Below are 107,824 nucleotides of genomic sequence, written 5' to 3' on the forward strand. Positions count from 1 at the left end.
GATGTCTTTTACTAATATTATTATCTCATGTTGTTCTCGCAGCAATGTATACAATTGAGTTCCAGAAAAGAGGTCTTCCTCATGCACATATATTGATATGGATGCATCCAAGTTCTAAGTTTCCAAAACCAGAAGACATTGATAAAATCATTTCTGCGGAAATTCCTGACAAGAATAAAGAACCAGAACTTTATGAGGTCGTAAAAGACATGATGATTCATGGACCATGTGGCGTCGTCAACCAGAATTCACCATGTATGCTTGAAGGGAAATGTTCTAAGTTTTTCCCAAAAAAACTTAGAGAACATACTAAAGTTGATAAAGAAGGTTTCCCTTTGTACAGGAGAAGAAAGACAAAGCTGTTTGTGGAGAAGTGTGGATTTAGGTGTGACAACGGATATGTTATACCCTATAACAAGAAGTTGCTGCTTCGCTACAGAGCTCATATTAATGTTGAGTGGTGTAACCAAACTGGTTCTATCAAGTATTTATTCAAGTATATCACTAAAGGGATGGACAGAGTTTCAGTAGTTGTTGAGCCTAATGAAAAGTCTACAAAGACTACAACTACTACAGAGAAGTCTGATAGTTCAAACAGTGGGGGCACAAGTAAAAATGAAATACAAGACTTCTTTAATTGCAGGTATAAAATCTACTTGGATTTAGGTAAATAGTTTAGATGCTTAACTCATTTCTAACTAATACATGTTTTATGATATTGTATCAGATATGTATCAGCATGTGAAGCTGGATGGAGAATCTTGAAAAATCCTATACATTATAGGTCAACGTCTGTTCAAAGATTATCCTTCCATCTACCAGGCAAACAACTATTATATTTTAAAGGTGATGATGAGGTGAAAACAGTTTTGAAAAAATCAGAATTACAGAATTCGATGTTTCTTGCTTGGTTTGAATTGAACAAGCGGTGTCCTAAAGCCAAAGATCTAACATATACTCAGATTCCGGAATATTATACTTGGGATGGTAAAACAAGAACTTTCAATATGAGGAAGCGACCAGGGAAAACAATCGGAAGGATTAATTATGTCCCACTTATTTATGAGGAAGGTTATTATTTAAGAGTGCTTCTAAATCATCAAACTGGACCTGAAAGTTTCGAAGACATCAAAACAGTGAATGGCGTGGTGTACAAATCGTTCAAGGAGGCATGTTATGCTCTGGGTTTGCTTGACGATGACCAGGAGTATATTGATACAATAAAGACAACCAGTTTTTGGGCTACTGGAAACTACTTGCGTTGTATGTTTGTTGTAATGCTCCAGTCTACCAGCTTATCTCAACCAGAAGTTGTTTGGGAAAAAACATGGGAACTTCTATCAGAAGACATCGAAAGAAAAAGGAGAGAGTACTTTAAAAGACCAGGTAATTTTTGATCAAATAATTTAGTCTCTTTGGTTGGTTTAAAGAGTTGTTACTTTGCAATTTTAAGTAGTTTTTGTCATGATTATTCTGTCTTACAAATAACACTGTTTTTTTACATATTTTTGGGACACAGAACTAACACTTACGGACGAGCAAAAACAGATGTTGGCTTTAAAAGAAATCAACAGCATCTTACGAAGCAATGGAACATCTCTAACAGCTTTCAGAACAATGCCACAGTTACCTGATGAGGAAATTGATGATAGTAATGTGTTGATACTTGATGAAAAAAGCTACGATCGCAATGAACAGAAGGAAAAACTTGAAGAATCGTTGCAGAAAATGACAGATGAGCAGAAGAGTGTTTATTTAGAGATCATCGATGCTGTTGATAATGACAAGGGAGGTGTCTTCTTTGTCTATGGCTTTGGTGGAACTGGTAAAACTTTTATATATACGACACTCTCAGCTTCTGTAAGATCTAGAGGTTCTATTGTGCTAAATGTGGCTTCCAGCGGCATTGCTTCTCTATTGTTACCTGGTGGGAGAACAGCGCACTCTCGGTTTGGTATTCCAATAAATCCAGACGACTTCACTGTATGTAATATTGAGAAAGGTTCAAATCAGGCAGAATTAATAGAAGAAGCGTCTTTGATAATTTGGGATGAAGCTCCAATGATGAGTAAGCATTGTTTTGAATCTATGGATAGGAGTTTCAAAGACATTATTAAAGGTGGTGGAAACAAACCGTTTGGTGGCAAAGTAGTTGTTTTTGGTGGAGATTTCAGACAAGTACTACCTGTGATACATGGTGCTTCGAGAGCAGAAATTTGTATGGCTGCACTTAATGCTTCTTATCTTTGGAATCATTGCAAAGTTCTGAAACTCACGAAAAATATGAGGCTACTTTCAAAGGATTTGAGTCCAATTGAGGCTAAGGATATAAAAGAATTTTCAGAGTGGATTCTAGCAGTTGGTGATGGTAAGATAGCACAGCCTAATGATGGAGAAGTGATGATAGAAATTCCAAAAGAGTTTTTGATCACAAACGCTGATAATCCAATTGAGGCAATAAGCAGGGAAGTTTATGGAGATCCTAAGTTATTGAAGGATGAAACCGATCCTGTATTTTTCCAACAAAGGGCTATTTTATGTCCTACCAATGAAGATGTGGGTATTGTCAACGATTATATGCTTGATCAACTCGAAGGTTAGTCTCCACTACTCTTAATATTTTAGGCATTTCATTGAGATATGATGTATTATAAAGACATTTTAAATTATTTGTAGGTGATGAACAACTATACCTAAGTTCAGATTCTGTTGATCCTTCTGATATTGGAGGTACAAATAATCCCGTGTTGACATCAGAGTTTTTGAACGGTCTAAAGATATCTGGATTGCCAAATCATGGTATAAGGTTGAAAGTTGGTTGTCCTGTGATGTTACTACGAAATTTAGATCCAAGAGGAGGCCTAATGAATGGCACTAGACTGCAAATAACACAAATGGGTGATAAAGTCATTGAGGCTGTCATTATTACAGGTGATAGAGTCGGAGATAAAGTCCTCCTTCCCAGGATATTGATATCTCCATCTGATACTAAACTTCCGTTTAAAATGCGTCGAAGACAACTTCCAATAGCAGTTGCTTTTGCTATGACCATTAATAAAAGCCAGGGACAATCGTTGAATAAGGTTGGCATCTATCTACCAAGGCCATGCTTTTCTCATGGCCAACTCTATGTAGCTATCTCAAGGGTAACTTCAAAAAAAGGACTGAAGATACTCATAGTGGACAAAGAAGGAAAGCCGCACAAGGAAACGTTGAATGTGGTGTTTAAGGAAGTCTTTCAGAACCTATAAGGTTACACATTGCAAAAGACATTTGGTTTAAGAGGTAACAATCAATAAAAACTGATTATTATTTTCACCTGTTACACTTTACTAATTTCTTATTGGTTGTCTAAACAGGTAGAAGCTGGTATGGAAATGGAAATTTGGTAGTAATCTCTTCAATCTACGACTTCCATTGAAGAGATTATTTTACCAAACTTGGTCTGTTATTCTCTCAATTCTCTTTTAATAATATAGATTCAGAAATTTTGATTATTAATATCAGCATAACTTTGTTTTAAATAATTTTTCATTTACATTTAAATCATATTAAGTACAAAAAGGTAAACTATTAAAAGTTTACTAATTCAAAAAACATATACAGAATCTAAATATTCTGTTAATTCATATAAACAAGTAGTATTACTTTAATATCTTATCAACCAATTGCAGAATTTAACATACATGTCAACAGAGAATATAGTAAAATCATTTTCGAAAAACAATTAACACATCACGACAACTTCATATTTAATTCTGGATCTAAATACTTCTTGAATCATTTAGACTTCACTAACCTTTATCAGTGCTTTCAGAAGCTGGACTGGCTTTATCATTGCTTTCACATTTGCCTTCTTTAAAGATGTTGCCTGGTCTGTAAACATAGAATTATCTAGCATCAGTACCATTATAATTGTAACTAACAAATAGCAAAAACTAGATCCTGTTACAAAAAATCGATACTATTATTTAAGTACATATTTACTTATAGATTTTACTTATATATAATCTATTATATAAAAAATCTATCATGAATAACAAAAACTAAAGAAACTTCCATATTTGACGGTTTATACAATCTAGGCAAATCTAGATCCTGTTACAAAAAATCGATACTATTATTTAAGTACATATTTACTTATATATTTTACTTATATATAATCTATTATATAAAAAATCTATCATGAATAACAAAACCTAAAGAAACTTCCATATTTGACGGTTTATACAATCTAGGCAAATCTAAATCGTTGGGTGTATCTTGAAAAATGTAAACTGTATCCTTTTGTAATAATTAGCAATGATTTGCATCAGTCTTTTCAAATTTTTATATTTTATATATTCTATTAACGATTCAGTTTCCTTTTCTTTTTATTTTAATCCTTTGCGTCTCTTAACCAATATATCTATATCTATATATATGCGTTGAGAGATTTTAGATTTACAGAGATATCTTCCCAGTTGAAAGCAAAACAAAATCTTTTAGAAACTATGGAGAAAATGCACCTTCTCTCCGATTTGCGAAGACATTCCACAAAGTGGAGGGTTTGTGTTAAGATAATGAGTATCTGGCATCATAATCCTCCTTTCAATGGTGATCTAACTACAATGATTCTCGCAGATGAGAAGGTTTGTTTCTAATTCTATTGTTCTGTTTTACACCTTTTTAAAATCATAATCATGTTCTAGGGTTGAAAAACTACTTATCTAATTTGTTTGTTTCCTTTGTATAGGGGAATTTAATGGACGCAACAATTCCACAAGGTTACTACCTCTGGAACTTTCAGCGAGGACTCAAACAAGACGTTTGGTACTACATGACTGACTTTCAAGTCATCATACCTAAAAACCAAGTCAGATATTCAACTATGCCACTTCAGGTTAAGTTTTTGAGTGGAACTACCATGTGGCCTGTTAGATCTAAGTCTTGGAACAATTACTGGAACTTTGTTTGGCCTGATACTGTCAGAAATGCTCATGAAGATGATAAAAACTCTGTCTTTGGTAATAATTTGTGAAATTAAATGTTTTATACCAAGATTTATTATATATGAAGACTTATATGACCATTTTCCTTTAATTTTTACTTAGATGCTATGGGAGTTATCTCTGCTGTTTCCACCATAGGAAGGTTTCCATATGTGTGTCGCAGAGGAGAAACAGACTATGAATCTCGCTATGTCTGCTTCAAAATTAAAAATAATGTGTAAGTTTAGTTTACCCTCTATGACAGAATTTCAATGGTTGTTCTTAAATTACTTTAAGAAATTGGATTGACTGTTCTTTTTGTTTGGAAATTAAACTTTTAATCTAGGGGGGAGACAATAAAATGCGTAGCTGTGGGAAAGTGGTGTGAGTTCTTTGTGAACACTTGGTCTCAGAAAATAAGCGGAATAAACTACAACTATGATAAGATTGTTGCAGTATTGCGTTTCTGGAGAATAACTTCTTACTGTGGTTGGTTCTTATTATAGTTTTATGAACTGACTTTACAATTTTATTAGTTACATTGACTGAATCTTTTTTTTTTCCTATAGGAAACAATGTTTTAATGAGTGAATATGGCTGTTCACGTCTATACATTGATCCAATCTTTTATGAACTTGACATTCCAAGTTATCTGTAAGTTGAAAATTCTCTTATAATTGGCTTATATTTTGGTTGAGATTCATAGCCTAGGTAAACATAAAGCATATGTTTTTTTGCAGGCGATCATTCGACGATGGATCAAGTGACGAAGAGGATGTGATGATGGAGATGGTTGATGAGAACTAACATGTGAAGGAAGGAGTGATTGGATTTGCAAGGTTACTTCAGTTTCTCTTAGTTTATGTTGTTTTTTTTTTTAAATTTTCAGAGGGGATGAACTCTGTTCTACAGAGATTAACTCTGTCTTTTTAAAAATTTCCTTTTGGTATGAAAAACTCCTTTTGTAATCGACTTGAACTAATGTCTACTCTATTTGTTTCTTTTGCATTTAATCTCTATTTTACTCTATTTCCATATTAAGTTTTAGTAGCAGCCAACCTAAATTTAAGAGTTGTTTTCTAACAACTATATTGTAATCATAAATGTTAAGCTAAGCTATATATCTAACTATTATATATTGTATATAATTAGTTAGCATTGCCATTGATATAAATTTTCGTATCATAATGTTTCGAGAATATACCTTATGTAATTGGTTTAAGATCCTAAATCATCAGTCAATCTTGATTGCATGATTTCTTTCCTTAATCTGCGCATATAGTAACAATAGTTAGCTTTTAAATATATGATTCTCATCATATTATTACTTATGAAATATAATCTTTCTAATCTATGTCATTACACATATCTTGATCCTATGCAATAGTAATAATCGTATGAACAACTTATCTTTCTAAATCATCTTCTTTTGGCAACATCATCATCTATGTTATTATCTGAAATCAATTTAAGAACGACATGATGTTAATATATTTCAGGAAACAAAATCGATTGTTCAAATCTATATACAAACCAATTTTGAAATCTTTACAATCATGGCTCTGAAGATTTATGTAGATAGATTTAATTACTTTGTTAAATTCCAAAAATACAGTAAAATTACTTTGTAAAATTTATTGGGTTTTAAACTTACTCAGAAGCTTGGGTTCTTCACAGTCATCTCCCAATGAATCTATTCAAACAGAGAATTGCACAAACTGGAAATCAAATCGACGAATTGGAAAAAATAAAAAGTTCTCTAAAATTGAATCAATCAAAAGCTTACCTGTTTCTATAATTCGGAATCAGTGGTAGAAACTTGATAAAAGCAACGATAAAGCTCGATCTAAGCAGTATTACGTTTTCTATTTTCAGATCGAAGATTAGCATGAAATTTTTCTGGGTTTGTTGTTTCATCTCTTTTCATCTCACCGACAATGATTGTTGGGTTGAGAATTATTTGTCCAAAAAAAAAAAAAAAAAAAAAAAACAGCGATATATCAAATGGATCAGCGAAATATTTAGGCCCAATTGACAGGTCTATAGCTTTTTATTGGATCACAGATGTATTAACGGAATCGAAAATGGGCCAATAGATTTTTATGTGGCCCAAACATAAAACTTAATTATAGATATATCAAATTACAAACACAAATTACATAAAATATTTATACATAAATTCAAAATTTAAAACCAATTTAACACAAAACAAATTCCTTTAGGAAATTTATTTTAAACATTGGAAAATTGAAAAAACATTTATATTTCAAAAATTACTCTATCTATTTTATTATCTGATACCAAAATGTTTTTTTTTATATAAAATTCACATATTTACATACAACAAAAACACATATTTATTGACAACATCTCTTATGCAACACAATAATTTTATTTCACCAAACAAATCATTTTATAGTTTAAGAAATAAAAATATACAATATAAATCAAAATAATAATTTGGTTTCACAAATATTACAACCAATTTTGCAACTTTCTCAATAATTCAACAAAACCAAACCAAGATATCCAATCATTCACCAATCAAAATTATATAATTCTTACTAATTATTCTTTCCAATCTTTTTAGCCAATCAAACAAAAAACCCCGTACATACGTTATACAACACTATATGTTAAACCCGTTTTCACTATATGTTATACAACAAATATTCAACCCGCATATTTTAAAATATAAAAGCCCGCACGTATGTGCGGGTCCGGACCTAGTCAAAACTTAAAAGGCAGTAATAGGTCGACACGTGATGTACGGATGACTGTTTCGTTCAATCGCCAACATATCCCAAAAATAATAATATTTTTGAACTAATAAGAGTTCGACACGTAGCCTACTCTGTTCCCTTACCATCAACCTGCCTAGGCTTCCCTCATCTTACGTTTTGATTGTTAAAAGCAAACTAAAGATTTGAAGAGTATCTTCAGAAAAGTATAATTTTAAATGTTAATTAATAAATATTATGTCAGAAAATTACGGGTCTGATTGGTAAGCTGGAGCGGTTAGCTGGAGCTGTTAGAGCATCAGCAAAGGCATAACCGAAAGGATATATGTTAAGACGGTTTTATAATTAAAAAAAGCTAAGAGTTTGTGTTTAGAAATAAAGTTAATAGACTTGATTATTGGTAGAGGCGCCTACTTTTATGAGATTTTCTCCGTCAAAAATTTCTAACCAACAATATTCTCCCACGTGGCTCTCACACCCGGGTGTGGGAATAACACTCGACTTACGTCTCTAAACTAACTATTCCCTTATTTTCTTATATTTTATTACTTACACCCAACGAGAAATTACTCCACTGTGGGTGGTCTTAGCTGTTAGGGAATAGTGCAAAGCTGTTAGCTGTTAGGGAATAGTGCAAAGCTGTACAAAAGAATAAAACACGAAAGCTGTACAAAAAAATAACGCAGAACAAATTTTAAAAATTTACTCTGATTGGAAACATCCTAGCAGTACACATAATAAATAATATTAAGAATTTAGAAAGACAAAAAATTACATAGAAATGTACTTTAGTATATAATTACATATGAAAATTAAGATTATATAGAATGAACAATATTTTATTGTTAGAATAATAATATGAATTTACTAGTCCTATAATAAATAAAAATTTTCTTCATTTTGGGCAATATAACATTCCAAAATAATTGTTTGAGAAAAAAACTATTATTTCTAATGATATTTTTTCATAGGCTGTATTATTTACTTTTTCAGAAATCTTTATCCGAACATTCGAGACTTTTTTTTTTGCATTATACATAGTTACAATTATATTTTATAAAGTTTAATTATGCGGTTAATAATACGGTTAACCGTGCGGCTAATCGTACGGTTAAATAACGGTTTTGATACGTTTCCGGTATATTAACGGTTACGGTTAGTATATTTTTTTTAACCGTAACTAATCTAGTTTTACGGTGAATGGTTATTGTTTTTAACCGTTTTATATAGTTACGGTTGAAAAACGGTCCAGTTATGATCCAAAATACGGTTACGGTTAGCTTTTGGTCCAGTTACGATCCAAAATACGGTTACGGTTACGGACCGTTTCTCAACCGTAACCGTATAAAACGGTTAAAAACCGTAACCGTTAACCGTAAAAAATAATTAGTTACAGTTAAAAAATAAATTAACTGTAACCGTTAATTAACGGTAAACATATGAAAACCGTTATTTAACCATATGGTTAACCGCATAGTTAAAACTTTAAAAATATAATTGTAACTCCATATAATGCAAAAACAATTATCGAATGTTCAGATTAAGATTTTCAAAAAAGTAAATGATACCGCATATGAAAAATCTACGTTATAAAAAATGGTATTTTTCTCAAACAAATATGTTATACTGTTATTTTGCTCGAAATGAAGAAAATTTGGTTTGTAACATACTTTTTGATTTTATGAAAAGTATTATAATAAGTTAGGTAACTCGTAAGATTTCGCCTCCGATATTAACCGTATTGTAGTCATTAAATAACTATAACCGTAATTATCCGTAACCGTATTTAACCGTAACCGTTATAATTGTATTTAAACGTAACCGTTATAACCGTATTTAATCGTAACCGTATTTAACCATAACCGTATTTAACCGTAACCGTTTTAATTTTTTTTTGTTTTTGTCAAAAAAAACTGTTTATGTTATAGTGTACCGCTTTTCATAAAGTTTTTGTGATTAGTAACTGTCAAAGCTGTAAAGCTTTAATTTTGTTCACCAATCAAAGCCTACAAAAATTGAATGTTTTACGACTTTTTTGGCCAACTTCTTCTATTCGTGTTACCTCGTATTATGAACTAGGTTAAAGTTACTTTTTCTAGTATATCTTTTTTTTTTTTCTTTGCTCGATTCTTTTAGAATCTTATACTCCATATGATTTCTATCGATACTCTATGGAGTGATCAAAATAATCTAGTGATTCTCCAAATTCTTATTAATCATACAACTTTATAATATTTGAATCATTTTAGATGATTCTTGATATTCGATAATTGATAAAAAAAAAAAAAAGACTTGTGTTTATTGGATAAAAAATGTGTTTATTTTATTGAACATGAAACGATATATGATGTAGTTATAAGATAGCGATTTTTAATTTGGATTAAGAAACAGAAACGGACTGAATTAGTGATTTTCTAATAAGAGATCATAATCTACTAAAGATATAAATAATTAAATTTATATACAATTAAAATAAAAGTTATTTCCCATAGTTTTTGTTAAGTCAAACTTTCTATTACATGTATTTCATTCATTTCACTTCTTCGATGTCATATTTAGTACTCATATTGCCTACTTTTTTGATAAAATTTGAAAATGTAGGTGAACAGGGAATTACATATATATATATATATATATTTATTTATTTATTTTCACATAGTTTAAAAGGTTTTTAAAATAAGAAAAATCTAACATGTACTATATATATTTGAAAGAGATTCCAATTAATACTAAATGCAGAAAGCCAGAAAAAGTTGTTGAAAAACATGTCTCAACATTTTAAAATGTGTCTATATGGTCCATCGAGTAACTAGGGTTTAAGACCATCATGGGGTCTAATGTAGTTCCAATTTGTTAGTCTAAATATACAGAAGAAACCTGCAAAACATCAGATCCTACGTTACATTATTTATTACATGGTGTTTGTAGTATCCTACAAAAAATATATATAATTACATGGACCGTATTCTATAGACCTATGGTTTTTATTATCTTGGTCTACAAAATAATATAAATTTGATAATATCGGACATACAAGGGAGCTCTCCCCAACAGAAGAGAGAATTGCTACTAGCTAGTAGCTACCCCAAATATATACATACATAAATGAACAGAATTAATAATATAGATTCTGAAAATGACTACTATTTTTTTCTTATAAATAGTAATAATAAAATAGTATTACTATAAATCTATAATATATAGTAGTCAGTCTTAATTAATATAAAACCAATTTGGTTATCTTTATAACTATGCAGCATGCAAGTAATAAATCTATTTATTTAGATTATTAGAATTAATGATTGTATAATAATGCAAATAGAGATATATAGATGTAGTAGCCAACAATCATTTGTGACAACATTAAGTAATTTGTGGAGATGAATTTTTTTTTTTTTTGGTTATTATGACTATTTTATATATTTTTTACAGTTATGTATTATCTACCCAATTATCCATATGAAAGATGGAATAGCACATTGCAAGTATTATCTCATATTTATTCTTTTTAAGATGTTTACTAAAGCATCTAATCAATATGTTTCATATATATTGTAAGGTGACAACTTGGAACCATAAAAGAATGGTGGAGGATAGCGAGTGCGTAGAAGATAAGGATCATTTTTACATGATAATCTTGGACAAGACATGCGCATATACATCAATTTTCCATCAAGAGGATTTATAAATAGATAATTTAGTACCCAAAAGAAAGAAAAACTAATATTCTATCGATGTATAGGTTGAACAAAATAACTAAGGTACCAAGTGAAATATGAGTCAGCAAGCAAAGTTAAAAAAAAAAGTTGTGTGAGACATATCACATGAGTAAATTAACAACAACCATCATCATCATGATGTAGATAGATGTAAGATGCCATGAGAAGAAGTGAGAAAAAAAAAACAATTTAACCTGTCAAATATTACCGAACCTTTTTCTTTAAGTGAAAAAAATATATATATTTGTATTAACCTGACAGTAAGCATCCTACGAAAAAGTTGAAAAATATTAGGATTTGAGAGCTTAACTGTTCATAAACAATTTCCATTTTTTTTTTTTATAACAATTTTCCTTTTTCTTGCCAAGATAAATCTGCAATCTTTGTTTCAAGCATCTACGAGCCATTGTTATAAGTAAATATAATATTTAGCTTGAAATCTAGAGTCGTTATGTGAATTTTATTAAAATATATACTGTACTTTTCGAAATCGATTAACAACTTTGATTAGACATAGTAAAATACATCAGTCTTCTTAAGAAGAAATCCTACACACGAAACCCTCTAATTAATGCTAGAGAAATTAGATATTGAATAAACCTTGTAAATAAAACTTCTGTTTAAATAGTAAATAGTACGTACAATTATAGCCGTTCGCCAGGATTCTACGCAGAGAATAAAGTGTCGCCAGGTCGTGGATCATTGAAGGTATTCATCAAGATTACGAAGAAGGAAGTGTAGTCTGTCGTGGATCTAGTAAGGGTCGGAAGGAATTGTCAGTTGTAGAATCGTCTATGTAACAGTTCTCATAATTTGCAATTAATAATAAATCCAGACGACAAAAAAAATAGTAAATAGTACTATATCAAATTAACTATTTCAGAGTGACATAATTTGTTTGTAACCGTATAGATCGGTTTTATGCATTAAAACGATCGTGAAGTAGCTGTCATACGAAAGAACTTGTCGGCAAGAGAAGCAAAGCAGAAAAAAAAAAAACATATCTTTTAGAAGCCTATCATTTTCTTACTTTGATTCACAAACACACACATTATAGTTGTTATCTACATAATCTAAACGTGTCAATACCTGAAAACAAAAAAAAACTTTATTTACTCTTCTTTCATTTCATGAACAATACATAACCAGATAATAGATAGGAGTTGGACTTGTGAATATGCTCTATTTAAGGCATCTTTATAGGTTATATTTAGAATCTTTTTCTTATTTCTTTTTTGAGCATATTATTAAACTATGGACTAGATCTGATGAAAGAAAGCAATCTATTTATATATTATGACAGAAGTATTATCTTTAAAATCCAATGGAGGAGAGTGAAAGAGAAAAGTTGAAGCATTTTGTTTGGACTAGAGAGAGAGAGAGAAAGATCTTAACTCTCCTTAGAAAAGTACTAGGAATCAATTTGTATTTTCTGCAAAAAAACAAAAAAAAAATATAAGAGAAAATTAATAATATATATATATTCCCTGATGAAGTAAGAATAAAATAATGTGGTATATATATATATATATCTGTATATATATATATATATATACAGATATATGTTTACAATTACTTTTTAGAATTTATGATATTTTATTTTGTTTTTTAAAAAAGGAAAGTTTATAAGATTGGATATAAGTTTGGAAGCTTTTATTTGGCCAAGAATGGCTTAGCATCTGCAAAACCAACACAAAGCTATATTCTCTAAAAAATCATTCCAACAAAAGAAGAACCTGAACACAGTTGGCCCACCACCACCACTACCACAATCTCCTCCTCCACCACCACCACCAGTCACCGGAAACTAATTCATGCCCTAGATTAAGAACAAGAATCTTTTTGAGACAAGATCTATAACACTCTACAGCTTCCACATTTACACTTATACACTTTATGTATATAAAGGTTCTTTTTCATCACTTGTGGGCTTAGTGATATAAAGGAAGAAACTTTTCTGTTGGGTTTGGTTTCTTGGTGAGAGAAGAGAGAAAAGAGAGGATGGGAAGAGGAAAAGTGGAGCTGAAGAGGATAGAGAACAAGATCAATAGACAAGTTACTTTTGCAAAGAGAAGGAATGGTTTGCTCAAGAAGGCTTATGAGCTTTCTGTGCTTTGTGATGCTGAGATTGCTCTTCTCATTTTCTCTAACCGTGGCAAGCTCTACGAATTCTGCAGCAGCCCTAGGTATAATCTGTAATCTTTGATCCACTTTTTCTTCCAAAGTTTCTATATTTTGATCCATTTTAGGGTTTTGATTCTTAAGGATTATGGAGGATATGAAAACTTTGCTGTCTTTCTTGATTTTGTTAAAATTAATTAATTAGTTGATTAGGGTTCATTTGTTTTGTGTGTTCTTAGTTTTATTATGCATAAATCTTGCTCGTAGATAGTGAGATAATTTAACAAAGGATGATCAAAGTACGTACAAAGGGTCTTAATTGCTCTAGATGATGATTAAAGCTAGAGACTATGGATGAAAAAAGTACATTAGATTTGTGTATATAAGCTATAAATATAGTTAAAGCTTTTACACATGAGATAGAGTGTTGTTGATATAGTTTCCAAAGGATTGATCCAAGTTTCCAAAGAGACAAAGAATTGACCTCTGGATATATACACAAAGCTGTAAAAGATATAAAAAAATACTTTGACTACTTCTTTAAGTTAGTATCTCTCTCAACTACTTATGATCTTATTAAAGTTAAAGAGACAACTGTGATGATATATACTCAATTTCACTACTTATCTTTTGCACATAAACAAAGTATTCTTCTTTTTGTTAAAAAAAAACAAATTCTTGCAAAAACATCATGAGATTGATACCCATCTTGATGTTCTTGGTTTTTATCATGCAGATTTTACAATGCTTTAAAGGTTTTTGTTTACCTTTTTGAAATATTCTCAAAATGAAATTCAAAGTTTGGTTGATAATATATGATAAAAATATGATCATTTGTTTGTATGGATAGTGGTATGGCGAAGACGGTTGACAAGTATAGAAAATATAGCTATGCAACAATGGATCCAAATCAATCAGCTAAAGACTTGCAGGTACATATCTTCTCTTTCAATAAATGGGATCAAAGACTGACCTTAAAGTTGTCCTTAATTTTATCTTGATTGGCAGGATAAGTACCAAGACTACTTGAAGCTTAAATCAAGAGTTGAGATCCTTCAACATTCACAAAGGTACTTAGCCTGATTCATTTATATGTAAATATGCTTACTCTTGTTATAAAAGATTTCTTCCTTTTAGGCATTTGCTAGGTGAAGAGCTAGCCGAGATGGATGTGAATGAGCTTGAGCAACTAGAACGCCAAGTAGATGCATCACTAAGACAAATAAGATCAACCAAGGTATATATAAGCTTACCAAATCCACAAATTTCTATTCGAATCTTTCATCCTTAATCATGGCGCGCTTTTTTCATTGCCAGGCTCGGACTATGCTTGATCAACTATCTGACCTCAAAACTAAGGTACATACTTTATACAATAAAAGTTACACAATGTCCATTAATAATCTCAATACAACACACTCTCATTTTCTCAATTTACAGGAGGAAATGTTATTGGAAACCAACAGAGATCTTAGGAGAAAGGTGGCTATTGGAATCTTTTATCGCAAGAAACTGAAACCTTTTGAGATCTCCTATAACATTCTTCTTTCTTTCTCAGTTGGATGAAAGTGATGCAGCACTTACTCAATCGTTTTGGGGAGGTTCTGCTGCAGAACATTCCCAACAGCAACATCAACAACAACAACAGCAACATCAACAACAACAAGGCATGAGCTCTTATCAATCAAACCCTCCAATTCAGGAAGCAGGTTTCTTCAAGCCTCTACAAGGCAATGTAGCATTGCAAATAAGGTATTCATAAACAAATAATCAAGAACCTTGAAGTGTTTTACCTTATACAATATGAAATATTTAACCTTTATAATTGTTTTTATATAATTAGCAGTCATTACAATCACAGTCCTGCTGCTGTGACAAATGCAAGCAACTCTGCAACAACATCACAGAATGTTAATGGATTCTTCCCTGGATGGATGGTCTGAAACAATACATATTTATATGTATACATATGTGTGTCCTCATTTGATTTTTGCCAGAGAAACATAGTTCATTATTACAAAACTTTGTTATATAATCAAGGCTATCATGTCAAACCCCAGATCATTACTTTTTTTTTTCTGCTCTCTTGAAATATATAACATTGTTACATTGTTTTGGGAGCTTTTTTTGTTTTATTTTTCGAATATCATATAAATTTGTCAGATTATGACAAAAATTCTCCGGATTAGAACATGCCTCAAGAATTGGATTCTGAAACAAGTAGTGCTCTGCATTTGTTTCAAGATTGTGATGTAATTAATTAAAACGACTAAATAATTATGAGAATTTTTGCCAGGTTGGATTAGATTGAACAAGTCCAAAATGTTGTTATTTAATCTTATTTTCATGGCAAGCACGTTCAAGAAATGGCTCCAACCAAAGCCAAACAAACAAAACAGTATTTAAAACACAACTAAAACTCTCAAAGAACAGAGAGAAGAAAACAAGAAACAGAGAGGAGGATTTTAGAAAAAATGGGGAAACCAGCTGGGTATTGGGTGAATAAGATTAGGACATCATTCAAAGGAGGATCATCGTCGAGCAAATCATTAGATGAAGGAAGTGCTTCTGGTTCAAGAAAGAACGGTTCGAAGCATAGTAAGAATCTGAAAGCAGAGGAAGCTAATAAGAGTGGTGAAGGAGGAGTTCAAGCTGAGAGTGGGAGGAAAGTGATGGTTGTTGTGGACACAACTTCACAAACTAAGAATGCTCTTCAATGGGCTTTAACACATTGTGTTCAAGATGAAGACAATATCACTCTCCTTCATGTCACAAGAACACCCGTAGGACAAGGTATATAACTATATATTTATACATTCTCATATGTTGCATTTACTCGAACCTTAAATTTAGAGGTAAACCATTAGAGCCAAAACTCGAAACCAGACTATATCTTGCTTAGTAAAACAAGGTGAAGACCGATTCTTTTGGGGTTTTAGGCTGATCGGGCCTCAGATTTTTCTTTGGGCTTTTATTGGGCCCAATTGTCTTTTGTATATTATTTTGATGTAATTTTAAAAATGTTTGGTCATAATTTGATTTTATTGAGTCCGGACTATAGCATACAATTTGACATCTATACCTTATTGAGTCTCTGTTAACAAATGTGTTTATTACATTTATAAGCTATAGATGAGACACAAAGGGAGAGAAACTCAAGGGCTCATGAACAAGTTCATCCATTGAAGAACTTTTGTCAACTCAAGAAACCTAACGTAAGCTTTAGGTTACAACAAATTGATATTGATTCAAAAATTCCCCTTCTTTGACAGTAGAGCTTACATGTGTGGGTTTTATTTTCAGGTCAAAACAGAGATAGTGGTGGTTGAAACGGCGGAGGAAAAAGGGAAGACGATTGTTGAGGAATCAAAGAAACAAGGAGCAGGCGTTTTGGTTTTAGGGCAGAGAAAGAGAACCTCGAAGTGGCGCGTGATATGGAAATGGCGTACCAAGGGAGGAATGGGAGGAGTGGTCGAGTATTGTATACATAACTCCGATTGTATGGCTATTGCCGTAAGGAAGAAGAGTAACAATGGAGGTTACTTGATCACCACGAAACGTCACAAAGATTTCTGGCTCTTGGCTTAATTTTTTATTTAACACACATTCATCCCAATTTTTTTTTTTTTCTTTTTTTGTAATCGAAACGGATCTTTTTTTTAAAAAATATACATGTTTTATGGATGATTGATGATCTGTATTCGTTATAAGACATTTTTCATGTAAAGACTTTATATTTGTCAATGTGTGTTATTGTGTTCAACCTCAAAGTATATGAAAGAATAGTAAACTAAGCAGAGATTTATCAAAAAGAGACAGAAATATAACAGAGAAAGAAGTGATCACATAGATCAAAATAATTTTATTATTGGTGTTTCATATGAAGTGTTCTTATTATAAATATTAAAGTTTCATCATATATGAAATATAAAGTCGAAGTAATGTATTATTACTTCAACATATAACGTTCATACGCTCCAAGATGATTACCAAATCCAATATCTCCTCCTCCACGCCCGACTTGAAACCGGTAGACACATGCTTTGGTGACGGCTCCAACGGTAACGACTGTAGTTGTGACGGCGGTTATTGTGAAACTGGCGTTGATGCCTATAATAGCTAGAATACACAGAACAATAATAGTTAGGAGACCCATATGATTTGATTTATCTCTTTTATTCTTCTACATTTCTTTGTTCATGAGTAGAATTATATATATATATATATATTCTTCTATATGTCTTGTATGGAATAGTAGAAGTTATTGGAACAAAAAAGAAGGGGAGGTCAAGATTTGAATGGCTGGTTTATTGATATATATCAGTTCAATTTCCTTGGACGTATCGAAGACTAGAGAATTTATTGTAATGTAATACTAATTCCCTTTGAAACTCGTTTCGGGTTTCTAAGCAAACTTTAGATAGACTACTCTTGGGTACTCTTTGAAAGAAGACGTCTTGGGAATTTGAATACTTCTGTTTATAATCAATGAACGACAAAGAATAGTTTGTACTAAAACTTGTTCCTCAAAAAAAAAAAAAGGTAAACCGTTCTCGACTTCTCGTAGTGATATTCAACGCAAAAAGATTTCTATCTGCCTATTATTACCCTGTCATTAGTCGTTAAACTCATAAGAATAAAACGCCAAAAGACATCGTCGAGCTCACAATTCGGTAGACCAAATCCAACTGAGAATTGGCAAGATAATCAGCAACCACATCTCTTTGCATACCCGGAGAGAGTCTATCTGTGGGCTGCACCTCTCCCAGGGGATTAGTCTGGACCCCTCCATAGATCTGGGATTCCCCTGAGTTATCAAAAAAAAAAAAAAAAAAAAAAAAAAACCACATCTCTTTGCAAACAAACTATTCATGCAAACTGGCTTGCAAGAGTATCCTCGTGAAGCTAAGATACAACTTTGGCTCTTGTGCTCGTTTTGCATGTCCCATTTCTTTATTTTATGAAATGTTTTTAACGTAAATATTTTTGTAGAACAATTATATTCACATTTAAAAAAGACATCACATAAATGAAAAAAAGGTGATACACTTCATAAATCTCATTACCAATATCAGTATCCCCTTTCACTATATTTTTGTAATTGGAGGTCGTATTATTTTGATGCAGCAGAAAATTTAAATTTCGTACGTGGTTTATGGTTGGCCATTCGTCATGTCATCTTGAAATTTAACAATTTAGGATCGATGAATATTGAACATAAGAAGCAAAATAGATTAATTTTTTTTTTTAACATAACATGGTACATATAACATAACACATAAAACCTAGCTAGAATTGTTATTATTCTTCTTATTAAAGCTTATAACATAGACCCGGAAATATTAACCCTACATACTCAAATATTCATTTGTTACGCATGTTTCGAAAATACCCTTTCGGGTCACTTTCGAAAACCTCCCTAAAAATTCGACCATCCTTTCCTGGTGCCTTCATGGTCTTCTTGTTGGGGCCTGAACCCATTCCAGAGAATAGACCGGCAATAGCTCCGACGACACCTATTACCGCCAGGGCGGTTCCAAGAAATGACGTGCCTTCTTTGTCGTTGTTGTTATTGCTGTTGTCGCTCATTTTGATATATTTTTGATAATCACAATTTTTTAGATTCTACTTTAATTTACTTTTGGAGAGGAAGTGTTACATGTGATTTTTATAGCTGTGGATGTGATCCCAAACGATTTGTTAGATGAATTAAAATCTTAGTTCAATTTACTAGGAAGAGATCTTAATTACGATTTTGTATGAGAATTTAATGGTACAGTTCGGAGTTGATTGGCATTTTCTAGGTATTGGATACAATACTTCATAACTTCAATTGGGAATTGAAACCAATTTAAACGTACCTGGTCTATAATTATCTCCAAAGGTGATGAATTATATTTGCATGTGAAGATAAATAATGAAAATTTACGATAAATTGTTCTTTTTAATTATTCTTTTCTGTATGTTGTGATGATATGATGATTATAGTATGACATTGATAGCATCATGATGATGATGATGATGTTATGTTTATGATGAATATAATATACTGATGATGGAAATGTGATACAATAATGATGTTTATGTTAATGTATATATGAGGGAAAAAGAAAAACCAGAAATCTTGAGAATCTTTGTTTCACTTAAAAAAACTCAACTAAAAGTCAAGAATCTAGGATAGTCCAAAATTGATATGAATGATGATCAAATTGAGATTGGTCTGTCTCGTTCTTTTGTGCCCCTTCTGGTTTGTAATCTGGTTAAAATAGGCCTAGCTTGTTTATTTGTGTTTGCATGTGCATTTATGTTTTCTTTAAATATTAAACATTTTTAGCAAATATTATTTTCTTAGTTGCAAATGTAAACGTCGTTAAATATTTCTACAGAAGAAAATTTTTTCGTTTGTGTATTACTCTTTCTAAATATTTTATAATTTATTAAATAAAAATATCATATTACTAAATAGAAAATTAGAAATGGTACGGTGTTTGAAACAATTGAAACTGTATTCTTTCTTTTGAAATTTTAATTCTTTATTTATTGTTTTTTTTTTTTTTTTTGTCTCTTATATGGGTTTCTTCTACTTTGTTTGGCTCAGTCTGTAAAAGTCCTTCCATACCATTTCTTTTGTCATTTGGCATTTGTCGGGGCTGCCGGAACATTATTTTATACCAAACGAGAGAATTATCAAATTTGCCGTCCAAAAATTAGATGTAAATAAAATGATCGTGATGAGGGCAATACACATCACAACAAACAATTTTAAATTGTATTTTCTCAAAAAAAAAAAAAAAAAAAAAAAAAAGAGAGTTCGTGGGTGCAAGTTTTTCTTAATTTTCATACAAAAATAAAAATAAAAAACAAAGAAAGTTATGGATACAACGAGTGACACGTGGCAACAGAGGTGTGGCACACCAATTAAAAGGATCATGATTATCTATTGTTTTTTTTTTTAATTTACATAATAATACTGATGATGAGCAATGCCAAAAAAATCTATCACCTTCTGAAATAGATGTATCAATCAACAGGACCAATCAAATGAGATTTACCAAACCAGCGATTATAGAAAACGATCGAAAGTGATTGGTAACAACAATAAATCAAGAAAAATCCATCCACAAATATAAAACCAGCATTTACTACACAAGAATCTATACTATAAAACCCTGTAAAAAGAATCTAACCTTTACTTTCCTAAAAGCTTTATCTACATATTCACACAATGTACTATGGTTATTTACAAATAGAGGAAACACTTCTTTCAAGATTTAAGATCTGATCAACCCGAAATTGACGAAAGATCTCGACTTGAATACCCCGAAAAGAAATCCTGTTGGTGAATCTTGAGGACTCGTTTTTGCGTCTGTGTTTCCGCCTTTCACTTGAAGTATTGTCTGACCAATGACTTGTCTAATGGATTCTATGGTCTTTGCATCAACTTGGTAGCCGGAAGCATCTCTCACATAGAATGTGTTAAGAGCTTTGTCTCCTTTTGTTTTCACTTCAGCTCTGGTGACTGTAAGACTGTTTTCGCGGAAAATCCGAGTAACATCCGAGAGTAACCCGACTCTATCTGAGGTGCAAAGCTCAAGTTTCAAGCCCTAAAACACATGGAAACAAGAACCAAAATGTTAAAGCCACAACACACAAAAGTTCTTATGATTCTTCTTCAAGCAAATGACAACAGTTTCTACCTCAGAGACTCTTCTTTGGATTGCTGCTTTTAGACATTTGATCACTCGCTGTCTTTCTGCCTCGGATTTGACTGGAGATCCATCCGTATGTCTTATGTAGTACTCCTACAAAAAACCCGAGAATTCAGATGATGGTACAAAAAACATGTAGATCAAAATCAAGAGCTTAAATTGAGCCTAGTGATATATACATACCTGATAAGCTTCGGGGCCTTCAGCATCAATGCTGGCATGTGAAACCACATAATTCATATCCGTCAAAGTGAAGACGGTATCAAAAAGAAGCTTTGGTCTATCTTTACACTTGATCATCACAATGGAGTAATCCAAATCATGCAAATTGGAGACATCCACATCTGGAACTACTCTCCCACATTTATCCTCATCATCAACATTATTCTCCCATTCATCGTAATCTCTATCTGCAAACATCAATTGATGAAGCTTACGGTCCGTGTGAGTGTCATCGAGAGCAGAAGAAACCATGGTCTTCGGTTCACGGAATCTTCTGCCACTGCTTCCACCTGTAAGCACATAACCAAGAAGTTTCCTGATTTTGGACAACCTCTCTGGATCAGTGATTGCAGAGCAGGTTTCTTCATCGGTTACTTGCAAAACCGCTGCTGCTTTTGCTCTATGCGTCCAAATTTCAGCATTTACCACATTACATTGGAGGTCCATAAGAACAGCACATAGCTCAGACAACAAACCCGGTCTGTCAGTTCCTGTTAGCTCAATCACAGTGTAGTCGACAGATTGTTTAACCCCGATAGTTGATCTCATCGATGGACTGAAGCAAGTAGACTCATCAGGACCAAGAGACTGCAACAATCACACAACAAAAGAGTTAACAACCATATCGAATAGAAAACAAGAGACGATAATCGCTTTACTTACTTTACGGATATAATCAAGAACGATTTCATCGGTGACTTTGTTCCCATCTTGATCAGTAACATTGAAAACATCCATAAACCAGCCACCATCAGAGGAGATATAAGCTTTCTTAATAGTGAGATTAAGCTCAGTCAAAACTTGAACAACTTCCAGAAGTATTCCATGTTTATTCGCACTATCCACCTAAAACAAATCACAATGTTTTATGTCCACGAAATCAAAACCTAATCCGGTGAAAATTAAAACTCAGAGAAGTTTCAATACCTTAATAACAGTGACATCTTTGCAGACTTCGTTATCGATCACAACCCTGAAAATGATAATCAAATTAAACTCAGTCTAAATTCGAAGAACAAAACAAACAATTCCAAGTTAGTCAAATTACCTTGGTGGATTCACTCTTCTGATGAATTTCGCAATCTCATCATCCATATTATATGAATAGCTCAAGCAAACATCTGACAACAAACAAAACCCAATTCCATATTAGATTCATTCAAAACAGAGATTAAACCCTAAAAGCAATAAAAAGTCGAAGCGAAACAACAAAAGACCCAAAATTGAACAAAACCCAGTTCCGGAAAGTAATCAACAGATAAAAATTTGGGATCAATCATCGAAATTGGGTAACAAAAAACAGAGAGTAGTTAACGAATACCCATTCTCGATTGATTGTGTGAAAGATCTTCGCGCCAATAAGAAGACAACCCAAAAAGGGAAAATTGATTTCTTCCCTGATCGGATTGTCTCTGGTGGAAGAAGAAGAAAGAAGACGAAGACTTTGCAACTGAAATTGCCAGAGAAGAAGAAAGTTTGTTAATTTTATATATAACGAAGAAGAAAGAGAAGAGATTGTTTAAAATAAAAATAAAAAAAAAAAGAGTGAGAGAGATCGAAAGGAGATGAATTACAGAGAGTGAGGTGTGTCTGACACAAATTTGGCCGACACGATTCTCCTCAAAACCTGCAATGAAGAAAGAAAAAACTAATTTTGTTGTGTTTGTGATGAGGATTGAGGAGGATTCTACTCATAAATACCCGATGCGCACGTTAGCAGCCGCCCTTCTTTTTCATTAAACCGGTTTTACCGGTTTAGGAGATTCCTCTTAATTAGGTAGTAGATTACAGACACTGACAGCACTATTATTTTTCTTTGGTTTATGAGATTTCTCTTAATATAGTAGTAAATTAGTAAATTATAGACAATAGTATTTACTAACAATATTTTGGGTTATGAGATTTCTCTTTATGTGGTAGTAAATTACAGACTATGTTTTGGGTTATTAGAAACAAATTGATCAAGTTTTGACTCAATATTTTTCTATTCATGGAGATTTTAAATGACAGTTGAAATATATTTTTTGGGAGTATAGATAGGAAAATATTAGAAAATACACCAATTCACATGGCCAAAAGTGCAATTATTAAAATTAAATCTTTAAATTCTAATTTTTTCCATAATATATAGAGATCAACTGTCAAGCCAAACCAGTGACGCTAACACCTTAATAAAAAATATAGCATCATGATTCATATAGTCTTATACGAGCCAAAGAATCACTCATGCAAATTAAGAGATTTGAGAAATAAAAGAAGACTGAAAAAAAACATAATTCACATTAACTTAACCAATCATTAAGATATTTCATGGAGTAGTGATTTATGATAATATTGTCGTTCTTACATTACCCGGATTTACCACAAATTAAAGTACATGTTTGTGGACAAAAGACATATTTTTGGATCTAAGCCCTAATTATCTCAATCCGATGAAATTATATTGTATACTTGTAGAACTATTTTGTCAACCAACAATAATATTAAAAGTTCTTTTACCGGATCTAAAAATGAAAAATAATACCTTAAGATAGCACCCCCAAAAAAGTAATTTGTTCTGAAATATCACAATTGTGAAACAGTTTTTCAAAATATCACAAACTAAAGAATGAGAAAAGTTCACAAATCTGAAGTTCGTGGTATCTTTGGAATTTTATGATTTTGATGATAGATTTGGATAACAAAGCATAGAATGTGGTAATTCAAAACTATATTTGAAAAAACATTTGAAATTTTTTTAAGAAATATTTCAAGTTTTGTGTGTTTTACCTACCATATTTAGGATTTTCTGTATTTCAATAATTTCTCTTTTCTTGAATTGGCAGAATATGTCATGTACAAATATACACTCCAAAGATTTTGGATGTTTAGACTTTAGTGGTATCCAACCAAAGCGGCAAAACAAAGAACATGAACAATTATGCACTTAACAAGGACCAGAATCTAAGGAAAAATGTTTCATATATGTCACGCTAAATTTTCCATCAATTATGGTGAACTTTCCATATCTTTTTACCAAGATGACAAAAAAGTTTATATATTATCGTCTTCAACTTTTAACCATGTGTTATTCGTGTAAATGTAGAAGTTGTGAACAACACACAACGTGGATTTACATAAATCGATACACAAATGAACTACTTCCGTAATTCTATAAATTTCAATTCATATATATACTCAATATATCATAGTAAGATACTCATAGTAATTAAGTATTCAAAAGCAAGGAGATTAAAGTGAAAATTTGTGTATAGAAAGAATTTGGATAACTGAGTTAACAGAATCCGCCGCACACAAATTCCGTTGACATGCTTGTGATAAAACATAGTTTAAGATATTAATTAACATCAGAAAAACTCTAGTTGAGTTTGATTACTGACTTAATTTGTAGTACTATTAAACAACAACCTGATGGAAAATGAAATTATAATAAAATACAAAAGAAGGTGGAAAAGCATGCTGTTTCTAAGGTCAAATGTTTAGGGAGAAAGAGAAATGCGTATAAGGAGGGACCATGCCGGCCGCATGTGGCTCTGCATTGCCCATTCTCTTCTTCTCTTAAAACTTTATATATATATGATACATATTTCATAGTGCTTTTTGTAGCACAACCTTTTAAGTCTATTCTATAGAATAAATTTGAAAGGGTTAAACTTTCCAAGAGTCCTAAATCCTAATCATCATATACTGATTTAATGAGTTGAGTTGACAATACCAAATTTTGCAAAACCAATATATAGAGAGAATTTTGGTTCGATTTTTTTAATGTGACATTTAGACAATACATATATATATATATATATGTTAAAAAGCCTAAACCAAACTGGATCAAACAATATATTCTGCTATATATAAATATAATTTTTGGTGTTTGCACATCGGAAATTAAAGTCTATTTAATTTATATTTCCCCTGTTTCAAAATATAGGATGTTTTAGAAATTTTTTTTTGTTTCAAAATATAGGATGTTTTACAAATTTTTATGCAACTTTAAATACATTTGATATTTTATGACCTTTTATATTCTTCAGTCTTTTATATCATTGGTTGAACTTTTTAAAATTAAATATTAAATGATAATTTTTAAAAACAAAATTAAATTTCTTAAAGTGTGTGTTTTTAGGTAAAATATCATATATTATGAAACAGAGGGAGTAGAAGTTTTCTCTCGATGTTTAATTTCTTTCAAAAACTATACTTTCTCCGTTTTTATTTATTTATTTAACGTTTGAAGTTTTTGCAGACCGATTAAAAAATTATTTTTTATCCATGTACGTATTTAAACACGATTCAATCAATAGCTGAATATATAGTCTCCGATAGTCTTATAATGGTTAAAAACGTTTAAATTATATCAATATTGCAATATTTTGTGTTTCGTTTACTCTGTATGGCTTAGTTATATGTAAATATATGAGAACTTGAGAAGTAAAGAATTTCATTGGAATAATTAAATACTACTTTATATAAAAGTTTACTTATACACACATAGTAAAAACAGCGATATTATTTTCTACATTGCTTCAATATGTTTATTTGTTTACGGCTCCAAGTATATAACATGAGAATTGTCTGTCGGAAATTGGTTGTTTTCTTGTGGGTTCGAACCTCTAATGAAATGACCAACACATTAATCTATGCATCAGTTTTTGGAGGCAATATTGCTTCTTTAGCCTCCGTTGCTTTATCTCCGACGTACTTAGACGTTTTGTTTCTCATATCCGTTGCCGAATCTTTGATGTCACCGGCTTTTTCAACGATAAAATCTTTGGCTTTGTCGGTCCTTGAAGCAGTTTCTTCCTTCGCCTCTTTGCCTTTCTCGGTCACATACTCCGAAGCTCTCTTTGCATTTTCAGCCACCGAGTCCATTGCTTCACCAGCTTTCCCAAAAATGTAGTCTTTTGCTCTCTCCATCTGAGTTTGAAGCTCTTGTCCCTTTTGAGCAGACACGTTTCCCACATTACTTCCCTTCTCCTTCACGTACTCCGAAGCTTTCTCTCTATTATTTGTGTGTGTGTGTGTGCGTGTGTGTGACAATTACACAAAATTATTACAATGAATAAAATGGGTATTTAGTGAAAACTTTATATTGTGTTAACAACTTCATCTTAAGCTTATATATACTAACAAAATTTTATCCTTTAATGTTTAAATTTTATTGAAACCACATTTATGTGTTATATATGTTTCACAAGTATACGAAAAACATCTCATAAGAATAAGTTTAAATTTTCAAAAGATCAACAATTTTTTCTAAACAATTTATTTAAGAAATTGATTAAAATTGGAAAACAAGTGACTAAAAAAGTGATGCGGAAACATATTACTAATTAAATCATAATGTGTATCAATTTTCTATCCTAATATCTCTTTTAATTGTATTACCAAATGATATCATCGTCTACGATTTGTTTGTTATGTTAGAGTATATATAAGACTTACGAGGCATCATCAAGCCATTTGGGGTCGTTCGTTGAGTTGCCAGCACCTTTCACGGCCGCCGAGACCCATGACTTCTTGCGCTGAGGAGAAATGATCACATTCTTCCGGCTAACTCTCATAGCTCCACCGCCAACTCCGCTTCTCTTGCCTCCACTGATCAAGAACGAAGGACCTAACCCACTAAGCACAGCTCCGGAGATCGACATATCTCTAAGATGTGTAAATGTGTGTTTTTGGGAGCAAACAGAATCAAAGGAAAGAGTTTAGTTTGTTAGAGGAACCAAGTGAGTCTTTAATTTATAAGGAACCTCAGAGGCTGACGTAAAGTAGTTTCTAACCAATGAGAATCAATGAGATTCCTTTGTTAGTTCTTAGCTTGACACGTGTACTCAATTTTACAGGAAACACGTCGGCTAACAGCTTAAAAGAGAAATTTAAGTTGACATTGTTGATGGTGGGTTTTAGGCTCGGACCCAAACCTCCTGTCAAGGCCCATCATCTCCACGGCCTAGCACTCTTCAAAGATAAACTGAGGCCCGTTTAAGGCCCGTTAGATGCTCCATCGATTAGAAGGGCAAAAAAGATATTTCACACGCACAGGGTACCCTACCCCTGTACCCTATAAATAGAAAAAAAGAATGATTGGAAAGGGGGCCCGAAATAACCGCTTTTACAGAGAATATCGTACAACCGTCAGAGCACTTTGCGGCTCGGCTCGTATACTCAGTTTTTAGCTCGTCTATTTTTGTAGTCGTCGGCTCGTTCTTTTAATAAGAGATTCTTCTTTCACCCTTAATATTCCGAATACGTACTTGTGTGATTTTGAGGATCAACAGTTGGCGCGCCAGGTAGGGGAAAAGCTCGAAGATTTCTCTAAAAACTACGAACCGACGAAACAGTAAAGATGACGGACGCATTCCACAACGCACTCGGCGCAAGTGCCTCCAGCTCGGGAGGAGAAGCATGCACGCCCGCAGCCGCACCGCCTTCGCTACCCCCGACGCCGGAAGGACCAACCGCGGCAGCTACAGGACCGCACCCAGCTCCACTTCCTGACGCTCAGTTAACGCCCTCGAACGGACGTAACGCGGCGAACCCGCATGTCAACGCCAGAGCCGGGATTAACCAAAGGAGTCAGGGGCGCAGCGAACCAGACGACCTACTCCAAAACATTCTCACACATCTGAGCCAGCAAGAGGCAAGAACGAACGTGCGACTCGAGTCTTTGGCAGCAGCCCAGGCTTGCGCTTAGGACGAAATCAACCGCCTAAACGCAAGTCAGGCACAGGGTGTCCGACCCGCGCAAAGAAACCAAGGATCGGCTCAGCAAATTCAACATGTTGCTTCGTCAAGCGAAAGTGCCCAGGGCCAAGAGCTCGCCGAACTACGACGCATTGTTCAAGACATGAACGCAAAGGTTCACAAGGCCACAAGCGCCGCACCAGAACTTGACCGCATCCTGGAAGAAACGCAGCAAACTCCCTTCACTCGGAGAAAAACCAGCGTCTCACTCCGAGGACGCCAGAAGATAAAGCTCGAGTCCTACAGCGGGAAGGGTGATCCAAAAGAATTCTTGACGTCGTTTAGCATTGCAATCAACCGCGCCGAACTAACCGACGAGAACTTCGAAGCAGGACAATGCCAGATTTTCACCGAACATCTAACCGGCGCCGCCCTCAACTGGTTTTCGAAACTTAAGCCGAACTCGATCAGCAGCTATCGCGAACTGTCCGTAACGTTCCTCAAGCATTACTCGCCACTCATACAGAACCAGACATCGAACGCCGACCTCTGGTCCCTCACGCAAGGACCCACAGAGTCCCTTAGAATATTTATCGATCGCTTTAAAGACATCATTACCCGAATCGTTGTTCCAGACAAAGCCGCGATCGTAGCTCTGCGCAACGCGGTGTGGAATGATTCAAGATTTAGGGACGACATCACGCTGTACGTACCAAACACGCTCGAGGACGCGCTCCATAGAGCAATAAGGTACATCGAGTTAGAAGAGGAGCAGCTCGTCCTCTCACGAAAGCACGGTATAACCAAGACATCAGCTCCAAAAGAAGCTCCTGCTGTAAAACCAGCAGAGCCAAGACAACATCTAGACCGCAACATAAGCCAAGGTAGAAAGCCGGCCACGTTTGCCATAAATGGTGAAGGCTCGGCGCCCAAACCTAGGAATAAATGGGTGAGAGACACCGACGACGTTGTAGCAGGGATAGTGTATTGCGAGTATCATAAAAGCAAGGCCCACGCAACGGAGGATTGCCGCTACCTGCAAGGGCTCCTCATGGCTAAGTACAAAAGCGGGGGCATCGCAATCGAATGTGACCGAGCCCAAGGGGGGAATAAAAACCAAAGACGGAACGAGGCCACTGCTCGGCAATTCCTCCAAGATCGAGCCGACGGAGCAGCTGGAGGCGACGATCAAGCAAACGATTCGGCCAAAAGACAGCGCCAAGGCAAAGCTGTCGCCGACGCTCCCGTCGTCGTCCGACAAATCCATATGATCATGGGCGGCCTTCAAAATTGCAACGATTCGGTCCGTTCAATCAAGCAGTATCGAAAGAAAGCCGAAATAATGGAGACGTGGCCAGTAGTAACGCCGAGCCAACCTTCCGAGGAAATCGAACCCATTTCTTTCACAAAAGAAGACCTCGTCGGAGTCGACCTCCCTCATAATGACCCCCTGGTCGTTGAGCTCATCGTCAGCGATAGCCAAATCACGCGCGTTATGATCGATACGGGCAGCTCAGTCGATCTAATTTTGAAAGATACTCTCACCGCGATGAGTGTAGCCGACCGACGTATAAAACCGCGCTCCCGACCTTTAGCCGGATTCGACGGGGACTTCATCATGTCCTTAGGCACCATCAAACTGCCCACATTCGTTGGTGGTACGATCGCCTGGGTGAAATTCGTTGTCATCGATAAACCGGCGATATACAATGTAATCTTGGGGACGCCGTGGCTACATCAAATGCAGGCCGTCGCGTCTACCTACCACCAGTGCGTCAAGTTTCCTACTCATCAGGGAATCTTCACTCTCAAAGGAAATCAGCAAGTAGCGCGGACGTGTTTCCTGATCGAACACAAGAACCGCGCCGAAAAGAAATTATAGCAACCAAAGAAAGAGGAGCCCGCGCCCAGCTCCGCAGTAGTAAAGGCACCGAGCAAATCCTACGAGGAATCAGAGCTAAGTCGAACGGAGCTTGTGAATATCGACGCGTCGGATCCACTGCGATGCGTTAGCATCGGAGCTGAAATTAGTCCAGAAATCAAAGCGGCCCTTGTGGCCCTCCTCAAAGAGAATTCGTCAACCTTCGCTTGGAGCGTTGAGGACATGCCGGGAATCGACCCCTCTATAACGTCCCACGAGCTAGGCGTGGACCCGACATTCAAACCTGTTAAGCAGAAAAGACGCAAAGCAGTAAATGACGAAGTCAAAAAGCTACTAGGCGCCGGCTCCATCATCGAAGTCCGATATCCAGAGTGGTTGACAAATCCCGTCGTAGTAAAAAAGAAGAACGGTAAGTGGCGGGTGTGCGTCGACTTCACCAATCTGAACAAGGCGTGTCCAAAAGATAGCTACCCTCTGCCGCATATCGACCGGCTCGTCGAGGCCACATCAGGGAACGAACTCCTATCGTTCATGGACGCTTTCTCTGGATACAACCAAATTCTCATGCATAAAGACGATCAGGAAAAGACGTCCTTCATCACCGATCGCGGAACGTACTACTACAAGGTGATGCCTTTCTGTCTGAAAAATGCCGGAGCAACGTATCAGCGCCTCGTCAACAAAATGTTCGCCGAACAGCTCGGCCGAACTGTCGAAGTCTACATCGACGACATGCTCGTTAAGTCATTGCAAGCTGACGACCACGTTCAGAACCTCCGACAATGCTTTGATGTGCTAAACAAATACCAAATGAAGTTGAATCCGGCCAAATGTACGTTTGCGGTAACTTCCGGTGAGTTCCTGGGTTACGTCGTCACCAAGAGAGGGATAGAAGCCAACCCAAAGCAAATTCGCGCTATACTGGAGTTACCCTCTCCCAGAAACGCCAAGGAAGTACAACGGCTAACCGGCCGGATCACGGCCCTCAACCGATTCATCTCAAAGTCTACGGACAAATGTTTGCCGTTCTACAACCTCCTAAAGCGGAGAGACAAGTTTACCTGGGACGACGTAAGCGAGAAAGCATTCGCCGAGCTTAAGACGTATCTGACGACGCCACCGGTACTCGCAAAACCTGAGAACGGCGAAACTTTATTCTTATACATAGCTGTATCCAGTTGGGCCGTCAGCGGGGTATTAGTACGAGACGACCGCGGCGAACAGAGACCAATCTTCTACGTAAGTAAATCGCTAATCGAGGCCGAGGTCCGCTATCCTACAATGGAAAAAGCCGCGCTAGCAGTCGTTACGTCGGCGAGGAATGATAGCCGTGCTTACAAACCAACCTATCAAAACCGCGTTACACAGTCCAAGCCTGTCTGGAAGAATGACCAAGTGGGCCGTCGAAATCAGTGAATTCGACATCGACTTCCGGGCTCGACCAGCCATGAAATCTCAAGTTCTCGCTGACTTCATCATCGAATTACCAGCAGTGGACCCGGACGACACCACACTAAGCACCAATCAGACGAATGGTACTTGGACCTTCTATTAAGACGGCTCGTCCTCTTCGCATGGATCGGGTGTCGGCATCAGGCTTGTCTCCTCAACCGGCGAAATGTTAGAGCAGTCCTTCCGGCTACGTTTCGCGGCAATAAATAACGTCGCCGAATACGAAGCACTCATCGCCGGACTCCGACTCGCAATTGGAATGAACGTCCGACGACTCCGTGCCATGATCGATTCACAGCTCGTAGCAAGTCAATATAGCGGCGACTACGAAGCAAGAAATGATAGAATGGACGCATACCTCAAGGTCGTCCAGCGTCTGTCCAAACAATTCACAGAGTTTGAGCTAACCAAGATACCACGAGGAGATAATGCTCCCACAGACGCTCTAGCAGCACTAGCCTCAACGTCCGACCCAGACCTTCGCCGCGTCATACCAGTCGAAAGCATCGACCGCTCCAGCATTGAAGGGATCGAATCCGTCAACCTTGTGTGCAGCCGCGCCGCACCAGATCCGATAAGCGACCCCGACGATTGGCGCCTCGAAATACGCGATTTCCTCTCAGATGGGATGGTTCCGGTAGACAAATGGGAAGCACGGCGTCTACGCGCCAAATCGTCAAAATACACTCTGTACCGCGAACGCTTACTTCGGTACAACGCCTCCGGGGCAGTCCTCAGCTGCCTCCATAAGGCGGACGCGGCAGAAGTCATGAAAGAGACACACGAGGGAGCAGGTGGAAACCATTCAGGAGGACGGTCTCTCGCACTCAAAATCAGAAAGCTCGGCTACTACTGGCCGACGATGATCTTGGATTGTAAAAACTATGTGCTCAAGTGCGAGCAATGCCAACGGTACGCCCCCGTCATCCACCAGCCGACCGAACTAATGAAAGCCGGTGCCGCGCCATATCCTTTCATGCGGTGGGCCATGGACATCGTCGGTCCACTTCCAGCTTCGCGGCAAAAACGCTTCATCCTCGTCATGACTGATTACTTCACTAACTGGGTCGAAGCTGAATCCTATGCAACGATCAAAGCCAAAGACGTACAGAACTTTGTTTGGAAATACATCATCTATCGGCACGGCCTACCGTACAAAATAATCATGGACAACGGCTCGCAATTTATTTCGTTACAGTTCGAAGCTTTCTGCGCTAGCTGGAAAATTCGTCTGAACAAGTCAACGCCGCGTTACCCCCAAGGCAACGGTCAGGCTGAAGTAACAAAGAAGACAATACTAGCCGGACTCAAGAAACGGCTCGAAGCCAAGAAAGGAGTCTGGGCAGACGAGCTCGACGGTGTCCTGTGGTCTTATCGAACGACCCCGCGTAGCTCTACCGAATGTACGCCTTTCTCCTTGGCTTATGGAGTGGAAGCAATGGCCCCAGCCGAGGTAGGATGTGCGAGCCTCCGTCGCTCCATGATGGTACATGATAGAAACCTCAACGACGAGATGATGAGACATAGCCTCGACGATCTAGAAGAAAACCGCAACGTCGCACTGTGCCGAATCCAGAATTATCAGCTTGCCGCTGCGAAATATTACAACAAGAAAGTCCATAATAAGCATTTTGTCGAAGGCAACCTTGTCCTCAGAAAAGTGTTCGAAAACACGGCCGAACTCAACGCTGGGAAGCTCGGCGCGAATTGGGAAGGTCCCTATCAGATATCGAAGATCGTCCGACCCGGAGACTACGAGCTCCTCACAATGGCGTCGAAGTTCCCCGCACATGGAATTCGATGCACTTGAAGTGATACTACCGAGTGTCTTGGACCCGACCCAAACACGAATATCGACCAAGTTATTGAGGTCGTCCTCAATAACCCGCGCGGAACGATCTCGACAGTATACGCACAAGATAATAAACGGAATAGATATCCAATAAAGAAAAGCCAGCAGAAGTGGCAAGAGTCTTACAAAGCCGACTACGCGGCAAATAAAATAAAATTATAACAAAAAATAAAATCAAGAAGCAGGCTCGTCCAGAGGAGGATCCCCGACCTGGGTGTCACCATCACCAATAACTTGGTCGACGGCCTCGACATCACCAGCAACTTCATCGTCAATACCTTCAACCGAAGGCGCAAACTCCTCAACGACGAGAGATCCCTTGAAGACATTTCCGACGTCATTCCAGCCTTCCTCTAGCTCGGCAATGTCGAACGCATTGACCTCGTTCTTAAGCTCTTCCGCATCAGCTTCAAGCCTCTCCATCACGTCCTTGGAGTTCAAGACGACCTCCCCAGTTTCAGCCAGCGCCTTCAGCAGGTCAACGCTCCCAACCGCCTGATTATAATCAAGGAACTTGGGATACGCCGCGTCCCTAGTGGTGAAATGCCTCTGAATCCCGTCGAGACGTTGCTGAAATTGGTCGGCAGCCTCCTTGAGAGCCTTGGTTACGTGAATACGGGCGTATTCGGTGCGCCGCTCCCGAAGCCTTGCATCTTCGGCTTGTGATTGCTCGGCCAAGTGCTTAAAGTCAACTCGGGACTTTGACAACTCCTCAAAACAACGCTCCAGTTCTGAAAGAGCATTATCCCGTTCTTCCTTCAGTTTGGCGACCTCCTCGCGAAGAAGCTTTACCTCGGAGTTAGCACTTTCCAGACCTCTCGACGCCTGGTCAGCTCTCTTCGTCTCAGCCGCCAAGGCTCTCTGGTGATCCTTCGAGGCCGTGTTCTGTTCAGAAACAACGCGGAGACGGCCCTCGTACATATACGCCATCCTGTCAATCGCGGTAACGGCCTACAGAAGTAAGAGCTCGGTCAGAAAGCAAAGCACTTAACAACAGAGTAAAGCGAAAAAATTCTAAAACATTACCGCAACGGTCTTCTTCGCGGCGTCAGTGAACGCCGTTCTCTCCCACATATCTTGGAGCTCGAAGAAAGGAGACAGACCGACGTGAATCTTGCGGAACAGCTCCGCACAGGATGTGGAATCAGTCGAGATATGAACGTCACGCCCGTTATAATCATATCGCCACCTATAGTCAGGGGCCCAGGCCGTCCTTTGTTTCTTGGTCGGCTCCGAACGCACCGTCTCGGACTCATCCGCAGCCCGCTTTCTGGTCGGCTCGGCCTGAGAGTTGTCATACAGAACGGCCTCCCTACCACCTAAGGGCACGTCACGAGAAGTCTCGGCAACAAGTAGTTTAGCCGACCGCGCCTCAGCCACCTCCTTCTCCCTTCTCTCCCTCTCTACGTCGGATCTTACGTCCGAACGATCGGCACCGCCAACACCATGACCGCGTCGATCACGACGGTCACCTTCTTCTCTCCTGTCTTGACGACCTGAAGATCGTCGCTCACTCTCCTTAGCCTCGTATTCCGCTAAGGAGAGACGTCTCCCTAAGGCCATAGCCTCATCCTCTTCCCGGGTTATCCTCTTTGACGGCGTCACCGACGACTTCTTCTTGTATCTTGATGAGTAATCACCCACCGCGTCGACATTCATTTTCCCCATAATCTTTGAAGGAGCTGACATGTAAAAGAAAGGGAAGAGAAGAATATAAGAAAAATTGTACGCACTCATCGAACGAATAATGAAATAAAGGAAAAGATCAAGGCCAACCTGGGGTCTTGTTAACCTTCCTTGCTTTCGAAGGACCTCCTCTTCGGCTCGTTCTCTTCGGTTTTGAGGAAGGGCGACGAACATGATCTTCTTCGTTGGGCCAGGTATACGGGCACAAAGCTATAATCTTCTTAACGTCGTCGCGAAGCTTCTCAGGATACGGGTCGAAGATCTTGGGACAACGAACTGCAAGAAGAAAAGAAACGAGAAAAGCGAGTTAGATAAACTATCAGATGACAAGGGATCGACCTCGGAGGGATAAGCAAACTACCGGGTGAAATAGTCCACCCATGGTAATTCGTGACGACCACGTCCCCAGCGGAATCGTTGTCGACCTTAACGAAGAAGTACCAACGAAGCCAATCGTTGGTCTTACTCTTCGCGCCAACAACCAACTTTGGGGTCAGCGAAGACTGAGTATACACCAAGCCCGGCTTAGATTTCCCAAAATTCTTCTTCGTCGTCAATTCCTCGTACAGGGAACAACGAGGTTCGACGCCACATTGCTCAGCCAAACGAATCAGGCCGTAAGCATTCCGAATAGCAGCCGGAGAAAGAATGAGAGAAATGAGGAGGAAGCGAAGTATTTATAAGGAGGGACGATTGAGGAAAAACGCGTCATCATTGCGTCTCGAAGAACGGCGTAATCATCACACCTTCGCCACCCGCAACACGCGAACGACCCGTTTTTCAATGCCTCGGGAGCGGCAGTAGACAAATCAGAAGAGAGCGTCCATCACACGCGCCTCGAGAGTACGCGAAGGAAGTCGAAACGAGAACGGCGAAATGATTGCAACCCTAGCCGCGTCATCACTACGCACTAGGGTTGGGGGGCTACTGTTGATGGTGGGTTTTGGGCTCGGGCCCAAACCCCCTGTCAAGGCCCATCATCCCCACGGCCCAGCACTCTTCAAAGATAAACTGAGGCCCGTTTAAGGCCCGTTAGATGCTCCACCGACTAGAAGGGCAAAAAAGATATTTCACACGTACAGGGTACCCTACCCCTGTACCCTATAAATAGAAAAAAAGAATGATTGGAAAGGGGGCCCGAAATAACCGCTTTTACAGAGAATATCGTACAACCGTCAGAGCACTTTGCGGCTCGGCTCGTATACTCAGTTTTTAGCTCGTCTATTTTTGTAGTCGTCGGCTCGTTCTTTTAATAAGAGATTCTTCTTTCACCCTTAATATTCCGAATACGTACTTGTGTGATTTTGAGGATCAACAGACATGCTGGGAAGAAAAAACTGATCATTTAAGAACTAGTATGCCATTCCAACATGTAGCCTAGTGGTTTGTGTTAAAGTGAGAATCTTTATAAGTACAAAGTGACATGTTTGGAGCAAATTGAACCAAAAGGAGGAGTTTAATTTGTAAGAAGGACAAAGCGACAATCTTTATAAGTACCTCATCAGAGGCTGAAGTGGATTAATTTTTAATAATTACAACCAATGACATCACTTTGTTTAGTTAAAATTCAAACGTTTGACATGCTTGCAAGAATAAATAACTAAGACTATAAAACTTTGTGTGATTAAGTTTGATAATTTTATATTTTAAAAAAAAAAAAGAGTCATGCCGGTCGCATTTTACTCTATAATACCTTCCTCTATGGAGTATAAAAGCATGATAAGAAGTTAAAAATAAACAAAATTTTTTAAAAAAAAAATTAAAGAAGAAGATAATAAAGAATGTTGTTCGCATGTTTGGGATATAGATGAAAGAAAATTGCGTAGAAGAAGGGGTCATGCCGGTCACATGCATATGTTTCTGTATGGTTATAGCCAAACTTAAGTTAAATTGGATAAAACCTGTACGTAGTTACTAATGTTGCTGGCATACCATCTTTTTGGGGTCTTAGAAAAACAATGTAGTTCCAATAAAGGTGTACAAAAGCAAGTTATTTCTTGCCCTTGTCTTTTTCACGATTTTTTTTTTCTCGGATTCTCAAGATTGTTATTAATGATCTTGACACCGTGAGCTTTATTGCTTAAGGTTCTGTCAATGTACTAAGTTACATGTGGTTTTGCTTCCATATTTTTATTCTTTTTTGACACGAGACCCGAATCCGATTTGATAGGCTGAATATCTTGTAAAACCTAATCAAATGATATTTAGATTCTTATAAATAAATAAAACGATGTACAAAAGAAAAGAGTATCAATACAAACATTTAACCTAAACAAATATATTCTTTACGTAGAGAGTGGATTAAATCTAAGACTATGAATGTTAGTTCAAAGAAACCGTATTTAATGTATGTAGATTTTATAAGATTTTTGGGTTTTGTTTCTTAAGACCTTATTGTATCATCCAATCATGTGTCTAAGTAATGGGATCCCCAAGGATCACTTCAAACAAGTTCTTGTCTGCATTGAAACAACGTCGCTAGGGTTTTACGGTTTCCCCTTCTCCGAATTATGGGATCTCTAAATTTGTTGCCACGTCTCCAGTTAAGGGTTTGCTGATATTTCAATCATATAAATCTATTTTGCATGATAATACTGTGTCTACTTTTTGACTAACTACTGAAGCAACATAATCAAGAAATTTCGTAATTGGCCCACTATTCTTTCTGAGTTTCCCACCTATATTTCAGATAAGCATCAAATCACAACAACTTTTGAACCCACCGAGTACTAAACAGTAACAACACACTTCAATAATCTCCGGATTTTTGGTGTCGACCAAATTTGACCAAACGCGTTGATTAAGATGTATATGTATCAAGAAATATTCTTTATTTTTAAGAACGATCAAGGAAAATCAGAATTTGATTAGTTAAAGAAACATTTAGTTTACGAAAGCCGTGGTGCGGATGGTCCAACTATTAGGGATTACGTGAAAGTGACAAAAGGATCTTTAAAGATACACATCTGTTCGATTCACATCAGCTTTTATGTCCAGAAAACCTAAATATAAATAAAAATTATATAAAAATCTAATATTCAGAAAAGTTCAGATCATTGGCCACTTCTACTTGGCTAGGAATTGGGCTAATAATACCAATTTCTATCCAAAATTTGAACTTCTATTTTCGTATAAACAAAGTGCATGTGACATGTGTCCTCGTTATTTAATCGTGTGACTGAAAGATAGGAATAAAAAGAATAAATTGTAAAGGGTTTAAGGCTGGAGAATGAGCAATTCTTTTGTGAATTTTCGAGATCTTTCCATACAAGAATTACTTGTGTCTTTACATTAGTTTTATTGAGTTAAACCTTCGATCCAAGTTTCAAGAGTTTTGTTCACAAAAGACACTACATTAATAACATGCCGTGTTCATGTATTGGCATAGAAAAACTCATAGCAAACTTTGTTGCCAAAAATTTCAGATGGCATGCTATATGCATATTTAACTATTTGTATAATTTCAATTCTTAAGTATGAGTTATGTATCAAAAGTGATTTTCCTTTCTACAATTAAAATTTTATAATGTTTAAAGTATTTATTTTTTTATTTTTTATAATGTTTAAACGTATATAGTTGCATCGTCAATATCCATCCAAACCACTATAATTATTGTTCACCACATCTAGCTGGACCATTTATATTATTCCCATTAACTTGTTTATAAAGTAAGACATGATGGATGCATAATCCACGAATCTTCTCCAGCCGTGGCCCCATAAAATCAGCCAAACAAACATGTTTTCCACGAATGTTCAATAAAAATATAGACCAAACATTTCGTTAGCTTTAACTTTAAGTAATTACTTGCAAAATTTTCTAGTAGTCACGCCGGATAATATTGTCGTTGCTTTTTTTTTTTAATGCAAAATATGGTCGTTGCTAAAGATTTAATACTAAAATTCCTTGTAGAACCGCTCTCCAATTTTGTTCTCGTTTAATATTACCGTTAGCTATGCAAAAAGGTGACAAATAGAATAAAATCACTTTTTATAATGAATATTTGGGAATGAAGAAAAAGAAAATTCACTAGAAAGCAAGTGAACCCAACCTTTGTTTTCTCCTTGGCAAGTTATGAACCCTAAATTTTCAGAATTGTAGAGATAGTTTTTCATCCCTTTCGAAGGATTCTTTTACCGTTTGATCAAACATTTTATATTTTTCAGTTTATTCGAGTTTAGAGATCTCTGGAAATCATAATGCTTATAGGTCTTAGTTCATTTGCGTAGTTTCGGGTTTAAGTACTTGTCATTGGTCTACTTGACTACTTTAGGGTATGGATTTTCGATCTCTTATATTTTTAGTTCTTTTTGTATTTATGACTCCTATGTTATTCTCTTAGAGCTTACTCTCTCTGGCGAACACTTGTGTTCTGTCAACTTTGTTTCCGACGATTTAATTAGTTCCGTCGGCTATATATTTTTAAGGTTTTAATTAAGATAATGATCAAATATTTTTTTTGAACAAAATAAAAGAATAAAATAACTTAAACTAAAAGCAGCCATATACATGTGGTACACAAAATGTCATCATCCTGACTAGATGCTGATTCTATCGCCACATCAGATTTTTGTCTGCGGGATCTCAATAATAGAAGAAGTTTCAAACTAAATTGTTGGTTCTCTATTTCTTTAAATTTTTCAAAAAAAAAATAGTTCTTTTACTTCTTCTACTTTTGAATACCATTAGGATAGAGTATATTGGTCGACTAACCTAGACCCATAATCCAAACTTTATTATGTGAAGTAACGCGATTTGTTGGAGTCCAACTCCGATGAAAACAGTCGTAGAGATAAACCGATAATTATTTGACTAATACACTTGCTCAATAGATTTCATAAACACTTTAAAAAAAAACAAGACAAACAAAGATATAGGCTTCTTTATTAAAAAACAAAACAAAACAAATAAACTTCAACTAAGAATTCGGGCTTCTAAAAATCATAATATTTTATCAAGATAAATTAATAAAATTATCCGATGACTTGGACGACTCTAGATGGCCGTATAATATATTTATAAAAAAATAATTGATCTTTATAAACAACAAAAACTAAATTTTAAATCGGGAAAATAAATTAGCTAGGACACTCAAAAAGCATTGATATCTATGATATTTCGACTAAAACGAATACTACTAGCAGTTGTTAGGCCCACAAAGACTTCAAAAAGCCCACAAGATAATTTCTAACTTATATTCCCTTCGTTTTAAAATATAAGACGTTTTAGGTAAAAGCACGCCGATTAAGAAGATCTACTTTTTAAAAGTTCAACCAAACATAAAGAGACTGCATAATAAAATAATCATAAAATATTAAAGAAGTATATAATTTGCATAGAAACTTGAAAACAACTTATATTTTGAAACAAAAAAGTTTCTCCAAAACGCCTTATATTTTGAAACGGAGAGAGTATAAATGATTTGGTTTTAATGTTCTTAAGTTTACGTAAATGATTAGTACACAACATTATTTGAGCGAAACTGACTCAACAAAGTTCATAAACGAAGAAACATGGAATTTCAAAGCTAAGAACACAACACAACTATTGGATTAGTATACCGATTGGGTTATCCGGTTTAATTAATTGTGAATAGTATACGGTTTAGTACAGATTTATACTTGTATAAATAGCAATGTAATTCTTCTTCTTCATGAATGTGAGAAAATCACTTTAACAAACTTTATCAGATCCTTATCCGTAATATGGTATTAGAGACATCCAGATCTCAGATCTGATTTTTTCGCCATTGTTGATCTCAATCTAAGCTTCTTTTCTCGATTGATTTCATCTCACAATGGTGTTTAAGAAGAGTGTTGTTCGCAGGCCAGTGAAATCGAAGACTGCAGCCAACTCTCCTTCGGTTCCAGCTCGAAAAATGACTCGATCGACTGTCATCGCCAGATCTCCTCCGGATACTCCTCCAGCTGCTACTTCTCAAGCTTCTGGAGCTTCGCGAGTTGTGGTGATGTCAGATTCTTCCGATCCAAGTCAGTCTCCATTTTATATGCACCACGCTGATCATCCAGGTTTGACAATCATCTCTCTCCATCTTGATGATACGAACTATGATGATTGGAGTGCTGCGATGCTTATTTCCTTAGATGCTAAGAATAAGATTGGGTTTATCGATGGTTCTCTGCCTCGTCCCTTAGAATCTGATCTTAACTTTCGTCTTTGGTCACGATGTAATAGCATGGTAAAGTCCTCGCTATTGAACTCTGTTTCCTCTCAGATCTATCGCAGTATCCTCAGATTGAATGATGCTGTTGATATCTGGCAAGACTTGTATGGTAGGTTTCATCGTACTAATCTTCCGAGAACATTTAATCTAACTCAAGAGATTCAGGATCTCCGTCAAGGATCCATGTCCCTTTCTGAGTATTACACTACTCTGAAGACTCTTTGGGCTAACTTGGAAAGTACTGATGAACCTGATGCTCCATGCACTTGTGGCAAAGCTACTCGTCTGCAACTGAAGGCAGAGAGAGCTAAGATTGTAAAGTTCCTTGCAGGTCTCAGTGATTCTTATTCTATCATCAGGAGACAGATTATCATGAAGAAAGTACTTCCTAGCCTTGCAGAGGTCTACAACATTCTTGATCAGGATGACAGTCAAAGAGGATTCTCCAACATTCCTACTCCTCCGGCTACATTTCAGATGTCTGAGAGTGTTACTCCCTCTGTTTCTCCATCTCTGTCTGAACCAGCAATCTGCTATGTCACCTCTGGACCTAATAAAGGACGTCCAATTTGTTCTTATTGCAATCGTGTTGGTCACATTGCTGAAAGATGCTACAAAAAGCATGGTTTTCCTCCTGGATTCATTCCTAAAAGCCGTACTCCAGAGAAGAATCAGAAATCTCACCATGTTGCTGCACAAGTTGCCTTATCTGCTACACCTGAAGCAACTCATGCTAATTTGGACAGTTTAGTTGGTAATCTCTCCAAAGATCAACTACAACAATTCATTGCCCTTTTTAGCTCTCAGCTTCAGCTTCCTTCTGGTAACAGTGGTGCTAGTACTTCTCAGTCTGATATTGCTCCTTCTGGTATCTCTTTTTCTCCTTCCACTTACTGTTTTGTTGGCATTCTTACAGTATCTAAACATACTCTATCCAATCAATCTTGGATAATTGATTCTGGCGCCACACATCATGTGTGCCATGATATATCCTTGTTTGCTACTCTGGATAATTCTGTTGTTAGTGCTGTGAATCTCCCTACAGGCCCGACTATAAGAATCAGTGGAGTGGGAACTCTTCAGATAAACAAGGAAATTTATCTGAAGAATGTTCTATTTATACCAGAATTCAGACTGAACCTAATCAATATTAGTTCTCTAACTGATGATCTTGGTTCCCGAGTTGTTTTTGATCCCCATTCTTGTGCTATTCAGGATCATATCAAGGGATTAACAATTGGTCAAGGTAGGAGAGTCGCCAATCTTTATATGTTGGACACAACAGTCATCCCAGATGCTTCTCTCTCAGTCAATGCGGTGGTAGATGTTAGTGTTTGGCACAAGAGACTTGGACACCCCTCTTATTCTCGCTTGGATGCTATTTCTACAGCTTTGGGAACTACCAGACACAAGAATAAAGGAGCAGCTTATTGTCATATATGCCATTTGGCTAAACAGAAAAAATTATCTTATACTTCTCAGAACAATGTTTGTAAAGATATTTTTGAGTTGCTACACATTGATGTCTGGGGACCCTTTTCAGTGGATACAGTTGAAGGATATCGTTATTTTTTTACTATTGTTGATGATCACTCTCGTGCTACATGGATTTACTTACTCAAAACCAAAAGTGAAGTGGTTTCAGTATTTCCTGCATTTGTTACTATGGTAGAGAATCAGTATAAAGTCAGGGTTAAAGCAGTTCGTTCTGACAATGCTCCTGAGCTAAAATTCAACAAATTCTACCAAGAAAAGGGAATTGTTTCTTATCATTCTTGCCCTGAAACTCCTGAACAAAATTCAGTCGTTGAAAGAAAACATCAACACATTTTGAATGTGCCTCGTGCTCTTCTGTTTCAATCTCAAGTTTCTTTGTCTTATTGGGGGGATTGTGTTTTGACTGCTGTGTTCCTCATTAATCGTACACCATCACAGCTCCTCTCAAACAAGACTCCTCATGAAGTTTTAACAGGTTAGAAACCGGATTATAGTCAGCTCAAGACATTTGGTTGCCTTTGTTATGGATCAACATCAACACAACAGAGGAACAAGTTCCAACCGCGTGCTAGAGCTTGTGTGTTTTTGGGCTATCCGGCTGGCTTCAAAGGTTATAAACTCTTGGATTTAGAATCTAACAGGATTTTTATTTCTCGCAATGTTGTATTTCATGAAGAGATATTTCCCCTGGCAAAGAACAGTACAGCAGAAGCACATTTGGAGTTTTTTACACCACTGAATTCTGAGTCCTCAGGTAATATCAATCCATCCATTTCTCCATCTATTCCTCTTCTACCACCAGAAATTTCTTCCTCTAGAAATAGAAAGAGTCCTGCACACTTGCAGGATTACCACTATTATTCCCTACAAAATAACACTGATCATCCCATATATTCTTCTCTTTCATACTCCAAAATTTCTTCAGATCATCTTGCTTATGTTAATAGCATTACCAAAATTCCTATTCCTCAATCTTACTCTGAGGCTCAGAATTCAAAGGAATGGTGTGAAGCAGTTGATAAGGAGATTGGTGCTATGGAATCTACAAATACTTGGGAAATCACTTCTTTACCTCCGAAGAAAAAGGCAGTGGGTTGTAAATGGGTCTTTACTTTGAAATTTCATGCTGATGGAAGTCTTGAAAGGTATAAGGCTCGCCTAGTTGCCAAGGGATATACTCAAAAGGAGGGATTGGATTATACGGATACTTTTTCTCCTGTAGCCAAAATGGCTACTGTGAAGCTTCTCTTAAAGGTATCTGCTTCTAAGAAATGGTTTTTAACTCAACTTGACATCTCTAATGCTTTTCTCAATGGAGAATTGGAAGAAGAGATTTTTATGAAACTACCAGAGGGATATGCAGCAAGACAGGGGGACTCCTTACCATCTAATGCCGTTTGTAGACTCAAGAAATCTATTTATGGTCTGAAACAGGCCTCTCGGCAATGGTTTAAGAAATTCTCTGCCTCTTTGGTCTCATTTGGTTTTCTTAAGGCTCATGGTGATCACACTTTGTTTGTGAAAGGTATTGGGGATGAGTTTGTTACTGTGTTAGTTTATGTCGATGACATTGTCATAGCCAGTACTAGTACTGAAGCTGCAGCTTCTTTAACCAATGCTTTGAAAGAATGTTTTAAACTCAGAGATTTGGGGCCATTGAAGTATTTTTTGGGTTTGGAGGTTGCTCGCAATACTGAAGGGATATCTCTTTGTCAGAGAAAGTATGCTTTAGAATTGTTGGCCTCCACAGGAATGCTTGGCTGCAAACCAGTTTCTGTTCCTATGATACCAAATGTCAGACTCTCTAAATCTGATGGTGATCTTTTGGAAGACAAAATGTATAGAAGGCTTGTTGGTAAATTGATGTACTTGACAATTACAAGACCAGACATCACATTTGCAGTTAACAAGCTTTGTCAATTCTCCTATGCTCCTCGGACTGCCCATCTTGCTGTAGTGTATCGTGTGCTTCAGTATATCAAAGGCACTGTTGGCCAAGGGTTGTTTTATTCTGCAACAGAGGATCTTCATCTTACTGGTTTTGCTGATGCAGATTGGAGAACATGTCCTGACAGTAGACGTTCCACTACTGGTTTTACTATGTTTCTTGGTCCATCTTTGATTTCATGGCGTTCCAAGAAGCAACACATTGTTTCCCGCTCTTCTGCTGAATCAGAGTATCGAGCTTTGGCTCTTGCTTCTTGTGAAATGGTATGGCTACACACATTGCTTAAGGACTTGAGAGTTGCTTCTTCTGCAGTTCCGGTTCTCTTCTCCGATAGCACGGCTGCCATTTACATTTCAACAAACCCTGTTTTCCATGAAAGGACCAAACACATTAAAATAGATTGTCACACGGTTCGGGAAAGGTTGGATCAGGGGCTTCTTAAGACTCTTCATGTCAGAACTGAGGATCAAGTGGCTGATATACTTACTAAACCGTTGTTTCCGCATCAGTTTGAACACTTAAAATCCAAGATGAGCATTCAGAACATCTTCTGCACATCTTGAGGGGGACTATTGGATTAGTATACCGATTGGGTTATCCGGTTTAATTAATTGTGAATAGTATACGGTTTAGTACAGATTTATACTTGTATAAATAGCAATGTAATTCTTCTTCTTTATGAATATGAGAAAATCACTTTAACAAACTTTCTCAGATCCTTATCCGTAATAACAACCTTATTGAAATATCAAACCGGAACCTCGCAGTCTACATTCAATAATCTCATCAACGGTTTTCGCCATTTGAGGCGTAAGATGATTCTTCCAATCACCGACTTCACCTTTCCTAAAAAATATCTGAGAATCTAGACCAATTCTCGTTGTCCCCTTCTTATTAACCTCCAAATTGCTTAAATTTCGTAAACTACACAACTTCAAGATCTCCTCCACCGATCCACATTCTTCTTCTTCCGCGGTGAATGGACATTTCAAGAACTCGGCGAGTCTCTTGACTTGAATACGAGGCTCCTCGATTATCTCCTCATACTTCATGAAAAGAACATTCTCCTTATCTTCCAAGCTCCATTTCCAATAGCTCAACACATGTTCCCAATAGGGTCCATATAAGAGAACTCCTCTACAATAAGCATCAAACATGAGCTCAAAAGTGGCTTGATCCATCTTGGTGCGATGCAACATGTTTCTATAATGCCAGCCGGAGACAAACGTATCTTTGATACCTCTACACACATACACGATTTTGCAAGGTGAAGAAGCTTTTGTAGTAGCTTCACGCAATGCTTGTAAGTGTGTGTGTGTAGAAAAGATCATAGGAGAAGGAAACTTTGTGAGATCCGGAATTTGGCTATTAGCGTATAACTCAATCTCAAGAAATGGGACAAGGTCATGAGGGTTTTGTGAAAGCAGAGGATGGGTTTGGGGGTTTTCGCGGTATTTTTCTCTATGTACAACGGCGAAAACAAGAGATTTGAGCCAAGTGGTTCCACCTTTGGGCAAAGAGGCGAGGATTATATCGGTATCTCGTGGCTTGAAGTGTTTTTGGAAGTCAAGAACGGCTTGGAGTGTGTTTGGATAGTACCAACAGCCTTTGTAGTTGTAGAGACCATAACCCATGAAATCTTTGTCTGAAGGTAGAGAAGCGATCAAGTTCTTGGTTTCTTGACTAACGTTGTCGTCTTTCATGTAGTTTGGAAGGTGAGATTCTTCAGAAGCCTCCATTGTAATAATTTTGAACACAGATTAAGAGAGGATAGTGAAAAATGTGAATATAAAGAGTTTTTATTTTATTTGATGCTTTGAACGATTCGACGTTACAAGTTTACATGTATGTTTATATTTCATAGACAAGTGTTTAGGGGTTTTGTACGCGTTTCTATCAAGAGACAAGAGTGGATCTTAAGCCAAACATATTTTCTTATATTAAGATAAGAAATCTTATCTTGAATAGTCATGTCTAGGAAATGTGCATGTGCTTCAAATCTAAAAGTGGTAGTGTGCGACAAATTTTTTTTATAAAAAAATAATAATTCAAGAAAACACAAACATGATTGATCTTATTCATACAACAACAACAACATAGAAAAAAAAAACTCACAAGATTGAAGAAAACATAATTGAAGCAAAACAAAAACATGAGAACAAGTTTCAAAGATTGATTCAAGAAGAGAATTTTAGACCAGAACCTTGAAACTTCTCTTCAATGGATCTATCAATTTCCTCTGCCAAGGACTCACTCAAAGTATCTCCCCATCCACCAATCTCTCCTTTTCTAAAGAAAGTCTTAGTCTCCATTCCATTTGGCAATTTCCCTTCCTTGTTAACTTCCAATTTACTTAAACTCTCAAAGCTACACAACGTCACGATCTCTTTCACTTCTTCTTCTTCAATAAAACCACATCCCAAGAACTCAGCGATCCGCTTCATCTCAGCTCCGGTTTGCTTCTTGAGCTCCTCGTAAGTAACAAACAAGACCTTGTTCGGATTCTCGCGGCTTGCATACCAATACTCCAATATATGATCCCAAAAAGGTCCACCTATAAACTTCCCTTCACAAAACGCTTCAACCGCTTTTTCGATAGGGTAATCAGCGGTTTCCTCAGGAGCTAGCTTCTTCCCAAAATGCCATAAGGAGACAAACATGTCCTTAGGGTTCCTACAACAATACACAATCTTACAAGACGAGCTCTTAACAGACTCGGGCAGCGAAAGATGTGATATGTGCGTGTTCATCAGTCTTGGAGAAGGCAACCCCGAGAAATCAAAATCTGGGGACTCGTAGTAAACTCCCTCCAAGAAGGGCACAAGAAGATGCGGATTGGTAACCAGAAGAGGATGATTACCAGAAGAAGAAACTGGAAACTTGTGTCGGTTAAGGAGAGCAAAGACAAGAGCTTTTAACCAAGTGGTACCTGATTTAGGATTAGTCACGAGGATAATGTCGGAATCTTTAGCTTCAAAGCGTTTTTGGCAGATCAAGATTCCTTGTAACAGAGCTTGTGTGTGCCAACGTCCTTGGTATTGATACATTTCACTCACTAACCAACCTTTCTCTTTTGGAAGAGAAGAGATCAGATCTCTTGTTTCTTGTGTCACATCTTCATCTCTCAAGTAATCAGGAACTGATGATGATGACATTGTTAAAGAGTTATAGATCAACCTTGAAATATATTGAAAGTGTGAGATCTTTTGCTTAAGCTCTTATTGCATCTATGAGGGTAAATGCTTGTGTGCTTTTATATATGTATGAGAAGTTTGTTCTACAAGTAAATAGCACAAAAACTTCCAATTTCTCTTTTGCTTCTAAGATATTATTTTGGGTGGAGTGGTCAACACATCCTTTACTTGAAGAGCACGTAGAATAATATCAAAAGATAACAAAACAAGACAAGACAGAAGGAGAATCACGACTCTAATGTCTAAAAATCAAAGATAATAATAGTTTTATTTGTCAACAGACCAGTTTGGTCCATCACAAGAAGTCAACAACCTTACTTGTATTAATGCATATTAAACCAACTTTAAAAAAAAAAAACTCAAGAAATTGTGGACTAAGTTTGATTAAGCAGATTCTTAGCAAAAGAATCTAAAATCAGAACCAATTAGTTTCTGCTCAGTGGTTTTATCAATTTCCTCTGCTAATGAAGGAGTTAAAGTATCTCTCCATCCACCAATCTCTCCTTTCCTAAAAAATGCCTTAGTCTCCATTCCATTCAATAACTTACCCTTCTCATTAACCTCCAGTTTACTCAGATTCTCAAGACTACACAGCTTCACGATATCTTCCAGAACTCCATTCTCTATCTCTTCCTCTGTAAAAGAACATCCCAAGAACTCGGCGATCCGCATCAACGAATTCTGAGGCTGCTCTCTCATCTCCTCATACATAACAAACATAACCTTTTTTGGGTTTTCTCGGCTCTCTTTCCAGTACTCTAATGCATGATCCCAAAAGGGTCCATAAACGCTAGACCCTTTGCAAAACCCACTCACCATTTCCTCCATTGTGCATCCAACCATCTCCTTGAGAGTCAAACGTTTCACGAAATGCCAAAGTGAGACAAACGCGTCCTTTGGGTTCCTGCAGCAATACACCACTTTACAGGACGAGTCCTTAACAGACTCTGGGAGTGACCCTAGAGGAATGTGTGTAGAGTAGATACTAGGAGAAGTATCTTGAGTGTGAAACTGGAAACCTTCGATAAAGGTCACGAGAGTATGCGGGTTGTTATCGAGCAGAGGATGGGATTCTAGAGGGGTTTGGAATTCCTGTCTATGAATCAGAGCAAAGACGAGTGATTTCAACCAAGTTGTACCTGATTTAGGACTGCTTACAAGGATGATGTCTGAATCTCTTGCCTGAAAATGCTTCTGGCTGTATAGAACACCTTCTAAGAGATTTGGTGGGTACCAAAATCCTTGGTATTGATAGAGATACTCTGCATAAAAGCTTCTGTCTCTAGGAAGAGAAGACAGCAACTCCTTACATTCTTGGCAAAATTCAGATTCTACCAATAACTTCGAAAGAGTGGTTTCGGATTTTGTCATAGTGATTATATGAGCCAAAGCTTTTGCTCTTGCTCTTGTTAATGGACCCTCTGTTATAGAATAGCTTAAGCTTAAGAACAAAGAGATTTAAAGCAAGCTTCCTCTTAACCCTTTATATAGGCCATGAAATCTTAAAAATAAAAAGGAAAACAATCAAAACTAATTTAAAAAGGAAAAACACCAAAACCAATAATCATATCACATAGATTGTAGTGTTGCTTGCACATAACTCTATATATAACTAGATTATGAACATCTTACAATGTGAGACTTTTTTACTTGATTTTTCTCTATTTTTATCATTTTCTTTCCAAAAGAATAATTTATGATTTCTAACAAAACTATTTCTATGAATGATAGATATAAATTTACAACAAATGTCAAAATCCTATACAAAAGTACCAAATGTCGAACTATAATAAGATGCATTATATGTAGCTGCATAAAAGATAAGAATCTATATATCTTTCCTCATTAAGCACAAACAAACAACAAGATTTTAAAAAATGTACTTTCTGGATTACGAAAGATCGAGAAAAAGTGAAGAAAACTTATTAACTTGAATAATAAAGTAACTGCTAGATTCAGTAAACTTTAGCTCCTAATGTAATCTATCAATAAAAGCTTGCATTCAAAAACAGATTAGTTCTACAACTTGTTCTAACCATTCATTTTTAAAAAGTCTTGCAGCGTAGAGATTTAAAGTTCCTCAGAAGCAAGAAGTGGCTAAAGTTCTCTGAAGATAAGTCCATACTAAAACGATACTACTTGTCGCAAACACAACAACCTTAACAAGAACCTAGAAATGTGTCCGAGAGACGGAAAAGACCACTCACTTTTAATCACTCGACAACAGCAGCTCCCAATAGGTACGATGTTGGCGCATCATCTCCAAGCAGCGGAATATACTCTGATCCTCTCACGTGAACGCTAAAGCAAGCTAATAAACAAACAAAAAAAGAGTTACAAAAACGTATTGGTTGGTATCTAATAGTGTGCGGATATGAAATTTGTGCATACCGTTCTCTATTTTGATCACACTTTGAAGCATCACTTCCATCTTGGATTTCATGTCGTAACTGTCATCCATCTTTGGCACAACTAGCATTAGTTCCCTATGAATCTGTCGAACAAACTGGCAAATCCTCTGCGCGAATTCGATTTCACCATCTGATATTCGACCAATTGCCATTCGCATTAGCTCTCCAGTCAAATCTGCAAGCTGTGCAAGTAAAACACAGTTTAGAACTCCAAACAATAGCGAAAATCTTTGGCAGTAAGTATTAACCATAAATAAAGATGGTCTAAAATACCCCAAGAATATAGTCAAGGATATTGATTTGCAACGGCTCTAATGAAGGGTCACTAAGCGGTACAAGCGTTGTGTTAATCTCATCGAGAGTACATAGCGTCCCCGACAAACAGAACTTATAAAACGTTGCAGCTTCAACATATTCCTGCACCTGTAAGTTACCAAAAACCACAACTATCAGTCAAAATCGTTAGCCAAAATGCTTCCAAAACAGAATATATAAAAGATCAATAATTTATCTCTCACAGACCCCTGGGGAATAAGCTCGTCTCAGCTTCCAAAAATCAGTCCCTTGAAGCTCTCTCATTAGCTGGGCAAAATGTTGATCCCTTACTGCTTCTAAATCCTTCCCTGCTTTCTCCAAAACCTCCTCTTTGTTGTCTTTACTGAGCCTGCCACATAAAAACATTGTAAACCAAACAAACAAACAAACAGAACCTTGATGAACACAACAAACACACAAAATCTTGATGAACAAAAACAACACAAACAGAGGTTTTGATGCTACCTGTGAACCTGAAAGATAACTTTTTTGCTGTTCATTGTGATATCACGACTTGCCTTCACCACTCTTTCCCTCTTCTCATTCTACAAAGAGAAAATCATAGAAAAACAGATAAAGCATCCTCCTTTATACTCAAATTCACTACAGATTCTATAGGCAAGGTTCAGATTTATTAAAGACACAATACAAAACCCAAGTTACAATTTGAAAGATCATTTCTTTAGTTGTCTAAACCTACAAATCTTACCTATAGGAAAAGGTTCAATCTTTCTAACAAGATAAACCCAGAAACAAACATCGAGCAGAGGAAAAAACACTTACGAAGTTATTGAGATAATCAGCGTAAGTAGAGAAAGCATCTTTCATGGAGGATTCAGTACTCATCGTTCTAGCTTTCTTAACCAATTGTTCAACACCAGTCTCTGCAACTACACAACAAAATTCCAAAACCCTCGTTACGAAATTACACTATAGAAAACCACACAAATCAATAGATATTTGTAGAAGTGAGTGTGTGTATACATACTTTGATGGAGTCGCTGAGGTTTTAATTTGGGAGCCATTAGCATAAAGGCTACTCTTTGGAACGCCGATGAAGAACAACTCAACATCTGTCTGCTTTCTCCGATGCTCGCTCGAAGTTCAAGAAGAGGTTATTCGTTATGCTTCATTGTGAACTATAATTGTAAAATGGGACTAAGGAGTCATCAAGGTGCTGTGGTGTAGTGGTTATCACGTTTGCCTTACACGCAAAAGGTCTCCAGTTCGATCCTGGGCAGCACCAACTTTTTTAAGTATATCAATAATGCGACTTTTTTTTTTTTTTTTTGTCAACCACACATTAATTAATAAATAATTCCTTGATTGGTTGCCCAATTAGAAGGAGTAGAGTTTACAAAAGTAACTTCAGAAAATAAAAGTCTAGAAGAACGGGCTAAGCAGTCTGCTTGAACATTACATAAACGAGAAATAAGAGAAAGCGAGAAGAAAGGGAAAGAGAGACGGAGAAAACCAAACTCGTCTAGAAGATTGGAGAAAGCAGGCCATTCATCCGATGAGTGTATCATCGAGACTAACTCCGAGTAGTCTGATTCAAACACCTGACAATCGATCCCTCTTGAAAGGATATTCTTCATAGCCCAAATTAAAGCTTCCATCTCCGAGTGAAGAGGGGAGGGACACCTCCGAAGGCACTTTGCACCGAGCAATAATGCGACTTTTAGTTTTAGACTTTTAGTGTTTTTTCAGGAGACACGTGATTCTTGTTTTCTAAATTGCAAATTGATTGATTCTTTTTTTTTTTTTTCCATGGTTTTGATTGGGATAATCTTACGCGATAAAATCTAGGGACGATTGGCGCAGAGACAAAATTGGAGCTTCTAATTAGGAAATTGACAAAAGTCTATTTTGTCAGAAACAAACAAAAAAACAACTCTACAAAGGACCCTTAGTTCAAGAAGAATTACATAAAAACCAGATGTATACGCAGTCATGCGCGTGGGATTCTCAGTCTTGACTTTTTTTGGCAAAAAGGATGAAGTGACCGTTAATAAATGCTCTGCTATGAGCTGACCTTTACTCTACAAACATTTAATAACAGACCGAGTAACATTAATTCTTGTTTTTTTAAAAAAAACTGGGAAAATATTAGCACGCTACAAATATTATTAGACGATTTTGATATTTGTATATGTATACATGTAAACACATGTATAGAGCGCTAAAAATAATTATAGTGTTAAGTTATTGGATCTATGTATACATGTATAGAGCGTTATTAACATTTATATACACGTAAACATGTACATGAATCATTATTAACATTTGTATTCATGTAAATACATGTATAAAGCGTTATTAACATTTGTATATATGTAAACACGTATATAGAGCGATATTAACATTAGTATACTTGTATAAACGCTACAAACATAACTACAATCACTGTATCCTAAACCGTTGAACGGAGCAAGTGAATAATCTATATATATAATGGGAGAGTTATCTCTCCATCTAGGGTGTCCACATCATCATCCAAATCATCCTATTTTGATTTTGTGTGGACTCCACATATTTTATTTATTAAATCTAAAAACACTAAAACGATAATTAATTCACACATTTTGTAATTTATATTATTATATTTCATTAAACAAAAATAATAATTTACAATAGAATAAATTAAATATTAAAAAACGAAAAAAATAAATTTATAACACAAAATATGAAATTTTTGAATATAGATTAGATAAACATAAAATTCGATAATTGTATTTTAACATATAACGAGTAAATATTCCGAAATGACGAGATATGAAAAATAAACTTATCATATATTTTAATGATAAATCAATCATTTTTAAGAGTTACAATTATTTAGTAGAATAAAGAAAAATAAGACTTAAAATATATTAAATTTAGAGGTAAAAAGTAATTCATTTCTGAAAAATACACATTTAAAATTTTAAAAATAGTTAAAAAAAATTTAATGTTGATGTATCAATTCATGATACTGATTAAAAAAAAGTCAAGTACATATTATTATTTATAATTATAATATAATTACATTAATAAAACTTTCTATATTACAAGTCTTTTCTAATTTAAAAAAGTGGTGGGTTTTTAAAAAAAAATCAAATGAATACCTAAAAAAACTAAAAACTAAATATTAATCAGTGTTTATAAAATTTTAACATAGATTAAAAAGTTTAAGGTGATTTGAAATAAAACAAAAACTATCCTAAACATCACAAATAAAAAAATAATAATCCAATCGAATACGAGACTGTGTAATAATAATATTTGTGAATGCTATTTGGAAATTAGAATAGTATTTGCCATATTTGCCATATTTTTTAATCAATCAATTAAACATTCCATCAAAAAAAAATAAAAATAGAATAGTTATGGTATATTGAAGAGTTTTTAATTAGAAGTAAAATAAAAGATTAAAAATGTATTTTAAAATTTGAATGATTTATATGAATTCGTAAGTTACGTTACGAATATCAAGAACACTCTATAAAATCATAATATACGTCAAATTATATATGTGAATTTTTTTTTCATTTTTCAAACAGTCAAGAGAAAGTGCAAAATTTGATGTTGAAATCTGATGTTTGTGAATATGAATGAATCCATGTATGAAATTTAGTCTTTTTTTTTTTTCGTCAAACACCATTTTATTAAGTAATCGGGCAGAGACTTTCTTCTAGAGAGAGCCAATCCGGAGCCGATGTCCTTACATGGGAGAATAGGAAACCTCGTGCTCTTGCCTTTTTTGCGAGGCAATCCGCACGGACATTGTTACAAGGAGAAATAAATCTAATAGAGAAAGAGGGGAAAGAAAGCTTCAAAAGCTTAAAATGTTGCAATTCTACTGCTAAAGTAGGCCAATCAGAAGGGTTATTCAAAATGGTAATTAGTTCAGAGCAAAATGGTAAGCCAAAACTCGTCTTCGAATCTGAGATGAGGCATTCCATCGTCCAAAGAAGGGTTTCGAATTCGGCTTGTAGAGGCAATAGTCCCCGACGAGAACTTTTCAATCCCAGCAAGATAGGGGTTTCATTATCCATAACAATCCACCCGTGCCCACTGAGAGTGTCTGTGGCATGCCAAGAAGCATCAATTTGGCATTCAAATGGAGCGTCTCCTGTGAATGTAAGATCAAGAGGGATCCTCACTAATTCAACGAGGGGTTCCTCCTTAGTATTTGCCGCCTTCCAATCTTTCGCCTCTTGAAAGGCATGATCTAGCGTATTTGGAGGAGATTCTCGAATATTTTCAAAAATGAAGCTATTTCGAGCCTTCCATAGATACCAAAGTATCCATGGGAAAAAATGTCCAATTTCCTCTCCGTTCATCATCCCTTTTGCTCTCTAGAACGAAAAGTCCAAATTTGCGAAAAGGGACTGACTAGGGAAGCAGGAAGGTAATGATGGGATTGGTGACAGAGCCCAAGTTTGAAGCGCTGGTGGGCATTCAAAAAGAAGGTGATTGATTGTTTCTTCCTCAGCGCCACATCTTGGGCAGTGCTTCTCCTTACCGATGTATGAAATTTGTAGTCTATAAAGCAATTTTACATGCACCAAACATTGTCAAATAAACTATATAACAAATATCTCCCGAGATTTTTTAATGTTCACTTTAATAAAAAGATCATGCAACTTATAAAAAAATATGAGTATTGAAAAATATGACTGAAAAAATATATGATCTATCTTGAGAACTAATTCATAGTCGAGTATATTATATGTGAACAATATAAGGTGAAAAGAGAGTAGATGTCGGAAGTCGACGAGTGAATCATAGAAGATAACAAGAAAAATTGTAGTAAAAAGTGTGAAAAAATATTTGATGTAAAGATAATGAAAATGAGTAAAGTAGATTTTTCAAAAATTCACATTGATAAAAAATTTAAACTAAAATCCCGCGCAACGCGCGACATAATCTAGTGTATTGTAATTAGACATTGAAATATCATTGGAGTCATAAATTTTGTCAAATTTTCGATGGATTTTCACGGGTTTTTGTCGAGTCTTTACCGGATTTCTTCGAATTATCACCAGATCTTCATCGGATTTTCACCGGATTCGTCGAAGTATCATTGCATTTTCATTAGTTTTTGTTAAATTGTCACCAGAACTTACAAAGATTCATCGTAATAGCAACACTAATTGTGTTGAATTTAAAGTGTTGCTATTACAGTGCAGTGCTCTGTTCGATCATGGCTCAATATAAACAATGGCGGCACACGAGAAAGATAACATGTAAGAAATGTATAGAGATCTATAAAAAAATTTAGATATTCATGCACAACATATTGATGTCTCTTGTATTAAACTATATCATGTCGAATAGAAAAACGCGTGAGGCTATTTTGGAGAAAAAACTGGGCTAATAATTTTTTTGTCCTGGACCTCGACAACATTTTATGAAAAACTAGTTTGAGTCCAGATCATTGTCACCAGCCCAATTATCTCTAAAATCTAACCACTACAATTAGAATGGTTAGTAATAATAATAAGCAACCGTTACGAGTAAACTTTAACTGTTTTATTTGCTACTAGATCACCAGAACGGATACAATTTTAAATTTTTAACTAGATCTGGACCCGCACGTTCGTGCGAGATAAATTTTATGAAACTGCAAATCTTAAAAGTTTTAAATTAAAAAATAGTAAAAAATTATATGAAATATGAAAATATTATAGTTTGATTGATATAAAGTAGTGTTACAGAATTTTTTTTTATTTTATGTGGTTTATTAATAGTTTGGTGTAAATGGATAAAATTATGGTTAGTGAAGGATTGTGTGTAAATGTTTTAAAAGAATTGTGTGTTAACCATGGGAAAACACACGATAATTTTTTAGTTGTTGTAATAATAATTTTCTAAATTAATCTTTAAACTGATTATATTATTATATGGTTTGACAATTTTAATGTAGTGATACATATGTTATTTTTTATGTAGTGGCAATATTTTATAGGCTACTAATAAAGCCTTATTAGCCTAAATGCCTAATATATATTTACTAATTTTTTGACATTATTATATTTAATTAAAATAAATCAAAACATGAGATGAAAGTTTGGATTGTCTAGGGCTTATGAATTGCATTCAAATCACAAAATATTTTGAGATTTTGATATATCTGAAATCCCTAATTTATTCGAGGAATATTCTATATTTCAAAATACAAAATTTCTAGTTTATATTATATTTGGGAAATATAATATCAGTTTCTTAAAACATTGGAATAATTAAATTTGCTTTTTATTTCTTCCATCTAAACTAATAAATTAATTATTATAGTTTTATTATGGAAATTTTAAAAATCAAAAACAAATTATGCTTTGTTATTTTTCAATTATATTAAATTGGACTGTCGCTTCCCGAAATATCTAATATTATCTTGCCAAATTAAATAATTTAACTTAGGGAAATTGTTAAAAATGCCCCTTTTGGTGTGCCCTTTTTCAAAAATGCCCCTTTTAGATATCCATTTTCAAAAATGCCCCTTTTTAAATCAGAAATTTTTATAAAGTTTTATTAGGTTTATAAGGTACTTATGGATTGTAACTACTACTTGAAGACTCGATCCAAGTATTTATAAGGTTTTATAAGATGTTTTTAAAGGTTTTACAAGTTATTTTAAAGGATTTTTAAGGTTTTTCAAAGGTTTTACAAGATATTTTAAAGGTTTTTAAAGGTATTTAAAATGCATTTATAAGGTATTTATAAAGTATTTATAAGATTTTAGATACATAGAAATGTAGTTTGTGTATGTTTTAATAATGTTACATACATATTTGGGTAAATCTTATATTTTTAAGAGCATTTTTTATAAGGTTTTAAAAATGGGGCATTTTTGAAAAGTGGCATTAAAAAAGAGGCATTTTTGCAAAAGCCCCTTTAACTTATCTACATATGATGATATTAAATTGATTTTTTTGGTTTCCAGAAATATCTAAAAATATATTACGAAATTAAATAAGTTTACATATATACAATTTTGAAATTAATAGTTAGATTTTTTATGGAAACTACTTTAAAAGATTTCTATAAATATTGGGTAGTTATTAATTTGTTTATTTTATGGGAACTACTTCAAACAATTTCCATAAATATTGGGTAGTTATTAATTTGTTGATTTAATTTTGGATTTTGTTTTATATAAAAAAAAATATCAAATGGACACAATACAATTTTTTGATTTTTTTTTTTTTTCCAAATCCAAAAATACCAATGGCATTCTTTGTAATTAATCTACCAAAATAAGGTTACTTATGTTTGAGTGATTCTCAATTAATAGTATACTAGATCTTGACCCGCACGTACGTGCGGAGTTTCATATTTCAAAAACATTTCTTACAAATTTTCATACAATATAGATTATTTTATTATTTTTATGATGTATATTTTAGTGTATTAGATCTAGATCCACATGTACATGCAGAGATATTTTTTTTAGAAATTGTTATATAGATTTTAAAAATATAAAATATTTTGTTGTGTTAGTGAACTTTGTAATAATATAGATATTATAAAGTTAGAGTAATGAACGAAATTTAGTTGCGTTAGTGCATAGTTATATTTTAAGATTCGGACCTACACGTACGTGTGAAATTGTATTTAATATAAAATTAAGATATTATTTAGTTGCAAAAGTTAAGTGATGTTACGTTTTTATTTTCTAAACTATTCAAAACATTTCTAACAGTTTGATTACATGTGTTAAATATGATACATATTCGGTTTAGTTTGGATTATTTCATGTATATTAGCTAGGCGTAACTATTTTGGAACAGGAAACCTATCCCGTCTTGTATATGTCATAAATTTTTCGTCCCATAACCCGTCTCGTATACGTGAAATAAAAATATTACGGTCCCGTATCTGTCATAAATTGTAACTAAAAACGTACGTATAAGGTTATGTGTGTAAACAAATTTATTTTATATAGTGCTCATAACACAAACTCATACCAGTTGAGTATTAAGTTTGATTTTTAATTTATGTTCCCCTGCCATCCCGTCTCGTAATTCTTATTCTCATTTCATTCCATTAAAACCATGTTCCAAATTCTTGTTTGCTTACTTTAAAATACCATAAAATACATACTGTGAGTTTTGCGGATTAATATGTATGATGTTAAAGTTACAAATATTTTAACAAATTTATTAATGTTTCTTTCCTTAGCTAAATTTTGCATATTCTTCTTTTCATTGTTTAATCATAATTAGTTCAATATTTGGACTAAAAATAAAAGTTTTAGATACATCTATAAAAGGGATATGCTATTGCTGCATAATTTGTATTGAATGCAAAATATATAATTAGTTTACATAATTTCAAAAACTGTGTGCAATATATTATGGATTTATTTAAGGAAGATCTGAGTTGAAAAGAAAAAAATAAACACAAAATATTTCAAAATTAATATGTACATTCTATTGTTTAGATTTTTTCAAAAATTGCTCTAAACGAAAACCATTATGATAATTACTTAAAATTTATTATTATTTGAGTTTATTTCATAGTAAAAAGAAATATTTGTTAATATTTAATATGGTTTTTTAGAAATTATGAAATAAAATTTTGTTTTATATTTCAAAATTTTTAATAAAAATATTATAACAAAACTGAATATTAAAATATTTGCATTTAATTTTTTTACCAAATTTCAAATTCAATCTTAAAATCTTCCTTAAATAATATTTGCATCTAGTTATTATTTAAGGAAGATCTGAGTCGGCTCATTGACAAATCTCCTTAAGGATATCGAATTTTGGGAAAAGAAATTTCAAACAATTCGTTTTGCTTTTGTTAAAAGAGATGGAAACATGGCAGCCCATCTTCTAGCAAAATTTGGTTCTATATCCTCTGTTTTTTATTCAAATTCTGTAATTCAGCCATGTTGGCTCCAAAACCAACTTTGTATTGACTTTTCTAATTTAATATAAGTATGCTTTGACGAAAAAAAAAAAAAAAAAAGGAAGATCTGAGTTGAAAAGAAAAAAATAAAACACAAAATATTTCAAAATTAATATGTACATTCTATTGTTTAGATTTTTTCAAAAATTGCTCTAAACGAAAACCATTATGATAATTACTTAAAATTTATTATTATTTGAGTTTATTTCATAGTAAAAATAAATATTTGTTAATATTTAATATTGTTTTTTAGAAATTATGAAATAAAATTTCGTTTTATATTTCAAAATTTGTAATAAAAATATTATAACAAAACTGAATATTAAAATATTTGCATTTAATTTTTTTTACCAAATTTCAAATTCAATCTTAAAATCCTCCATTGATAAATCTTTTTAAATGATAGTTTTTTTTAATTTTGAATTAAAATGATATTATTTTTATTTTTATTTTTGATATAGAATAGTCTATTAGGATTGGTTTAGAAAAAATCTTAGTTGGATATCAAATCTTAGATTTTCAATTCCTATTGGTTAACAATTTTTAAAAAATTAAATTTCAAATTTTCGTTTATAATTAATAAGAGAGAGAAAATTAGTTTATTTTTTTTGGAAATTAATAAGTATTTAAAAGAATTAAACTATTTTTTATTTAAATATATTAATTTTTTGATTACTATTGTACCCTTAATGAAGTTATTTAAAAACACTAAAAACTAATGGCATTTTTTGTAATTCTTTACCCTTTATAAGGTTATTTATTATCAAATGCTTCCCAATTAATAATATAGAAATATTTATTTAAAATTGGATTATTGTTTATTTTATAGAACATATTTAATCATTCTATACATAATACAAATCCTTACTTGTTATGTAATAGGGATGGATATTCGGTTTTTTGGTTTTTTTCGGTTTTACGGTTTTTTCGGTTTTACAGTTTTTTGGTTTTATAAAAACTAAAACCATATAGAAACCTATGTAATTTTGGTTTGGTTATAATTTAGTTTGTACGGTTTTTCGTTTTACATAAATTGAAACTATATAAAACCATATGTATCTTGATCCATGCTAAAACACTGGTTAAATTTTATTTTTGACAAAATTTGATATATTATATACTTTAAAATAAAGTTTTGTTATATTATAGTAATAGTAGTAAGTGAAAAAATATTTTAGCAACCACAAAATGAGATTGCATATAATTCAGTTAGATAAAAAGTCAAAATAAAATAAATGAGTCGTATCTAAAATGTAGATTATATTGAGTTAACTAAGGAAGTTATCTATTATTTTGAGTTAATTTAAGAAGTCTTTTAAAAAAAAATTTGTAATTTTTTTGTTGTTGAAATAGAGATTTGTTTGAGTTAATTACAGAATTTTGTAACTATTCGCATAATCGAATATATTATGAACATATTTTGGTATATAATAATACAAAATTTAACCCTTGTGTGGAGTTCATATTTTCAATTTAATATCCCAATGAAACAATTGTTTGCACAATCCATCATTTTTTATTTTCAAAATTGCTTGCTAAATCAAATTTTCAAATATATAGAAGTGTCAAACCTTATATAAACCATCCCATCAATAAATTAAACCCGCCGTTTATTATAAGATCATAACTCTTTTTATCATATAATATATTCCATTTAACCCATCATATGCTAATATTTTTAATATATTTGTTTTAAAAAAAAACAACTTTGAGTATTTATAGTTTTTAAATTTTTGATCTATTAAATATTTTTGATATTCTTTAAAAAATATCAAGTTAAACTATTTATAAATGTTCCAACTTAAAATATTTAAAAGTTTATTGTAGTATATAATATTATAAATTTCAAAAAAAAAATATACGAAATTGAATATAAATATTCATATTGCGACCCATTACTCATTCAAAATTTGTGTTGAATTTATTTTTGTTTTAAAAAAGCACGGGTACGTTAGATTATTTTCAGTTAATTAAAAATCACATGTACATTAAAGAAAATAAAATATTACAACTACAGCATATGTTTGTCCTTGCCTGTTTGAAACAGGTTGGACAGAGACATGAAATGTTGGAGCCATGAACAAAGGCAAGAAACAAGTTGCCAAGGAACTTGTAGACTTAATAAACTTGTTGGATTTGCGAAAACCAAAAGAGAAGCTCTTGCATGGGGTAATTCTAGAACAAACTAAGATTTATGATGACAAAACGGAGATGGTGTTTGAGAGGATTAGAGTAGATCACAAAAGGGATACTATCTTTTTAAGAGATATAGTAGATGCGAAATATGTTGGGATTAAAGATTCCATGATTCAAACCTCCTGTTGGATTGTATTAAGAGTAATGCTTTTCATTGTTATTTAGGGTTTGAGAGTTACTTGGTTGTGGTTGTGTAAGAGATCTCCTTATGCATCGAACACCTCGAGATTTTGACGTTGTCACTACAGCATCTCCTATGCAGGTTTTTATTAGTTTAACAATACTATTCATACATATTGAAGTCAAAATATTGTAATTCCTGACTATCATTTACATTTTCTTAGAGGCTCAAAACTTGTTTAAGGAGACCAAAACTGTTGGAAAAGCATATCCAATTTGTCACGTTTATATCAAATACTTAATGATAGAGGTTGATAAATTGCTTTTGTTTGGTTTTTCTCCATAATTTCAATATTTTATCTTTCTCGATAGTTGTAAATGTCTTTGTGTTCTTATACCTCAGGTCTCCACTGCACAAAACATTTTTCTTGATTTGGCTTTCTCTGGGCACCTAGTGGCTAGGAAAATATGGACATTGTTCTTTACAGAAATAATCTGAGACACGACTTCGCGATTAACAAATGTGGTTTCTCTAATACCTTTTTGCAAGGATCTTTGATAACATTGTATTCTCACAAACATGAGATTATGTTGCAGCTTGTTTTTAGATCCTATAAGCTTCCAAATATATTACTACAACAACGAGATGAAAATCTAAAGACATGAATGGTATTTTAACGTTTTACTACACAGTTTATTTTCAATTCTTCTGGTGATGTGTATTTAACCATCAATTTTGCTAACCTTGGATGTAGCTCCGCACAGTGATCGTTGCAGATTAATCGTTCAAGGAAGATTGTGGTTTGACGCATAATTCTCTATTAATCTTTCTAATGAGTTCTTTGAATTTAGTACTATGTCAAACAATTTATGTTTCTTTTGTTTCAGTTAGAATCTTTTTCTATACGTTCAAGGAAGATTGTGGTTTGACGCATAATTCTCTATTAGTCTTCCTAATGAATTCTTTGAATTTAGTACTATGTCTAAAGGTTTATGTTTATTTTGTTGTTTTAGTTTGAAAATTGTTTTATCATCCACCTAACAACTCAAAAGATTTCTAAAACAATTTTCTTTTATCTATCAGTTGAATCATGTGTTCTTTCATATATTTGTGTATATTTTTTTGTCAATGAGTGAGTAGTCACTTAGTTGGGGATTGATGAGTTTTGTGAATCGTGTGTTTAGTTAAAGCTAACTAAAATTGGGTTTTTCATTTTTGAATGTTTTTACCTTGATCACCTAGTTGTAGAACCGAGATTATTTTATGCACAAAAAGTGTTCAATAAAATGCATGGATCCGTTTGAAATGACCAACACTCTTCTAGTCAATGAGAATTGATGTTAGCAAGTATTTTGAATTAATTGGATTTGAGTTTAATGCTAATTTGATTTTGTAATGACAAATGAGAGTTTAGTGATTGTTCATTTCATGTTTAGAAGCTAATTCATGTAGAGATGATTAGTCTTTTCCATCTTCAAAATATCGTTAGGTATTAATCGAGGTGGACCTAGCGATTACTCGGTTAATCGAATATTAGTTGTAAGATTATTTTATATTATTTCAAGTTTATATACAATTTATGTAGTTTGACAAAAAAAAATCCATGAATGTTATAAAATTTCATAGGATAATTATGAGTCTTTTGAATCTTATCATACTATATCACTGATTTCACCATCAATTCACCAAAAATGCATCAAATTATGTTGTTCGATCAGTTAAGGTAATTGCTGCTTTGATTGTTGGTTTGAATATGATGATTGCTTGTCCACTGGCGATTTAAAGGTGACTGCAAATGTAAAGATATGATCGGCACTTCACATTGCGTTAAAAAATTGAATGGTCGAACGGCAGCATCATCAATTAATTTGTAAAGTTTTCATCATATAGTAATCTTTATTTTTTCTTTCAATATGTAAAACAAAATTTATAATAAGGTAATAAATAATATAGAATAATTTATTTTCTAAAATGTTCATGTGAAAAAGGGATGAATAAACATTATATGTATCATTTCAACAAGGTATATGGTCATAGTGCCTACCAAAAAAAAAGGTACATATATGGTCATAGTCCTCTCGCTCTTTCATATTCATTGCATTCAATTTGATTCAGTATATCCCTACACAAGATGATCGAATTAATGTTACAAATTTAATACTATGATCGAATATTGGGTTTTTATAACCGCTAAAAAAATTAGTCATACTATTTAAACTTGATTACCATTCGCACTCAGTAAATAGCTTAGCTTGTCGACCAAACAAAATAAAATCTTTTTTAAAACACTTTCCCAACAGTTCAAAGCTAAAAAGTATTCATGATTTTGAAAAAAAACAGCCGAAACGCTATACGCTTCCTCCACACGCACACCAATAGATTCAAAGCAAACGCAACTCCTATCAAATCGCTTCAAAACGCCGATTTTCGCGTTACAGTAACAACTCGAAAAATGGTGACACTGATCGTAGCCACCACCTCCGATCCAGCGTCGATCAATCCTGCAGCGGCGCTTCTCGCCATGCCCGGTTGGATCGCCGGACCTATCTTACCGCCGGTAAAGTTTCTCAATCTTTCTCCGCATGTAAAGTTTCAATCTTTGACTAACACTTTCCGGCTACGATTCTTTTCAGGACATAAAGAGTTTCAGTAACAAGCAAACGAGAGTGATTCAACACGATAGATCTATAGTTAAAGAAGACGATCTTGATTTACGTTGGGAAGAAGCTACCGGTGAAGTTATTGATGAAGTCATCTTCCTCAGCCGTCACACCGCCGTCTCAAATCGTCCTGCTTTAACTGTTCATCCGATTGGTAATGCATAAAAATCCAAACTTTTGATTTGGGTTTTGTTTGTTTTATGATTTTCTGAAGGATGATGTTTTGGTTGATAAGTGTAGGAGTGCTTCATCTAAAGGATGGAGAATCACCGCCGCAAGGAGGAAAGCCAGGATGGGCGGCGTTGCCAAACCCTAGAATTGGTCCATGGTTTCGTCTTTTGAAGAAAATGGCTGAAGCTCATGGTTTAGTTCCTGAGTTTGAGGTATTTGTTGTTTAGTCTCTCTCTCATGAGTTTTGGTTTTCGTTGGAATTCAAGTTTGGTTTAAGTAAGGTGAGAATGTAAATTGCTTTGTGTGAATGTAGATAACATTGGAAGCTACTCATCATGGACCAATAACTAACAAGCCAACGATGTTTTTGGAGATTGGTGAGTTTCTTTCTTTGTTCCTTTTATCTGAATTGATTAGCTCTCTGCGTTCTCGAAATTGCCATTTTGTTGGTATTAAATTTTGATGGTTATATGAATTTATAGTCATCATTGATCTCTAAGAATGTTTATCGTGTGTGTGTCGACAATTTTGAGCTCTAGTTAACCGTTGCTTATTGTGTATATGTAGGTAGTACAGAGGAATACTGGAAGAGAGATGATGCGGCTCAAGTCATGGCTCTTGTAAGTAAAAAAAGTTTGTTACTTTCATTGGTTTCTTTCAGGAGGTAGAAGAAGGTCGTTGTTCTTGTTTCTTGTTGCTTCATGTGGGTTTAAAGACTGATTAACAACAATTTTGCGGCTCATGACTGGCCAGTAGCGTTTAGTCTATATCAATGCTTCATGAATTAACGTAAAATTGCTTGACAATATCTATAATTTTGCTTCCATTTAGCAAAATGCATTTATGTTTTGTGATTTCAGTTAATGTGGGAAGGACTTGGGCTAGGAGGCGGTGAAGCCGTGGGGAACTGGAACAGGTATATTTATGGTAGCTTGACCATTACCACGACAAAAAGAAGAAAAGTAGTATCAATCTAAATTAATGTGGATCGTTTTTGGTGGACAGTGAAACCGGAAAGAGGAAAGTTCTCTTAGGGATTGGAGGTGGACACTATGCTCCTCGTCACATGGATATAGTTTTGTAAGTTGTCAAGAACTCTGCTTTGTACGAGCACAACATTGAATCTGTTCTTTTTCTCATTGTTTTGATTCTGCAATCATCAGGAAAGACGATATTTGGGTAGGCCATTTACTTTCTGGATACTCATTACCGATGGAAGATCCAACTCAAACCAAAACAACGCCTGTAGAGAATTACATTGGTGGAAATTGGAGACAGTCTATTAAGGCAGCATTTGAAGCTACTAAAGCAGCATTCCCAGGAGGCGAAATATTGGCTCATCTTGACCACAAGTAAACTCTATAACTTCCTTCCTCTCTTGATATTGTTTGCTTTCTTGATCCTCGCATTGGATAACGAGTAACGGGTTTGTTTTTCTTTATTGCAGGAGCTTCAAAGGATGGCAAAAGAAGGCAATTACAGAGTTTTTGGGTGAAGAGAGTATCAATGTTGGGAAGCCAAACGATTTCACATAAACTGTGAGACCCTAAAACATGTTTATGGATTCAGAATCTATCATTTGATGATGGGTTTAGATTATTTTCAACTATTACAACTAAGTTGAGATTGGAATTCATCTGTAAAAGTTTCACTTTCAGATTTAGATAGAAGAAGAATAAAACACGAAAAGACAAAACAGGAGAAATGTAGAATAAAACACAAGTTGAGTTTTTGTTTTTGTTTTTGTCTCTTTTCAATTGTTGAGAGACTTTTGAGAATTTCAAATTTGTCACTTTTATCTCTCTATTAGTCAGTGGCATAGTTGACTTTACTGAAGTTTTGGATAGGAAATTCCTTTTGAGTTTGATGGTTTCTAACTTTGTCTGAAGCTTCACAAATTACAATTTCAAAATTAGTTTATTTAGCTAAATTATTGAAAATTTAGACCAAGGAGATACAGTAACATTTTATTCAAGTAAGTCAACTGATCACTATATCAATTATGAATTGGTCATTTTCGCACTTTTGTTAGTGCTTTTTCTTTTGCTTCGTTTTCCTCGAAGAGGGGGAGAAATTATGATGTGGGGATGTGAAAATCAGATAAAGAACCACTTTGGTACTTTGTTTGTGGTTCAATAGTATCATCATATTTCATATAGTTTTCTTATAATTTATATTTTGAACTATGTGTTTGAAATAAGAACTTATAAATTATCCATTCCAAAGAACTTATATTGCATTCCGGTTAGTTAGAAAACTAAATCACGTATAATCTGGGGAATTGAAAATAACGTGACTACTGCCCATTTTATAGGGGAAAAAAAAATACAGTACATGACATTATCTAATGCATGCACCTATGTATTAATTAGGGACATTTTGTTTTTTTGGTTAATATTAATTAGGGACATTGCCATGTTTATTTTCTTGGTATTCAAAACCTTCCCGATTGAAATTTGAGATAATATATTTTTGAACGAAAATGATTCATATTTCATATTGTAACCCTAACAAATAGTATTTTATTTATTTACATCTTCATCTAATATATTTTAAAACATTATATCGGAGATAACTTGGTAAGCGAAATGCATATTTTACGAACCAAAGACCTAAATATTTTGGACTATAAAAACCCATCTATAAAATGAATCCCATGAATCTGAAAGAAAAATTGTCTAGTTCTTGGTATATATTGCCTTAACATATTTACTTTATGTGTTTAGAAAAAATTAAATTATGTTAGTGTTATCATTATGTGAATGTTGTCGGTATATATATATATCTTGTTTAGAGTATTAAACACAACTTACTAAACTATTATATTCTATATTATTTGTCAGATTTCATAAAATAACATTAGTTACTCAAACTATTCACATCTTCGTCAAATAATACTCTCTCTATTTCATAATATAAGTCGATTTTTGAATGACAAAAACTTATGTGTGAATTTTTGAATGACAAACTATTCACACTTTTACTTAAGTGTGAAATACGGGATTTTTGAATGACAAAAATTCATATTTCGAATTTCTATGAAAGTATTGGATATCAAAAAGAAAAAAAAATATATATATACAAAGTATATATTACTATATTACATAGATAATATCACACAAAAGAAATGGAACCATAAGAAATCAACTCGTATTAAGCTAAGAAAATGTTGGCAATGTAGATACTAGGGCAGGGCATAAAACCCGAAATCTGAAAATCGATCCGAAACCGATCCGAAAAATCCAAAACCGAACCCGAACCGAATAGTCATAAAACCCGAACGGATAATGAATTCTCCTATCCGAATTACCCGATCCGAACCGAAAACCGAAAATAAAATTATATATCTAAAAATATTAGTTAGATTTAGTTGTAATTTTATAGCAAATAACAAAAATATCCTACATAACCTAGATTTCGGAAACTTTTTAGTTTATTTGTTAAAATTATACATATTTCTGCAAACTTTAACCAAATTATAGTAAGATTAAATGAATTTTTAGTAAGATTAAACGAATTTATCAGTTTTTTTCCCCAAAAACCGATCCAAATCCGACATCTATCCGAACCGAAACCGAACCGATGACTTATAAAATCCGAACGGATAATAAATTCTCCTATCCAAATTATCCGAATCCGAATATATATGAACCGAAACCGAACCGAAAAGTCATAAAATCTGAACGGATAATAAACTCTCATACCCGAATTATCCGAATCCGAATATATCCGATCCGAATCCGATCCGAAATCCGAATGCCCAGGCCTAGTAGATACATCAAAAATATAATTATAGGTATACTAAGATTGAAACGTAGGGCCAACATAGCCAACGAAACATAGCCGTCGATTAGTAGGAAACAGTTAATAAACTCGCTGGCACACGCAGAGATCCTACGGTACTCATTACCTTCGGACTATATTCATACTATACACCTCCACGTACCCAACTAAATTTTTTTATATTTTCGATATTTATAATTTTATTATTTGACATAACACGACGAAGTAAGCTTTTTATTTCATTAGTTTAGCAGCTGCACAGGTAATATTTGGTTCATACGTGTCACTTTAACACTGGTTGTTTTACTTCGAGAATCATCTTTTTCCCGATCCCTAAACAATGACTTAATAGTATAATACGAAATTAGTTTTTCGAGTGTAACACTACGTACCGTAACAAAGATAATCTACAGCCAAAAAATTACACTCATATTTAGAAATCGAATTCCTGTTTATGTAGCTTAATTTATAGTTTTATTATGCTACTAGTCAATTTTTGATAGCTTTACTTTTGTACCATATCTACTATACATTTTTGCAGCAGTTTTTGGGGTACCCAAATCGGGTCAAATTTGTTTAATTTTGACCCGGAAATCTTCAATCGGATCTTTCCTTAAATTTTGGCAAAATTAAAAAACGAAAATAATTAATAAAATCTAAAATATATATACTTTCTCAACTAATTACTATATTTAAACGCTTTATTTATGGTATATTCTCCACGATTTTTATAGATAAAGAAATCAAATATGATGATTTAATGCTAATATAACAAATTTGCACTAATTTCCTAAAACCTCTCTACCTAATTTAAACATAAATATATGATTCTTATTTCACTTTTATTTGATCTTATATTTATATTATTTTAAATTTTATAAAATATATAAATAGTTAGTAAATTTTAGTTTTTTTTTTTCTGCATATGTTACAATTCAAATTTTTTAAAACGGACATATATTACTCAATCGATGAATAAAAATATGTGTGTAATCTATATTAACATTTTTAAGAACAAATTGAGCATTTAATCATGTCGTTATTTTATTCAGACCCGAAATTGAGTCATTCGGATCTTTCTTTAATTTTTACAATTATCTAAAATAGGACAGTATATCACGGGTGAAATCCTAATTAGTATTTTAAGATACAATTATAAATTGTTTTTACTGGTTGGTCCAAAAACACACACTAATTTAAAAATATACATGGAAACTATTTGAAAGCAACTTTCAAATTAACTCGAATTATATGACATTTAAATAAAAGTGTTATTAAAAAAATAACAAAATGATGTTTAATTTCATTTTAGATTATATGGTTGGACGGGTTTGGGTCAATATTAATACGAGACAATATACCACAGGTGAAATCCTATAAATAACAAATCAAAATACAATTATACAATCTTAAACACTAAACAAAACAAATACAACTTAAAATTTTTTATTTTAGATACAACGCATGTGACCCGCGGTATACAACAAAAAATATTATACACAATAAATTCATCAATTTATAAAAATAAAAAAATCAAATAATTAACCCGCGGTGTACCGCGGGTCATATCCTAGTCAAATATATACATATCTATGTAATCATAACAAATTGTTTGTGGCAATTTTGGCAACAAGAAATTTATGAAACTAAAGATTGGTGTGACTTAGAACTCACGTCTATATCATTTTCATGGATTCTATATGAACCACTAACTACTTTAATAAATTAAATTTAATTAAAGTAATGAAACTTTTTAAGAAATCAGCAAATTGGACAAACGTTCTCATTAGGACTAAAAACTCATCATAATATATAAATTTTTCACAAATTAAAATTTTAAATAATAAACTTAGGAATTTCATTGTACTATTAAAGAAAAATTAAACACTACTTGAAGTTTTTTTTAAAAAAATAGAGAAATAAAAATGGAGAAGAAGAGACAAAAATATAAACCGCCTCGCCAAATTCTTTTGGCAGATAGTTGACTTTTTATTTGTTTTCTTTATAAATCCCCAACACTTTTTTTCTTAATAATCTGAATCATCCCCAAAATAAAAAAAAAAAAAGTCAAATCCACAAGAGAAAAATACTCTCTCTGATCCGATTTCTCCAAAGCTCTCAGCTTTTGAATCGCCTCTTTATTTTCCGGGAAAATCAAAACAAAAATCCCATCTTTGAGAAAAAAAAAAACAAAAAGTTTCAATCTTTTCACTTCACTCATGGTTATGAAGAGAGTTTCAGATTTTCCCAGGAAAGTGAAGAGATTTTAGAGTTATTGGTAAGTGAAAATTTTCAATCTTTTTTCCAGGAAAGTAAAATCAAGGAAGAAAAAAAAAGTTTCTATTTTTGCTTAATTTTTCTCTAATTAAAATGGTGGCATTAAATGTTGATTTCCATGGCTGAGGAATTTTTATTATTATGTGGTTTGGTTTGGTAAATTAAATGCGAAAACCAAAGGAGAGAGCATTTAAAGAAGAAAGAGATTGGTTTTTATCTCTTCCTCTCTTCTCTGTGTTCATATTTATTGCAGAGATAGTGATTTTTAATTGACCTTTGAACATCCTTTTTAAATGTTTTCGAGATTTGTTTTTTTTTTATATTAACAGCCAAAAAGTATCTGGCTTTTTTCTCCTCAAAGTTTTGATTTTTTTTTCTGGTCTTAGGGTTTTTGATCCCTTGTTGATTGATGAAGAAGGTTTGAGTCTGTGTTATCTACTGTGATCAAAGTAAGGTTCTTCACTGTTTTATGAGAATATTCTTCTGAAAGTCTTGACCTTTTGATTCATGTTTAAGCTTCTTTCATTTGGATTCTAGTTATTAGATCTGTCTATATTCTACCCTAGTTTTGATTTTTGTTTTATTAGTTTATTGTGTTGTTACTAGATCCAATTCTGTGTTTTTAACCTTTATTTTTCTGTTCTAGATTCTTCTTTCTCTGCAAATTCCAATTGTTTATTGATGTTCTTATCCAATATTTTTGTTTGATAAAAACATATGATTGATTTGATTGCATTGCAGCTGTGTAAGCTTTTGTGAGAAGAAAAAAGTTTAAAGCTTTCTTCTTTTTTGTCTCTTTTTTTTTTGTTTCTTATGACAGTGTTAAAGATTCTTCATTCTTTGCTTAAGAGATAAAAACTTTGCCACATTTGTGTAACCATGATTGCAAATTTGCAAAGAAATCGTTCTTACAATTGTTGCAAGTAATCTAGATTAAGCTTTGTTTTTGAAAATTTTCTTGCGTATTATTATGGTATTACAGCTTTTATCTAAATGTCTTTTTCTTTAAATTAGTATAAAGTTGGAAAGTGGTCATTGTAGTGGTTGATTGCATCTTTTTGCTGTGTTTAGACCTCATGATGATTTTGTTTTTGGACTTGAGAAATAAAGAATCTTTCTTTCACATGTGTGACTGACCATAAGTTAAGTTATGTATCCATAGAATATTTTTTGCCTTAAGGTTTGTTTCTGTCGCAATCTTCCTGGCCCATTGCTTCGTTGAACAACTCTTCATATGGAGGTTGCTTCTGTATCTAACTTTGAGATTTGCTGATAGATAAGATAGATTCTATCCTCTAGAATGAAGTTTACTTATACTTGTCTTCATTCTTGTTATCTGTTTCTTTCTTATGGGTCCTGCTTGAAAATGCTTTGATAGAGATTTTCTCTTGGATGTGTAGATTGTTTCTCGAGCCGGTTGCTTGAAGATATAGCTCTGGTTTGTTGAAGAACGCTTCTCTTTATGCAAGATTTACTCTCTTAGAAGAATGAGAGCAGGTATAAAGTCTTTAGCTTTGTAGCTATAAGATGTTTTGATGGTCTTTGAAAGGTTATGGAAATCAGTAGCTCAAGTGGTTTTTTTCTGTTTTCAGATAATGATCACGCGCTTGGTAACTCGGTAGAGATTTGCAAAGATGAATCTAAGCCTCATCAATGTCTTGAAGAGAACTGGGAAGATGCAGAGCTAAAGGTCCCGGAAAATGGGAAGAACAACAACAATGTGTGTGAGTTGTTCTATGATACAAGAAGCGGCGACGAATGGGATAAAGAGAATGAGAGAAAGATATTGCAACCTCATTCTTGTGGAGATGCTAATGAGGCCGGAAAGAAAGTCCGAGATATTAGTCATGATTGTGATGCTAATGTGGATTCTCCTGATAAAAAGGATCCGGTTTTCTATATGGACAAGAATGTTACGGCCTGCGATTTACCTGAGATTGTTGTTTGTTACAAGGAGAATACTTACCATGTCGTCAAAGATATATGTGTCGATGAAGGCGTGCCTGTTCAGGAGAAGTTCTTATTCGGCGAGAAGGATTCTGTAAAGTCCAGCTCAAATTCAAACCAGTGTGGCTCAGAGGATTTGACGAAAGCAGACAAAACAAATGTGAATCCTTCAGAAAGTAAGTCTGCGGAAGACAGCAACACTAAGGTTGATGATTCTGAATTCTGTAACAATTGTAAGACAGACAGAGATGTTGAAGAATCTTCAAGAGAAGATTTTGCTGACGCTGAAGGTTCTAGCGCTTACAATCAAGAGCATTTGATTGTGACAGAGGAAGCCAAGGCTTCACCCTCGCATGGGCTAAATCCATCTGAAATTGAACCTGATGAGAATTCAAATGACGAAGTGGCTATATCATCAGAGACTGACTCAAAGGAATCTTTAACCTTGGGAGATATTCTATCAAGGGAAGATGAACAAAAATCTCTCAACCACGGTAACATTAGCAGCGATAGTCATGAAGAACAATCTCCTTCTCAGCTTCAGGTAATATACAACACTATCAAATGAAGTTTCAGGTTTTTTATATCCAAAGTTTCTAACTTTCTAATGTGTGACTGCAGGATAAAGAAAAAAGAAGCTTAGAAACCGCAGCTATCGAAACAGAGCTTGAGAAAACAGAGGAGCCAAAACCAGTAGAAGAGAAGCTTCCCTCTGCTTCTACAACGACCCTTCAAGAACCAAATAAAACTTGCAACGACCCTGAAAAGCCTGAAACTGAGAATCATCATCAACAAAATTCCTTAGTGGAAAACTCTTACGAAGACGATAAACTTTCCTCAAGCAGATTTGGAGAGACGAGTTTCTCTGCAGCAGAGTCAGTTTCAATTTCAGGTCATATAACATACTCAGGACCAATTGCATACTCTGGAAGCCTTTCTGTTCGATCCGATGCAAGCACAACGAGTGGAAGATCCTTTGCTTTCCCCATGTATAGCTTTGGTTCATCTCATCACTTTGGGAGACTTAAAAAGATTGTGAGACTTTTTTTGCTGAATTTTGATGATATTATGTTGCAGATTGCAATCAGAATGGAACAGCAGTCCTGTAAGAATGGCGAAAGCTGACAAGAGAAGACAAAAAGGAGGATGGAGACACACTCTTCTGTGCTGTAGATTCTCTTGATGTCTCTCCTCCACAATTTAGTCCTAAAGCTTTTCACTTTGAAGCACAGAGGAAGAAGAAGAAGAAGAAAGATTTATGAAATTTTACAGTATTTTCTTACAATGGGAGTGCTTTTTTTGAATACTGAAAGTAAATATATTTTCTCTTTTGGGTGAGTGGTTTATAGTTTATTATTATGCCTTGGTGTGTAATTGGCATTTTGGTAGTTTATTATTTTGGGTTTAACAGTTTAGGGCTTTTGAGTTTGGAACCAATGAGTTTATTATAAATTTTTTAATGAAGGGCTCTTTGGATTTAGCAGTGGTCCAAGAACTCTCGTCATTACTCATCTCTCGCCTTGCTCAAGAGCAAGCAATCTTTGAAACCATTTTCAAGATTCTTTATCAGTCTGTCAGATTTTCGAGTTATTATTCACCATTCATGAAACCATGTGGCACGAGCTGCGTGAGTATATCTCATGGAGAGCAGGAGAGAGAGTTTGCGAAGGCGGTTTTCGTTGTCAAGAGCTTGTTAGATGCCTTTGGATGGAGGAGATGAGTTTGTGATTCCTCTCATGGAGACATAGGAATGGAATTAGGGTTTTTAAGGAAAACTCTTAAAGTGGTAACCATTGTGGTGACATTCTTAGAGTGGTATTGTACTACGCAGCTTAGATTTGTTTTGGGTTTAGTTCAGAGGATTGATGCGATTAACGGTGACGAGAGCACAAAGATGTGTTGCACAGGATTTAAAATGGTTGTGGAGAAGACGATGCTTGCATTCGTTGAAGAAATTGATATTGGCGACTAAATTGGCATATTAAGCAATCACACAAATATTATACGTATCGAAAATCAAAATTCCAAACATATTATAATAGCCAGAAAATGTCAAGACATATAGCAAGTAAGCTAGACCAGAAACTGTTGAGCTTACATTCAAAACAAAACTTGGACAAAAAAGATTAAAGGTCAAAGAGAAACACAAGAGAAGCATATAAAAGTTTTGGGATCAAACCTTATGAGTATCGGAGAAACGGAAGTTACTCAGCCATGTCCTCCTCGTCATCATCATCGTCTTCTTCCTCCTCACTTAGGTCAAGGTCAGCAAGCAACTCCTCAATTGGAACAGATGGTGCACCTTCTCCATCTGTCATTGAAGCAGTCTCAGAAGCTTGATAATCCTTGTCCTTGTACAAGGATATGTTGAACCTTAGCTCAGGATTTTCTTCAAGATCCCTCAAAAACTCTTCGTATTCCTTGTCTGTCTTCTCTGGATCAACCCTGCCTCTTGAATCATCCATTTCCATTGGTAGCGACTTGAGCTTCCAGTTACGGGATTTCTTCTGCTTCCTCTCTCTCTGCTCCTCGTAACATTTCTTGATCAGAATTGCTTCTGGAAGCCCATTCTTCACACTCAGACGGTATTTCTCCATTTCATTGTCGTTCACATTGGCTCCGTAGATGTCATAACCCAGAGCTTGATCCCCCGGTTTCAGAATGTGTCCTAGATGAGTTTGGACATAAAACATCTTACCAATGTCTGATTCACGGGCTATCTGGACATATGATAGAGCGTACTTTTGCCCGCCAACAGTCGCTTCACTAACAGGTGGTTCAACATCGAACACAAAGTACTTGACAAGTTGTCTACTGGTGAGCGCAGATCGGAACCCAGACCTCCAGTACTGTCTCGCGTCCAAGAAGGCACACCTTAGAGTTCTCGGATCAAGTAGAGTTATGTTATCAGATACTTTTGTGCAAATCACAAGTGGGCCAAGGTTCCCCAAGCCGCTAGCAACTTTTGAAGGCAAGCATACAAGATCCTCACGGCAAACAGGACAGATCTTAACAGAGTAAGTGTACTTATAATTGTACAAACTGCTCTTCACATCATGAGACACCAGTTGTTGGTCCTGACGATATTCAATGGGGACAACTTTCCGCAGAAACTCCACAAAGCTATTAGCATGACTTTTATTCCCAAAGAAAAAATCAATCCCCTGATCCACCTGCTGGATTCTAATGGCACGTGAAGCAGCATCGTGCCTAAGAATCAACTGTTCGAGATAAAAGAAAGTCCTCCTATGCGAAACATGCTGCCTAAGCTGAACCAAAGCAACCCACTGATCAGGATTAGCCTGAAACCTCGAACACGACTCACACAGATTATCCCTCACCGTATACTCAACAGGATAAGACTGCTCAAGAACAGCACCGTTAAGAACCTCAGCTTGAACAGTCAACTTAACCTTAATCCTCTTGGAATGAGGCTCGGTCCAAACGAATTCCGCGTTCTTCAGCTTAACCTTATTAAGATTCTTCAACCTCTTGATACAAAAAGTCAAGAGCTCTTTAGATTCCCATTGACATTTGATCCAAGTCTTTGGTGGCTGTAAGTAACAAGTGCATTCAGGGCAATAGAAGATCTGAATACTCTTCTGTAAACCTTCGGTGATATCGACTTCGGAACGAAGACAATTCACACACATGTTAGCTGCGTTTGGTGCCATGGGAACACCACACTTGCAACACAAAACACTTCCAATGGTTTGTTGAACGTTAAACATGCCTGATTCATCCATTACTGACATATCTCTGTAAACAACACAATCAAATGATGAAAAAATCAATACAAGATCACAAATTCGATAACGCAACATCGTTTCAAAGAGATCAGAATCGGAATTAGGGATTTCTACACCACAACGAACAACAAACTCGATGAAACAAAATTGATTCCGATTAAAACTTTCTACGATTGATACAAAACCTTAGAGAACGAAGAAATGATAAAGAGGATGAGACTCGAAGAAGATTGCGTACCTGAGAAGGATTAGATCGGAGTTTGAGAAAGCGAAGGCGGCGTCGCGGAGCAGAGACGGTGAAGGTTTTTTTTCTTAAAACCCTAAAATGTTTTAGAAAAATGAATTGCTGTGTATATATGGCCTTTTATTATTAAATTATAAAAATAGTATTTCAACTGGATTTAAATCCACGCGTCATGACAGTAGTAGAACTCAAATATGTTATCAATTCAATCTTATATAAAAAATTATTATTAATTGTAAATTTGTTAAATTGATGGAATTTTTTTTTTATTATAAGGATGATTGGTAATCTAAAACGGTACAATTTTTTTAATAATATAAAAAATGATTAGTTGTTATGGAATAACGCAAAAATGTAAAAAAAAATGAAGAAAACGATATAAAAAAGTAAAAAAAATGGGATAAAAAAATATTCTGCATCGTTTAAAAGTTAATACCGTTTTGATTGTTTTTATGTATCGTTTTGGTTATCTAATTATTTTGGTTTTACCATTTTGATGACTGGTCATGATGAAAACGATAGAGCCTTTAACGCAGCGGTAAAATAGGTTACCAATTAAAGCTTATAAAAAATTTGCCACTATTTGAAATTTACTACTGTGGAATTTATTTGTAAGAAAATAAATATGGATGAGTAAATAGTCTAATTTTGAACATAAAATTAATGAAGTAGATAACTATAGTGGTAAATCAATCAGAAAATAATTTTTTTTTGTCTCCTTTTAAAATTTCCATTTAAGCAAACTAAGCAATTTTGCATTACAATCTATTTTAAACATTGATCCAACTGTACATTTTTAATCAGTTATAACGATATAGCATAGTTCTCAGTTCTCAAGTAGTATGCTAAAGTCTAAAAGACAGTAGTGTATCATAAGCTTACAACAATATGTATGAAATACCTTAGCAAATCAAGATCAAGATCACCAAACTGTGGAAAACAAAATTCCACACTCATTCATGATCATATAATATATGAATTTGTGATAAGGAACCTAAAACTTAATAATAAGGAACACAAAACTTACTTTGACCAATACAAGAACTCAATAGCGCAACATTGTTTCATTAAATCTATAATTTAATTTCTAGTACAGTTTGTTACCTAAACGTAACTTACATTTTGTTATAGTACAGTTTGTTAATTAACTTAATTTGATTTAAAGGTTCGAGTATTTCCCACAATTCAATGTCATTAGGTCAAACATTTCAGCGACTTGGGTCAACTTCTTTTCCGTGTTCCAAGACATGTGTCTCGACTCTCAGCGATTTCAAGATCATTGTCTCAATCTTGTTACTATTTTACTTATATGGGAGTATCAATTATAATTAAGTTTTTATTTTAAATATATGTACATCTTTTATAAAATTTTATTTTATAACGAGTCTTTATCAAGTTTTATATTAGATTTGAATTAGTGGTTATTTATCCGTTGGTCACACGAGGGTGATGATTGTGATTAGAAATGCCATGATGGAATAATCCAACCCAATCGAATCCTAGCTAGTAGATCTTGCTGATTGGCCTCGTACAGTTTTATAAAATGCAAGCCAACGTTGTAGACTTGTAGTCATGCAAGCCAGTTCAATTAGTCACACGTAATAAGACAGCTTTTGCAGGTTTTTATTTAGTACGGTCTAGTTGGTTTAGTCCTATAAAAGTCAGAGCATATCTGAATTCTGATCTTGATTTATATTCAAAAACATAAAAATTGCATGTGAGCTGGTATTGACAATGCTAGATCATATTAAACTACAAGCCTCAAAACAAATATTGATTGTAATTGCCTAGTTTTTTTTTTCTTAATATAGCCGAGTAGATTTTGAACCGAAATCCAAACTAATTTCTTAGACCAGTAAAAAATCGATTAATTTTGTCATTTAAAGCATTACATGTCAAGAAAAAACGATAAATGATATTTGTAAAAATAGTAAAACTCGATCACTGGCTAAACAAATCCATAAAATTCACTTGAACATACCCTTGGAGGCTTGGACCACATGTTCTTAGTTAATTGACTAGTACATGGATCAATGATGCCATTAGCAAATGTGTTTTGTAACAAACTAGAAAGTGATGTTCTCATCTTCACCCATTTGGATAGCACTTTTAAGTAAGTAACTTAGGCGTGTGAATGTCCATAAAGTGAGAGAAAAGAGCAAAGGGTTTTTGGCAAGTTTTGGCAAATATGATGTGATACTCCCAACAACTTTGTTTATATCTACTCGCAAAGAGAAGCACGCATAAATTAATATTAAACCATATGTCAATAACTTGAACTTAAATCTTTGAAATATTTTGTCTGTTAAAGTAAGCGAAATTTCTGCAAAAAAAACATCAAATATTAAGCTATTTCAACAGGAAAAAAAAATACTCTATCGAAAGAAACTATACGAACAAAATATTTAGGACTCATAATTGTGCTTGCGGATGTTGACACAATTTTTTTCAACAACATATATACGCAAGTTAGGTTTGGTTAATTTACTATTCATATGATATTGGGAGAACCGGAGATCGACCGAGATCGACGATCGAGATGATCGCCTAAGATTATGGAAATCATGAAGATCGAGAAGGATCTAGAAGATTATCATAACTTAGTTTAAGAATATTTACATTTATCTTTAAAGTATTATTTACATTTATATTTATCTTAAATTAGGAAACTTAGATTAATCTCATCTCTATATAAGAGAATGTATTTTGTAACTTTATTCTTATGAGAGTCTATTATAATTCTTCCTAAACACTTTTGTGTTCTTTACTCTCATCAATTTATCATATGATATTCGTCTAACATCTGATCAATAGGCTGTGATCGTCTCAGATTCAACATAGTATAACCGATTTTATAATATACATATATGGTAAAGGATTTCTAGCTTCTATAAGAGATTATTCTATGTTAGTTCTCTCTCTATATATATTCTTGAATAAGATGATATATAATATATATGGAAAACTTTTTCACGAAATTGTAATGGAAAATGGTAGATAAAGAACGTGGGATATAAGAGAAGAGAGACAAAAACAGACAGAAAGGCAAAGACTCGACAAATTGGGTTTGATGAAGTGTGATGCCAAACTTGTGTTTGTCCCAAGACAAACAACCCCGAGAACGAGCCTCAATGGCGTGAACCCCTTTTCTATACCTTGACATAATAAATTCATATATTTTTAATAAATAGTATCTTCAACCTTTTTTGAAACTCTCACTTTTGTGTTTCGTGCACTTATCTCACATTAGTCACATTAAGATATTATATACAAATATAATAGGTATATAGATAGATAGATACATATATGTGTGTTAGTTCCTTTTGGTTGATATAAAAGAAGAGAAGAAGAAGAAAAAGAAAGATAGCACAAAAAGAGCTTAACATAGCTAAAATCACTTTGAAGAATATGAAGCTAGTTAGAGTCATCTTCTTTCTATGTGCATTAGCCATTGTATTGCTTCTGACTCCAACTTCTTCTCTACAACTTAAACCTCCCTACTCATCTCCTAGCCAAGGTAATTAAGTTCACTTCTTCTTCTTTTTTTTTTGTCTTAAAACCGCTAAGTTTTGAATATGAAGTGTAAAGTTTTTGAGATAGAAATTAGAATGAGTTTTTTTAGATGTTGTCTTGTTTCTGAAAAACAAAAATATGTTCGATTAACCGATTGATAACTGACTTTACTAACAACAATACAGGTTTGAGCAAAAAGATTGTTACGAAAATGGTGACGCGAAAGCTCATGATCATCTCTAGTGAACATGTAAGAGATTGTTGTATACTATCTCATATTGAAACTCCAGTTTGATTTCTATGAAAAGTTTCTAATCAAACCTTCTCTTTTGCAAATCGTAGGTGATGACGTCAACAGTTCATGAAGGTTCGAGCGAACAACTTCAAGTCACTTCTTCAGGTAAATCAATCATTTGGGAAATGATATGCTTTCTTTACTTTCTTAAAAAGGAGTCTAAATTATTTATAAATTTCTTCTTCTTTTTTTCCTTAAAAGAAATCGCGGTAATTAGCAAACTCACATGACTTGAGCACACTTCTATTAGTCAAGCAAAGTCCTAACAAATATATAAAGAAGTCAAACATGTGAATCTTTGACCATGTCAGAAGAAAATGTTAATCAATGTTTTCTTCTTTCTTCTTCAGAATTTTGTTTTTATCTTGCTAAGTATAATATATATATGGGGCTTTTGCAAAAATGCCCATTTTTCAATATCACTTTTCAAAAATGCCCCTTCTTTAAAACCTTATAAAAAATGCTCTTAAAAATATAAGATTTACCCAAATATGTATGTAACATTATTAAAACATACACAAACTACATTTCTATGTATTTAAAATCTTATAAATACTTTATAAATACATTATAAATGCATTTTAAATACCTTTAAAAACCTTTAAAATATCTTGTAAAACCTTTGAAAAATCTTAAAAATCCTTTAAAATAACTTGTAAAACCTTTAAAAACACATTATAAAACCTTATAAATACTTGGATCGAGTCTTCAAGTAGTAGTTACCATCCATAAGTACCTTATAAACCTAATAAAACTTTATAAAAAATTCAGGTTTAAAAAAGGACATTTTTTAAAATGAACATCTAAAAGAGGCATTTTTGAAAAGGAGCACACTAAAAAGTGTATTTTTAACAATTTCCCTATATATATATATATAATTAAACAAAAAGATTATGAGATGATTTGTATATATATATAAAAAAGATTATAAAATTGTATAAAAGATTATGAAATTGTATTTTTAACAATTTCCCTATATATATATAATTAAACAAAAAGATTATGAGATGATTTGTATTAATCCTAGTTTATGCTTTTTACTTCACAGGAAGATCTAAAGGTGAAGAGAAGAAACTAAGTGAAGAAGAAGAAGAGAAGAAAGCTTTATCGAAATATCTATCGATGGATTATCGTACGTTTAGAAGAAGACGGCCAGTTCACAACAAGGCTTTACCTCTTGATCCATGAAAACATTATATTATTTCAGAATAACTAATAAAAGTTTTAGCTAGATGAATCAATTAATAATATTTGTTATTAGGATGGTTATTGGTTAATTGGTTGTATACAATTGAGGAACGTAGTAACGTAGTTTAGTTTCTTTGGGACCATTGAGGAACAAGTTTTGGCGATATTATTGTAATTAACGGAACATGTTCGTGTTATTTTTTATGTAGTTTTAATTAATGATAATGGCCGACAAAACACTAAAACTCTGGTTTGGGGTTTGAGCTTATTTGCTCTTCGTTTCACGCACCGTAACATGCCAACATGGTGGTTGAGTTGGTTAAAGTAATACTATACTATTGAATTGATGATACTTAGATATACTAACGAGTCCACGTAAATAGACACATATCAAGAAATTTGTTTTATAGTTAATAGTTTATAACGATTTTTTTTTTTTTTTTTTTGAATAACCGCGGGTCTTCCAAAGGTTTCTTAGGTCCAAGGACTAATCCCACGAGGCTGGCAATTCCCCTATGTAAACCTGCCAGTGGCCGTGCCTCGAACCCTGGTGGCGGAAGTCACAGCTGTGATCCCTTTACCACTAGGCCACAAGGCCCGGTTAATAGTTTATAACGATTAGTAACTACTTATTTGAAAAACAAAATCACGCGAAACTACTTGGTACTATTTAACAATTTCCAAAATTAGTCTTGTTCGTATTTTCATTCATTTTTCTTATTTTCTAATTAAAAGAATAAACCTATTATTTTGGTCAAAAAATATATTTTTACTTTTCAGTTATTAATTTCGATTATTTTGATTTTGATTTTCTGTTGTTGTTCAGGTGAAAAAGATATTCCAGGAAGTTATAAATTTTTCATGGACCATTTGACCAAACTGGGTCAACAACAAACTAAGACACAAATAAAAAAAACAAACCAGCTTTATCTATTGTTAGTTTTTTTTGTTTTCAAGTGTTTTCTTAAATCACAAACTACAAACCCTATATTTATCTTCTGCCACAAGTCAACATCGAACTCTCTGATCATTTTTTAATTCATCTTCTTATTTTACTTGATCCTTTCTCTTTACACGATAATGGCGAGAGATAAAGAAGAACAAAACAATGAGAACCCTTCGTCATTTATCAAGAATATTTCATTTCCATTCAACACCATTTTCTTGATCTCAACCGCAATCTTCCTCGTCACAGCCGCTTTCTGGTTCGTAACCGTCATAACATTACATTACAGGACCGATGAATGTAACCGGTTCGTCACAACTCCCGGAATCTTCATAAGCTTCTCATTGCTCGCTATGTCCCTCACTGGATTCTACGCAGCTTACCTCAAATCCGATTGTCTCTTCCGAATCCACTTCTTTATCTTCTTCTTGTGGATGTTCGTTGTCGTGTCTAAAGCCATCTTTGTCATCTTTCTACAAAAGGAGACCAATCCTAGGTTGTTTCCTGGGACCAAGATTCAGGAGTTTAGGTACGAGGATTACTCAGGATGGGTTAGTAGATTGGTCATCAAAGACGATGAATGGTATCGTACAAGGAGATGTCTTTTTAAGGACAATATTTGTAACAGGTTAAACCATAAGATGCCAGCTTCTGAGTTTTATCAGATGAATCTAACTCCTATACAGGTAAACGGTAGTAATAGAATATACCAAAAAAATTTTGGTTGAATAAATTTTACATTCATTATAAAAAAACGGTAGTAATAACCTAAGCTAAATCAAACCGAATCTAGTATGAATCGATTTTGATACCGGTTTTAATCATATAAAATCGGATCAATGCTTTTTATTTCATTCTAATCTTGTTTAACTTTTTCTTACAGTCGGGTTGCTGCAAACCACCACTTTCATGTGGATTGAATTACGAGAAACCAAATATGTGGACAGTTTCAAGATATTATAACAATTTAGAAGTTGATTGCAAGAGATGGAACAATTCTGCAGATACATTATGCTTCGATTGTGATGCGTGTAAAGCTGTGATTATTGCTGATTTACATAATAATTCATTTTCCATAACAATTAACATTATTCATATCATCTTTAGTCTTTCCATCGGCATGACCGGTTGGTTTGCCTGGTTAAGGATCCTTCGAGAAAGTCAGAAATAGAGATTTGAAAACGCGACCCTATAGGTATACATGTTATCCAACATTTTTAATATAATCTTCTTCTAGAATAAGAATTAGTCCCTTTTTATACGGTTCAAGAGTTTTTCATTCGTCACCTCCTAACAGAAACATCTATATATGGGTTTGTTTTGTGGTTTGGAGAAATGAGACAGTGTTAGAAGGTATGAATCTAGAGACACACAACATTCAACTCGATGAATTTCGCATTGCAAAAAGAGACAAAAACAAAAATGACGGATTAATTAAATTTGAGATTACTAGATGTCACACAAGTGATGTTGTTAAGACCAGATGGACATCCGAGCAGATTTGGTCATAAACGGGAAGATAAAGTTATATTGTATAATGTTTGTGTACATTGGTGTTTGCCAGGGCCAATTGATATTCATGGGACGATTTTTTACTAGACATGTTAAAAAAATAGAGATTTAACGAGATTAAAATAGTAGAATCTAAATTTTCTCAACAAAACCCTTTCTGTTCATTTGTAATTATATACTAGTATGTTTGGTTAATTACGATATGGTATTTAGAAAGATCTCTTCTCTTTTTGGCACAATTTTCGTAATCAATGAGATATAAACTTTAAGTAATTTCAGATCTTAATTAACACATTGAATAGGGACAATTATTAAAATATACCAAAAATTATAGTAAAATTAAAAAAATATACCAAATCTTTTAGAATTAAATAACTAGGTTTTTTTTTAATGAAAAGTCAAAAAACTCCTTGTTAAATTCGAAGAAGATTTCTGTTTTTTTTTTAAATTTAACTACAAAATAATAATTGGGAGTTTATTTTTTTAAAGATCTTCATTAAACAAAAAACACAAATAAAAATAAAAGAAAAAAGAAAAAACAAAGTAAAAACAATTTGATCATCGTCATAAACTGTTTTTGCTATTTCTCTGCACATTTTACTCTCTCGAACAATCTTCATAATCCCCATTAAATCTCAGTTCCTTTCATGAACCCTAACTTTCGTCATCCACTTTCTCATCCAAAAAATTGTAATTTCACTTTGTTCTATCTCTAATTGCATCTAACGGTTATATCTGATTCGATTCCTCCCTCTTTCTCCGGCAAATTTCGTTGTCTCAGATTCACATACTTTAAACAAGTGGATCTAAAGTGGAAGAAGAAGAAAGCTTGTGGATCTAAGTGCCTATCACGGTGAAGAGAATTCACTTGGTAAACTTTGAATTTCACATACTTGAACTACCCAGTTATTTAGATAGGTTTTGTTTACTAATTTTGTTCTACAGTTATTTTATTATTGATGATCAGTTTAAAATATAACGATCCACTACCAAACAAAAATTTGGACAAAGTCAAAAGCGTCTTCTTCTTTTTAATCCGATACAGAGAACAAAAGCAAAGTAGGAACCACAAAATGTGTTGTGGAACATTTTCTTTTAATCTTGTTCTTTATTATGGTTTTCAGTAACCATATTTTTTATTTCTTTCTTACCCAATTATGTAGTCCAATTACATAGATTACTCTTATTAATATGTTTGATTTAGGTATAATGCAGGATTTAGTTGGAGATGTCTACTACTAATGAAGATTCTTTCAGTTTACCAAGAAAACTCTTTGAACCAGATACGGAACCTACACTTGATGATCATATCAACTATAAATCTCGTCTCAGTCTCTTTGATGAAAAGTGGGATAGGCATTTTAAAAAGGAGTTAGATTACATTAAGGCATCTCCTTTTGGGGATATATATCGGCTAGCAAAGGACAATAAATTCGTTTGGTCAGGTACCCTTGTTCATTTTCTTCTTGCAAACCAGCTAGTAACAAACAGAAAATATGAGTTGTGGTCTCTTTTTGCTGGGCAACCAATACGCTTTTCGCTAAAGGAGTTTGGATTTATAACTGGACTTTCATGTGAGCATTATCCCACTGATCATGTGGAAGATAATGAAGAAGTTCCGAGCAGGTGGACTAAGATGTTAAAGTCCAAAAGTATCCATCTTTACAGAATTTAGAAGAAATGGCTTTGGACTGTAGTGGATGGAGTGACGATGACCGGATTAGGCTAGCATATCTGATGATATTGGCTGGAATTTTGTTGGCTCGTCATAAAGGAACTCCTTTACCTAGGAAAACCATAGAATTGGTTAGAAATATTCATAGGTTTGAGAAGTATCCATGGGGTAGGACTGCTTTTAAGATTCTTATTGATTCAGTTCATGAGGTAAAAGATGATTTGTGTCAACCATCTTATGCCATGGATGGTTTTGTCCAAGTTCTCCAAATATGGGGGTATGAGGCTGTTCCGATGATTGCCAAGAAAGTTAAAGCTCATGCAGAAAATGCAATAGATGGTTCATCTATATTAAAGTGGAAGGGATCTAGAGCAAGAATTGACTATTTTAGTCTCGAACAGAATACGGACAAGGTACAATTCTAATATCATTTTTTTTATCCTTAGATGTGTTTTTATATTAACTTTTTGTATAATATTAATAACATATCTTTATGTTGTAGGTAAAGGTCAATGCTTTTCTTGTAGACGAGAATCCATTAAGTATTTTGGCACCCCAATGGAAAGATGAGATCCAAGACCCATTGGTGAGTAATCTCATTGGTGGTTTATTTTGCACAACGAATTTTGAAAAGAGCATTTGGGTTGGTCATGGTTTGAAAGAAGGACCACCACGTAAGGAGATACTAATCCCAGAAAAGAGGCGGAAGAGAAGAAAGATGTGTAGAGTTCTTAACGAGGAAGAGAACGAGGAGTTAGTAACTCGATCATATCTTGATTCATGCATTAATGGGCTTCATAAAGCCATCTCTGATGGTTTTGATGGACTGAAAATAAAAGTTAAAAGTGTCGACACCAAGATAAGTGAACTACAGAAGCAAGTCAAGACAATGCAACAAAGTGAACTTCCTAGTGGCAAAAATCAGTCATTGTCAACGGCTTCATCTCCAGTCATAGTCCGCAAATGTACCAAGGTCGGTAAAAAGAAGAATTAATTATGGTTTTCTGATTTTGCTTTGTTATGTTTATCGATCTATGTACTGCTGTGTTGTCTAATCATGTATTGCTTAAATGTATCCTTAAACTTACTAGTTTAATATTTAAAGTTAGATGGATTGTAAAATGTATTAATGTAACTAGGGTAATTGATGACACTGGAATGTATAATATGAGATATGTGATGCATTTATATTACTCATGGTAACTATGTTAAAAGTTTCTCTCGTCATTATTTTGCAGACAATAAAATATGATTTGCGAGATGAGTTTGAAGAGAATATTCCTCAGATTTCGGTGAAAGTGAATAATTTGTATCATTTAGATAACATGGGTAGTGGTGGTAATAAAAATGGTGAAGAGAAAAAGGATGATGATGTGCAAATTACGTTGGCAATTCCATCTTTAGAAAAGAAGGTTGATTTTGTTCAGACTGTGTTGGCTACTTCACCATTGGAGGAGAAGGCTGATGTTGTTCACACTTTTTCGAGGAGTCCGCCATTAGAGAATAAGGGTGACTCTGTTCAATCCATGTCGATTTCATCTCTAGAGAAGAAGACTGCCTTTGTTCAGACTAGTTTGGGGAGTCCACCGCTAGAGAATAAAGGTGATTTTGTTCAGACTTTGTCGGAGAACCTACCATTAGAGAATAAGGGTGATCTTGTTCCATCCGTGTCGGTTCCATCTCTTGAGAAAAATGATGGTTTTGTTCAGACTATTTTGGCAACGACTTCATTATTAGAAAAGAATGCTGATTTGGTTCATGCTTTGTCGGGGACTTCACCATTAGAGAAAAATAATGATTCTCTTCAATCAGTGTCGTCAGCTCCACCTATGGAGAATAATGATGATTTTGTGCAACTTGTGTCACCGACTCCATCATTGGAAAAGAACTTCAAGACCAGAAAAATGCGGTTGGTCGAGGCTAAGTTTGAGGAGTTCAATGCTATGTTACGTGCTCAGCTGGAAAAAGACAGAATGGAACTTGGATTGGGGCCATCTCAAAAACTTTTATCTGTCCCCCGTGATAAGAAAAAGAGTATAAAGTCTCTGTCATTCTATGATCCGTTTGGACCTATCGATATGTCAAAAGTAGATGCACTAAATGAATGGAACAAGCTCGAAAGGTTAGTGAAAATATTGTCAATAAGTTTTTTTATTCTTTTTATATTATATGTATTTAGTATGATCCTTTTCTTTTACAGCAATGAGCTTGATCTTGGCTTTTACAAAGTTAAAAAACAGTTTTGGGAAACTCTAATCATGGATAAGAAATGGCTTCACACCGGTGTAAGTAATAGTTATATGAATTTTATTAAACATTTTGCTTAATCTGTTAAATGTATATTATTGAATTTGCAGCACATGCATGCTTAACATTTCTTCGGAGAAGATCGCTTAAAAATCCGACGCCATTTCGAAGTGAAAGAATGCATTTCTTAGACACATATTTCAGCCACTTAATTTGTACCGGGTACCCAGAGTTTTTGAAGAACACAAAGGACTACATTTGGGGACATCAACTAATTGATTACTACCACGGTGTGTTTCCGGGAGATGTTCAGACAAAGAAAAAGTTTTTGATAGATGTGGACGACCTCTATACAGTGATAAATCTTGGCAATGGTCATTGGGTTGCGTTGGCTATATCACTTGTGAAAAGACAAGTTGTCATATATGATGGCCTGATATCACATACGAAGGACGACGTCATGAACGCAAAAGTAGCGCCATATGCACACATGATTCCACATCTAATTAAGAAGTTGTCAGGTAACAATAGGCTAACAGACACGAAGTATAGAGTACGAAGAGTTCAAAGGATACCGCAGAACCTTCAACTTGGTGATTGTGGTGTATATGCAATCAAGTACATTGAGTGTTTGGCTTTGAAAGCTGATATGAAGCTGGGACTTTCTGACAAAAACATAGGTAATATCAGAAGAAAGTTAGCAGCAGAGGTATTCGATGAAGCTCGCGATAAATGATAACCCGAGTTTTTCATCTTTCCGTCTGTATTTCTTTTCAATTGTAAAAATTTGTAGGCTCTCACATTTCTAAGTTTATCATAATGATCACCAAGATCAACATGATCTCTATTTTCACCACGAGTAGCAAATAACTCATCAGCGACCTGAACTTTATGATTCTCACCACTCGTAGCAAATAACTCATTGACGAGCGAAACTTTACGATTCTCTTCGCCTTTTCTTTTCACTGAAACACAAAGTCGGACAGTGTTAGATTTGCAAATTTCAATGAAACTCCTTACTTGTCGATCACTTGTCAGAAACACAGGAGGAGGCGTTTCATTTAACATATTGCCTAACATTATCTCCGGTAGTGCATAACTAAGTTCAACATTATGCACTGAACTATCTAACTGATATTCTTCTTCAGCTATCTGAAGTAGTCCGGCATACGACATATCATCCACTAGAACGAGTAATTTGCAGCCCTTGGTTTGATCTACAATTGTATGTACCATGTTTCTGTGGAAATTTTTTTTACAAATTAGTTTCACACTTTACATTATAACTTTACGAAACTGACTTTACATAATAACTTTACCAAACAACTATACTTAAAATCTATATAATAATTGTGTGAAACTAAATTATTAGAAAACTTTGCAAATTAACTTTACCTTAAAACTATAGCAAACAACTGTATTCTTAAATCTATATAATAATCGTGTGCAATTAAATTATTAGAAAAATTTGCAAATTAACTTTACCTTAAAACTTTAAGAAACAACTATACTTAAGATCTATATAATAAATGTGTGAAACTAAATTTATGAAAAAACTTGATAATTAACTATATTGAAATACTTTATTAAACAAATATACTTAAGATCTACCAAACAACTATCAACAACTCAAACTTTTCTCATACTACGAGATCTACAACAGTTTGCAAAAACAGTTTTCCAAAAAACTAGATCTACGTTACAACTTTTCATGGAATAACTTAAATACGCTCCTAATAACAACAACTCATGCACGTACATAGATCTACGTAAAACTCATAACAACTTTTTTCAATAACTTTACCTAATAATTCTATTAAACTAGATCTACGTAACAGTTTTCCAACAAACTTTACCAAACAAATATATATTAAACTTTATATAATAACTGTGCAAAACTTTCTATATTATACTCTACTAAATAACTTTTTCAAAGAACTTTAGGAAAGACTTCATCTTTAAATAACTTTTCAAGAAATTTATGTACATAAACGTTATAAAGAATATGAAACTATGCACAATACTTACTTTTCTGTAGAACTGACAAATTTTTTTTTAATGTAGTTTGGTTTGATAAACACTTATATATACGTAACTAACAACACAGTTCACATAGGATTAGGGAATTAATTTAGAGTTATATTATTAAAAAAATTTCTAGATTAGTTTGTCATATTCTCAAGATTTTATCTTCAAATTTTATCATAATCAATAAAAAATAAAAATTCAAAAAATATCTCTAACTAACGTGTACTAGATAGAATTATAAACGTTAATTTAGAGTTATATTATTAAAAATTATTCTAGATTAGTTTTTTTTTGGTAAGGAATTATTCTAGATTAGTTTGGCATATTCTTCAGATTTTATCTTCAAAATTTATCATAATCAATAAAAATAAAAATTCAAAAAAAAACTCTAACTAACGTGGCTGTAATTTGTTTTTATGTTAAATCATATCATAAGGCTAATTTTGTCTTTGTTAGTGTACATCTTAAATTCTAAAAGATATGGCCTAGATTAATAATTTTGGTTTGTTTTTAGATTTTTTTCGTAATTTTCCCTTGAATATTTAATTATATGGATCTAGTAAACTGGTATAAATAACTAATGACATAAAGTAAAACTTGAATAATCGGTTATATATTCAAAATCAAGTCAACGTTGTCCAAGTAACATGTCAACCGTACGTACATTCATGCGTTTTACATCAAGAGGTCCATGCAATGATTTTAGAATTCAAATAAATAAAGTCTATTTGAATTAGGAAAATAATCTATTTGAAGACTTATTTGACAGAACATTAAAATTTATTTAGATCAAAACCCGTGCTACGCCGCTGTATGTTGTTTATTTTTAATTTAATATAAATATAATTTGTAAAATTTAAAAAAACTTTTAGAATTCGATGTTTTATCTTGTTTTTTTAGATTCTACCAATTTTTACTTTTCGAGATTAATTTGTTTTTTATGTGGTTAGATTTTGTAATTATAATTCTAGTCTATTTTTACCAACATTAATTTCTAATAAAAAAGGTGATGTTGCAAAAATAAAATTATAGTCTTTTCTTCAATTGGTAATTTTTATTGATAGATTAATTTTAAATTTGTAATTGATTCCCACATTTCATGGATCTTCACGATTGCTAATCTCGTCCTTTGTTTGAACTTTGAAGTCGTTTTTGATTGGCCGAATAGATCAATTTTAAAGTCGTGATATATATGAAATCTGGGACACTTTGGAAGCGTCCAATATATAATTGATATATTTGTTTGATACTTAAATTATTGAGAAATTCCCCAAAATAGCAGTAAAACAAGTTTTATGGACAATTATAGCACACACTCCATAAACTTCCAAAAATAGCATTAGTTGATTAACTATTAAGTTTTTGTTCTATAATTATTATCATTAGTTTATTTTTTTAATAATATCATATTATATTTGGGTTCTTTAAATTAGAAATAAATTTAAAATATTATATTTGGGTTCTTTACTTCCAATTTAGGGTATATCTTTCCACATGTAAAAGAGATATTGATTTATTTTAATATTAAATTTTTGTTATTATGTTTGGGTTTATTAATTCCAATTTAGGGTATATATTTCCACCATTTAAAAAGAGATTTTGATTTATTTTTAATATTAGTTTGTGGGATTATATTTGGGTTCCCTCATTCCAATTTAGGGTATATATTTCTACCATTTAAAAGAAATTTTGATTAAATTTAATATTAGGTTAGTGTTTGCTCTTATTTTCTATTTTGATTAAAGTTTAGGGTGTTATTTGTGGAATTTTAGAAATGTTGTGCTAATATTCTAGTTTAAAATTCAAAATTAAAAGATTTTGTTAATACATTTTTTTGTTAAAAGATTTAAATTAATGCAATATAATATCATAATCACAATTAAAGCAAAGACAATAGAAAAACAAAAACTTTCAGTTGTTTTATATAAAAAAAAACTATCTTTTAGTGACCTCGCCTTCATATCCGAATAGACCCGAATGGGTCTCGCCCTCCTACCCGAATAGACCCGAAACTCGAAAAAAAAAAGAACTGATCGGATACGGGTACCCGAATGCAAGGCCTACTAAATTTGTTGAACAAAATATATTAATATGCAAAGTGAATGAGTGATTAAACATAAATGGGAGGAAAAAACAATTAAATAAACTAATTGGGCTTTTTGGCAAACTAAACCAAATTGGACCAAGAGGAAAACTACAAAAAATAACACGTGGGGAGAGAAACAAGTGAAAACCGACAATCGGACAGTGATTCAAATTCATAACCAGTATCACGTATTCACGTTGGCTTCGTTTGGCTTCTAACCAAGAACCGTACGCTCCTGTGACGTTTCTAAGAGATTTTGTAATTGTTAGTTCCCTTTTGGGATCGATTTGGTGTCGGAGGTAGGAAAATCAGTGATAGGCGTTCCGGAGAAGTCGCAATCTAAAACCAATTCGATGCAGGTGTGTGTCGAGCTCTTGATTTGTTTACTTTATTGGCTCATTTGATTCGAGATGGGTTTGTCTTGATTAATAGAATTTTTTGTAGAGCTTACGTATCTATGTTAAAACACTCGTTTTTCGGAGTTGTGTTATTTATTAAAAAAAATCATTGTGACTTAGTAAATTGCGGTCCAATTCAATTCATGGTGAATGCGTTTTATGAATAAGGTATGTAGACTCCGTAAATCTCTTTACGGTCTCAAACAAGCACCAAGGTGTTGTTTTGCGAAACTTGCGACGTCTTTAACAGCTTATGGTTTTGACAAGAATGAAGCTGATCATTCCTTGTTTACTTTGGAAAATGGCAACGATCGGTTAAACGTACGTGTTGGTCTACGTTGACGATCTGATTATCACGGGTAGCTCTTTGCGTGTTATCAACTGCTTCAAGGAATATTTCCGTACAATTTTTCACATGAAAGACTTAGGCATCTCCCAATATTTCTTAGGGATTGAATTGGCAAGGAGTCCTGAAGGAATTTACTTATGTCAATGAAAATACCCTCTAGACATCACTGAAGAATCTGGCCTTCTTAGAGTGAAACCCGTCGCGTTTCCTCTTGAGCAAAATCATTGTGACTTAGCAAATTACTGTCCAATTACGGAGTCTACACACCTTAAGCTGTCAAAGACGTCGCAAGTTTCGCAAACCAATACCTTCCGTCTGATAGTTTCCAAGAACAACTAAGCGAGCTTTATGGCGTTTAAGAGAGCCATCAGAATGAAACTTCAAATGAAATACCCATTTGTACCCAAATGCTTTATCCATTTGTGGCAAATCTTTTATTATCCATGTGTCGTTATCTTCAAGAGCAAAGATTTCATCTTTATCAGCAAATCTCTAATTTTCATCTTCAATAGCATCCTTATAATGTTTTGGTTCCACTACAGAAGTTATAGCAAACAAAAACTTCTGATATTTCTCTGAAAATTGACTGCTGGAAAGAAAATTGTCAATCGGATATGGAGTAGCTGAAGGATGAGGTGTGTACAGAAGAGGAGCAACACAATCTGCATAAATTTTATGGTATAAATAACTAATGACATAAAGTAAAACTTGAATAATCGGTTATATATTCAAAATCAAGTCAACGTTGTCCAAGTAACATGTCAACCGTACATACATTCATGTGTTTTACATCAAGAGGTCCATGCAATAATTTTATAATTCAAATAAATAAATTCTATTTGAATTAGGAAAATAATCTATTTGAAGACGTATTTGACATAACATTAAAATTTATTAAAAGAATAATAGTTCATAGCGTATGAATACAAATTATACAACTTTACTAACAAGAAAACAAACGAAAATAGTCAACCCACCATGAAAACGCTACCGTTTCTAATTGGTTTAAATGTAAATCACCGGCGATCAACGCTACCGGTAACAAGATATCCAATCCCGTGACGCCTCGCCGGAAAAACCATAAACAAAAGGCTACACATAACCCCAACACCCACCGGAACAATATCCAAGACATGTTTCGTCTCTGCCTCCGGCGACGGACAAAAGCAATCAGTTATATATTTATCTCTCAACGCAACCGCTCCAAACACTAAAACCGACAACGTAGCGTGGATCCAATCAACGACCCACATCCGATATTTGGCTAAATCGGGTGTAATAGGATAAACCGGTAACCGGTTTAGTTTTCTAATTTCCGGTTCACTAATCTTCTTTGGTCATTTGTTTAGACCACCAAACTATCGTAACTCTATATGTAAAGGGTTTTAGCCATTTTCTGAGAAGGAATCAAAAACACAAACTATCTTCTTCAATCTCCTTTATTTCTTTCGATCATCATCATCTTCCATTAACAATGAATCTTAGATCTTCGAGGTGATCCTTCACCTTCTGGGCTTTGATTTGCCAATCTCCGGGTTCTCGGTGAATCTCTGGATTGGATTTATCTTACCTTATTTTTACTGTTTCATCGGGTAAACCCAACCCGGACAGGTCAGGATAGTCAACGACCCACATGCCTTTGAACGTGACGAAATCGAAGTAGATAGTTACATCCTCGGCTTTAACGCTATCGGTGAAGGAGCTGACGAAGCAAGACGCGGCTAAGAGGAAGAGGAGAACGGCGTTGCGAGGTCGCAAACGCCGTTTGAAGTGAAAACCAGCGTTAGGAGTTGAAACGCGAGGAGTGTTCCCGTCGGGAGGAGGTTTGAGAGATTGGCTGCTGACGTCAGGGTGTTTGACATGGCTCGCTGAGACATTGACATCTGTCTCTTGAGCACCCGTGATTCTGACGGTATCTGATCGGAAAACTCGTCAAGCTCCGGAGCTGGAGTGTTTGCGTTTCTTAGCCGAAGGGCAGACAACTTTTAAAATTTTGATTATTTTTTGGTTTTGTTGGATTGAGCATGTGGTTGATATTGGTGATGATAATGATGATGATGATTTTTTATAGATGCTAAGACATAGAAACCAGCTAATTAATCATAACTTAGTTTACGCATAATGGATTGTCTGTATTTGATTAATCTCTCGGTTCCGTTAACTTATACGATTAACATTGTACACAAAAAATAATACCTAAGACTTTTAAAAGTTTTGAACTAGATAGATAGAACATAACACCAATTGAACTAGATAGAAGATGAAAAGAAACCCACAATGCATATTGTCCTAATCATACAAGAGCAGATTCATAACTAGCACAACGCTAAGAACATCGATGGAGCTAGATAAAATTGTGTCATATATATATAGCTAGAGTCATGCAGCAACCCGCCAGTGTTTATTATCCTAGTCCTACAAGATCAGATTTCAGAACTAGTTAAGACTACTAGATGCAACCCACAAAAGGCATATAATACTAATTGTTTATCTTAACCAAGATTACTGCTTGTTTCATATAGAACATTACTTGTGGAGGATGGGCTGAATCCAGAGATCAGAAATCAGTCCGTCATAAGAGAGTGTTGAGAAGGTTTGGTCGGGAATATTGTAGAGATAAACCTGATTCAATTCAAAGAAGTAGATGGAGTTGGGCTTAAGTCCGGGATACATGCTTGCGGGGACACAGAAAGGCTCGTTCCTTCCTAAGAAGATGCAGAGATCCCCAATGTCTTGGACATAAGACTCCACCCGTGTAGTTGGATGACGCATATACAACATGAACCACCTAGTCCCGGTTTTCACCACCGAACGATCCAAGTCTCGCGTCTCCCCAGGGAAGACGGGTTTCCCCTTAGAGGTTTGCAAAGCATATTTGACAATGATGAATAAATCGCCAGAGGGTGACTCCACCAAGTGTTTGCTCCGAGTGCACCTTCTCAGAAGCTCGAACTCATACTCTCCCATCTTTGGATGGATTAAGGGTCCGGCTTGACGGTAATAAGTCAGGTAAGAGAAGCAAGGTTCGGGCATATTCCTACCGTCCTTGCGGAAGAATGTATCAACGGGAGGCGTGAGATAAAAGGTGACATCGTTATTGGAGTAGAAAACGAATGATTTGCTGGCTCGGCTGGAAAGAGACAGCTCGTGGCGCCATTGACCGTCCCTGATTGAACAGTAGGAGACAAAGCTTCCCCAAAATTTGACGGCTAGGATACATTCTTGGTCAGGGTTATCAGGGGAAGAGGAGAGAGAGACGTTACGAACCTGATAAGTCGCCATGGACTTTGAAAGGTCAGGAGCATGGTAATAGGGAGTTAGAAGCATAGGGAGGGATATGATTCTGTGAGTGGATTTGGGAGCTGAGGGATTGAACATGTTGGTGACATGTACGGTTAGATCTTCTTCGTTCATTCTGATCACCCAACCACGAGAAGATCCGATGTTGCGTGAAAGGTAGATGCTTTCAGGGATCCTCTGCTCTGCCAGCGTCACTCGTGTCTGATTCATTGGGGAGTAGAAGTTGAAATTCGCGATTTTGTCTCTATTTCTTTTACCGGGAGATTTTCTGATACCATCCACTGAGAGTAGCATATATGGAGCTGGTGATAAAGATGACGTCGTCAACAAGCGCATTCCTCTTCGAATCTGACATCGACAATCACAAATTCATCAGAACAAAACACACAGGAAAGATAAGAGAAGAAAAGAGAAGAGAGGGAGATCAAAGAACCCTACCCGCGATTCTCCGACACCGGCTACTTTCGCCATTCTTTTCGCCAAAAGAAACGACGACATTTTTGATTATTATCCTCACTCTTCCTCCTCCTCTGTCTCCAAATTTAGGGTTTGCTTGGATGTCGATTGATTTGTTTCCGTCTACTGTTGCTTGATAAAGAAGATGACGTCGTTTCGCCATCTACTGTAAATGAGACACATGGGCCTTTAAGTCCTAAAACAGCCCATACTAGGATCCTCTCAATTCGCTTGGGCTTCTTCATTTATTGCCCACTTCGGTTGAGCCCACCTTCTGCATTTTTGGCGTAGCACCTTTAAACCAAATTGGCTTCCCTTTGCTTGAATACGTTGCTTGGAAAACGTTAGACTTTACTTTTGAATTAATCATCATCGGTTATCCAATTTTTACGTTATGTCCATTAGATATTCATATCATATTTTTAAAAATTTAGAGGGCTAAAATTTACTTGCATATGCGTTAAGGTCTGGATTTATCGAAAGTTTATCATTAAAATACTACTTATACAATAGTTTTAAATTTTAATAGTCCACATCCATCGGCAAACAACGTCATTTTACTTAACATAATTGTTTGGTTTATCTGAATTGCAATTAGCATGATGAGATTATGTACTCCAACTCAACTCAACGATTTGGGAAGCCCATGAAGGGTCAGATTCATTGATCCGGTAACAATCAATTATATTTAAGTAAAACATTGGTCCAACAAGGGTATGTTATTATCTCCTCAATGTTGTTTATGTTCAGGTTCGCTATACCACTTGCTCTGTTTATGCTCTTACAGTCGTTACCTCTGGAATCTGGTGCAAACAAGGCTCAAGCTACCACCCATGATTTACCAAGGCTGGGAAGAACTCATCAACTGGATCATGACCAAAAACATCACTTTTTCCTCCAACTCTCAAGAAGCTAGACATAAACTCTAAGGTTCACGACCTTCTCTCACTAAATACAATGTTGAACCCATCACCCCGACGGTGTAAGAAAGAGAACGTGTATATGATACAATTTGGAATGAATGTGGTACAAATACAATGTGTTGTTTTTCTGACTTGTTTTATATTATACATAATTTCGCTTGTTTTATCATGGAGATAAATTCTAAAATGTCAAACTCAATATATTTTTTGACACTTTATATTATGGAGATAAGTTTTATTTTATGACATTTTTCTAACATTCACACTCAATATATTTTTTTCACTATTTAGAGAATAAATATTTGTTTTGTTTTGTTTGTTTCAATAATGTATTATTATCATAAACCTAGATATTGCGTACAATCTTACCATTGCTATTTACTTCTTATTATACCAATTAATTTAGTCAATCATTTCTACTCAAGTATATAAAAAAAAATCAAACTTAGAACATAAAAATTACCAATCGATATTTAAATGAAATGAAAAAATCAAATAGACTTATACATGTTACATACCTTTGGATTGTATACTTCTTTTTTTAATTTGATTTTTTTTTTATCACATTCCTCTTGATTGATTGTTTTATTCAAATTTAGTCCCACTAATAACTTTTTTTTTTTTTATAAATAATTCATTTTAAATAACAAACCTAACCATGTCCAACCAAATTAAGCCAAACCAAATTAAACTAAATCAAACTGAGTTTGGTTAGAGAGTTAATGTGTTTTTTTATATCAAAATAACCGAATCAAATTTAACTCTAAATCAAACCAAAATGCCATATTTATATTTTTTTGTTTAAGTTTATATTTTTTTTTTGTTTCCATATTTGTAATACTATTACGTGGTCAAAAAAAAAAATTGTATTTAATTTGTTATTGGAATATTTCGATTACTTTGATATTTATTTTTTTAAAACTGTGAAAAGATACGGAAGTTAAAAAATTTGCATGGACCATTTGACCCAATTGGGTCAACAACAAACTAAGAAACAAATAAAAAACAGACCAGCTTTATCTATTGTTAGGTTTTTTTTTTCTGTTTTCAAGTGTTTTCTTAAATCTCAAGCTACAAACCCTATATTTATCTTCTGCAACAAGTCAGCATCGAACACTCTGATCATCTTTAATTCATCTTCTTATTTTGCTTGACCTTTCTCTTTACACGATAATGGCGAGAGATAAAGAAGAACAAAACAATGAGAACCCTTCGTCATTTATCAAGAATATTTCATTTCCATTCAACACCATTTTCTTGATCTCAACCGCAATCTTCCTCGTCACAGCCGCTTTCTGGTTCGTAACCGTCATAACATTACATTACAGGACCGATGAATGTAATCGGTTTGTCACAACTCCCGGAATCTTCATAAGCTTCTCATTGCTCGCTATGTCCCTCACTGGATTCTACGCAGCTTACTTCAAATCCGATTGTCTCTTCCGAATCCACTTCTTTATCTTCTTCTTGTGGATGTTCGTTGTCGTGTCTAAAGCCATCTTTGTCATATTTCTACATAAGGAGACCAATCCTAGGTTGTTTCCTGGTACCAAGATCCATGAGTTTAGGTACGAGGATTACTCAGGATGGGTTAGTAGATTGGTCATCAAAGACGATGAATGGTATCGTACAAGGAGATGTCTTGTTAAGGACAATGTTTGTAACAGGTTAAACCATAAGATGCCAGCTTCTGAGTTTTATCAGATGAATCTAACTCCTATACAGGTAAACGATAGTAATAGAATGTACAAAATATTTTTTGGCTGAATAAATTTTACATTCATTAAAAAAAAACGGGAGTAATAACGTAAGCTATACATTAGCTAAATCAAACCGAATCTAGTATGAATCGATTTTGATACCGGTTTTAATCATATAAAATCGGATCAATGCTTTTTATTTCATTCTAACCTTGTTTAAGTTTTTCTTACAGTCGGGTTGCTGCAAACCACCACTTTCATGTGGATTGAATTACGAGAAACCAAATATGTGGACAGTTTCAAGATATTATAACAATTTAGAAGTTGATTGCAAGAGATGGAACAATTCTGCAGATACATTATGCTTCGATTGTGATTCGTGTAAAGCTGTGATTATTGCTGATTTACATAATAATTCATTTTCCATAACAATTAACATTATTCATATCATCTTTAGTCTTTCCATCGGCATGACCGGTTGGTTTGCCTGGTTAAGGATCCTTCGAGAAAGTCAGAAATAGATTTGTTTATTTCTATAAATAATTTGTTTATTTTTCTTATTTCTTATGTATATAATCAATTTAAACCTAAATCGAGTTTAGTAACCCTTTGTTTACTTGGTTGGATTGGACTGTCCATCACCTGCCATTTCTGACTTTGCACTTTGTAGTTAGAAAGTTAATAGGTATTTTCTTCATGGACGGGCCTGAACTGGTAGATGTAATATATGAGTTTGTGAATTGTGGATTAAAGAAGATTTAGGGCTAAGATTTCTTTAGTAACACATAATGAAATTAATGTGAATGGAGCTTAAAAATGAAGAGCATGTTTATTGATGATTTTTGTGAACTACAATAAGAATTTAGAGAGGATATAATGTAATTGGGCCTTCTTATATTTTCCTTGGAATTTTATGGTATGAGTTTTTTTTATGAGATCCTTTCCAACAAAATACTCAACTAATTAACAAACTCTCTCATCTATATATCTATCAAACTCTTTCTAAAGTTATTTTTTTGTTTCAATATATCAACCAATAAATATGAAAAATGGTTATATTACAAAACAAAAAAGTAATCCAATTACTGAAGAAAATCAAACTATTTGTGATATAACAACCAAAATAAACAAAATTTGATCCAATCTCTACTATGTATTTAATCTATATATAGAGTCCAATTAAAGAAACACGAGACCGGCATGTACGCATTTCTGTTTCCCTTCTATTATCTCAAACAACCAACCCCCAATTTCTAAACACAATTCTCTATTTTTGCCTCCTTTATTGTTTTTTACTTTCAATTTTTATTATTTTTAAAAAAATCTATAAGATAAGATACGAGTTAGGAGTATCATGCGATACGAGTTAATTAGAAGTAACACATGTGACCGACCCCTCTCTCCCCACCATTCTATCGACCTTAATCCTTATAAACATCATGCTTTTTTGTACGAATTAGAATTTTATAACAAAAATAAAGTAAAAGTGATCAAACTCTTACGCTCAATGCTTTATAATCTTAGTTGAGTTCTTAAATATTATGTTGATTCTTGCAACTACGTCAATGTACTCACACGATTATTAATGTTTACTTCAACATTTCAGTTTCCTATACGGCTATACCCGTTGTGACATGGACACTCGAATTTTGCAGGACTTATGTTAGACTATTTTATTCGGCGAGGTAAGAAAATCGCATAAGTCTCGAAAAATATGAGTGTCCGATCGGACTGGATAAGGGAAAATTCCAGCCTCTTGGAGAAAGCATTGTATTCGTGTTCGTGCAAGCATGTCAACTTAAATAATTTTGCTATAAATTGTTGACCGATGTGTTTCTTTAATTTTTACGGTAACATTGGACTAGCTAAGTACTGACTAAGGAATGTCATGTAATTTGTTAGAAACTAATGCACGTCAGCTTCTGAGGTTCCGTGTAAAAGATTCTCATTTTGTCCTAAAATGAAACTCTTCCCTTTGATTCCTTTTATTCCTAAAACACATTTTTTCTACATCTTAGAGAGGTAAAGGCAATATAATCTCATGGCGATGTCGATCTCCGGTAGTGTGCTTAATGGTTTGGGTTCTTCGTTCTTGATCAGCCGAGGCAAGAGAAGCGGTGTTGGCCTAGTAGCTACGAGGGTTGGGCGGAAGAATGTGATCATTTCACCTAAGTTCAAGAAGTCGTGGGTTCCGACAGCCGTCAAAGGTGATGGAAACTCAAAACTCGACCCCAAATGGCTCGACGATGCCTCGTAAGTCTATATATAGTAGGAGTTACTTGAGATCAACATAGATTTTGGGATCAAAAACTCTTATATCATAGATGATGATATCATTTGGTGAATATTGATTGTTCTCATACTATTAAAAGAGATATTAATTAAGATAACACATTATAATTTGGTATATATGTTTCACCATCACATATTTTAGTCATTTTTGTCAAATTTAAATCAATTTTTAGTTAATTGTTTAGAAAAACAAATTGTTGGTTTTTTATTTAATTGAAAATTAATTCTTTTAAGATTTTTTTTTGGGTAAATTTATGAAACGCTAAGGATATAATTTTCCTTTCATACATTTTAAAATAGAGTTAACTATTTACCGAAATAGCTAAGATGAAAAATAGAAATAACCATTTTGTTCATTATAATAATTTTGTAAAATTTTCATACACACATAAAGACAGAAAGCATCCGAGTGCGTGAAGGATAAGGGAAGCGAAGTAGGACATGTGTCTGCTCAAAAAGGACAAGAGGTTAATGATCATATAGAGAGAGCGAAGTACTATATGTTTGAGAAAGCTAGTGAAGCAATCGACAATGTGGCTGAAATTGCTCAGTTTGCTTCGGAGTTTGTGACGGAGAAAGGCAAAGAGACGAAGAAAGAAACTGCTTCGATGTCCGAGAAAGCCAAAGACTTCATCGTTGAAAAAGCCGGAGAAGTTATAGATATAGCCACGGATGTTAGCAAGAAAACGGCTAAGTACGTCGGAGAAAAAGCAGCGGAGGTTAAAGAAGCTATAATGCCTCCAAAACCTTAAGTATATATATATTTGATGCAGCCCTAAACAAATAAAGATTATTGAGGCAATGTAGCAAAAGGATGTATTATTATGCGAGATAATGAAACTTTTATAGTCAGAACTCTTATAAATTGAACTTGATATATATACTATATATATATATATATATTTTTTTTTACATCTGCTTTATTAATTAAGAAGATCGACAAATGTTATCAGCATGTATAGCTTGACAAATGTAATTTTGTTTTACTTTATTTTTCTAACAAATTACGTATAATCAAGCAAAACCGATTTAAGACCGAACAAATGAGAAAATACACGGTTGCAGTTCAATTTGACAAAAACCGGTAATAACATATTAACATTACATTTTCAAACCCGACCCAGACCCGCCGTCGCAATGGTAAATCCAATGACCATGTGACTAATCCGGTTTGGGTTCAATGCTAAAATCCGGTTATAGGTTTGTGGTAAATTAGCTTTGTCTTTACTAGGAGAACTTGTATGTAAGTTGTAACAAAATAGCCCATTTGCTAAGAAGCTAAATTTAGTTGTAATTTCTATTCTGATGATGTTTATCTTCTTAGATAACTGAATAATTGTATTATGATTTTATTAATTCCTAACTAATATATACACAAATTCTGGAGTTGTGTTTGAGAACCATATCCCCTTCCAATTTTATTTTCGGTTTAGCTCGGTTTATGGTTCAATTTACGGTTTAGTTCAAATAATATGGGGACCATGGTTAGGGATTTAAACCAGAGTCCACAACGAGATCATCAGAGTTAAAGAAAGCGTCACTGCGACTATTTTGACTGACTCTGATTTTTCGCGGCGACTCCTTGTGAGATTCTCCGATTGCTTCGCCTGAGCTTCTCTGGGTTTTACTTCGTCACTTCGATCTTTGCTTTTCCGGTGAGGTTTCTTCATCCACTTGTTGATTTCCTTATTGATTTCCGAATTTCTACATTTTTCGAATCCACTTGGGGCCAAAGAATTGCAAACCCTAATTTTGAATTGCCGTCGTATTGAATTGCATCGATCGATCTTCATACTTTCGTTGAAATTCGTCTTAAAGTATAATCATTAACTCTATTCTGAACCAATTTGATTTTCGTTTTTCTGCAGATTTTTAGGGTTTTTTCTTTGGGGAATTTCTGTTGAAGACTTTGCTGTAACATGGTAAATTTAACCTAAATTGATGTACAATAGTATCATTGTTATATGAAACGAGTTAATTCTTCGATTTTCGCTATATTTTTTCACAGTCTGGAAGAAAAGAAACGGTTTTAGATTTGGCCAAGTTTGTGGATAAGGGTGTGCAAGTTAAGCTCACTGGTGGTAGACAAGGTAAAGGAAGTGTTTCTGATTGTGCTGCAAAGATGGTTCTTTTTTAACTCTTTCTCTGAGATGTGATAGTTGCTATGTATTTGCTTGCAGTGACTGGAACTCTAAAAGGCTATGACCAATTGCTTAATCTTGTTCTTGATGAAGCAGTCGAGTTCGTTCGAGGTATCTCTTATCTTACCATATCTACTGCATTGATCTTGTTAGGCTATCTGAATCCATGTGTATGTGTATGTATGTAGACTACAATTCTCTAGTGGAATCCGCCTCTTAGTAAAAGAATCTCTGTATTGCATTGAATGTGATTACTCTGGTGGTTCATACATATGTCTCCATGATGCGATTGGTAGATATATAATTTTTGATTAGAAGAGACTGTTTGATTGCTTAATCATGTTATGTTGGTGATATGAATGGGATAATATCATTCTTTTAGCTATTATTTTGAAACTAGAAATGGGATCATATTTCCATAGATCTATTGACTTTTATGACCGTTGTCTTATGTTTTGATCAGATCACGATGATCCTTTGAAGACTACGGATCAGACAAGACGCCTTGGTTTGATTGTATGACTCTTTTACCTTCTTTTTCATTACTATAAGTGTAAACCTATATAATGCAATTACACGAGCTTTCTTACTTCTGGTTACAATTTGGCATCTTGTTGCTTGTAATGGAATTTCATAGGTTAGATTCTAAATCATAATGGTTTGTGTGGTTTTTAGGTTTGCCGTGGAACAGCAGTGATGCTTGTCTCACCAACCGATGGCACTGAAGAAATCGCTAACCCGTTCGTTCAAGCAGAAGCTGTCTAAAGACTTTCTTCCCAAACAATATGTCTCTCTATTAGTTTAACTTGGCGATTTAGAGAGTATTTTATCTGACTCTCTCGTGTGATGTTGGAAACATATATGTTCAATTTAAACTATTTGGAACATCATGGGCACTTCTTCTTGTTACCTAACTTGAATTTAGTTGCGTTCTCAAATCTCATTTTGAGCTCTTTTCACTACTTTAACCTAAAAACCAGAACCGAAGTAAACCGGAAAATCGAATGCCCAAGCCTACTCGTTACTGAGCCATGAATTTATAGTGAGTGATTTGAGCTTTTTTGAAGTTGTTTGCATAGTTTGTGGTGGATATGATGAAGTCAGTAACGTCAACGATCAAACTCTTTAGACCAGTCCTCACGTTACGTTGTTCTTATAGCTCCACCGATCAAACTCTTCTTCTTAACGAATTTACCAGACTCTGTTACCAGAAAGACCTTCCCAAAGCTATGAAAGCAATGGATTCGTTACAAAGCCATGGTCTTTGGGCAGACTCTGCAACTTATTCTGAGCTTATCAAATGTTGCTTGTCTCATAGAGCTGTTCACGAAGGGAACCTCATTTGTCGTCATTTATACTTCAATGGTCATCAACCAATGATGTTTCTGGTTAATGTATTGATCAATATGTATGTAAAATTCAATCTTTTGAATGATGCTCACCAACTGTTCGACCAAATGCCTCAAAGGAATGTTATTTCTTGGACTACGATGATTTCGGCATATTCTAAGTGTAAGATTCATCAGAAGGCTTTGGAGCTTTTGGTTTTGATGTTGAGAGATGGTGTGAGGCCTAATGTGTATACTTATTCCTCTGTTTTGAGAGCTTGTAATGGTATGTCTGATGTTAGAATGCTTCATTGTGGGATTATTAAGGAGGGTTTGGAGTCTGATGTTTATGTTAGGAGTGCTTTGATTGATGTGTTTGCTAAACTGGGTGAGCCGGAGGATGCTCTTTCGGTTTTCGATGAAATGGTTACGGGTGATGCGATTGTTTGGAACTCGATTATTGGTGGGTTTGCTCAGAATAGTAGAAGCGATGTAGCTTTGGAGCTTTTTAAGAGGATGAAAAGAGCTGGTTTCATTGCGGAGCAGGCTACGTTGACTAGCGTGTTGAGGGCTTGTACTGGTTTGGCTCTATTGGAGCTTGGGATGCAAGCTCATGTTCATATCGTGAAATATGACCAAGACTTGATACTCAACAACGCACTAGTGGACATGTATTGCAAATGTGGGAGCTTGGAGGATGCTCGCCGTGTGTTCAACCAGATGAAGGAGAGAGATGTGATTACATGGAGCACTATGATTTCAGGGTTAGCACAAAATGGTTATAGCCAAGAGGCACTGAAGTTGTTTGAGCTTATGAAATCTTCTGGGACGAAGCCAAACTACATTACGATTGTCGGGGTTCTCTTTGCTTGCAGCCACGCAGGGCTCCTGGAAGATGGTTGGTACTACTTCAGATCAATGAAGAAACTTTATGGAATCAATCCAGGGAGGGAACATTATGGTTGCATGATTGATCTGCTAGGAAAAGCTGGAAAGCTCGACGACGCAGTGAAGCTGTTAAATGAAATGGAGTGTGAGCCAGATGCTGTGACATGGAGAACTTTGCTCGGTGCTTGTAGAGTTCAAAGAAACATGGTGCTAGCGGAATATGCAGCTAAAAAGGTTATAGCACTCGATCCCGAGGATGCAGGTACTTACACAGTGTTGTCTAACATATACGCAAACTCTCAGAAATGGGACAGTGTTGAAGAAATTCGAAAGCGAATGAGAGACATAGGAATCAAGAAAGAACCTGGATGCAGCTGGATCGAAGTAAACAAACAGATTCATGCTTTTATCATTGGAGACGAATCTCACCCACAGATAGTTGAAGTCAATAAGAAGCTGAACCAATTGATACATAGACTCATTGGTATTGGTTATGTTCCTGAAACAAACTTTGTGCTACAAGATCTTGAAGGAGAACAAATGGAAGATTCACTTAGACATCACAGTGAGAAACTAGCTTTAGCCTTTGGCTTGATGACATTACCTAGTGAGAAAGTCATTAGGATCAGAAAGAATTTGAGAATATGTGGGGATTGTCATGTGTTTTGCAAGCTCGCATCGAAGCTTGAAAACCGCAATATCGTTATAAGAGATCCGATCCGTTACCATCATTTTCAGGATGGCAAATGTTCTTGTGGTGACTATTGGTAACAATCATATGTCTTTAGGTTACAATGAAACAGTGTAAGATGGTTTAGTAGATTGTTTCTCTGTAAGTTTTCTTCATCAAATTTTTGATTAGTGAATCATGTTTGCTTGTGAAGAAGCTCATTGATTTGCCAAATTTTTTGATAGGATTCTGTAACATTTGCAAAATTGAATATTTATGATTAAATTAAAATTGGTCACTGGAATATAGTACTACACTAATTTGTGATAACCGAAAAAAAAAAAAATTGATGAATGTAATTTTCTATGTTGCATGGAAACTCTCTTCGAGGTCCGTTTCTCGTTTCCGAAACGTTTCGAAAACGGAAACTCTTCGGAAACACGAAAAACGTCACGGAAACACGTTTCCTAAAAATCTATGTTTGGAAACACGATGGAAACTCATGTTTCCAAAATGGAAACGCGATAAATTCTTTTTATTGACTTTGGAAACTTAATAAATAAAAGTTAAAAAATATTAAAATTTATAATACATATAACTAATTTTGGAAGACTATGAGTTTTAAGATCTTTGTATCGACAAACTAGATTTGGAGGCATCTTTATATGATCTATGATGAAACTAATAAAAATAAAAATGAAAATGTTGGTCTAAATTAAATATTTGAAGTTGAATCTTTTAATCTTTATCTTTTAAAATTTTAGTTAACCTATTTAATATTGATGTTTTGGACTTGTATTGTTTAATTAAACCATTTTTATAGTTTTATATTAATGTTATATATATACATATATTATATATATGTATGTGTATACGTTTCCAAAACGTTTCCAATCCCTAATTTTAGAAAAAAATTGTTTACCGTTTCCGAAACGTTTCGCTTCCACGTTTCCGTTTCCGTTTCCATGCAACATAGGTAATTTTACATTCATACAAAAAAAAAAAAAAAAAAAAAAAATTCTTAACAATTACTTGTTTTTAATTATTTCCTATATAGTTGAGTTAATGGGAAGACACTACTGCACATGGATGTGGATCATGTATCATAATTTATGCTTAATCTCTCTTTATTTTTTATCAAATAAAATAGTCAAAAGTGTTCAAACCTGAATTTTGCATTATGGAGACAACCAAGATCTTTTATGTCCAAAGTGGTTTAATCTCATTATATAATATGATTCACTATTACTCA

The 107,824-nt window shown here is 34.3% G+C and overlaps 19 protein-coding genes, 2 long non-coding RNA genes, 1 other non-coding gene and 1 pseudogene across 26 annotated transcripts; 13 read left to right on the forward strand and 10 right to left on the reverse strand.

Annotated features, from left to right (window-relative positions):
• Positions 1-3,795: 3,795 nt before the first annotated feature.
• On the reverse strand, positions 3,796-6,950 carry LOC110228604. Its single transcript, XR_002332072.1, has 4 exons — positions 6,757-6,950; positions 6,625-6,688; positions 6,175-6,427; positions 3,796-3,876 (listed from the first exon to the last, which is right to left on the reverse strand). It is a non-coding gene; the product is annotated as an uncharacterized LOC110228604 (long non-coding RNA).
• Positions 5,439-5,767, forward strand: LOC110228605. Its single transcript, XR_002332073.1, has 3 exons — positions 5,439-5,459; positions 5,540-5,624; positions 5,711-5,767. It is a non-coding gene; the product is annotated as an uncharacterized LOC110228605 (long non-coding RNA).
• Positions 6,951-13,049: 6,099 nt separating the features above from the next.
• On the forward strand, positions 13,050-15,660 carry LOC9312960 (agamous-like MADS-box protein AGL3). Of its 2 annotated transcripts, none has more exons than XM_002875180.2 (8): positions 13,050-13,616; positions 14,402-14,483; positions 14,560-14,621; positions 14,689-14,788; positions 14,869-14,910; positions 14,992-15,033; positions 15,110-15,303; positions 15,395-15,660. In XM_002875180.2, exons 1-8 carry the CDS (start codon positions 13,432-13,434, stop codon positions 15,492-15,494), a joined length of 807 nt encoding a protein of 268 aa, XP_002875226.1. In that variant the 5' UTR covers positions 13,050-13,431; the 3' UTR covers positions 15,495-15,660. The 2 variants fall into 2 exon arrangements, with proteins under 2 accessions (XP_002875226.1, XP_020879638.1); XM_021023979.1 differs by having other exon boundaries at positions 13,052-13,616; positions 15,398-15,660.
• An 80-nt stretch (positions 15,661-15,740) lies between these two features.
• On the forward strand, positions 15,741-17,341 carry LOC9311295 (universal stress protein PHOS32). Its single transcript, XM_002875181.2, has 3 exons — positions 15,741-16,344; positions 16,678-16,766; positions 16,855-17,341. Exons 1-3 carry the CDS (start codon positions 16,026-16,028, stop codon positions 17,137-17,139), a joined length of 693 nt encoding a protein of 230 aa, XP_002875227.2. The 5' UTR covers positions 15,741-16,025; the 3' UTR covers positions 17,140-17,341.
• A 3,273-nt stretch (positions 17,342-20,614) lies between these two features.
• On the reverse strand, positions 20,615-23,167 carry LOC9312961 (ACT domain-containing protein ACR5). Its single transcript, XM_002876847.2, has 8 exons — positions 23,057-23,167; positions 22,804-22,932; positions 22,531-22,603; positions 22,410-22,455; positions 22,146-22,328; positions 21,444-22,070; positions 21,249-21,353; positions 20,615-21,155 (listed from the first exon to the last, which is right to left on the reverse strand). The coding sequence occupies exons 2-8, from the start codon at positions 22,805-22,807 to the stop codon at positions 20,823-20,825; spliced, it is 1,371 nt and encodes a 456-aa protein (XP_002876893.1). The 5' UTR covers positions 22,808-22,932; positions 23,057-23,167; the 3' UTR covers positions 20,615-20,822.
• Positions 23,168-25,908: 2,741 nt separating this feature from the next.
• LOC9312962 (protein COLD-REGULATED 15B, chloroplastic) lies at positions 25,909-27,262 on the reverse strand. Its single transcript, XM_002876848.2, has 2 exons — positions 26,925-27,262; positions 25,909-26,481 (listed from the first exon to the last, which is right to left on the reverse strand). The coding sequence occupies exons 1-2, from the start codon at positions 27,128-27,130 to the stop codon at positions 26,118-26,120; spliced, it is 570 nt and encodes a 189-aa protein (XP_002876894.1). The 5' UTR covers positions 27,131-27,262; the 3' UTR covers positions 25,909-26,117.
• Positions 27,263-40,460: 13,198 nt separating this feature from the next.
• Positions 40,461-46,635, reverse strand: LOC9312963 (cytosolic sulfotransferase 11). The gene is made up of 2 exons (XM_021024763.1): positions 45,404-46,635; positions 40,461-40,583 (listed from the first exon to the last, which is right to left on the reverse strand). The coding sequence occupies exon 1, from the start codon at positions 46,405-46,407 to the stop codon at positions 45,406-45,408; it is 1,002 nt and encodes a 333-aa protein (XP_020880422.1). The 5' UTR covers positions 46,408-46,635; the 3' UTR covers positions 40,461-40,583; positions 45,404-45,405.
• A 60-nt stretch (positions 46,636-46,695) lies between these two features.
• LOC9312964 (cytosolic sulfotransferase 12) lies at positions 46,696-48,043 on the reverse strand. Its single transcript, XM_021024764.1, has one exon. The coding sequence runs from the start codon at positions 47,821-47,823 to the stop codon at positions 46,846-46,848; it is 978 nt and encodes a 325-aa protein (XP_020880423.1). The 5' UTR covers positions 47,824-48,043; the 3' UTR covers positions 46,696-46,845.
• A 66-nt stretch (positions 48,044-48,109) lies between these two features.
• On the reverse strand, positions 48,110-49,277 carry LOC9312965 (cytosolic sulfotransferase 13). The gene has a single exon (XM_002876851.2). The coding sequence runs from the start codon at positions 49,231-49,233 to the stop codon at positions 48,259-48,261; it is 975 nt and encodes a 324-aa protein (XP_002876897.1). The 5' UTR covers positions 49,234-49,277; the 3' UTR covers positions 48,110-48,258.
• On the reverse strand, positions 49,196-51,820 carry LOC9312966 (translin-associated protein X). Of its 2 annotated transcripts, XM_021024766.1 has the most exons (8): positions 51,577-51,820; positions 51,372-51,478; positions 51,054-51,133; positions 50,796-50,937; positions 50,547-50,696; positions 50,254-50,455; positions 50,070-50,173; positions 49,196-49,283 (listed from the first exon to the last, which is right to left on the reverse strand). In XM_021024766.1, exons 1-7 carry the CDS (start codon positions 51,659-51,661, stop codon positions 50,076-50,078), a joined length of 864 nt encoding a protein of 287 aa, XP_020880425.1. In that variant the 5' UTR covers positions 51,662-51,820; the 3' UTR covers positions 49,196-49,283; positions 50,070-50,075. The 2 variants fall into 2 exon arrangements, with proteins under 2 accessions (XP_020880425.1, XP_020880424.1); XM_021024765.1 differs by lacking the exon at positions 49,196-49,283 and having other exon boundaries at positions 49,841-50,173; positions 51,577-51,819.
• On the forward strand, positions 51,762-51,834 carry TRNAV-UAC. Its single transcript has one exon. It is a non-coding gene; the product is annotated as a tRNA-Val (tRNA).
• Positions 51,835-64,162: 12,328 nt separating this feature from the next.
• LOC9312967 (D-aminoacyl-tRNA deacylase) lies at positions 64,163-66,415 on the forward strand. Its single transcript, XM_002875182.2, has 9 exons — positions 64,163-64,363; positions 64,440-64,620; positions 64,707-64,849; positions 64,951-65,014; positions 65,205-65,257; positions 65,498-65,553; positions 65,643-65,717; positions 65,801-65,989; positions 66,085-66,415. Exons 1-9 carry the CDS (start codon positions 64,259-64,261, stop codon positions 66,170-66,172), a joined length of 954 nt encoding a protein of 317 aa, XP_002875228.2. The 5' UTR covers positions 64,163-64,258; the 3' UTR covers positions 66,173-66,415.
• Positions 66,416-70,472: 4,057 nt separating this feature from the next.
• LOC9311297 lies at positions 70,473-74,124 on the forward strand. Of its 2 annotated transcripts, XM_021024634.1 has the most exons (6): positions 70,473-70,698; positions 71,084-71,146; positions 72,098-72,194; positions 72,290-73,188; positions 73,266-73,633; positions 73,722-74,124. In XM_021024634.1, the coding sequence occupies exons 3-6, from the start codon at positions 72,185-72,187 to the stop codon at positions 73,825-73,827; spliced, it is 1,383 nt and encodes a 460-aa protein (XP_020880293.1). In that variant the 5' UTR covers positions 70,473-70,698; positions 71,084-71,146; positions 72,098-72,184; the 3' UTR covers positions 73,828-74,124. The 2 variants fall into 2 exon arrangements, with proteins under 2 accessions (XP_020880293.1, XP_020880294.1); XM_021024635.1 differs by lacking the exon at positions 71,084-71,146.
• Positions 74,125-74,625: 501 nt separating this feature from the next.
• LOC9311298 (60S ribosomal export protein NMD3) lies at positions 74,626-76,818 on the reverse strand. Its single transcript, XM_002876853.2, has 2 exons — positions 76,632-76,818; positions 74,626-76,403 (listed from the first exon to the last, which is right to left on the reverse strand). The coding sequence occupies exon 2, from the start codon at positions 76,397-76,399 to the stop codon at positions 74,849-74,851; it is 1,551 nt and encodes a 516-aa protein (XP_002876899.1). The 5' UTR covers positions 76,400-76,403; positions 76,632-76,818; the 3' UTR covers positions 74,626-74,848.
• A 2,824-nt stretch (positions 76,819-79,642) lies between these two features.
• On the forward strand, positions 79,643-81,874 carry LOC9312968 (probable root meristem growth factor 8). Its single transcript, XM_021025992.1, has 4 exons — positions 79,643-80,154; positions 80,336-80,400; positions 80,493-80,550; positions 81,494-81,874. The coding sequence occupies exons 1-4, from the start codon at positions 80,046-80,048 to the stop codon at positions 81,631-81,633; spliced, it is 372 nt and encodes a 123-aa protein (XP_020881651.1). The 5' UTR covers positions 79,643-80,045; the 3' UTR covers positions 81,634-81,874.
• A 594-nt stretch (positions 81,875-82,468) lies between these two features.
• On the forward strand, positions 82,469-83,750 carry LOC9311299 (tetraspanin-13). The gene is made up of 2 exons (XM_002875185.2): positions 82,469-83,265; positions 83,463-83,750. Exons 1-2 carry the CDS (start codon positions 82,714-82,716, stop codon positions 83,748-83,750), a joined length of 840 nt encoding a protein of 279 aa, XP_002875231.1. The 5' UTR covers positions 82,469-82,713.
• Positions 83,751-84,589: 839 nt separating this feature from the next.
• On the forward strand, positions 84,590-88,113 carry LOC110228051. 2 transcript variants are annotated; one of them, XM_021024134.1, is made up of 4 exons: positions 84,590-86,179; positions 86,269-86,739; positions 87,005-87,888; positions 87,967-88,113. In XM_021024134.1, the coding sequence occupies exons 1-4, from the start codon at positions 85,772-85,774 to the stop codon at positions 88,091-88,093; spliced, it is 1,890 nt and encodes a 629-aa protein (XP_020879793.1). In that variant the 5' UTR covers positions 84,590-85,771; the 3' UTR covers positions 88,094-88,113. The 2 variants fall into 2 exon arrangements, with proteins under 2 accessions (XP_020879793.1, XP_020879791.1); XM_021024132.1 differs by having other exon boundaries at positions 87,005-88,113.
• Positions 88,114-93,746: 5,633 nt separating this feature from the next.
• On the reverse strand, positions 93,747-95,051 carry LOC9311300 (annotated as a pseudogene).
• A 26-nt stretch (positions 95,052-95,077) lies between these two features.
• LOC110228666 lies at positions 95,078-96,740 on the reverse strand. Its single transcript, XM_021026611.1, has 3 exons — positions 96,613-96,740; positions 95,405-96,522; positions 95,078-95,289 (listed from the first exon to the last, which is right to left on the reverse strand). The coding sequence occupies exons 1-3, from the start codon at positions 96,670-96,672 to the stop codon at positions 95,190-95,192; spliced, it is 1,278 nt and encodes a 425-aa protein (XP_020882270.1). The 5' UTR covers positions 96,673-96,740; the 3' UTR covers positions 95,078-95,189.
• Positions 96,741-98,726: 1,986 nt separating this feature from the next.
• Positions 98,727-99,774, forward strand: LOC9312969 (tetraspanin-13). Its single transcript, XM_002875186.1, has 2 exons — positions 98,727-99,278; positions 99,487-99,774. The coding sequence occupies exons 1-2, from the start codon at positions 98,727-98,729 to the stop codon at positions 99,772-99,774; spliced, it is 840 nt and encodes a 279-aa protein (XP_002875232.1).
• Positions 99,775-101,235: 1,461 nt separating this feature from the next.
• On the forward strand, positions 101,236-102,424 carry LOC9311301 (protein COLD-REGULATED 15B, chloroplastic). Its single transcript, XM_021026480.1, has 2 exons — positions 101,236-101,506; positions 101,940-102,424. Exons 1-2 carry the CDS (start codon positions 101,295-101,297, stop codon positions 102,295-102,297), a joined length of 570 nt encoding a protein of 189 aa, XP_020882139.1. The 5' UTR covers positions 101,236-101,294; the 3' UTR covers positions 102,298-102,424.
• Positions 102,425-103,057: 633 nt separating this feature from the next.
• Positions 103,058-104,624, forward strand: LOC9311302 (sm-like protein LSM7). Its single transcript, XM_021026481.1, has 6 exons — positions 103,058-103,200; positions 103,414-103,467; positions 103,554-103,635; positions 103,726-103,797; positions 104,150-104,202; positions 104,362-104,624. The coding sequence occupies exons 2-6, from the start codon at positions 103,465-103,467 to the stop codon at positions 104,449-104,451; spliced, it is 300 nt and encodes a 99-aa protein (XP_020882140.1). The 5' UTR covers positions 103,058-103,200; positions 103,414-103,464; the 3' UTR covers positions 104,452-104,624.
• Positions 104,625-104,694: 70 nt separating this feature from the next.
• LOC9311303 (pentatricopeptide repeat-containing protein At2g03880, mitochondrial) lies at positions 104,695-106,768 on the forward strand. The gene has a single exon (XM_002875189.2). The coding sequence runs from the start codon at positions 104,778-104,780 to the stop codon at positions 106,671-106,673; it is 1,896 nt and encodes a 631-aa protein (XP_002875235.2). The 5' UTR covers positions 104,695-104,777; the 3' UTR covers positions 106,674-106,768.
• Positions 106,769-107,824: the final 1,056 nt, after the last annotated feature.

Source organism: Arabidopsis lyrata (assembly GCF_000004255.2).
Source record: "Arabidopsis lyrata subsp. lyrata unplaced genomic scaffold ARALYscaffold_5, whole genome shotgun sequence".
NCBI lineage: Eukaryota > Viridiplantae > Streptophyta > Magnoliopsida > Brassicales > Brassicaceae > Arabidopsis > Arabidopsis lyrata.

Excerpts from the sequence above, each read along its gene's own strand:
- LOC110228051 (XM_021024132.1), top strand. The coding sequence starts at position 85,772 with ATGGCTTTGGACTGTAGTGGATGGAGTGACGATGACCGGATTAGGCTA. Across the intron at positions 86,180-86,268 it reads TCGAACAGAATACGGACAAG|GTAAAGGTCAATGCTTTTCT; the intron begins GTACAATTCTAA and ends TTTATGTTGTAG. Across the intron at positions 86,740-87,004 it reads TAGTCCGCAAATGTACCAAG|ACAATAAAATATGATTTGCG; the intron begins GTCGGTAAAAAG and ends ATTATTTTGCAG.
- LOC9312967 (XM_002875182.2), top strand. The coding sequence starts at position 64,259 with ATGGTGACACTGATCGTAGCCACCACCTCCGATCCAGCGTCGATCAAT. Across the intron at positions 65,554-65,642 it reads GCCGTGGGGAACTGGAACAG|TGAAACCGGAAAGAGGAAAG; the intron begins GTATATTTATGG and ends TTTGGTGGACAG. Across the intron at positions 65,990-66,084 it reads TTGGCTCATCTTGACCACAA|GAGCTTCAAAGGATGGCAAA; the intron begins GTAAACTCTATA and ends TCTTTATTGCAG.
- LOC9312965 (XM_002876851.2), bottom strand. The coding sequence starts at position 49,233 with ATGACAAAATCCGAAACCACTCTTTCGAAGTTATTGGTAGAATCTGAA.
- LOC9312963 (XM_021024763.1), bottom strand. The coding sequence starts at position 46,407 with ATGGAGGCTTCTGAAGAATCTCACCTTCCAAACTACATGAAAGACGAC.
- LOC9312964 (XM_021024764.1), bottom strand. The coding sequence starts at position 47,823 with ATGTCATCATCATCAGTTCCTGATTACTTGAGAGATGAAGATGTGACA.
- LOC9311303 (XM_002875189.2), top strand. The coding sequence starts at position 104,778 with ATGATGAAGTCAGTAACGTCAACGATCAAACTCTTTAGACCAGTCCTC.
- LOC9311301 (XM_021026480.1), top strand. The coding sequence starts at position 101,295 with ATGGCGATGTCGATCTCCGGTAGTGTGCTTAATGGTTTGGGTTCTTCG. Across the intron at positions 101,507-101,939 it reads AAATGGCTCGACGATGCCTC|ACAGAAAGCATCCGAGTGCG; the intron begins GTAAGTCTATAT and ends ACACACATAAAG.
- LOC9311298 (XM_002876853.2), bottom strand. The coding sequence starts at position 76,399 with ATGTCAGTAATGGATGAATCAGGCATGTTTAACGTTCAACAAACCATT.
- LOC110228666 (XM_021026611.1), bottom strand. The coding sequence starts at position 96,672 with ATGTCGTCGTTTCTTTTGGCGAAAAGAATGGCGAAAGTAGCCGGTGTC. Across the intron at positions 96,523-96,612 it reads CCGGTGTCGGAGAATCGCGG|ATTCGAAGAGGAATGCGCTT; the intron begins GTAGGGTTCTTT and ends TGTCGATGTCAG. Across the intron at positions 95,290-95,404 it reads ATTCAGCCCATCCTCCACAA|GACTAGGATAATAAACACTG; the intron begins GTAATGTTCTAT and ends CTGATCTTGTAG.
- LOC9311299 (XM_002875185.2), top strand. The coding sequence starts at position 82,714 with ATGGCGAGAGATAAAGAAGAACAAAACAATGAGAACCCTTCGTCATTT. Across the intron at positions 83,266-83,462 it reads TGAATCTAACTCCTATACAG|TCGGGTTGCTGCAAACCACC; the intron begins GTAAACGGTAGT and ends TTTTTCTTACAG.
- LOC9311297 (XM_021024634.1), top strand. Across the intron at positions 73,189-73,265 it reads AATCTCCTTCTCAGCTTCAG|GATAAAGAAAAAAGAAGCTT; the intron begins GTAATATACAAC and ends GTGTGACTGCAG. Across the intron at positions 73,634-73,721 it reads AGATCCTTTGCTTTCCCCAT|ATTGCAATCAGAATGGAACA; the intron begins GTATAGCTTTGG and ends ATTATGTTGCAG.
- LOC9312969 (XM_002875186.1), top strand. The coding sequence starts at position 98,727 with ATGGCGAGAGATAAAGAAGAACAAAACAATGAGAACCCTTCGTCATTT. Across the intron at positions 99,279-99,486 it reads TGAATCTAACTCCTATACAG|TCGGGTTGCTGCAAACCACC; the intron begins GTAAACGATAGT and ends TTTTTCTTACAG.
- LOC9312960 (XM_002875180.2), top strand. The coding sequence starts at position 13,432 with ATGGGAAGAGGAAAAGTGGAGCTGAAGAGGATAGAGAACAAGATCAAT. Across the intron at positions 14,484-14,559 it reads AATCAGCTAAAGACTTGCAG|GATAAGTACCAAGACTACTT; the intron begins GTACATATCTTC and ends CTTGATTGGCAG. Across the intron at positions 14,622-14,688 it reads ATCCTTCAACATTCACAAAG|GCATTTGCTAGGTGAAGAGC; the intron begins GTACTTAGCCTG and ends TCTTCCTTTTAG.
- LOC9311302 (XM_021026481.1), top strand. Across the intron at positions 103,636-103,725 it reads GCTCACTGGTGGTAGACAAG|TGACTGGAACTCTAAAAGGC; the intron begins GTAAAGGAAGTG and ends ATTTGCTTGCAG. Across the intron at positions 104,203-104,361 it reads CAAGACGCCTTGGTTTGATT|GTTTGCCGTGGAACAGCAGT; the intron begins GTATGACTCTTT and ends TGTGGTTTTTAG.
- LOC9311295 (XM_002875181.2), top strand. The coding sequence starts at position 16,026 with ATGGGGAAACCAGCTGGGTATTGGGTGAATAAGATTAGGACATCATTC. Across the intron at positions 16,345-16,677 it reads AAGAACACCCGTAGGACAAG|CTATAGATGAGACACAAAGG; the intron begins GTATATAACTAT and ends TACATTTATAAG. Across the intron at positions 16,767-16,854 it reads GTCAACTCAAGAAACCTAAC|GTCAAAACAGAGATAGTGGT; the intron begins GTAAGCTTTAGG and ends TTTTATTTTCAG.
- LOC9312961 (XM_002876847.2), bottom strand. Across the intron at positions 22,329-22,409 it reads AAGATGTCACTGTTATTAAG|GTGGATAGTGCGAATAAACA; the intron begins GTATTGAAACTT and ends GATTTGTTTTAG. Across the intron at positions 22,071-22,145 it reads TTCTTGATTATATCCGTAAA|TCTCTTGGTCCTGATGAGTC; the intron begins GTAAGTAAAGCG and ends TGATTGTTGCAG.
- LOC9312962 (XM_002876848.2), bottom strand. The coding sequence starts at position 27,130 with ATGTCGATCTCCGGAGCTGTGCTTAGTGGGTTAGGTCCTTCGTTCTTG. Across the intron at positions 26,482-26,924 it reads AAATGGCTTGATGATGCCTC|AGAGAAAGCTTCGGAGTACG; the intron begins GTAAGTCTTATA and ends CACAAATAATAG.
- LOC9312968 (XM_021025992.1), top strand. The coding sequence starts at position 80,046 with ATGAAGCTAGTTAGAGTCATCTTCTTTCTATGTGCATTAGCCATTGTA. Across the intron at positions 80,401-80,492 it reads TGATCATCTCTAGTGAACAT|GTGATGACGTCAACAGTTCA; the intron begins GTAAGAGATTGT and ends TGCAAATCGTAG. Across the intron at positions 80,551-81,493 it reads ACTTCAAGTCACTTCTTCAG|GAAGATCTAAAGGTGAAGAG; the intron begins GTAAATCAATCA and ends TTTACTTCACAG.
- LOC9312966 (XM_021024766.1), bottom strand. The coding sequence starts at position 51,661 with ATGTTGAGTTGTTCTTCATCGGCGTTCCAAAGAGTAGCCTTTATGCTA. Across the intron at positions 51,479-51,576 it reads ACCTCAGCGACTCCATCAAA|TTGCAGAGACTGGTGTTGAA; the intron begins GTATGTATACAC and ends TTTGTTGTGTAG. Across the intron at positions 50,456-50,546 it reads TCCTTGACTATATTCTTGGG|CTTGCAGATTTGACTGGAGA; the intron begins GTATTTTAGACC and ends TTACTTGCACAG.